This window comes from Echeneis naucrates, chromosome 17, assembly GCF_900963305.1.
Source record: "Echeneis naucrates chromosome 17, fEcheNa1.1, whole genome shotgun sequence".
In the NCBI taxonomy this organism is placed as follows: Eukaryota; Metazoa; Chordata; class Actinopteri; order Carangiformes; family Echeneidae; genus Echeneis; species Echeneis naucrates.
Genome location: NC_042527.1, coordinates 17591758 through 17713653, shown reverse-complemented (window position 1 = coordinate 17713653; position 121896 = coordinate 17591758). Strand labels below are relative to the sequence as shown.

Sequence of the window (121896 nt, the reverse complement as noted above, 5' to 3'; positions counted from 1 at the left end):
GAGCAAGCACAAATTTAATTAAAACTTATTACCCAACTACATTTTTTAAAGATGTAAACAATACACAACACACATGACATGAAGGTCCATTGTATCACACGAGGCTGCAGCTAAACATTACTTCCATTATTGATCATAGGTAGGTGAAATTGAAGTTTGCACGGTTTGAACGGTTGCACGTTCATAGACGTCTTAAAGGTGAAACTGTCATTTGATCAGGCTGCACAGCTGCCTTCCTGCAGCAGCCTGTCATTTCCACGGTGCTGTCTGGCCGGTTCCCCCTCCCCCACTCCGGTTTCCTCCTGCTACTCCGCAACACAAAACACCATGCAGCACGGCGCATGCGCGGAGCATCCACCATGATGCAAATGTCACTGCGCAACCGATTTCAAAGCTCGGCCGATACCAAGAATTGGCGGGCAAGAAAGGAGGGTGAAGGGGGGAAAAAAATAAAAGTACTGGCGGGCGAAATAAGGCGAGAATTTTAAGTTTGAAAACGTGCCCGCAGAGGTGGAGGAGAAGAAATGGGAATCGGCCTTTCCTCCGATAACCTCGGCTGTGGCCTTCGAGAAAGTTCGCACTGACCGCAACACAGCGACGGAAAAGATGACGTCAAGTTCCCGTTCCCCCTCTATCTCCCTCTCCAGTCCTCTGAAGACTGAGAAACACACACACACTAACCGTCAACATGCCACAGCGCGGAGAACAACCTTTAACGTTAACGGCGCTGATTTACAAATGGCGTCGCTAAAATTGCAGCTTGACACATAACCGCTCTACAGTCCGCCCGGCAGACGGAGCCCTTATAAACCCAATGGGGGCGGGGGGAGGAAGGGGACGGGGGAGGGGGAGGGGGAGGAGGAGGGGGGGTGGAAATGGCTGGCTGCCTCACGTGACTCCGCTCCGCCAATCAGCGCGACGCTTGCATGTTTTGCTGGGCTTTTCTCGGAGAGGACGGACGACGACGAACGGCTGCGATGTTTTCAAAAGCAGCGATGAACGTCACGCAGCCGTAGGCTACGGTTAACGTCCAATAATTTAGGAAATAACTCTTTATTACTGCGCAGCATTCACACACAGACAAACCCGAATGAGTCGGTTGGAAGCTGTAACCCCGTTTCAAGGTAAGCGCAACGCAAAAAAAATTATAAAAAAAAAGGTTTGTTGTTTTGTTGCGTCGGGCTCATGAGGAGGATAGAAGAAGAAGAAGAAGGAAAGAAAACCTCTAGTTCAGGTTAGCCACCTGGCTACAGCCAGCAGGCTAACGTTAAGCTAAGTTGACGTAAACTGCGTGAGAAAATGGACTGTTAGGTGTTTGCGTGGGGCTCGGTGTAGTTGTGCGCCACGTGCGTTACACACATTGAGTACTTTCTCTGCGCCAACTGATATTTAACCCGTGTCTGCCTCTATGTGTGTTTTCTTTTTTTTTGAGTGTGTGTCTGTCTGTCTGTCTGTGTGTGTGTGTGTGTATGTGTGTGTCGCTGACTCCTTTTGAAACCAGAGTACAGAGAGGCAGTAGGAAAATGTCGGGGCGAAGAAGGGTAAGCTGTTTTAGCCCCAGTCAGCCAGCACAGCACAGCCAGGCTGGGAAGGAGCTAGCTAGCTGTGAAACGCTGGGGAGGGGGACGTTGTGAGGACAGCGGAGGGGCTGCAGTGGGCTTTTGTCTCAGGCTGTACTGAGCTCTGCTGTTGAATATTGCCAATTAAAACGCAAAAACCTGAACTTGGTATCACATTGTTGGCACCACAGTGACTCCAAACGCATTTTTTTTTCAACCAACTCCCGTAAGCTTAAAAGGGGTATAAATGAATCATGCATTTACTATCCAAAAGCCAAGTTAGAAAAAAAAAATGCGCTCAACAACATACTGCTGGCTGTGTGATGAAGGCAAACATGAGCGACATTATCGTGAGGTGGGTGGTGTTGTCTGCAATGATACAGCAAACGCTGCTGTGTGTTTATTTGGATTCAGCACAGTTTCAGACAAAATAGCGATCAGATCTTGTATAAAGTCTAGTTATGATTTGTTTATGCAGACAAGGAACTAGCATAGCTTGAAAAACCAGGACTTTGCGCCACCCAGCCTGTGTGTGTGTGTGTGTGTGACATCTTGGGGGTGTGTTGCCTGATACAAAAGCTGCCTGTTTTTAGATCGTTGTCCGTGCAACGACAGCTCTGAACCAACAAAACGTCAGCCTAAAATTTAATATATCTCTAAATGAAGTGCTTTTTTTCATACAGCTGGCATTTAGATACACTAACAGTGAATACTACAAAGTAGCAGTACACCACAAGAAGTGTCAAATCATGGTATTAGGAGTATTTTAGATGGTATACTGGCCCCACGTATATTTCTGTATACACCAGAAGGGCAAAGAAGTATTGTGCCATTAAGCTGAAATACATTCAACATAACTGTAACAGTACATAATTATAGAAACACTGCATTCATGTAGCGCAGTTAGTTAGCAATATCTGTTGTTTACTGTCTTTGAAAATGTCTGAGAAAAAGCCCAAGATAGGGTGCAGGTATGGTCAGGAAAGGGAAGGCAGTTGTGAATGTTTTTCAACTTGTATGCGAATGATAGATAGAATAATTGTCTTGCGATCTCAGTATTTTTGTATTGATCACAGAAGAACAGCTGACCCTTTTTGTGATGAACACTACTTGTAATCACCAAATAATTAGTCAGGATAAAATCAGTGTACAGAAAAACATAGCCGAACTGTAATGATTGAGTTAGCATTTCATTAACTGAATTAAGTTAAGAAAACAAGCAGCTTCTACTGATGTCAAAATATTTTTTCTCTCAACACAAAAAGCAATGAAAAATATTCTTCCTCATCCTAATCTAAGAATTTGTAAAATTTACATCTGACCAGTAGTAGAACTGTAGGACTTTATCAGCTATTGGAAATGGTTGAATAGAACAGTTCACCCAGATTACTCCAAAGAATTTGCCTACTGTCTTGTAAAATTATAACCATAAATTGTGTTAACAGTAATCCATGGCATTTATTCTAAAATCCAACAGCAATTTAGATGTTTAAAAGAGCAAAGCATCAATGCATGCGGCCCATTCTGTTTAGAATCTACAGACTGACATGCATATATTATACATAATTATATGTTTTCCTCTTGCAACTGGTGTTTAAAATATCAATCCAGATAAATCTCTGCTTTTTATCAGAAAAAATCTGTGGCCATACTAACATTGTTGAAAATTCATATCACACGATTGCCCTGTTTACATTCAAGGAGAATCAGAAAAGCATATATATAGTGTCTGATAAGATCCCACTGGGAAGCAAATGAGCCTGTCTGTTGTTGTCTCAATTTCCAAGAGTCCAGACTAAAGCACCGGTGTAAAATGGGTGTTAGGCATAAATGTAGCAAAAACCATGAGTTTTAAAATGAAACCATATTACTATGGCTGTTGTCTTATTCTTCTCATATTAGCATAATGGTATGTCAGGTCATACCATTATGCCAATGAAGTGCCATCATTTGATGGCACATCATTGGATTCACTCACTTTATTAAATGTGTTTTATGGGTCACTTTATATTGGTATTCTTTTATTATCAATGGAAAGTTTGTCCTCACATCCAAATAATAGCACTAACAAAAGAGAACATGCGGATAGATAGAGATTCCGCAACTGTATGTGGCAACCAAGGATGCATCAAATAGGGGTTTACTTGAGAATGAAATTAGAGACTGTCTTTATGTTTCAGTTTGTTTGACAGCAGGCTTGTGCTAAAGGCACTGAACCAATTTACACTAAATTTGGCAGAGGAATGGGGCATGGGTCAGGGAAGAACGTTACAAAATTTGCTGCCCACTCCGTTAAAGAGTGAAGGATGAAGATTTTTCTTTTTTATAAATCACTTTACTTCACATCGTGAAACACCATCTTTCAGAATCTGTTGCTCAGGAGGTAATGTAGTGATCTTGAAATAAATATATACATATAAAATCCATAAAAAAACAACAAAAATTTGTTGATCTTTCTTCACACATTTTGGTGCAGATGCAGGTAATCCAGATCTGAAGAAACTGCTGAATCCACTTTACACACTTAATGTACTTATTATTAGCAGTAAGCACATTAGTAATATGTGTGTTTATACAGCTAAAGAGCTGTATGACTTTAAAAAAGCTCATTATCATTCAACACAACAGGCATAAAAAAACCATAGAGCTTTTTTTTAAGGAAGAATTAAAGACAATAAATGAATAAACCTATATTTATTGACAAGAAACATGTAGAATTGTAGCTAGAGGTAAGCATTCTGCATGCTTTGAGTTCATATTGCATTGTACCCCCAGACAGTGCATTATGGGTACTTGGGCATCAGTACTGCAGCATTTTCATTCATTCATTTATTTATTTTTGTTTGTTTGGCCATTCAAATGATGCGCTTTCTGGCAGTTTACTGCTCTGTCAGTTTATGGATGTGTGATATTGAAACGATACCCTATATTCTATATAAATTGCGTGGAAATGAAACCATTCTAGGAACCAGCTGGTGAATGAATTGTGTGCCATTTAGTTCTATATAAATTTGTGTGTTGGGCTACATCTAACTCTGTTTTTCTGCATTTCATATTATTGTAGCGCTATTATGATACAAATATGTGTATGTTAAAGACTTTCATTTTTGTCCTTTTCAGCAACATACAATTATTTAGTGATATGGGATGGTCACATGTTAGATATTGAGGGTTTGTCCATTTAATCTGGGAGGCTGCCCTTATCTGTCAGACAAGAATTTTAAATTTTCCAGGACTCAAAACAACAGGTGTTCTCTGGTAATCGTAATTTCCTTGATAGATTCATCATATTGTATTTTAAAGTGATTATAACAAGCAGAGCCATATGGTCCAGCAACTACTTTTAAATACTGCTTGGAAAGTATGTGCCTTTGACTGCCAACGTCCAAATGGCAGCATGAATCCTTTATACACACCGTTATTATCAAGTGAATTTAAAACCACCTGCTTCCCACATCAGATTCCTGAGTATTGTTTCTGTCAGAGTTGGTGTTGGATACATTTATTTCCTCCTCCTCATAATTTCTAGCAGGGTTTCCTTGGCCGAGCCATTGTGAACAAATTTTCAAAAGCCTTTTCTTTCACCATGACCCTTCCCTGTTATTCTACGTTAGATTTATTTTCATTTCCCACATTGAACACATTGATACACCGTCTTGTCATTTGTTGGAGAGTATGAGCTCTTGATTTGATGGAAGGATCTCCCTACTAACATGAATGCAATTGTACAAGTGGGGTTTTAAAGACACATGATGGACATTGAAAACACATTCTCTTCCATAATGTGGTTGGCCACTGAGTCTTGGATTCCTTTTTCTATGTAACTTGCATTTATGAACTGTGATATAATCTGTGGGCTTTGGATGGCATTAATGATTAGCAAATGTTTTACTTGAGTTCAAAGAGAAAATAGTTGCCAGTTGCAAGTAAAAAAAAGTTCTGAGTTCTATATTAAACGTATAGTTTTTAGGCCATAGCCATTAATCTATCAGTTGCAGAACGAGCTATGTAAAATAATAATGTAAATAGTGATGCATTGATGACAGTCCTGCTGCGGTGCTGATCTAGAGAAATTTGTGCTATTCAGTTGGATAAAAATACAATGTCTTTTCCCATTTGTCTTGGCAGTATTCATTTACTGGTGACACTCTGGTGGATTGAGCGACAGATCTGAATGCACAAAAATCCAATTTTCCTTTTAATTCTTGCCAGATCATGAAAATCAGATGAGGGAGGCTCTGCAGTTGCATCAATTTTACATGTGAAGTCATCTCAGATCTTTGTACGACCACCGTGTGGCAAAAAAGCAAAAGAAATGCAGCCTTGGGAGGTGCATAACTAACAGTGTTAATTGTACAAGCTTCAAATCAAACTGTCTTCAGATTCTGGTGTGTGGTCAGAGTTTAATTAGATATTTGCTGAATTATTTTGAATGCATTTAATGATTCCCTTGTTTGAGAAACATTACAACAGGGAGAACCTACTGTAAGTGTAACTGGGAACCATACCGTGGTTTCTATTGCCTTTCCAGACAGAATTTAAGCCATACAAATGCCTCTTGGAGTCACACATTATGGTCTGTAATGGTGGACTAAAACCTGCTGTGTGAGGTTCACTGGAACTCGCTTCATGTTTAGGCTCTTTTATGTGGACTTTAAGAGGCGTCTGAAATGTGTTGTTCATCCACAAGACTGTGAGGTGTTTGGGGTTTTGTCGACTGGGCTTATTTTCTAAAGTCATCTTACAGCATTTCATCAGGAACACAGAGCTGTTGTAAAATCTGGCCCTAGTAAAGCTATGCTATTACTTCAAGTTTGGTGGCCTTTTACTCTAACCCTATTAATGTAGTTCCTCTTTTTTGTTTTGAGTTATAACACCAGAGCTGTATCTTCAGGGAAATCCCCCACAACCGTCAGTTTTTTGTTTTGTTTTGTGTGTTGTTTTTTTTTTCAACAAATTGAGGATTAGTGCTTGTTTGGTGTTACGCATTTACTATTAGAATTGTCATGTTGAGTGAATCGGTAGAGAAGGTTGAAAGAAATTTAGGAAGCTTTCATTAAATGGAAAGAAATCCCAAACACTGAGAGCAAAGCCAGAAACCATCTATTTCAACCTCTCCAGATGGCTTAACATTCTGCTTTGTATCACTTTCACTTTAAGTTGTCACCCATGTTTCTTGTGTTGCAGTTCAAACAAGACCGTGATAAAAGCACTAGTGCCATCTATGATATGAAAGGCCTTTACCCAGGCATGAGCCTATCTGCAGTTGGCTCCGGCAGTAGAGTATCTGTCTTTGAGAGGCCCAGCAAGTATGCGTTTGTGCATGCATGTGTATTTGTGTGTGAAGAGGGTGGAGTCTCCTGATTACACAACATGTGCAAGCCTTTGCCAGCAGCTGAATGTGTGCAGACTGTTGTTTTTGTTTGGTATGTTGAATGTTGTATCTCTATGTGTAACGGCTGATGTTGCGTTGATAATCCACCATGTGCTTTTAAAGACCGCTAATTCCTCTTTACAGGACTCAAAATACAATGCAGGAATGCAAACAGAAACCCAGGAAAAGCCTTATTGTAAAATAAGTTGTTTTTTTTTTTTTTTTCATTAAAAATGTGACCTTAAAGCTTTCCTTTATAAATTGATAATGAGAGATAAATGTCTCTTTATAGTTTAAAATTAAGGAAGACAAATTGACAATAGCTGTGTTTGTTTGCAGGCTACTTTACTAATACCAAAGAAAGCCGTCATATCCTGTTTACTTTGGCTCTTTCAGTGACCATGACTTCTCTGGCCTGAGATTCTCCTACTGTAAAATAAATGTAGTTATTGAGAAAGAGGGCAATTTCTTTATTTTGAGCGGTTTTACATGAAAATATTCATGTGGAATTAAACATATTATTGCTTTACCCGTGAACTTTTTTCAAATTTGTCTAATCATTGACAGTGGCACAGTGTACTGTTCATGTCTTTACTTGCTTCTGTTAGGTTTGGACTAAAAAAAACAACATAGCCACATCTATTAACAGTTAATTTGCTGATTAGTTGTGCATATTGCTGAAGAAGCGACATGTAGTCTACTCAATGTTTCTGCAATGAAATGTACTCTGGGAATAGATTTTTTAAAATTGTTACTTTCTTTGTATGCCTTAAAGAGGGATACATGCTCTGTGTGTTTGTCAAGCAGGGGGTGCGTATATCATGTAATAATGCTTAAGTCAGTTTAAAATATTTTTCTGTGGCTGAATGCAGAATCATGACATCGGTCCAAGGAGAATCTGCCCCGTGTTTATTTTTTAAGACTTTTGTGTGAAAAAACGTGATTTGAAATCCACTTAATGTTGATATGTTTACAATATTGGCTGGTAAAGGGCTCAGTGCCTCCTATTTTAAAAGTTGCTTGTTTCACTTATATTTGGAAGAAGGCTATCTTCTGAGCCACTTATCCTGAAAGTCGTTGTCAGACTGCTGCTTCAGTTTAGTGGCATTATCGTTACCTGAATGTCCTGAGGATTAATATTGTTAACATCAACATCAGTGGCACTGTTGTCTGGGTGGGCTTCACATCAGATGATTCCCATTTCAGTGTTGGCCAGTGTCCCATGTTTGCATTTAAGTTTATATAACTGTAAATGTCTATTTGCTGGTGAAAGATGCTGCAACTGCAGGTGTGGTGCAGATTTTTGGCCAAAACCATGCTGTCAATTATTCCTATGTCATGTATTCATTTGTTGACCAAGAATTTAAAAAAATTGTGGAGTTGATATACCGAGATAAGGGTTTGTCAGAATCAGCTACCTCTGCAACCAAAGTACAAAGCCGCTTTAAAACCAATTTATACAGTGAACACAATGAGCAGCTGGCATAAATTGCTTTGCAGGTTTCCTGTTTCATGTTCTGGTACTGTAAAATGGAAGAAAAGAAGATAAAGGTTCAAACTCCTAAAACAGAACTGCAATTCATAAGAACTGAAGATCAATATTGAGAAAGTGATGTTTCCAAATCAACGGTAACTACAGAAATGCATCCAATCGAGAACACTAACATTGCTGTGAATGAGTTGTTACCTCCAGGCAAGGGTTGAAGTTTTGTTTTTACTGTGTATTAAGAATGCAGTTTTAAAATAAACAAATAATTTCTATCCCTTCTATCCTCATCGAAGTATCACGGAAATGACTAGAACATTATTCGGTTAATTTACAAGATTATTCATTCATTATTATTTTTCTAGACTCGCCCATAAAGCGAGTAATCTTTGGCTTTAGATAATGGTTGAATCAGTTAATGAATAGATTCATAGCATTAGCTTCAGCCTCTTCTATTCATTAATATCACTATATTATGCTACTATGCAGTAAGAAAACTTAAAAGAAATCATCTTAAAACGTTGCTTCTTTCCCTTTATTTTGTACCTTAGTAGTGAACATAAACTCTTGTGCAACAAAACACATGGGAAGCTATTTTTTTTTTCTTTTTTATGTTATTATTATTAATGTGCAAGTAAGGAAGTAATTATTCACCTTCGGCACGTGATCTGTAGGAAGTATGGCTCGATAATCTGCACAAGCTACAAAGCTATGCAGTGATATACATAAATGAAACAGATATTAATTTTCATGCTGCATGACTGTTGATCAAAGAACCTGCATGCTCAATGTCCTTGTATCCTCCTCAGTCTAAAGACACAGATGCTGTGTCAACCTTTGCACGCTGGCCTTGTCGATGCTTACTCTGGCGCTGCAAAGCTGCGGTTTTGGCAAAGCACAGGCAGCCATGTGTCAGTACCGTGATCAGATTGACATGTCATTGAGACTGATAGGATGTGACAGGTGTAGGAGTAGTGTCTTGAATGACATAATGAAAATTGACACAATATTTCTGTCATGGTTTATTTTTTTTTTTTTTTTTAGGCTGAGGCCTCCTGGTTGCTCTCACGAAACCCTATGGTTGGAGATTTCTTGTGCTTGTGACACCTTGTTAACAGCTGATATTACATGTTACTCATTCAGTAGGCTTATCTGCCTTCAGGATCTTCAAAAATGTTCGAGAATGTGTAAATGAATTCACGTTGTAAGAACATAAGAATTACATTTAGTTCACAAATTACTGAGACATTGTGTCTGCACAAATAAACAATAAAAAGGCAAGTATATCTTGCATGCATTGCTCACTGTAATTAGTGTCAATTTGAATATTTTACAGATTTTAGATTTTCTTGTTGCGAGATTAACATTTCTTTGAAAGTCTAACAGCAACAGTTCCCCAGTGTTTGGTTCAGTCATGTGACCTTGACGCTGCGGTGGAAATAAGAACAAGATCCACGCCTAGGTCCTAACCTTTGCTCTAATCCCTCCCTCATTCCCTACCCCCTCCTCTTTTTTTTTTTTTAACCCATAATCAGCAGTAAAGGCTTCATTGTTCTTGTCCACTGCTTGGGTATCTGATCATTAACCTACATACAGAGCCATGGTGGACGGCTTCTTAAGGCTCTCAGGCTCTCAGACCAGTTTAATGGGCATGTTTGAGTGAGTCCTGGGCTGAGCCTTCGTCTTCTGTCTATAAAGTTAACCCTATTGACGCCTCTTGCGTACAAACATTAGGTTATTTTACAAGGGTTTTGATTTGTGTGCAGGCCGTGCCCTGTGCCTCTCCCTAGTAAATTTAGGGCTATTCCTGTTTTATGGATGCTTTTAAGTGATGGCTGAGGCTGTGAAACAGTTCAGCACTCAATCTTACATAAGAATACGCATTTAGGACACAAAGTACATTATTTCTGGGTCTTATGATGGCTTAACGCTTGGATTATTATGAATTAAGCTAAAAAATGTCTGCATCCCAAAGTATCTTTTGCAAATTAAGATAATTTGTCCTGGGATACATTAAAGGAGAATGCTCAGTCTACTGTAGAGTGGGCAGAAACTACTACTGCAACAGGTAATGCCCCCCCAAAAAGCCTTAATTTAACTCACCAGTTTAATTTGGTGCTTTAATTAGCCAGATTTAACCTTTGAGAGTGGCTGGCACCTTGGGGAAAGAATGTATCGGCTTCTGTGAAACGTTGGCAGCCTTTTAATGGTGTTTGCCTGTAATATTTATTCATCTTTATTGCCAGTAGTAGTCCATGCTTTTCCAATGGAGAAGATGTGGAACCAAATCTTTGACTGATGCATTTATGCAACCCAACAAAAGCTGTAACGAAGGCCAGACATTCTGGTTAGAGAAGGCATGTTGTGTCTGTCTGGGGTTAGGGTAGAGAGAGGTGAACTGACGCCTTGAGGGATCCAGTGTCACTTGCTGTTTGTTTGTCCATGTCGAAATATGCCTTCAGTTCAGACTCGCTGGTGACAGGAGGAGGAGTGCATTTTTTCCTGCTGGAAATGTTATGCTTTTGAATTCACAGTTGAATTGAATGGGTTGCATGAAAGTGGCCAAGCAGTACAAGAAGAAGTGCATTTACTTTTATTATATTTTTATAAATAATATATAACAACCATATATATGCTTTTTAAAGCTAATTCAGGCTTCAACTTTTTACTTGAATTTTACAGTTATCTCAGTAATACATAGAGTAAAACTAGTTACTGTTATTGGTAATTAATCCACCATTATATTAAAAGAAACATTGTGCTCCATTCAACAATGATAAGAGTTAATTTAAATATTGTGGAACTTGCATTATGGCCAAATCACAGGCTCTGCACAAATGTCCATTCTTTCATCCTATAATAAAGGCCAAATGTGTTGTAGCGCTACAGAGATGCGCCAGCCTATAAATCACATATTCAAATGTAAGAGAACATGCTTATCACATCCCATCATTACTTTTATATTTATCATAGAAAAACCAATGTTAACTATTCCTTCTGAAATGGCAGCCATCCAAGTTGCAATGTCTGCCAATATATTTGTGTTCAGTCAAATAAAAACAAGACTTTCCAAATCTCAAATATGTAAAAATTATTAGTTTTTACTGAATGTCAAAGCCACAACAATTTATTGACATTAGACATATTTGTACATACAAATATAATAAACTAGATGAGAAATGGAATTCATCTGTGTTCCATCATTTAACAAAATTGTGGACTGTTTGATATTGTGGGGTTCCCTTTGTTTAATCCTCAGGACATGGGTTTCATAATTTGGAATTTCTAGGGCACATTATACATTAGGTTAACATATTGTGGCATATTTATTTTTGGGTGTATAATATAAACATGTAAACTGGTAACCCGTGTCTGTACACACTGGCTCTTTACTGGTTATTGTTGCCTCTTCTGCCTCTCCTCTGTAGTCTCTGTAATCGGGCCTTTGCGCCTGGCTTTGTCCTGCTCCTCATTAGGGAGGAGGAGGAAGAGACGAAAGCTTGGAGTGGATCCGCAGCTGAGAGACCTCCCCCCATCATTTAGCCTGACTGCATACAGGACCATTATCACGTGACCGGCTGTTTACTGTCGCAGCAAGTGTAGTGTGTCTCTTTTGAGTGCGTTCCACGACATATGCAGGGAAAAACAGACTCCAGTGTGATTTGTAGTTTTTTGATATTCTTGTGAAGAATTCACAGTGGGTAATTATTTGTACCTTTTTTGGAGCAGAGAAATGTATCGAGAGCTTGTTTGTCAGTAGTTTTCTTTGTGTGTGCAGACGTAAGTGTGGCCACATGGGAGACCAAGGGGAAAATCACATGTATTTTCCACATGGTGCGTCTGAGAGCTCACAGCAGGCAGTACTCTGGAGTAATGCTGCTGCTTCTGCTGCTGTTGGTGGAGGTGACGGTGGTGGCGTACTCTGTGTCAGGCTCAGCGCTATTCTTAGCCCTCTTCCCTCCCTGTCCCATCCTGCAGTCAGTGGATCAGGTTACTGTACTGTGTGTGCTTTTCATCCATCTCCGCTACACCACCACACGTTTTATCCCCCTCCAACGCACATCTCTGCACCAGCCACCCCCCATCCACACACACACACACACACTCACTCTTCAAACCCCCACCAAAACTGCTACATTCATGCAAGGGCAGACACTGAAGCAGGCGCGCCGATGTCAGGGCCGACATGGCCCAGTGCTACAGGGAAATGGTTGTTATTGTTATTAGTCGGGAACCAGTGGAGTTCAAGTTATAAATATATACAGGGACATTTGCTTTTCAGGAGAACCAACAGTGTGGCCACCATACCAACTTCATTAGTGAAGTAGAACAATTTGTATTACCGATGTCAAGGCTTTGAGTGAATCATTAGCATTTTTATATTGGAGAGATGGAAAAGTAAAAATTACCCATCAGATTTATGAAATCTAGTGAGATGTCTTTTAATTACTTTTGTCAGGCCAACATATAGTGATACATGATAGTGAATGGTGTTTCTTTCCATCTATATGAACTCCAACAATCATGAAGGCAGGAGTTTGAGCTAGACTTGAAACAGTCCAAGGTTAACGGCAGAGCTCGCAGAGGCTTATGCAGCCCTGAGCTGCTCATGAAATGCAGTGAATGTGAATGCCGAACTGGCAAGTGCCCAAATACCTCTGTAATTATAGTCACACCCTCCTCGCTAGTCTCTGGGCCATATTGGAGTCCTGTCAGCGTTTGTTTTCTGGTCTGGTTCGGGGCTGTCCATACTGCTCTAATACCCCTGATACACGAGCCTCTTAGCACCACCGTGCTCACTGTGGGCTGCTCAATTCTCCCTTTCAGCTGGCTGAATGACAATGCTGCTGCATACTGGATATCTGCTGACTAATGATGGACCTCTCACTGGCCTCAGCTGTGCAGCAGGGCTGTGTAGAAAAAACGATACCTGTCAACACTGTACCATTACTTGGGATCAGTAAAGCTTATAAAGGCATTTGAAGAAACAAAATGTTGGATTCCATTAAGAAGCCTGGTCTTATTAAAAATGATTTACAGTGTAAACTGGCTGAATTATGTCTGGAAATGCACATTATATTTCCAACTATTCAAATGTGACCTGCTTTTTATTAACGTCAAAGTAATTTAATCGCTATATTGTACTATGTATCTATATAGTACACACGATATAGTACCATTATATGCCAAGGTCACCTCGAATTTACTGAAATCGAATTGTAAGTGTATCAAAGTGTAAGAATTGCATTTAAAATTGTCACATCAATTTCTGATGTTTAAGCCTTTGCATCTGCCTTAGCATTGGTCAACATTCTGAATTTACCACTAATTTTGCATCAACTGCACATAAGCTTACTGCAGTATATCTCACAGGATTATACGTTTGCAATCACGCAAAGACCTACGTGATAGGACGGCTCCACACATGGATACAAACTGGACGTGTAAATTATCAATTGTTCTGAACAAATAAATTTCAAGCAAAAATGCAAAACATCTGAAGTTCCCAGCTTCATAAATGTGGGAAATTTCTGCTTTCCCTTATCTTAAATGAAACCTCTCAACATATGTTATACTTCCAGCAAAAGGCATTAATTCATCCTCAACAGCAACTGTAAAATTTGTCAGTTGCGTATTGTTGGTTTTAATTATTTGAACAAAAGAGCACCCAGATCTGGTGAAAACAAGTTTTCAGTTATAAATGATTTAATAAATAAATTATGGGATTAATTGTTTGATCAAATTAATGATGGGATCATTTGTCATGAACTATTGAGCAAGGTGGGTCAACCTAGTTCAAAGCGTACAAAAGAAACAATTGTGCACGTTTCCTTGTTAGTGGATTCAGTGTTGGTGGCTGCTAAATACCTTATCAGTGGCTTTTAGGTTTGTTCATAAAGAGCAAACTGTGAGGGACTTTCATATGGTAACGACATATTTCCTTTGAATCGATGCTCTTTATTTGAGTGTGTGTAAAAGAGGATCAGGGAAAGTTTGTAGGTGGTTCTTTTGAAGAGGGTCTGATGACTTGATGTTTTAGGCGACAAGCGAAATGACACATGCCATGTCGGCTTCATGAGCACTTTCAGCTGAGTGTTGTACTTTCTCCGTTCATTGCAGATGTTCCCCGTTCCCCAATTGACACTACTACATATGTTACTACGTTAACACAAACCACATCAGAAGGTTACACTGATGAGTAGGCCAGAGTAACAACATGTAGGGGGACGTTTTCCTTTGAAAAACTTAAGTCCCCAAAGTTGTGATTCATGTTGCCTGCTGTAGTTGTTTCCTGCCTGTGTTTTAAAGGTTGGCCTCAAGAAGTGTAATGGAAATTTCACTTAAGAAAAAACAAAAAACCTGATTACTGATCCACTCAACCTACATCCTACAGGAAACACAAGAAGTTACAATTTGTAGTAATTCACTTTTATTTATTGCCACTCCTCCCTCTGCTGAAGGGACTTTATTTAACTGAGCCCTAGATGTTTGAGAGCCTAACCTGTAAACAGTCTCTATGAAGGATTGCCATTTAATTGTACATGTATTTAAAAATGTCTTCCCAGTGTCTGCTGCTCACACCGCCTGTTTACACCAAGTCTAAAGAAACAGGAAGCCGGCCATTCGCTCAGACTGTGATGTGGCAGAGTTGAAATCACTCTTTGCTGTTGTTTTGTCTGTCTCCAGGTGCATGATGACCATACTGAGCTTTAGCTGTCACAGCTAGTCAGGTGCCGCACCATGGCCAAACCTGGGAGCGACAGAGATGGAGCCATGGTGGATAAGCAGGCAGGGAAGAAGGTACGTGGGCACAGATGCACCATAGCGCTGAAGAGGAGACAAAGTTTCATGTATTTTGTATTTTAATTAAAGCTTTCTGCATAAATGAATTGGAATTTGACCCCTTTTTCAGATCTGACCTATATGGCTATACAGTGGAGAATTGAGCAGAGATTCAAAGCTCATTCTTGCTGCTGTAGCCAAATTGTTGTTGTTTATTTAAAACATTACATCATTATGCAGAAGGATGGCTATCAAACAGAAAACCCCTTGTTTTTTTTTGTTTTTTTTTATGAATACTTGCAAAAAACTACCTTCTGCTGAGAATATTTCCCTCTAATATACATGAAATACGAAACACAGTAACATGTGGACCTCGTAATATCCATATCTTGTCACAGACTCACTCTCTCCTGTCATTTTCTCTGACAGCATATTTCAGACAGTCTCTTCATCATATGTCTAAGCTGTAATTCTTGGATGTTAGATGATTTTTTTTTTCTGGGTCATTTCTGCATTGGAGACATCAGAGATGCTGTGAAGTTCTTTTCACTTCTTTTTTTTATTTCCTCTGTGGCTGTAAAACAACATTACACTTGCCATCTGAAACTCCTGTATGTGATACTGGGCTCACCAATTCTCAAAGACTTACTATAGACTGGTTTGGAACACTTGATTACCCAGCAACATTAAGACTACAAACAACCCATAATGCAACACACTTTGTAGAAAACATACAACCGTCTAGTCCTCAAATACAAGATGATTTTTCCATCGTAATCTCTAGGGAAAAATACAGTCACAAAATACTCTAAATACAGCAAAAACATTTGATTCAGAAGTTCAAGAGTTCATTTGTGATTTGGAAAACAGTTGACAAAATCCAAGCTGTTCTGGTCCGTCTTATCTCCTGTTCCTTATCAGCAGATGGCGTTTGCCCAGTTATCTTGGATTTGCAGATGTCCATGTTCCATTTCATCTGAGCAAAATTTTTGGTCCATATTAGCTTCATAGTTGTGGTTCAAAGTTGTTTTTTGTCATTAGAAACAGCAGCTGACAAGTTAATCTTCCGTCAAGGTTCGTGTAGTAGTGTCACTGAATACCAGATCTTACATGTGAATCACATATTTGAGTGTGAAGATCATCTTCCTGACACAGTAGTCATACTTCAGCAGTTTTGTGAATCACTGTCTGTTAAAGGGGATGATATGTCAAACAGATCAACTTAAGAGTTTCAGTACTGAAACATCTGATTTTTGCTCAAAACGCATTTCTGCACCCAGCTACCTTTTGCTAAGATTTTATATACATTATATGTACACTATATTACATTTCATCTGGGAGCCTTGCATGTGTATGTTGACAGAGCTGTTATCATTGTGATTTGATCACATATGCACTATAAATGTGAATCTGACCAGAAATTCACCCAACTGTTTTTGATACAGCAAACCAACTGAGGACCAGCCATTGAGTATTTATTTAAGATACACTGCTTTAATATAAAACAACTGACTTTGCTTTAGCCCCCCAACACTATTTGATTACATTTCTAGCAGTAAATGAAACACAATACATCTGCTTTTATTTTTGAGGCAAAAGTGCCTCTCATTGTAACTCTCCTCTACTTTCAACGCCGCCAGACACTCCATCTCTGCACAGCTGGCACATTGCTTCACTGAGATCAAAGAAGCACCACACTGCAGACATTTTTCCTCCTGCCAGAAATGTATTTTCCTGCACTAAAGTGCAGCACAAAAAAAGTAATGGCACTGAAAAGGCTTTGTATGCAGATCAGGGTACAAGAACGCAGTAACTGGAAGTGTAATACAGTGTGGTAGAGCAGATGTGCTGGTTTTGCTGTGACCTCCTGTTTTGTACTTATTTAGCCACATTAGTTTGATTTTTTTTTTAAGGTACAGTTGTGACAAGCTGTGCTTTCCATCTGTGTGTGAAATGTTTGTTTTAGGATTGAATTAGGTCTGTGCTGTTAGTAATGAACTAGTTTATGGTAACAGAACTTAGTGCTGCGAAAATGGTCACACTGCAAGTGTAGACTTCTTTCTATTATTTGTTTGAATTTTTATTTGTATGCAAGCAGCAGAAAACTAGTCACTCCTAATCTTGTACTCTTCACTGGGCAGAGACCCCGCCTTGGGACTAAGATTTTAGTGAGTCATGCTGGCAAACCTGCTGCCTGCAAGACCCAAACAATATGTTGCAGACTAACAACAGAGCTTGCAATGTGATCATGTGTAGTTTGTGTTTGTGTCACATTTTAGCAAAATGAAATGCTGCCAACATCCTAATCGCAACTGGTTTGCTATTAGGCCTGTTAACAGATATTTTCAGATGTTGTTGGCTCTGTCATGACTATATTTACATATGTAGGCACACACAACTCAGAAGTGGCCACACCTTTGTTGGATTTAATTTCTAATTTATTTCATGTTTGTTTCCTACTTGTCTCTGACAGAGCAAAGACAAGTTGTCCCCTTTCACCAAAACTCCGAAGCTGGACCGGAGTGAATTGCTGGGGAAAGAAGGGAAAGCCAAGTCTTCCATGAAGCGCAAGCTCTCCTTCACTACCAGTCCGCCCCGCACAGAGGAGCGAGACTCAGACACGGGTAAGGACAGTCGATGATCCTCCTTTCTCCTCTTCCAGCGGCCATGCTGCTGGCTCGCTGCCATGTCCTCACAGTGCCCCCTGGCGGCCTGCTGTTAGACCATTTCTATAGGGGAGGTTTCATGGGTCACTGGGTTCAGATTTGTTTGCCAACAGGATCCAAACTTGATTATGCGGATGACGTTGTGGCCTGTTGTGTGGAATAAAATAATGCATAATGTAGAAAATAAACCAACATATTTATGGATTTTTCTCCTAACAAGGCCAAGGAAAAACAGTAAATGGAAGTCATGTATGAATCATCTGTCTTGGGGATGAGAGTCACAGAAAATACTGGGAGACATTCTTGCTTTTTACTTTTTTATGGTATTTGACAACATAAATGTCACATGAAAACATAAGTATAATCACAGCAGTCTCCTTGAAACCCTAAAATGGTCCCTGCACTTGAACTCGACTGCTCTGTGTGAGATAAAATGCGCTCACCTTCACAGTGGAGACAGCGTTCCTTCATCTTGCCTCTTTTACTCATATAAATAAACAATTCTGCTTCCATCAGTTAAACAGTTAAATGTTTAGCTCTATGTTTACATCAGATTTGAAACCTGAAAATAGTTTGTTTGGTCACCCAGCTGTAATTACTTTAAATGAACTACTGTGATACATTTTACATTTCTTCTGCAGCACAAAAGCTCAATGTAATGATTTTCATTGTGTGGTCCAGCGTCATTTGTACAGACCAGAAGCCTCAATTTTGAATCCACTGACTATAACTTGTGTTCCACAAGTTGTAAACTCAAACAAGCGCTGAGGGCAGCTTCGCCCTCCCAGCAGCCTTTGCCATAGAGCCCCTCAGGTCCTGTGTGAGCTGTAGGCAGAGAGGAAGTATTGAATCCTTTGACACCTCAGACTGGATGTTGTCTCTTGTGTAGCCATGACTCATAATCTATGCGTGGAGTGAGAGTCTGCCTTGGTGCCTGTCTGTATTTGAGTACATGCAAGATGCGGAGGGTGAGAGAGAGAGTGCGTGAGAGAGTGAGAGCGTTAATGCAGTGCTTTCCCACCCTTCCAACCCCACCCCCTCCTCCCCCTGCTCTCCCCTCCCTCCTCCTCTTTCCCCTTCCCATCCTCTCTGCTTTGCACTGTAGATGACTCAGACCCAGGCCAGTCGAGTGAGACCTGGGGAGAGAGATTAGTGCCTCCCTGCAGGATATACGCAGGTAATCGCTGCAGCCCGATCCTCAACCCCCGTACCCTCTTCAAGTCACATCACCCACTTTGCGCTACTATGCTGCTGTAGGCACACATACACATGCACGTGTGTGTGTGTTTTCGCCATGCATCTGCCCCTGTTACAGCTCACGCATGTCTGTGTTTAGTAACAACTGACCAACGGAGACGGGGGGAGGGGTGGGGGCGGCGAGGAGTGCCGTCTGCACTTGGCTGGCTTAAGAAAATGCTGTCTTTTTGTTCTTTTGTCTCTTTTTCAAACCTCATGCTTGTCATCTGTTTCTTCACGTGCACAACAGATACAAGGGGAGGAGGAGAACGATGTGACTGTGAAGATAAATTTGCTGTAAGAAATTACCTTTCTTTGGCATTGTGTCTAAAATTGTACTTGGTTTTGTTGCAGATAAAGATGGACCAGACAAGAAGAAGGTGAAAAAGGAGGCTGGGGGCAAGAAATCCCAGGCACCCAACCTTTTGTTTGGGTATCCTCTCTCAGAGCGCAAACAGATGGCTCTCCTAATGCAGATGACTGCCAACAGTCCAGGTTTGTGTCTGCCCTCCCATTAACCACATCCTCAACATGCATCAGTGTGTGTTTACTGTTAAATGAGTCAAACATTTTGCACATTTTAACAAGCTTACACACTCAATATTAACTATAACAACTTGAGAGAAAGCAGCTGCATTGGTTTTTAAATAGTGTTACAGGTATTGCATCGTTTCCTTCTAATATGTAACTAAGCGAAATGATTCAGCTTATTGCTTTTTTTTTTTTTATGAAATGTAAGTCAGTGATTAATACCTGCTGGAAATAAACAGACATAAGTAAATACAGTTTATTGGGTTTCTAGTAAAACCTGTTTCATGGTTGTTGCGCAATCTTGAGTCATAGCTGTTTAAGGAACAGTGTGAGAAGAGTGTTGACTTTGGCTTTCCTTATCCTCAGTATTTTGGATAGTATTATCGCCTTTATAGATGATGGAGGTTGTTTTGTTGTGTTTCCCCTCCTGTCAGAAAACACAGTCGTTTCCAAATATCACCAGTATCACCTCATCTTGTCCAGATGTTGTGCAGACTGGACTCTCTTCCTTTCCTGCTAGTGTGGGTCAAAAAGAAAAAGAAAAGAAATCTCTATGCTTGTCAGTTCTGTAACCAGATCTCGACACTGATAGTTCTTGATTTAACACTTTAGCTAATATAACTTACAGGCATGTCCCTGGCTTTATCCTGACCGAACCACACTGTCCACATGCAGGGACTCGCTGACATCCTGACATCAGATTCCATCATCCAAAGGCAGTGGGAAGATTTGTACATGTCCTTGATACTCCCCATGGTATTATAGCTGTTTCTGAAACACGTGAGGAATAACAAGTTGACCAAGCAATACAAATCTGTTTTCTGTGAAATTAACTTTGGATGCGACATGCTCCTGTTGAATTTGTCATTTCTATGCTCTGCTCTAAAATTATGGTTCAAAGGGTAAATTACCTTGTTAACATATTGGAGGGGTAGGAATTTGGAATAACACATGGTTTTTTTTTTTTTTCTTTGCAACATCAACATTACTTGCTCCAGTCTTGTAAAAAAAACAATGCAGTAATGAAGAACGAATAAATTGCTTACCACCTACAACTTCAACTTTAATGTCCACATGACTGACACATACGTGGCAACAATCGAAGTGGCAGAATGAAGGTCGGCACTTCAGCTTGTAGGAAAAATGTGTAATTGTCATCCATCATTGAGTGTTCTCTGGGATTACCTTAGAGCTGCCTTGTACTATTATTTGTAATGTTGCTGTATTAAATGTTTCCTTATTTTAAACTCTGCCTGCGGTGAGGCCAAACACGATTTTCCAGCTGTGCTTGCTTCTAGTAACTTTGATTAGGTAAAGGACCTGGGTAGTTCTTCCATTGCTGTGTTTTTCTAGCTGATGTTGTAATTATTTACTGTACTCATTGCTGAGTTGGAGTCAACCAGAAACATAGGGCAACTACAAGAGCAATGTAATGTGATACAAGCTGTTCCTTTTATTTGCACATCTACATGAGTCACAAGTGTGGTTTTTGCGTGTGTGTTTTTCAAGTGACAATCACCCGCTGACTCGTTCTTTGAAAAACAAATTGATTGATTGTTTCATTGTTGACATCCTGTGTTGTCATCACACACCTAGTGTTCTTTGAGATACAATGACTTAAAAAGAAAAACTAATGGGCATATTTGCTAGTTGCAGCAGTGCGTCTAGTTCAGAAATTTTGCAGCATTGTCTCAAAAAATGGGCACATAATGTGAGTAAATGATCGTAGTCTGGAGCGCTGTATGTAGCCATGTTACTGAAGCCTAATAGTGTGTAGGTGAATGTTGACCCACATGCAGAACAGATGTGCACTTGGTATCAACCTTCTCAAACTCAGCAAGAGGGCAATTAAGCATATTCCCAAAATACTGCTCCTTTAATTAATGCCTCCTAAAACACAGCCGTTCCCGTTCATGGTAAAAGGGTTTCACTGTGAGCTCAACTCTGTGCTTTCTCTATCGCAGGTTATCTCAGCATGGGACAGACTTTAGCTTTAAGCATCAATTAAGTCCTATTTCTCTCTGCCCATGACCAGATTCTACCCCCAGTCACCCCTCTCAAACGACTCCCGTGCAGAAGAAAGTCCCCAGCAGCGCGTCATCCCGACAGAAGGACAAGGTCAACAAGAGGAACGAGCGAGGGGAAACGCCCCTTCACATGGCAGCCATCCGGGGAGATGCCAAGCAAGTTAAAGAGCTCATTAGTCTGGGAGCTGACGTCAATGTCAAAGACTTTGCAGGTAGGATGCCCGAGGTGATAAAAATTTAATAGCTTTCATTATGTCTGTAAAGTAGCTATTAATGACACAAAGCTGACTAGCATCTAATGATACAAAGTCAAAATCATCACCATCGGGGTGAAGATTATTAGCGTCCGCACACATGCAGTCTAAATATACTCTTACTGTACTCCACCTGTCTTATTTCCATGAACAGATGCCAGCTGACATCTGCTGAAAAAAAGTAGAAGCCATATGAATTCTGTAACCTCTGCTATCATTGTTTTCTGCCCTCACCAGGCTGGACTCCTCTCCATGAAGCCTGTAATCTTGGTTACTACGATGTGGCCAAAGTCTTAATAGCGGCAGGCGCAGAGGTAAACACGCAGGGTCTGGATGACGATACGCCACTCCACGATGCTTCCAGCAGCGGCCACAAAGATGTAAGAGCTGAACCTGATGGTTACCCTTCCACAATACTCTAGGATATGAAAGAAAAGTCTTTGCTGAGGTTTTGTACTTGCATTGACTGAATTGACACAGAACAGAAAAGAAGAAATTCTATCCCAATGTGTAGATATAAATTACTCAAGGCAGAAAGATTTGTCTCCATCAAAACCATTGTGTGTTAGCACCAAGTATGTTTCATGATTTGAAATGCCTTGAAGGAAAACAAATTATTTAAAAACGTTTTGAAAATTTTCATAACATTTTCCATTTTTCTCACTATCAATTTTTGTTTGTTTTGTGTAGATTGTGAAGCTGCTACTACGTCATGGTGGAAACGCCTTTCAGGCCAACAAACGTGGGGAGCGCCCAGTGGACGTTGCAGACTCCCAGGAGCTGGAGCAGCTTTTAAAAGGAGAGGTGCCACTGTCGGACCAAGATGACAGCTCTTCAGGTATGCAGAGAAGGCTGAAGGCTTTCTTGTTTTTAGTCACATTAAGATATGTAAACGGTAATTTTACTGGCGTTGGACCAGATGGCTTTAAAAATTAAATGCCAGTGATTTGTAACTAGTGACTTTACTCTATTGGCAGATTTTTATATGCATCATTGAAGATTTCATAATCACTTTAACATTATATTTTATTTCTTTCATTGAGAAGAAAGTACATACGAGGTCTGTTTATGAGAGAAAAAATAAAGTTTGTTGTTTTAGCGTTTATTCCAGATTAACATTACTCCTCTTCTTTCCACAGAGTCTGAAGATCCACCTTCTGTTAATCCATCCAGTGTGGATGACAACATGGAAGACTCTGATACTGAAAAAGACTCTGATGGCAAACCAGCCATAAAAGCATCATCATCCATGCCAGGGCTGGATGAGTACGAGTTCAAAGATGAGGAAGAGGAGGAGGATCTCAGTAAAGCCCTGAACGACAGACACATCCTCCGGAGGGAGCTACGGCAACGGGAGAAGGAGGACAAAGATAGGAATCATGTGGCAGGAAAGCAGAGCGGCAAGGGGGATTCCTCCTCTAAGGCGAAAAAACAGAAGGCTTCCCGTGTCCACTGTAGCTCAGACACCTCCAGCGACGAAATGGACAGCCTCTCAGAGAAAAGGAACTCACCGACCTGCTCTCAGAGCTCAGATGGGCTCAAGACGGACACAAGGTCTAAAAAAGACAGTGCTGAGCAAAAAGACAAGGGAAAAGTTAAGAGGAAGAGTAAGAGCCAGAATAAAAACAAGGAAAACCAGGAAGATGGGAAAGAGAACAGCAAAACTTTGGTCCTCTCTTTAGCAACTGTGTCGGAGAGCACAGAAAAGGGCAGAGAGGAAGACTCCTTCAAAATGTCCTTCAGTCCTAAAGATGACTCATCCGTCCACCTCTTTCATTTATCATCCATAAAATCTCCTAAACTGAACCACAGCCTGACAGATAAACAAACACCACTCAAACAAGAAAATACTAAGATGTGCGTTTCCATCAGTGACAGCTCATGTCCGGTGGACGGTGTCAAATACAACCACTACACAGATGCAGATTACTGCACTGAAGGCTCCAGCACCAAGGGGTGTAAGCACAAGGAAAAGAGCAAACATCAACAGAAAGACTCCAGTATAGACGGGGACGATGGTCATTCGAGCCCATACAAGGATGGCAGCATAGGAAACAGTATAGACAGCACTGAAGGTGCCTTACGAAAGACTGACTTAGACGGCAAAGTAGTGAAGAAGCATAAACTTAAACACAAGGAGAAGGACAAACACAGGAGGGAGTACGAGGCAGAGCGGAGCCGCCACAGGCAGAAAGAGGCCAGGAAAGACAGCCACAGGAATTTGGAGTTTGACAGAGAGTTCTGGAAAGAAAATTTTTTCAAAAGTGATGAGACAGATGAACCTCTGCCAGTAAAAAAGGAAGGTGAAGACACAAGCACGCTTCAGAAGACCTTGGATTCGCCCCCCATAAAAGATGAGAGGAACACAAAGGAGAAACACTCCAGCAGTAAGGAAAAGAGGCCAAGAGAGGAGCGAGAAAAAGAGAAGACCGTGAAAAAAGAGCGGAAGGAGGCTGCTGGTAAAGAAGAGAAGGTAAAGGATTCAAAACTGAGTGAGCGTGACGAGAGGGTGGACTGCCACAGCTCAGGGCGGATTCCTGAGGAGTCGCTGCAGAGCAACAGCATGAAAGAGGAGACAGAAGAGAAACCCATAAGTGGGATCACAGCTGATCAAGAACAGCTGGAGTCCTCTGAAAAAGGCTCACGCGAAAAAACTGACAAGAGGTTCCCAGGAAAGGAAAAGGATCCCGAAAAGATGGAAAAACGGCATCCTGACAAGGAAAAAAAGATTAAAACAGAGCACTCTGACAAAGCTGAACCACAGAATTCAGTGGATCGTTGGAAGGAAAAAGAAAGAACGGGAGCCATTTCTTCCCACTCGCCTGGAGATAAAAATTACAAAGAGAATGAAAAACTGAAATCTTTATCCACAACAAAAAAGCACGAAGATAGCAGGAAAAATAAAGATAAGTTTGACAAACGGTCTGATAGGGAGAAGCAGGAGAGAGAGTTTAGTGCCGGGGATCAGAGAGAGAAGGATCGCACAACCTCTGATAAGAAAGGAAAACCCCTGGAGAAGACCACAGATCATGGTAAATCTGATCGCTCCAAAGAAAAAGACTGTGACAGGAAGAAGAAAGATAAAATAAAAGATGGCACGCTTTCCTCAAGCTCCAATCTGAAATTGCTTTTAGAAGAGAAGAAGAGCTATCTGTCTGAGAGCAGCAAGTTCTTATCCACAAAATCAAAGGACGAGGTTGTGAGAACACCAGAAAAGGATCGTGACCGGAGAGACCGCGATAGAGACTCAGAGAGACATAAGGACAAGGATAAAGATAGGCACAAAGACCGCTCCCAGCAGGCCAAGATCAGCAAAGTGAAACCCAATGAGACGGATGCAGACAAGGCCAAGTCAAAAGCCTCGCCAGCAACACGAGACACCAAGCCAAAAGAAAAGAGGCTCGTGAATGACGATTTGATGCAGACCAGCTTTGAGCGCATGCTCAGTCAGAAGGACCAGGAGATTGAGCAGTGGCACCGGAAACATCTTGAGAAAATCAAACAGAAAGAGCGAGAGAGGCTCAAACAGCGACCTCTGGCAGACCCCGGGAAGCCCAAGCCCAAAGACAGAACAAAGACTGAACCATGTTTGAGTAAGGAGCTAACGCGCTCAAAAAGCTCTGAAACCTCTGATGTCCACAGCAGAGATAAACCCCTGAAGGACGGCACCAGCCTCAGGACAATGTCGCTTGATGGAAAAACTCTTCCCTCCATCAATGCAAAGGTCATGTCGGCTGTGGAAAACTGTCTGAACAGATCTCCCAGACCAGAGAGCGAACGCTGTGGCCTCATGTCCAGGTCTGTGTCCTTGGTCTCTGTTGCCAGCTCAGAGGATTCATGTCAGGCCACGACATTAACACCCAGACACGTTGAATACGACTCTGACATGAACCTGGAAGCCTCAGACTCTCAGCCTGCATTCCTCCAGTCTTCCCTCGTCATTCAGGCTACCAGATCGCCGTCTGTTCATGACAAAGATTGCAACAGTCTTCCAGATGCGCCGCAAAGTAATCGGACGCTGCTGTCCGGCAGACACGAATCTCCCTACCTCAGGGCTATTCTGGACGAGGACGCCAACTCGGTAACTGAAGGTAAAGCTGTTGAAAATCTGCCAAAACCCAGTGTGCCCTCAGACGAGTTGAGAACAAGGGAGAGCTCAGCAGAGGCAGAAGAGAACCTCAGTAGTCAACAACATACAAATTCAGTGTCGGAATGTTTGTCAGAGAGAGAAGGGAGCACTCCTGGCTGCTTAACCCCACAAGTTTCAAACAAAGACCTTTTGAATAAAAACTTGATTCCACAGTCAAGCCTCTCTCAGAGTTCTGGTTCTCAAACCGGCTCAACAGAGCAGAAAGCTGAATCTCCTGTTGTGAGGGATATTCAGTGCATGATGGAAAATTCACAGGCAGAGTGCAGCAGCAAGGATCCTGATCAACCATCGGTACCTACAGCTTCTGTGTCTGCCGAACCATCAGCGCTCACTAACACCAAAACCTTCCAGCAAAGAGAAGCGCTCCCATCCTCCGGAGTGGAGAGCCAGCAGCAGGCAGAAACCAGTGCCTCGCAGGTTTCTGAACACAAAGAGAAGCTTCTGGAGAACGCAGAAAGACCAGAACCAGAGAGCATGGAAATAATTTCAGAAAGCCTCAAAACAGAAGGGATGGGAAGCCCTGTACCGTCCACCAGCTCGCACATTCCCTGCTCCGCAGCAGGGGAGTCTTTGCCGGGTCTTGGCAAGACTAACACAGAGGCCAAATGTTCCCAAGAGGATTTGGATGTAGCTAACCAAGACTGCAAGAAATCAAAACCATCCAGCGACACGGCAGGCCCATGTCTCGATGTTCAGATGGAGAGAAAAGACAGCGTGTCTTGCATGAGCCCTGAACACAAAATCGAAGAATCGACTGATGCCCCACAGAGCTCGGAGAACAGTGACGCCGCTGTTACTGTAACAGCAGAAAACCTGGCAGCTGAGGGCAGCGTCGCTACTGAAGCTTTGTCTGACTTGAAAGCGGAGTCTTCCTCGGAGTCGATGGAGGTGACCCCTTCTGACGAGAAACCCGAGCCCTCTTCAGCCGGAGAAGAGCCGAGTCAAAGCACCGTCCAGCCAGCAGTTCAGTCCGACGTCAGCAGCAACACCTCAGGGAGCTCGTCTCCACAGTCTGGAGACCGTGACTCCGATTCTTCAGGAGCCAAGGTCAAGGTCCGCTCAGCAGACGAGGACGTGGACATCCACGTTCCCCATCCGCGCAAGAGGAAGATGCCTAAAGTGCCGAGCTCCCAGCCATGCGGCACGAATCAACAGGAGAAGGAGAGGGGCCAGCAGTCCCTGGCTGCGATTGTCGACTCTGTGAAGCTGGAGGAGATCGAACCCTACCAGACAGAGAGGGCTAACCCCTACTACGAGTTCCTGCACATCCGAAAGAAGATCGAGGAGAAGCGCAAAGTGTTGTGTAGCGTCACTCCCCAACCGCCACAGTATTATGATGAATATGTGACCTTCAACGGGTCATACCTCTTAGATGGGAACCCACTCAGCAAGCTCTGTATACCCACAGTGAGTTTCATCCTCTCTTCTCATCTGGCCTCAGTTTGTGTCTGGAAATTCTTGATGTAACAACATGAACTTCCTAATCTGCATTCGCACAGCTCATACCTCAAGCATTTGGTGTTCAAAGTGAAAGTGGCAGTTGCTCACTATCAGCTGTAGTCTGCCTCCATCAGAGTGATGGTACGGGTCATGTAGGGTTGTATGAGGTAGTTGTCTATAGTCAGTGTTTTCCCTGATGTGGATCAGTGCCCTCCAGGTTAGAGAAGCAGCTGCGAGCACTGCCATAGAAGCTGGGTGATGTCCTGCAGCAAATGGAGACGGTCACAACAGTAGTTTTTAGGATACCACATTTCAAGCTGATCTGCGGTTTGTAAGAGCACAGACAAGTAAAATGCTCTCACTGAAGATGGGTTTTTACTGGCTGAGAGCAAGAGCAGTGAAAGATAAAGGAAATTCAAACATGACTAAGACAGAGGAAATGTAACTCAGATGAGTAACAGGGAAGCAGCTCTGACTCGGGATTTCCAGTAGTGGATCAAGACTTAATAAGCTTCTGTTGTGTGAAGACTGTTCGACATTTCTTATCTAATGCTGCTCATCTCATTTTCAGATTGTAGATTTAGGTTGTCAATCCGGCTTGGCTGTGGCTGAAAACTTTACTTTTGGTTTTAATTACTTGCAAATATTAGAAGCTGAGCATCATGGGATTTTGATTTCGATAAGAGATTTCAGTTTTGATAAAAGGCTACTGAACCCTGGCTCTGTATGTTGGTAAACTGCTTCTCAGCCTGTGTTTGAAATTTCTTAGTGTCGTCAGCATTTTATGTAATCTGGTGTTAATGCTCAATTATAGTAAAGTCAGCAGAGAACTGCTGTCTGATAACTCACATGCATCGAGACATCAGGCTGCAGCCTTCATTTAGTGTTTTAAATCACGTCTGTCTGTTGTTGTGCAGATAACGCCTCCTCCGTCACTACCTGAGCAGCTGAAAGAGATGTTCAAACAGCAAGAGGTCGTCCGCATGAAGCTCAGACTGCAACACAGCATTGAAAGGGTACATGTTTAAAACTTGCTGAACTCTGCTTTAAATGCCTAAACTCAACACGACAGACAGTTTAAACGTGATATGTACTGTTTTGTTGGGTTTGTTTGTTTTTTGTGACTTGACAGTATTGATCGATGTTTCCTTCTTCACAGGAAAAGCTGATTGTTTCAAATGAGCAGGAGGTTTTACGAGTTCATTACCGGGCAGCGAGAACACTAGCCAATCAGACTCTGCCTTTCAGTGCCTGTACAGTCTTACTGGATGCTGAAGTGTATAACATGCCTCAGGACGTCCAGGTAAGCAGTGTGGCTCAGTCCATGTTTTCTCCAGAAGACATTCATCCATTTCCGGGTTGCGGGTGAAGAAGTCAGTGTTTGATAGTTTTGCTCTGTTGACAGAGCGACGACGGCAAAACTTCAGTGAGAGACCGATTCAACGCTCGGCAGTTTATGTCCTGGTTACAGGACGTTGACGACAAGTTCGATAAACTGAAGGTAAAATTTTCCCCTGCGTCTCTTTAACATGTTTATAGATGGAAGCCAACCAGCAGACTTTGTCGATTTGCTTCTTTTTGTTTGTTTCTTTAATCTTTTAAATTGAAACCTTTTGTGTTTTTCAACCATCGGTCCAAAAATCTAAGACATGTTCAGATGATTTCGTATTTCATGGGGAACAGACAGTTTTCACGATTCATTTTCTATTTTTGTCACTTTCTAAACAAAAAAAACGGAGAAACTCTGGATTCATCACTGATACAGTATCTATGAACAATGAACGGTTGAACCCTTAGCTTTTTCCAATATTGTCAAAATTTAAATTACTTTTTTTGTCACTTATTTGCAATAATTTAAATATTTCAAGAAGGAAAGAGGAGAAACAAAACCATGAGAATTAACTGTGCTGTGTATTTCTTTATAAACTCAAATGTTTGTTTTTTTTAATCCTCCTGCTTTTTAGGAGGAAACTCTTCACGGATTACAATCAGAAATCAAATAGAATAAAATCTCAGATGTATCCCTTAGACCCTTAGTTCTGATCCGCATGTGAAGAATCTAGATCGGGAAGTTCTGTCTGTCTGAACATAAACAGAAATCAGGTTAATTCCTCTTTTGTTTGCAGTTGGATTGTTTTCAGATCAGATTAACTTAACGTGAGGAGCAGAATCTGTTTGAATTTCACGGCAGGTTGACGAATTCCTTCCCAGAAATAAACGCTCTCGATCTGAATGAGAACATCTGTGTGGACGTACCAATGAGCCGTTTTTGTTCTTTCGTCCTCTGGGCAGACTTGTCTTCTGATGAGGCAGCAGCACGAGGCAGCGGCCCTGAACGCCGTCCAGCGTCTGGAGTGGCAGCTCAAACTGCAGGAGCTGGACCCGGCCACCTACAAGTCGACCAGCATCTTCGAGATCCCCGAGTTCTACATCCCGCTCGTGGAGGTCAACGACGACTTTGACCTCACCCCGATATGAACTGTAGGACACGCGCGCTTCGCCACAGAGGCGGCCATATCACGGACACGAGCGGCAGACTCATGACTCATTCGAGGAAGAGGAAAGAAAAATGTGAAGCACTTAAAATGTGGCGACAACACAAAAGAGCACTTAGAAAAGAGATGATTTTACTCCAGAGCTCTTATAGAGTCCAAACGGGTACGGCCACTGCAACAAGGGGGATCGTGGACCGACCAGGAAAAAAGGGGGTCCAGGCCACAGAGCAGAGACCAAACGCTGGGCCAGGAGCTGCAGCAAGAAGCAGGAGAGTGGACAACAACCGGTCACACAGCCGAAAGATTTCAATTGTTTTCAAAGTGAGTGTTCATACATTGTGTACAGATTGTGCTCTTAATTTTTTAACTTATTTTATACATAAAAAATTGTGCATTTGTAAATAGCCATGTAATTATTGTTTTAAACTTGTAAAAACAAAAAATAATAGATATTTTGATTGTAAACTCGTTCTGTCTCATGTTTTAATGGACCAAAGTTGGTTTTTATATCGAGTGTCCTCTTCGTCTGTGATGTTCTTGTTGTTGTTGGCTTAAATTCTTAAGCATGTGTTGGCTTTCGTTGTGTTTTTTGTTTTTACCGTTTCTTCCTTCCTCATCTGGAGTTCCACGCCACAGCTGGTGTTTTTTGACTTTGGCAATTAAATGCTGTGCATGCGTTGCGTTGTTTGTACTTTTTTCCTAAAGAGCTGTACTGTGGACTTAATTGTGAGGTTTACTAAAGTGTTCAGCTTTTTTTGCGCCATTTGTTATGTCCTTTTTGCGGCTTCACTCCTCATGTGTTGTCCATTGTGTCTCGCACACATTAAAGTCTGTTGTGGTATTCAAGAAAAAAAAACAACATAATTTTACAGTTTCAATGTGAGATCACAACAAATCCTATTTTTTCAACATAATGCCTTTTGAACGATAGTTCTAAAAAAATGTCTATTTTAATATTTACTTGTTACATGACTTGTACATATTTGTAATATATAATTGAATAAATTTTATTTGTTGTGAAATTAAAACTTAATTTTGGTGTCTTATTTAATTCTTTCTTAAATTACAGAAATTACTTTAAGTTGATTAATCAGGCAATTTATTTTAGTTAAACAAAAAAATCATTACTTCTATCTAAAATTTTATTTAATTTATAATCTTGGTTCTCATTTTTATATTTAACCTGGTAAATAATTAAAAAGCAATGAAGGACAAAGTTATTAGTTAACAGCGATCTACTCTGAGTAAATGCATGTAAATGTTTAAATTTTAGCAAATTCCAACACACAAAGTGAATAATTCTCCAGTTGCATAAGAATCTTATTTATTTCGGGCATGTATTTGATTTTATGTTCTTTCTGAGCAGTTTTATTTGCAGTCAGTAGATGTCGCTGTCAACAAAATCAACTCTGTAAAGATGTTTATTATACTGATAATGTAGAAAGAAATTAAAAGGTAAAGGAACCTTTTATGTTCAGTGCTTCAGATAATTAAAGCGTTGTGTCACTCTCCTTCACATTCATTTACCGATCAGATGATTATTTTACACATTTTTTTTAGACATTTCATCAATAAGTAAAATAAACTGTAGATGCAGTTTCTCCTGTGCATGTTGGAGAATTGACCTCAGCTCCTCTCTCCTCAGTCTCAGTCTCAGATCTCAGCACCCGATGTAAGATTCCTTTCAGTTTCTATGAAATATTGAATTTTACGGCTGCAGTCATTTCACCTTCCACGTTTGCTCAAAACATAAACTTCATGTCAACAGAAGACAAAGTCTGAGCTGAATGAACTAACAGGCTGTTGTATTTTCTTTTTCTCTCGTTGTGACTTTACAGCACATTTCAGGTTAAATTAGTGAAACTGCACTCTTTTGGTGCGTAAATCAGCACGTTGGGATCACGTGACATTTGCAAACTTGCAAACCAATCGGCTCTTCCTGATTCTGATGGGAGATGAAATGTTCCTTCCTGGGTTGAAGGTCGAAGGTTGAACCCCCCCACTGGAGGCGGAGCTGCAGGAGGTCGGGGGGTGACTGATGTGTCTTTGATGAGCGCTTACTAAAACACATGTAAACACCTGTGGAGCTGAAAGGCCGCGGCTCAGCGGGGGGTCCGCAGCTTCCGAGTCGCCCCCTTTTCTCACCTAATGACGGCTCTCACGGGTCCGCTGATAAGCCCCGGAGACAAAAGTGTGTGTGAGTCTGTGTGTTTCATGAAGGGTAGGGAGGGGGGGGGGGGTGATGTGTCTGAGCCAAACAGATCTCGGCTCCCAAAGCGGCCCGTGGGACATCTTTACGCACCGGCGGAACTTTTACGCACGGATCTCCGGCGGATGGACACGGAGTCTTTCGGGCTGTTTCGTGGCCGCCACGCCGAGGACCCCGGACGGGACAGGGGGAGCGTGTGTGACTGGAGGCCCGGTGTTTTCCTCCGCACACACGACGGCCAGAAAATGGAGTGTGTGCCTTTAAGGCGCCCGACTGCCTGCCGCTTTGTGCTGCGGAGAGACTGACGCCCTCTGGACACAGTGGACAGGCGAGCGGCGGCGGAGCACCATCCTGGAGAAGTTCACAGAGAAAACTGCTTCAGAACAGATTTAGGAAAGAAAACACCCCAACTTGTTCTCAGCACTGAGGTAAGTTTGGACTCCTTTTTTTGAAAAAAATAATAATTATTTATATATAAACAAATAAACTTTCACCGTGTTGATTGGAGAGGTTTGTTTTTTACGCTCGATCTTGTTTCGACTGAGACCAAGTTTTTTTTTTTTAGTGTGAGCCCCCCACCCTACAAAAAAAAAGGAGAAAAGAGATGAAGAAACGCGTTCACGACTGTGGGAACTAATGTTTCTCACATGTTTTCACTCCGTCATGTGAAATGTAGCAGCGTGCAGGCAGAGAAGAGGACAGACGGAGATAAAACATCTGCAGATGAAGATTTAACATCAGACAGCGTGTTAAAGAAAAAGGAGGAGAAGGGGGCTGATGTTTCCAGATGTGAGCAGTGCTGCTGTTTGAATGAAACGTGACGCAGACTTGTCCTTTACTTTGGTTAAAATCTGCTGTTCACATGTCAGAGTTTGTGTTTTTGAAGTGAAAACGTTTGACACCGAACAAGAGCCTGCTGATTTTGAGAGGACATTTTTGCTTTTCAGGCTTCAGGTCGTTTATTTGCATCTACTTTTTGCTGCATGTGTATTTTCCGCCATATGTTGTAATATTATCACGCTCCTCATCATCAGTTCAGCTCCAGTTTATTTGCCACTGATCTCTCTTGTGTTGTTGCCGTAGGTTGTTTCCAGTGTCGTGCTGGTGAGCCGTCAGGATGAGGCCTGGTCAGCTGATCCTCCCCACCGCCGCTGCTCTCCTCTTCCTCCTGTCAGGACTGTCTCTGACCTCCGGCTGCAACAAAGCTCTCTGCGCGAGTGACGTCAGCAAGTGTCTCATACAGGTGAGGGATTGAACCCCAACAACACAAACCCCGGTCTGATATGACTTTTCACACATTAAATTGCGTCAAACTGAGATGAAACGACACAAAAATGCAGTTTGCACCTTTTTGAAAATCACCTTGACCTTCCTCAGGCCACTCTGTTTACAGACTGATGATCTGTCCATTAGTCTGAAGCTCTTCTCTTTAGATTAAAGGTGGAAATCTATGCGAGCTCAGCGTTGCAGCTGTTTTTGTGTAAACACAGGCTGGATGAGGACACAAACGAAGCGTCTCCAGCTGAAGTCCAGTCCCAGATAAGAGCTCTTCGAATCGGCCTGAAACGCAGCAGTGCAGACAGACGGCTGTTCTTCTATTTAACGCGTGTGCCAGACACAGATACAAATATTTCACTTCAAAAACAAATACTCAGCCGAAAGCTAAGGTCAAGTTCAAATCTGCCCGAGTTCAAGATGTTTGAACCTGAGAATAAAGACGGAATCAGCTGTAAGGAATGCAGATACATTCTTTCTGTAATCCATGGGCGGTTTTGGCCGATCGAGCGGGGACGGGACGTTGTCCACAGCCAGTGTCCTGCTTTGAGGACACCTGCTCTGTCCCTCGTCAGGCTGAGGCTGCTGAGCTTCCGCAGAGCAGGAGACTGAGGTCATTTTTCATTTATTTTCACAGCACCCCTTTATTTGTTAACTTTCTAACTGCACTCCGTCCGTGTCAGATTTTCCTTGATGCCTGAGGCCCAGTGGCTGATGGGATGCGGGGTGGTGACCGCCGCTTAACGCACATTTGATCATGACGGGGAAAAAAAAAAAAGGTGTTGGTCTGTGTTTCCACCACCTGTCAAGTTAAATCTTAGCTGCTGGTTGTCGTGTGTGTGTGTGTGTGTCTGTTTTCACTCGCCCTGCCTCTCCCATTAACATCTTTAAAGCCTTGTATTTATCCTCGTGGTTCTTTCTCCAGTTTGACCTCAGGTAGCTGAGGTGTGTCGACGTCTTGGTGCAGGAGGTCGAGCTCTGGTTGTTTGAATGGTTGTTTGTTGCCGGAACTGAGAAAGTCGACACAAAGAGTCAATTGACAGAAAATGTGTCTGTTCGGTGTTGAGGCAGTTGGAGAAATCGTAATGAGCATTTAAAAAAGAAGAAAGATGACAGATGAAGTGGCAGAAGCTCCGCGGCCATGAAAGCAGCATTGCTGCTCCTGGCTGATGTTCAGGAGCCTCCACTGGGCCCCTGGGGGGGGTGATTTAGGTCAAGGCCACCTCCCTGAGCAGCGTGTGTCGTGTAATGTTTGGACTCCTTTTTGGGACACGAGCTGGTTCTGTTTGTGCTGTTAATTCTCCTGAATCTGGGGCCTGCGGGGCCCTCGGAGGTCTGGGACCCCTGAGCCTGCTTCTCTCAGTTCCTGATGCTGCCTTGTTGTTGTCAAGATTGGCAAGAGGACCAACAGGCGAATAGTTTTATCTGCAGCCTGTTGCTCAATGACGACCCCCAAAGACTGCTTTCATTCAGTGTCAGGCATATTTCAGCAGCAGCCTAAACGGTTGTTGAGTGAACAGTGATTTAAAACTCCTTTGTTGCTTTTTAACATTTTCTCACATTTGAAAACGTTTTTTTAAAACAGCGGCTGAATATTTCTGTCAGTCTTACAGTTGCTCTGTCGAAGACTGACATTCAAGAAAAATATAGAGATGCATTTTGTTTTATAGCCTTATTAAAAAAATTACAGTTTGTATTTTTAGCCTCCTTTTTTGGGGGGGGGGGGGCAAATTTGCTTCTACCAACCTCTGCTCCTTCTGACTGCAGCATTCAAATGTCAGCAGCACATTTGTGGCTCCAGTTTTTTTTCCTCCTCCTTTCCTTCCAGGTGGATTATTTTTCCCGATGAATCATTGCTCGGTACAGCGAGCTCTATAGCCGCCGCGACCTCGCCGACACCGGCTCGCTAGACGGTGTCAGAGGTGAGCGTGATGGTGTGTGTGCCGTGGAGGAGAAAAATCTCCGCCTCCGGCCCGTCAGCACAAACTCCACGTTGCTTCGTGATGAGTGGGATCTGCTGTTGGACTCTGGCTTTTTACGCTCTACTGCCATCTCAAGTCATTTGTCTGAATTCCCCAAAACCCCCGAGGGTGGGAGAACATGAGGAGGGAGGGAGGGAGGTGGTGGTGGTGGGGTTAAGGTCAGGAGGACTGTGTATGTGTGGCTGTGGGGGCAGGTCGGTGGTCGGTCGAGGGAAGTATACAGTTGAGAACCTGTGAAGTGTGCAGAGATTCACAGGCCCGGTCTGTCCGGCGGGGGTGCAGGGTGGGGCTGCAGCTTTCAAAGTGAACAGCGGTGGTGGTGGTGGTGGTGTTTGCTGAGCACATGCTCACTTTCTCTCCACGGTCTTTTTGTTTCAGTGCAGCTGGGCTTTGACTGATTACAGCGGTTTCCTCTCTGTAGCAATGGGAGCCTAACAAGAGCTGTTGATGTGGTCGCCATAACCTCATCCATCTCTGCGAGGAAACGGCCATTTGTTCGGCTGATCTTCACCATTAGCCCGCCCATTACTTCTACAGCAAACGTCTTTAACGTGCTTCTTTGGCTCCTTCAGCGGTTCAGAACACGTTGAATTTGCAGTCAGAAAAGCAGAAAATGCTGCTTCGGCGTTGGCAGGAGCCGACGATCATCAGCGTCTCTCTGAGGATGGAAATCTTGTGACTCACAGTTTAGGCTCCTGTGTATTTGTCTGGCACTCGCAGCGGTTCATGAAGCTCACAAATAAGCAGAGACCCGAGTTTCCTCCTCGTGTCCTCCTTCCATGGAGAGATTGACTCCTCTCATTAGACAACAGTCATCTGATTTCAGTTTGCTCATCTCAGTGTTTAACATCAGCATAAGACACTGGGCCCGACTTATTTACGTTACATTCGTCTTTGCTTTGTGTCATAGTTAGTTTTTTGCCTCTTTTGGGTCCTTTGTGTCTCCTTCTGGCCCCTCGGGTTGTCTTGTTTCTAATTTTAAAGCATCGCCATTTATTGTCTTAAATGAGTTTGTATGATTAGTATGATTCATTAGTGAATTCTTGCTGTTGGTTGGCTGGCTGATATTTAACCCCAGAGTCAGGTCACCTAAAATAAAAATGCTGGTATATGTGTCTAAGCCAACAGCTCCCTTTCTGATAAAACCAACCATTTCCCTGAGATGGCTTTTTTTTTTTAAAGTAATGTTTTTCTGATATATGAAATATGAGCTGCATGCTTTACCCCCGGCAGCTGTTTAGTTTCGCATAATTCCACCTTTGAGAGTCATAATTTCTCCTGGGATCAGATCCTGATAGGAGGTTTGGGGATCCAGAGGCTGGTGATTAAGTGAACTGTGTGTGGTTTTTGCAATCCCTCACTGGTGAGTCATTGGAGAGTCTTTTATCACCGCTGAGACTGTTTACGTGTAGGAGACGACTTGTGCGAAGATATAATAGAGGAGCGGGGGAAGGAGAAATTTAAAAGGGAGAGAGGATAAAGGGGAAGGAGGAGAGAAACTGGAGGAAAAACAAGAGAGAAAGGGAGGAAAGGAGGGGGGAAAGTGTGTGTGTGTGTGTGCGGGGGGGAGGCAGTCCTGTTCTGTTCTCCAGGTGTTTTCGTCTCCCGCCCTCCTCCTGTTTCTCCCCCCGCCGAGGTGACCTTGACTTGGAGGAATGTGCTCCCTGTTTCGGGTGGGGGGGGGGGGGGGAGAAAGAGAAACTCCTCTGGCAGTCTCACCCACATTTCAATCCCACCTCCACATTTCAGTTTTGTGTCTTCGGCCCCCGGAGACGAGCCGTGCCGGAGCTGAGGAATGAGGCCGTTTTTGTTTTGTTTTTTTTTCCCCTCGTGCTGTCGGGTCGGAGGAGGGTTGAGTTTTTGGATGTTTGCAGGAGCTCTTGTAATAATGTTACCTTCCCTCCATAAGAAAAAAAAAAAAAAACTGAAATGTGTGTGTGTGTGCGTGCATGAAGGAAAGTGAACCCAGTGAACCAGATTATTATCACAAATGTTTCCCATAAATCCACTAAAATGAAACTGCACTTTTATGTTCTGACCCGCTCTCCGGCACACCAGATCTCAGGAACGCCAGCGGGGAGTTTCTTCAGATTTGGCACAAAGCGTCACTTGGACTCGAGGTTGAAGCCATCAGATGTTGGTGGTCAAAGGTCAAAGGTGAAGGTCACTGTGAGCATACAAAACTGATGTGGCCCATAATCATACGTTAATAATAAAACGCAAATGTGTAGCAGAAAATGGAGGCAATGACTCAAGCCAATATACGTAAAGCGATTCTTTTTTTTTCTTCTAATGACTGAAAGTTATTAAATTTCTTTTAATTGATTTATTTTGGTTACAGTTTGTGTGTTTAACTGGTTGTCAGATTACCGACCAGGCAAACCAGCCAGGGGCCCTAAAGCACAGCTTACTCCATATCATGTGTGTCGCCATAAATTTAGAAATTTCACATTTGTTAGTAATTTCTGCTGTTAAAGTCGAATCAAGTATGACGGGTCCATCAATATTCCGCTGTCATTTTACTTTTGTCATCCAAAAACAAAGTCAACAACCCAACTGGATCGTGCTCCGGTTCACTCCATATTTATTTATGTGTTTAATAAATTCGAGCGGCTGCATTTCATCAACATTTGCTGGATAAATTCCACACATGTTGGATTTTTACACTAACTAATCATTTTCATTCATTCCATTAATGTGTTGGAGAGTTATTTTTGATTGTCAGACGTTTCACATTATTGTCTGTCCGTGTGCGATCGATCAATTAATAAACTAATAATGTCAGATTGAGTTTGGCTCTCAGGACGTTAATCCAGCTATGACTGCACTGACTGCGTCAGACTCGATTCTCAAATCTGAGCCATGAAAAAGAGGATTTAACTGGATCCAAACTTGACTCCCTTAAACCTGACCTGGTGAAATAATGGAACAATAATAAAAACTGATCGTCAGACGTCCGCATGTAAAGCCACGAAAAAAAAAAAACCAAAACACAATTAACATCGTTTGGAGGTTGCCAATCTTCCCGTGTGACGCCATTTTAATCATCAAACATAAAGACCTGTGTCCAAACTGCTGTGAAGTTTGACCCTCACTCACTGCCGCCTGCTGAGCCGCAGAATAAATCCATCCAACAAATGACACTTGAATGGTTTTAACACGGACGTGTCAGAACCTGCTCTGTTCATGAATGCGAGCTGAGTGGAGTTATCGGTGTCTGTTTTGTGGACACGATAACACTCTTGGAGTTGGGGGGGGGGGGGAATACCATCGATGTCACGTGCAGCGTTCAGTCCGTCTGTCTTGTAAGGGCTTGTGTTTTAATAGTCGCTGTACCTGAAGCGAGCCTGCTGTTGATATTTTAATGGTACATCTACTGTTTGTACAGCGTGTTGTCTTCTGCCTGCTGTGTGATGATCACCCGGGGCTCTTATTCTGAAAAACACTCTCTGAGCAAGCTCAGTGCGATGAACAGTTGGCATTTTCTTGGAATTACAATTAATATATATGTAAAACAGAAAATAAATTGGGATTTCAACGCACCGTGTTTGTTAGAAACCCATTTAATATACTTTCGTCAGCTTCATGCTTCATGATTTTTCCTATTTTGGAGAAAATGGCACATTAACATGATTCAGTGCTCATGTCAGACTCATTAATTGTGTTGTTTGATTGTTAATCTCAGACTCCAGCTGTGAAACAAGATGTGATCAAATGGATTTTCATATTCTATATATTCTTACAGAATATTGTTTCTTCTCTCCAATCCCAATAACTGTTTGCGCTATCAGACTTTCTATTGTCATATATATCGAGTGTGAGTCCGCTTTGTGGCACATTAATGCTTTAATAACTTTCTACATATTGGATTTGAGTAAGCTCAGAGGAAGCTCCAAAGGAAAAGCTGATCGGTTTTTGGAGTTATTATTGTTATCGTTCTCGGTGCGTGTGGGATCTGTGAGTCCTGTCAGCAACACAAACGACGGACGCAGTGTGGAGCCTAAGCGGGCTTAAGTACACCGAAAAGAAGATCGGCTCGCCTCCATGTTTTCATCAACAATTCAAACAGTGATGAAGTGAAACAAATCTAATTACTGGGCTGTCAGCCGCTTTTATCCACAACAGTTTGGGAGGAGCAGAAGCGTTAAGTTGAGTGATGTGTTGAGGTGTCGCTTTTGTTTCGGTGCGTTTGTGTCCTGCAGGAGCTGTGCCAGTGTCGTCCGTCCGACGGGAACTGCTCCTGCTGTAAGGAGTGCATGCTGTGTCTGGGGAACCTGTGGGAGGAGTGCTGCGACTGCGTGGGTGAGTTCTTCTCTTTTCTTTTTTCTTTTTTTGTTTGATATGCCTTTTTATAAATGTGATAAAATACAGCTGGTTGTACCAAACCCCTTAAAATCAATCAGATTTTACACTTTGCTGTGTCAGAGACAGCTGTTTTGTTACTTCCAACTTCAATCAGTTAAGCACAGTAAATAAAGACACACCGGGCTCTGTCCGGCCGCTCGGCTGTGTTTCAGGCCCGTTGATCTCGCGGAGCATTTTCATCCTGTGGGGGGAAAAAAAAAAAAAAAAAGTGAGGCTGCAGCTGAAATGCTTTCCTGTTCGGAGCGTTGCTGCTCTGATACTAGATGAGTGCGAGGTGACTGAAGCCAGAAGCGACGGCGTGGCGGTTGATGCTGAGCAGAGTCGCCAGGAGCTCGTTCATCAGGTGCAGCGTCACGTCCACACATGGACAGCCGGCCTCAGCGTTTGGCTTTTTGTGGCACAGGAAGACATTTGGCTGGTGAAGTCAGCAGGACTCAAAGGTCAAAGGTCACTCTGACCTGCGATGACTGCCCGTGAAAAACTGAAGAATTCATAGGCAAGCACATGACTTTGTGGTGTCTTTGTGCTGGTGACGTGCCAGTCTATATCTCTCATTTTGCGTCATTTGTGTTACTTTGTGGTAGATTTTGTGTCCTTTTTTTCTCTCTTTATGGCCCAGTATCACTATTATTTAGTCCTACAAGTTGGTTCGTGTTGGTTTTCCATAATTGCCTAATGCCATGTTTTGTGTTTCATATTTTGTCAGTCTTTTGTAGTCATTTTGCATCTTTTGGTTCTTTCGTCAGCTTGTTGTAATTTTTGCATGTTATTGTGGCTTTTTCTTTCTTAGACTTCCTCGGTCTCCATGTTTTGGCTGTTTTGAGTCTCATCACTAAATAGGTTTTCAACACGAGCGATCATTGCGGTCTTGTTACTCCGTAGACCTGCTCCTAAAGGGCACAGGTACTAATGAGCTGAAATAGCCATCACTTCCTGGTGCTGGCACAAAGAGGACGGCTCTCAGATCAGCTGTGACAGACAGATATTACTCTATGTCCTGACAGGGAGACTCTTTCATGTGGTCCACGAAAACAAGCGTCTGACTCTGAGCTCTGAACTCGCTGCTGCTTCGCAGATGTTATGACTGTGCAGTTTTCCTCCTGGACGGGCCTCTTTACAAGACGTTCTGGATCTGTAGCCTGGAGAGTTTTTAGACAAATTTATTTTTTTTTTCTCACCACACTTAAATCTTAAAATCTCTTGAAATGTCTCCCTGAAACATCTTATCTGGGCCAAACGCGGGCTACTTTGAAGTGAGTAGGGCGCCCAGCGGAGGAGCAGCAGGGAAAGCAGAGGAGAGGACAGTTTGTGTTTAAGAGGAAGGAGGGAGGACCCATGTGTACACTTTATCTAAAACAGCTGCTCTGGCTCTGCTTTTAGCGCTGGTTTGTAATTCAATTCCTCTGTCAAACTCCGTTCCTCATTAAATGATTTACCCATTATCCATAATTCACTTTGACTCATTTAAAGGGTTAGAAAGATCATATCTGAGGATGTGGGGACTTTGTCGAGTGATTACTACTGTACTGGAAATTAAATGAAGTGTTAAAAAGACCCTAATTGAGATGAGATAGTCTTGACAGCGGCGTGGTTTGACAGCGGAAATTTAATTTAAGTCTGTGGAATTTTCACGAAAATTAGGATTACAAATAATTCTTCATGCCATTAAAGACATTGGCATTACAGTTTAACTTCAGCAATGATACAAAAATGCTAATCAAATTAAAATGGCGTACTAACTACCAGACTTTCATACTTGGCAATGTAAAAAAGGCTTTAAAGGAAAATAGTATTTGAACAATATGAAATAATGAAGTTACGCTCATAAGTAAAATATGATATTTTTTTTATGCAACTTTGTTGCTATTGGAGGACTAAAACATGCCTCAGCTCAGTGTTTCCAGATATTTGTTGCAGATTTGACTTCAGCACAATGGAAGTAAATTGAATGGCTTTGTAGTGTCAAATTTCCATTTTTATTTTTCAGTAGTGTTAAAATATGCAATAATTCGTGAGTGTAATACATATGTTGGCTTTTATAGGATCTATATACCCTGAAAAATAGTCATAGTTTAATAAAGTAGAAAAATAGATGTTGAGAAAAAGTAATTTTTCCACCGAATGTTGTTTTATTCCATCATATTTGACGCGGCAGCAGAAGAAATGGTGATCTTTACTGCTGTAGGTTGAACTGACTGCTTGTCTTCCTCCGTCTCTTCGTGTCAGGGATGTGTAACCCCAAAAACTACAGCGACTCACCAGCTACGTCGAAGAGCACGGTGGAGGAGCTCCACCGGCCCATCCCCTCGCTGTTCCGCGCCCTCACAGAAGGCGACGCGCCGGTCAACATGATGGTCGTGTCCTTCCCCGTCGCCGAGGAGCTCTCGCATCACGAGAACCTGGTGTCCTTCTTGGAGTCGCTCGACAACCAGCACCAGAATGTGTCGGTGCCTGGCAACAGCATCCACGCCAGCTACGACGCCCAAGGTACCAAAACGTTTAGTTTTCCAAAGTAAACAGAGTGCAGTGTACAACTTTGAACGACCTGCATTTACATCTGTTACAACGTGGGAAACGTTGATGGGGATTATTTTCCAGACCATTAAATCTATCAATCACTTTTTCGATTCTTCTTGTGGTGATTAAAAATGACAGATAATAATGAAAAATCTTTGTCGTTGGTCGGCTGATAATCTGCTGTTTCACATTGAGCCTTTCCATAATATTTTTTTTGTGTGTGTATGTGTCAAATCAACACCAACAATGAAGTTTCTCAATGAGTCACATGAAGAAAGAACTCATGCTTTCGTCACACTCTGGGTTCTTGAACCTGAACCTGAAAGGATCACGATCCTTTCAGGATTGCATCAATAAGCACTGCGGTAATAACATCAGACCTAGAGCTGACGACAAAGTCTGAGACCAGCTTGGGCTGGGTCAGATTCTCATGGTGCTCCAGTTTAGGGAAATGTAACTGGGTTGAAACTTTCAGCGTGCTGCCAATTTTTTATTTTTATTTTTCCATTTGTGGCCTCTTTGGCTCTTTCTCTCGAAACCAGAGCTATTTGCTATAAAGACACAGTCATAATAGGAGGGATCATACCGACCTGAGAAATTAACTCATTAAGATCAGCAGAGCATATGGTCGGACTCAACTGCAGCAAATTCACTTCATCCCTGAAGTGAAAAGTAGGAACACGGAGGGTTAAATGTAATTGCTTTTAAAACCACATTTACTGGATTTGTGACTCACGTCTTCTGCTTTGCCGTGTCCCTTTCTCTCTCTTATTTCAGAAAACATGTGCACAGTGGTCTACTTTGACGACTGCGTGTCTATCCGTCAGTGTAAACTTTACTGTGAGTCAATGGGAGGATCCAAGTACCGCTGGTTTCACAACGCCTGCTGCCAGTGCATCGGACCTGAGTGCGTCGACTACGGCAGCAAGGCTGTGAAGTGCATGAACTGTCTCTTTTGAAATGTGGGAAATATTGGTACCAAATGTCTGGGCTATACCAGAGGACTGAAGGCGGAGGAAACGATGACTGTTATGTGTTAGCATTCCTCGGTTACCTTGTAAAATACCCCCCCCCCCCCCCCCCCCCTCCCCCCATGCCCTTCCTCCTACCCCTGCAAAAATGTTTTTATTCTGCTGTTATATTTCACTGTATATTTTTAGATTTGTTTTCAATAGTGTTTTTACTAGAGGTGTATATGAATAATGTATTTTTACAATTATGGTCTGCTAAATCACAGTCTCATGCCAAATAAAGAAGAATTTGGCGACGTGGACTGCTTTGTCTCTCAGAAATGAGTCCGATTTTCTTCCTTTGCTATGTTTTTAAAATAAATGTGTAAAACGGCACAGCTTGAGAGGAATAGTAAATGTTAGTCTTCTCCGTTGCCTGTCTCCTGCTCTAATCTTAGCCTAGTGTTGCATGGCTCAGGAAAGGCATCATTTCCTGGGGAAACAAAGTTGTTATTATACCATTCTGGTCCACAGGTGTTCTAGAGCTCACTGACCATCTCATGCAAGCGGACGGGAAAGGGAACGTTTGCTGATGCCAATCTCTCACCACCACACACACAAACGCTCTTTGTTGTGCCAGTGCATTTTCAAAAGGCAGCGGGCGCCCTATCACTGATTCTGTTCCCAATTGGCATGCACCAGCCGTTTGCACCGACTAATGTACCAGACACACAATGAGACCTTGTTTGCCTTTTTTTTTTTTTTTTTTCATGATATTGAGTCTTGACCTCATTTTGCTACTGCAGCTGTAGGTTTGGAGCAGACATGTATTCATGTTCTCTTTTTTTTTTTTTTTTATTATGATCATGCATGCAATAACGCAAACAGCACTTTACAAACAAAAGTCCTGTATAGTAGGAATCCTGACATAAGCCACACAAGAGAAATTATATTTTTGGCAAAATACTCTGAACATCATAAATGCCTGTTGTCATGTAACTGTTATTTAATTTTCTTTGCCATTATTAGATTGTAAATACTGGCACACTATTCAAGATGGATCTGGGACCTCCATCTACAGTATTTTATATCCTTTCACTTTCTTTAAAATCAGAATATAACTGGACTGTCGCCGTAAATGAAGCTATATTTTGCAAAAAAAAAATGGAAACACTGAGGTATCTTACACAAGGAAAGCACTAAAGTGAATGTGCTTGTGCCGGTCCTGCAGAGGACTGATGTGTTTCCGATGACCAGCAGGCCTCCGGGTCCGACCACAGCGTTTGGGAAAGTACACATGACGCAGAATAACAAGCGGTTTCAACAAATTTAGATTATAGTCGCTTTTCAAAACATGGTTTGACAGCCTCTCGTGTCCACAGACTTGTATAACAGGCAACTCGTTGTGGTTACCACAACCTAAACATCCCTCATTAATTCCAGGCCGTCCTTGGCCCACAATTTAACACAGATTGTACTTTTGCGGCGACAAGTGATGCGTCGTTCGTGAACGAGTCGCTCATTTCGAACGGATCTTTTGTATGACTGGATGAACGAGTCATCACAGTGAGTGATTCGTTCTTTCTTTTTCTTTTTTTTCTTCCATCGTCCACGCATGCGCGCCACAGGCTCAGGTCTCTTCGGGTGTTTCGTTCATCATTCATGTGGCTACCAAAGCTGTCCCTGGTCTCTGGTCTAGTCCCTAGGGGGTCTGGTTTACTTCCCAACATGACAGACACACAGCTCGTTTTTGTACAGATTAAACGATGAAAGGTTTACAAACACAAAACAGGCTCAGCAGTGGGGAACTATACTGAAATGCATGTCGATATTTGCGGCACATGAGATATTGTGCTACAACAGCTGGTTGATATCCACACAGCTCCACTTTGGAGGATCAGGAAAGAGGCAGAAAACTGGAGTTTGAATTTCTGGTTTGTTTGTTTTTTTTTTTGGCTTCCTATCCAGCAGGAGTCAGTCACAAATCACATATTATATCGAAACAATAAACACAGTCTCAAACTCCTTGGAGGTCTGTGGAGGGTTAGGGTTAGGGCTACCGAGCGAAAGCTGGAATACACTGGCCGACTACATTACCCAGTGGGCACTTGTGCTGGTGCGCAAGCGCAGTTGGGTTTATTTGTATCCAAGCAGCCGGAAGTTCCAGTCGGAATTGGCCGAACGGGACAGTGCAGGGTAAAGTTTCTCTCTTGTGTTTTGCCTGTTCAGCGACAGTACAGTTGTTGGAAATAGACAGAGAACAGAGTTTAGCACCAGTGACTTGCTGTGTATATCATGTCGGTCCCGTTTGGATGACACAGCGGCTTCAATCGGAACAGATGCGCTGGCTAGTCAGCTAGCTGCTAAGCTAAGGCGAAGTAACGTTAGCATATGGGCCCCTCCATTCACAGGGCAGCTGCTGCTTATTGGCAGATTTTACTGATAATTTGCTTTAATTCAGAGGTGTGAAAACTAACCCGGGTAGTTAAAAGGCAGCTCGATTGAATGTGGCTGGTTGAACTTGGTTAATATTCCTCTGAGAACTGGACAGAGCAAGAAAAGCCTGAAGATAATCTGCTCAGAGCGAAGGAAGATTAAGATATGAGACCAGAAAGAGACTTTAGTGGTCGTTTCATATTCACAGTTCAGTAACTGCAGCCTCAGTGAATGTGTTGCTGTCATCACTTCTGTCTTTTTAGCACTCAGGATTTTCCTTTTCTTTCTTCTTTCTTAGTTTGTGTGTGTGTGTGTGTTTTGGACCACTTCGACTTGTGTGTTGTTTCTGTTATCAGTATGTGAAGGGAGATTCTCCAGCTCGCTGTCAGTTTGGGAAATAATTACACTAAACAGAAAGGGTAAGTGATAGGATGATACCTTTTAACTTCATCAGGCCCAATGAGTGCAAATGATAATTCACTTCCTAAAACGGTAACAAATTAAAAGCTGGGGAGTTCCTTTTTTTTTAATTTAAATATAACAGAATGAAATAAACTGCATCAACAAAGTATCACAGACTCCAAAATACAGATGAATTCAAAAAGACAATATTTAGACTTCACACTAATAGATCCCCATTATTAACCATGATCAACCAGCATATATTTCCTTTGCAGGTGTGATGGATCCTTGGACCCTCTCCAGGGCACAAAACATTTCTTATTGACTTGGGAGGATTCAATGAAAATTCAAATTAAAAGCTAATTAATAACATGGTATAGGGAGAAGATATTAAATTTGTGCTGGGATACATGTCTTTTTTTATGGAATAGTTTATTAGATCAGATTTAACCATCAATGTATTTAAATATTTTTTCAAATACATTTTTGCTTTTTATTTGCACATTCTTCATATTTCGATATTTTATTTTTCTGCAGCTTTATTATGTACAGTTTGGTTAACCATAAACTCTATGTGGACATCAAGGCACATCTCAAGGAAATCAAGAGAAAGAGAAAAGGAGAAATGAAAGAGAGAAAAGACCTCAAAATTTGAATTTACATTAAATATTTCATGCTCCTGATTTATGAAATGATTCTTGGAATGTCAAGCTCACAGAGAGACCAAATATTTACTTAGCCAAAATAAGCAGGGCATTTTCCATCATAGTTACCATAGTTGGCAACATGAGCTGCAGCTTTGCTTTTGCTGACTGGATGTCAGAAGTAGGACATAGAAGATGAGATTGTTCATATGACAGAGCCCCATCTGGTGGGGGGACTTTACTGCTGCAGTTGATCATTTTATGCAGTCATTAGGAGGAATTATAAATTAGATCATTTCAACGTTGTTCAAAGCAAAGTTCAACTTTAAAACATGGACCCAGGATTTAAATAATTCGTATCAGGAATGATCTAGGTAAAATTATTGCCATAGTACAAAATATGTTAGTAGATTGCTGTGTAGTAGTAATTTAAAGAATGATTATAAAGGAAAATGGTGGGGCAGAAATAATGTGAAACCTGGTTCACATTACTTTGAGATGCCCAAAGAGCTCTGGTTTGTTATCATGTTTCTGATCACGGTAGGTGTGATGGAGAGGTGATGTGTCCACAGCCAGAGGAGTGATAAGGCCAGAGAAGCCATGACTGAGTGCTTCCTGCCGCCCAGCAGCAGCCCTGCTGAGCAGCGCAGAGCTGAACACCCAGGGAGTGTAGCCCGCACCCCCAGCTCAGAGGAGATCAGCCCCACCAAGTTCCCTGGGCTGTACCGCACCGGCGAACCGTCACCACCTCATGATGGACATCATCACGAAGCACCCGATGCCTATGTCTCAGATGATGACAAAGAGCACAGCAAGAAGAAGAACAAGTTCAAGAAGAAGGAGAAAAGGAGTAAGTGATTATCTTGTCATTTCACCTTGACAGATTTGTTTAATTTTGATTGTGAAATGATAAAAAAAAGTGAACTGGACTGGAAGGCTCTGGATAAAAACCACCCCCCCCCCCCCCAAAAAAAAAAAAAAAAAAAAAAGTGAAGTGAAGGTGACTCATCTTCCACAACTGTTCAAAACTTGCTTGAAATATTGAGTTTTTTTCTGGTAAACTTGCATATTTGGCCTTTATGTAAGAAAGGCAGTGATATTAAGAGCAACATTGTGTTCCAGGGAACTAAATACTGTTGTAATGTTGCTATCAGAGCCTTCGTCAACTTTGTATCAGGATTTTTCCGTGATTGTATTTAGTTCCCAGCCCAGAGTGGGACAGAGGAAGCGATGAACATTTTCAGGGCACACCCAGAGCTGTGTATAGGTGTGTCTCAGACAGCAGTGTGATATACAGTGCCTACTCTCAGGAAACCCAGAATAGAGTAACAAAAAGTGAAGAGGCAATTTGACACTATCCTTTAGCTGTTTGCTCTGAGGAAAAATGTTCGAATCAAGCTGATTCTGGAGAGGAGAGGCGTAAGGTGCAGTGGGAGCTATGCTAAATCGGTGGTTGACCTCTTTTCAAAGTCCCCATTCTCCCCCTCCTTTCTTATCTTCTCTCTCACACATCTCTCTTCCTCTTACTTTTTCATTGCCATCATAGTTCTTTTGTAAGAGCGGGATAGGAAAACAGGGGTGTTTCTCTCAGATCTAACTCTATTTCTGTCTCTTCTTTCTTTACTTCACAGCGGAAGGCTATGCTGCCTTCCAGGAGGACAGTTCAGCAGATGAAGCTGAGAGCCCATCCAAGATGAAGCGCTCCAAAGGAATCCATGTGTTCAAGAAGCCCAGCTTCTCCAAGAAAAAGGAAAAGGACTTCAAGGTGAAGGAGAAGGGCCCCAAGGAGGACAAGGCCAAGGATAAGAAATCGAAAGACTTAACAGCCGCAGATGTAGTGAAACAGTGGAAAGAGAAGAAGAAGAAGAAGAAACCAACCACAGAGGCAGAACCTGTCCCAGTGGAGGTCCCCACCTTCAGGCCAATCTTTGGAGCTCCTCTGGCTGAGGCTGTCAAGAGGACAGCTCTGTATGACGGCATTCAGCTGCCTGCCATCTTCAGAGAGTGTGTCGACTACATTGAAAATTATGGGATGAAGTGTGAGGGCATCTACCGAGTCTCAGGTAAAGACACTTTGGCATGTTGGTGATATCTTTTTAACTTATAAATTTTTTTTAATGCCGAAAAAAGCTAGGGAATATGCAGAAAGTGAGAAACAAGGTCAAATCATTTAATGATCTGTGTGTGTGTCCAATCAAGGCATGAAGTCCAAGGTTGATGAACTTAAAGCAGCATACGACCGTGAGGAATGCCCCTGTCTTGAAGAGTACGACCCCCACACGGTGGCCAGTCTACTGAAGCAGTACCTCCGCGAGCTGCCAGAGAACGTGCTGGGCCGAGATCTGGCCCAGCGCTTCGAGGACGCCTGTGGCCGGCAGGTAGAGGCCGAGAAGGTGACTGAGTTCCAGAGGCTGTTGTCCGAGGTGCCGCCAGACAGCCGACTTCTTCTCTCCTGGCTCATCACACACATGGACCACGTCATCGCCAGGGAAGCCGACACCAAGATGAACATTCAGAATATATCCATCGTCCTCAACCCAACCATACAGGTCAGAGAGTGAGGGTGGATAAAGTGCAGTAAATGGAAATTGAAGATTAATTGAATAAGATAAAAATTAAAAAAGCAGGAAATGGAAAAAAAAGATGATGAAATGCTGCGCAGAAAACAGTAACTACACAGGCAAAATAAACATCAAATACAGAAATGGGAATTTGGCTCAGGCTCCACTGTACCTAAAAGATAAGAAACCTCCCCTCAGCAGCAAACCAACTGAGCTTTTATTGGATCAAACTGTCAGCTCATCTCAGAAACCCTGGCCCATTTTAGTGAAGCTAATTTATTCCCACAGGGTACAGTCTCAGTGGCTGCTCCACTTACTGTGAACCAACAGCAGCAGGAGCCACAATACTGCAAAATAAACAATTCTTTCAATTAGTGAGTGGAGAGCAGAGTTTGTTGAATCAGGATAAATAAAGAGGGAAGAATTTATTATGTTGAGAAATTGGTGCAGAGACAATTCACATGACTATCTGGCACACTTAACACAAAGACTTCCTCCTGTGAACTGCCAGGCTTGGTGTAGTTTATGACTTGCTTTCTCGCCGTTGTGCGCTCACCGATTTGTTTGCCTTGTGTTTAGATTGGGAACCGGGTTCTTTACATGTTCTTCACACATGTGAGGGAGCTGTTTGGTGAAGTGCCGCTGAAGCCTGTTGTGCGACCGCTCCGCTGGTCCAACATGGCAACAATGCCGGCGCTGCCTGAGACCCCGGAGAGCATCAAAGAGGAGATCCGGCGACAGGTGGGCTCGGTCCTGATGCAGACAGAAAGGTGTAATTTGGCATTTTGAAGGAAAAAAATCTCTTTATGAAGCCTTTGGTAAAAACAACATACATTTACTGGACATCTTCAGAGAAATGTGAAAGATTTGAGTCATCAATACATTGATGTCTCTTGAGTAAGCAGATAGTGAAGCGTTATCACTTTAAACTGGGATTATGGTTTTACATGGTAGAATCATAGTAATGCAACAGGAATTTAGCAAAGCAAGCTCTTACTGTTTACAGTAAATTGTCTTGTCAGCAGTACAACTCTTTATCTTTGCCTGAGTTTGATAGTGTGGCATAACTTGATATTTTGTGACCATGTGTTCCTGAAGTTCATATTGTTTAGTTTATATGCCAGCACACTGCAGTTTAAACAGACATAAATAAACATTTATCTCACCCCAGGCAAACTTTCAGAACTGAGCTTTACCCTTTTTGTTGGGGGGAAAAAAAAACACACGTAAATTCTGATTAAGGAATTCAAATGCATTTGACTTTGGCGTGAATTCAAGTTGTTTTGTATAGTGTCAACTAAACTGCAGTCTGTAACATAATTATGTGTGTGTTTTAGGAGTTCCTGTTGAACTGCCTGCACAGGGACCTGCAGGCGGGAGTGAAGGACCTATCCAAAGAAGAACGACTCTGGGAGGTTCAGCGAATCCTGACCGCCCTTAAACGCAAACTGAGGGAGGCCAAACGTCAAGTAGGTGTTTGAATATTTGAATAGTACCTGTGTGCATCTCTATGCTCTGTTCACAACTGGCATCAACATCTATCTTGGGCGATCTGATCACATGTGACAGCTCAAAATATCGACAGGAATGTGTCCAAGATATGTGGCCACATTGTTTTAGCAGTGTGAATATAAATAATAATGAATCCAAAACATGTTTAGTATGTCACACAAGTGAAACCTTATTTCATTATCAAGCTGTGTGTTCATTCACACAAACCCTTTCTGTCTCAGTGTCTGTGTGTCTGGATCTGACATACAGAAGAATGTTGACATCAGATCTGTGTCTCACTGGCTAAGATTAACAATGCATAAAAATCAGGCAGGTGAGATTTGATCACGTGATCGCTTGAGATGCATTTTAAAACGAGGTGCTCCTAGAGCTGCCCTCTTATGATCAGATCCCTTATGATATAGGTTATTGCCTGCATTTCTAAACGGGCCCTGTGTTTCTGTCAGCAACAGACTGCAACTTTGTTTTAGTGAACTTGACATAATGCTGAGTTATCTAACTGCTCAAGTCTGTACAAAGATTAACTGAGTTTTATTGTTTGATTATTTATATTAGGGGGAAAAAACAACTGCATGACCCTGATGTGTTTCCTTTTTTTGTACATTTCCTCTGTTGGCCTTTAGGAGTGTGAGAGTAAGATAGCCCAAGAGATAGCAAGTCTGTCAAAGGAAGATGTTTCAAAGGAGGAAATGACTGAGAATGAGGAAGAAGTTATCAACCTCCTGCTAGCACAGGTTAGTAATTCAAATAAACACCATATTACAATATTACATATGCTCAGAAAATCTAAGGAAAACTGAAATAAATACCTAAAATGCTCTTAAAGTTAAAAACAACAACATCCCATGCCAGTCTGAGGTGAAGTAATTTAGTGATTTGTGTCCCATAATCAGGAAAACGAGATCCTGACAGAGCAGGAGGAGCTGATCTCTCTTGAACAGGTGCTGCGAAGACAAATAGCCACTGAGAAAGAAGAAATTGAGAGACTGCGAGCAGAGATCGCTGACATACAGAGGTAAGAGAGGAGTGAGAACATTTTGAGCATTAAATATGTGGTAATACATTGCACAAAAATCATGTCATGCCTTTACATTCCAAGTCTTTAATCCAGCAATATTTTCTACAGTCGGCAGCAGGGTCGTAGTGAGACAGAAGAATATTCATCAGACAGTGAAAGCGAGAGTGAAGATGAGGAAGAGCTGCAGATGATTTTAGAGGATCTGCAAAAGCAAAATGAGGAACTGGAGGTGAGAAACACACTCACAATTACTGGCCATTAAGTATATTTGAAGGTACAAATATAGGATAAAATAGTTCACTCATTCCTGTAAATCTAATTAAAGCAATGAAGCTTGATGCTGAACTTAACAGTTGTCAACGCTAATGTTGACCATGGACCATTAGCAAAACTTATAGATTGGTCCTTTAAAACATAACTAAGATATTGAGCTGTTCCAATGTTCCTTTAAAAAAAAAACTATTGCAAACTTTTAACTGCAGACTTTTGAGGACACTCCCTTTTTTGGGCTCTGTATATTCTTTTTTCAGTATTACTTAAGTTTCTTAAGCACTGTCTGTATTTCGCTGACCTGTAGAACAAAAACACCCACCTGAACCAAGCCATCCATGAGGAGCAGGAAGCTATATTGGAGCTTCGCGTCCAGCTTCGCCTCCTACAGAGCCACAAACTGCAGCAGGAAATGACTGTCCAGCCGCCAGCTGAGCAGGTCACGCCCGCACAGCCGAGCCCCGAGGCTCGCAGTGACGAGCAGACCAAACGCTCCGTCACCACTGCGGCCACTGTCACGGATGCAGCTGCCTCGACCAACGGAAAGGTAGCTAAAGATCCCTCAAAGCCGTCGCCAAGCAAAGACAGGAGAGATACCAACATGTAAGAGGTCAAGGTTGTGTTTGGCCGATGGACGTCTTTGCTGCTGGCCACTTGTTATGCAGTGTCACTTGTTATCCACTGGAGGTTTCAACCTGCTGGATCTGTGAATTTATTAGTGATTGTGTCCTCCATGTGGCAGCCATAAAAAAAAAAAAAATCTCTTACCTCTTTGGCTTTCTGACTCTGTCAGCACAAATCAACTACATTGTTTTCATTTTCCTCATAAAAACACCAACACAAAAGAACCAGAAAGCTGGAGGAGACAACTGGCTGAGCAATGAAGGGGAACCCCTATCTTCAAGTCCACAGTGCCAAGTCTGTATGAAGGAAAGGGTATTGAAGAAAGAATTAGGTTCTAAAAAATAATTTTTTACTGCTAAGACCTGAAGAAATGATTTCTACACGTACTCTCATTCCCTGCAATTCATTTTGTCCCTCAGCCCAATGCAAAATTAGGACAGAGACTACTGTGCCATACTTTAGGATTACAGACTCGACAAGTTACCCCACTTAAACTAAAATCTCTTTGAAAATGAAGAATTTATGATTGGTCTAGCTATATATTATATATTTAAGTCATATCTTGAAGAATACAAATGCTATTGCTACTATTCAAGAAATACATTGATTTTAAATCATAGCTATTCAGTAATATATGAACATGTGTAAACATATATATTTTAGATTTTTTCTTTTCTTTGAACAGCGGTGGTGTTGTACGTCACTGCTGACCTATGGATGAAAACATGAATGGCAAACAAATGTTCAGAAAAAAAATATATTCGTCACTGCAAAACAACTGGAGGCAGTTTCCTCTGTTGTGCAATCATCTTCTCTGTCTCTGCCTCTCTTGCACAAACAAGGAAACATGGGGAAGGATATTTCTCTTGTGGCATAACAAATCTCTGGTGATTGCTTTTGTGTCTGGAGGGAGTGCGTAGACACAAGGACGGTTTATTTAGATTTATTGTATATTTGATTTTTCATTTTTCTTTCTTTTTTAACGCAATGTGTGGATTCATTTTTAATGGGATCAGCCAGAAGTAAGTGAACGCAACATTATTCAATCATTTCAATTCATTACTGATCCATGACTGTTGCTAAGTACAGTCAGTAGCATGGCCTGACTTAGTTACTGTGTCTGTATATTATTGTACAATTGCAACCATACTGTATTTTCAGCTCATGTTTTGTTTTTGTTTTTTTTCTATTAATGATCTGTACGAACTATGCTAGCGTGACTGCGTCTGCTTTGGTTATGGGTGAATAGAAGCAATCTCATCTGTACCCATGATTCTCTGTTTATTAATCCTGTGACTGAAACAGATAGATGCTAGGTTGGGCTCAGAAACTTCTCATAAGGTTATTTTTCATATTGTTCTAAGCTTTTGTAGCTTGTTGCGGACAGAATAATGCTGTGAAGAATAAAGTGTCAATCCCAATATTTTCTGACTATCTCTTTTCTTTGACATTTGCCATTTATTTATTTATTTTATATTCGGCTATGGCTGGCTGGAAGTGCAGTCCTAATTTAGTGCTTCTCATTTTCCATTACACATTCTTTGAATACTTTTCCGTCTGGAGGTTTAATGAAGCTGGGAATAAAACCATTTAGGTCCATTTAGGTTAAATGAAATTGTGTATTTGCAGATTTTTTTGCTCAGACTCAGGTCTGCAGTGTTTTATTCAGAAATAATGGAACCACCCGACTTTTTTGTCATTGCTTTAACTGGTTTCCGATTTGGCACTCTGCCGGATCAAGTCGGACAAAAACAGCCAGAACAAGGACGGACATAAATTCATAAGCTTTCAAACTTAAAGCATGCTTTTAATTTAAACAATGACATTATTCACGTTCATATAGACAACATGAACTTTTCACCTTTGTACCTGCAATGATTGATAGAAAGAAAACCATTTTCAGATACCTGACTATTATAACTACATATAACTTCTGCTCAGCTGCAGTTAAATCGATAATTACATCTACAGAAGATTGCAATATAAAATTTAACCACAAAATGTTTTGAGTTGATGAAATGATGAGCAGCCCACGTCATTTGTTTGTTCCGGAGTTGGAGTGTTTTTAGGTAAATACTGAGGTAAAGTATTTGAATACTTTTACATCTGGATGAGTTCAAACTCACTCTGCAAGATTATTACAGCTGATTGATAACAATAATAACAAATGTCACCGATAGATGGCATTTCAATAATCAGTAATGGAGGAAATATTTCGATATTTTTCTTATATATATATATATATATATATATATTTAATCTTTTGTCTTTTTTAAGTGGAGCAGCGCTTTATTTTGAAAGGCGACCCCCGGAAGTGTTGTTCGCCATTAAAGCGGCTGACAGCGGCTGTGGAGAAGATGGTCAGTGTGTCCGTCGGAGGGGCTGGGTCTGTGTTTTCCCCGAGAAGAGGAAAAAAATGACTTTAAAAGCATGACGAGACAAAGACACCGACCGAATCACTGCCATGTAATGATTTAGACAACTGTACCGACTCAACATGGCTATAAGGGAGCTGAAGGTTTGCCTTTTAGGGGTAAGTGTCCGATGTTTTCCTTCATCCATTTTTGGTGAAAGTAGTTTTTTGTTTTTTGCTGAATCGGCTGCAGCAACCAACCGACAACACTTAGAGGAGATCTGTCCTCCTGTTTTCTTTACAACACTCATTTCCCACCACGTTGTTGTTTTTCCCGTTTTCCCCGAAAACTTCCAATACGTATAAATATAAATAAATAACTTATAAAAGCTAGTTAACTGAAAAATGTTGTTTTTTTTTTTTGTTTTTTTTTTTTACTCCCCGTTTGGTGCGATTCAGTCCTCTCTGAAAGCGATTAAATCTGCATTTTTAAGTCGTTTGTCACAGTTTTTTTTTTTGTGTGTGTGTTTGTTTGTTATTTCTTATAACTCTGACAGTTTATCGGCCATGACGTCATCGTCGGAGCCTCCGTTAATTTCCTGCTGCGTCAGCAAATACAGTCTCCGGTTTACCGGGACGGTCCCGGTCTGCAGGACCAAAAGCACGAAACAAAAGAAAGGGAGCTGGGAGCTAGTAAAAGTTAACCAACCTACAGCGGGCCTGACGCGATCTGCTGCTCCTTCACTAAATGCAATCAGTCAGGCATGAGTGGGAAAAGGATTTAAAAAAAAAAAACAAAACAAAAAAAACATACTTATGATTGTTACCAGCTCTTTGAACGACTAAACTCATCTTTATTCATACTAACACCTAAATGCAACAAAGAGAGACGGATCACATCGCACACCGAGTTTATCTTATAGCATTTTACTCCAAAAGAAATATAATTATTTGCAATTTTTTATACACGAAAGTGTATTGAAGTGTATTTTTCTGTCGTATGTGTGTCCTGTGGGAGTTATCTTATGACAAAACCAGTCTAAACTAAACAGGACTTTAAAGATCTCGTTTTTCTTTAGGGAAATAACCTGTTTTGTTATTGATAGATACGTTTATAGTATGTTGTCTTGGACAAAAAAAGTGATAAATAAGTTGCCTATCAACACAATGGTAGCTGCTGGATTCATTGAATTCCAGGACCCTATCTGATGGCGCAGGCATGTGACCACACAGTTGCATAATCAGTCGATTTCAATAGTGAGCACAGACTTTGTTTACATGTGTGATTGGAGCACTATTAATGATGTGTAACCTTCTGTTTTTAGGACACTGGAGTCGGAAAATCTAGTATTGTTTGCCGATTTGTTCAGGATCATTTTGACCACAACATTAGCCCCACAATAGGGTAAGAGCATCTCAGTGCACATCACACAAATGTGTGTTTGTTCAACATGTTCTGAAGTGCCAAAATTACACAATGTTTGATACTAATTCTCACCCTGAGTAACAATCTCCAACAGTCAAATCTTGCCAGACTTAAATGACCATCTTAAATGAACCTTGTTTATATGCTAACCTATGCCTGCAGGGCCAGGTCCTGCTGGTGTAGCTGACTTATTTCCTGTGTCTTTTAAAGTTAAATATATTGTAATATATTCTCCACAGAGCATCATTCCTGACCAAGACTGTGCCATGTGGAAATGAATTACACAAATTTCTGATCTGGGATACAGCCGGACAAGAAAGGGTGAGTGCATCATCAACAGAAATTCCACATGCATTCTTTATGTAGCTTTCATTTTACACATATGATCCTTATCCTTAGTTCATTTTCCATTATATTTTGCATCAGGAAGTGACAATCCCTTCACTGTCAGGGATCCTGATGACATGGAGTTATAATTAGGTGTGAAATGGTGACTCACATCGGGTTCAAAGGTCATGAGTCTGTGATGTCTTCGTGGTGATTCATTTTGAGGAAGAAAGGGTGGAGGGGGTACTTGAGGCTTGCCAGACTTTTGCTTGCAGCATGGAAAAACCTTGTGCAGATATTTCCTGCTCTTGAGCAAAGGTGATACCGTGAAAGTACTGTTGCCAAGGGTGCAGTGTTTATTATCTGTTGGGGACATTTGAAAGAATGTCACTGCAGTTGATAAACAACTGATGATGTTTTTACTGGAAACATGCAAAATAAAGACACTTTGCAGTTTTTGACCACTGGTGGCGCTCTCTGGTGGGCGAACTGTGCAATGGAGACACTGCTAAAAGATTCAAACCTGGTTTTTATGGCTAAATCAACTGACACTATTACCTCTTCAATGTGTAGGCATATCAGCTTGACTGGTCATGAGTCCAAGACTGAAAATTCATGTTGAGTCCAGTTTCCATGTAACAGAATAAAAGTGGGTTTTTTCTTTTCAACACTTCACAGTTAGAAGTGAGGAAGTAACTTTTTTCCCATCAGCCCCTCATCCCTTAAGAATGTATGGGCACATTATACTCACAGTACAGGAAGCTGTGTCAGTATTTCAGGGGTTAACACAAAATCATTACTTCTGTGGAAGTAAAGAGTTAGAAAGGTCATGGAGTATGTTTGAGGTCACTTTTATAATGTATCTTGTGAATACTGCTGTAAGACTTTGCAAAAGAGGTAAAATGTGCTGTGACAAATTGATGTTTTACCTTTTTGAATGTGCTTTGTTTGTTTTTAGTTTCACTCATTAGCTCCCATGTACTACCGAGGATCAGCTGCTGCTGTCATTGTATATGACATAACTAAACTGGTAAGAGTAACACGACTCTCTTCAATCCTCCTCATCTCAGTTAATCTTGGTGACCTGATCTTGGTCAGTGGTTCAAAGCTTCAGAGCCGTTGGCAGAGTCCCAGAAAGCAAAATGAATCATGATCCACTTGTAAAAGTGCTCTTGGGCAATGCCCTTCACTCTGAACTGTATCGGTGGAGTTGCTGACATGCTGAACAACTTCCTGTTGTATTAAATGTTTATCACGGAAGAAGCTTGTCTCACACAAGGAGCTTGATGAAAAATCCAATAACTTTTCCATAAGTCTAGGATACTTTGCTTCCATGACTGCGAAAGCCATTCTTTCCAGGTCAGTTAATGGAAACTTGACAGAAAAAACTCCATCTAATGAAATGAATATGTGACATCATTTGAAGAAAATGTGGGGCATACTCTCATGAAGTACTTATCCTAGAACTGACCCTGATGTATTCTTGTTGGCCAGGACTCTTTCCAGACACTGAAGAAGTGGGTGAAGGAGCTGAAGGAACATGGTCCAGAGGACATTGTTGTAGCCATAGCAGGGAACAAGAATGATTTAGGAGACATCAGGTGGGCTAATTGTCTTTCTTATGACTGTCATAGGTGTGGACCTCTATTGTAATTACTATAACGCTACATTGAAGACATCAGCAAAACAATAAAGGCTCATTCTTCTGAAATACACCATGAAGTCACCAGTAATGGCACAATTGGAAGACACTGATGACAACATTGATCAGCTGAGGTGTAACTGGCTGTAATTTCCTCTGTACATACTCAAAAGTTTATATATATATATATTAAGTTCAGTTTTTTTCTCTACAACATAGTTCTGGTTTATATGATAGAATTTATCAAACGTAATAATTAAACTGTATAGAAATAAAACAGAAAATACAAAAAGGAAAATGTGTGACCAAATAAAAAGGGAACCTTTTCTTTAACCCTTTTTAAGCCCTTTTTAAACACATTAGTAATGTTGTATTATTTTTGTCTTGCCTAACATTTTTTTAACTCTTGACTTGATGAAAACAATTGATGAAATTGTGGATTTTTGACAGAACTGTTAAATGTGGGCTCCACGATAATTTTAGTACCTTTCTGTTTTCCAGGGAAGTTCCTATGAAGGAAGCTAAGGAGTTTGCTGAATCAATTGCAGCTATTTTCATTGAGACTAGTGCCAGGAATGCTGTAAATGTTGAGGAGCTCTTCCAGAAAATCAGTAGGTTTCATGCCTTTATGTTGTTAGTCCGTCATGTGTGCTACTGTAAAGCCCAGCTGACACTGGGCGAGGTCAGGGCAAACCTCGGAGAGGTCACTAGTTAGTCACAGGACAAATGTTTAGACATTCAAAGACAAACCAAGCATTCTGGCTGACAAGTAAATTAAAGTCCCCAACAAAAGTCCATGCAGAAAAGCCCCCAAGCCGCCTGCTCAAGTGCACTGCATATGGAAAGCTCAGTGCTACAATTGGTAATAACTGCATTATATTAATTTTACCTTTAGACATAATGTGGGGCAGACAAGTTTTATTGTATCCACTAATGTTGCAGTTATAAAATTTGTATTTAAGTTGCAGCAGCTTGGAAATGGTTTGAATCATTTTTAGAAAGATTTTGAATTTATTGTGTAATTAAGTGAAGAATAACATAATAAGAAATAAGCAAATAAAAGAGGACAGAAGGAAAACTAAATGAATAATAATCGTTGTGGAGGAGTGCAGGACTAAAAATACAGGCAATGGGCTACACAACAGTCACTTTGACAAACTGTCTGACAACAGAACCTGAATAAGAGATAAATGAAAACAGCAGAAATTAAAATATTATATATGTTAATGCAGGGAGTAAGAGTAGAGAGCAAACAGATACAGTGCTGAAAACTGCTGAAGAATTCAAAGGACACAACAGCATTAGTTGTTTACAGCAGTTTCACTTTACATTGTTCAACCATTTACTAGGCTGTGACTGTTTTGTTCGTTTCATGGATGATTGTAATCGTTACTATGTGCTGCCAAATAATTGGAAATATTAATGTTAAACATGACGAGTACGTTGTAAGTGACCCTGTGCCATGTGTGTTAAGGTAAACAGATTCCTCCCCTGGAACATTCTGAAGTGGACAGCAATGAGTCCTTCAAACTTACCCGGCAGCCAGCTGCGTCCACCAGGAGATGCTGCTAGTACCAACAGTGGCAGATGAGATTCCTTCAGTCAGGACCCGGAACCTCACCAGCACAGCAGATAGTCCACAATGCACACATTGTCTTACTGAAGGGGAAAGACAAAACAGTGGACAGACAGATGACAGCTTGCACATGTGCTCACCTGCAATATGAAGCAAAACCTGCCAACAGCATTGTCTGGGTCAGTGAACGTTCATTTTACTGAATTCTATCAATTTCAAGTTTGATGGGGTTAGGAAGCAGAAAGTCGTCAGTTTGTCCCCCTCAGGTGGTGTTTTGCCTGAATTACATTAAGATTTCCGTCTGCGTGGTGTGACGCAAAAGCTCATTACAGGGGGCAACTTTGTTCCACGACCTAAGGTAATTAAACACAAAGCACAGATAAATAGTAAGTCACCAAGCTGATGTGCTCATTAAAGCTGGATTTTGGTTATAGATGCAGCAACGTTTTCATTGCAAGGGTCAACTGCTCTGTAGATTTGCATTGCACTGTGGCTCTTCAATGGCACACCGTCAATGAACATTTCTTTTTTTTTTTTTTTTATATTCATTTTTATCAAATACATTCTTCCTTCTGGTGTAGTTTTTATGTTCATGTATGTGCCATTATAAAATTTCCTTTAGAATATTTCAATAAGGGTTTGTTAATGTCGAACCTCAGACAAGCATTCTGTTGTATAGCTCAAACACTGCAGCTTTACATTCCACTTTGTCATGTGTTTTCACACACATTTGCTGCACACGGCTTCAACTGTAATGCTGCAGGATGAACATCTTAGAAGAAATTATAATTACAGTATGAGAGTCCCTGTTGAAACACTGTAACCAATACTAGGAATTGTTTACATAGTGATTTGTTTAGGATATTTTCTACATGCTGAAGTGTGTTGTTGAGATTTCACTACAGGGAATGATTGTATACAACTGCCAAACACAAGAAGGTTGTTTCTTCTTTTTTTTCCCCTGAAATGGCGTTAGTTATGTATATTTTACTCTGAACATGTCTACAGCTGTTTAAATTCAGAAAAACTGCATTGTAGAGACTTACCAAACAGAGAATTATTGGAATATCTGAGATGGTCTTAATCCAATCATGTAAAATTAAATTATGAATTTTGTTTGCTGCTGATTATTTGTCAGTAGTACCCTAGCATTTGTAGGTTGAAGACATTGTAAAAATGACCACAATATTAATTATTAGTAATTAAATTTTTTTTAAATCATGACAGTACTTCAGAACTGTCTGATTAAAAACAAACTGAAATATACATGAAATCTAATTTATAACATGCCTTCCAGTGTTAACAGTATTAGATCCACATTGTGGTAATCTAAACAAAAGAAATCATGTTTACATTTGTATTTTGTCAGTTACAAAATGTATTTTCAGACAACTTTGTTTATCATGCAATTAATACTCAGATTTATCACTTGGTACGAATCTCTGTATGGAACATCACACCAAACTCCATTCAAAAATAGTGAATGTGATATGACCAGACTTTGTTCTAAATCCTGAGATTTTCTTCGGTAAATGCGTCACAAATATAATCCAAGAATTCTTTTTTGCTACAGTCAAACTGTGTCAACCACATGACTGCACTCTTCTACCAAGATGGAGGACAGTGATCAACTGAAATTGAATCATTACTTGCCTAGTGAGCCAAATGTACAGCACGGCATATCACATTTAACACAAGATTGAAACTTTAGAAAATACAATTTTTTCCAATGCAATCTGGCCTGACACCACCTCCATCAAAGAGACAATGACATGCTGAGAAAATACATTTTACTAGAGGTACCCAGGTATTGTGTGTCGCCACTCAAGTGCCTTTTTTAAGCGTTTTTAAACAAATGTATGACGTGGCTAAAAGTGCATACTGCTAGAATAATGCATGAATTACACATCTGTACAGACTAACTGTACATATAACAGTCCACTTTGAAACTACCACTTAACTGCAGCAATCCTTATACTGTATGCATTAGTCATGCTTCCCTGTATACTCGGTAGAACAGATTAACTTCTGTATATTATAGCCATGTAATAAAATAGTAATTTTCTCTCTAGTTTTTGTGTCACTTTTTCCCTCTAGAAACAAAATACACGTTTTGAAGAGTGCATCAAACACACCAGAACACTCTTACACGGATAAAATGAGGCCTCTGTTTTTAAACTTTGTATTTTTTGATATAGAAGCCATAAAGATGAACAAGAAAAGAAAGATTGGCACTGAATGCATTTCCATGTTGCCTCTTTGGCACCTCAAGCACCAAAACCCATCGTGAGAAATTGAATTGTTTGATTGTGCAGGAGAAGCCTTTGCCCCAGTCCCTGCAAACTACATTATGTGAAAAAAAAAAAAATTACTTGCTTCTTTCACTTTAATCCAAACAGCCTTCAGTTAGAAATGTTGTTTTCCTTTCAACACATAAGAAACCTCTCTCCTGGATATGTTGTATTACCCCCTACAACCTTGTAACTTTAATGCCAAATTTTGAAATCTTCACATTATTGTTATTTTTGCACATATATGTTTAGAATGACCTTTTGAAAAAATGCAAATAACACCTACGTACTTGGAAAATGGCGCATTCCACAGAGTCCTATTCAGTACATTGTAGTGGATTACCCCTCCAACAGCTTACAGTGGGGCGGTCTACACCTCTTGTTACGAAGATGGATTTACCAACACAGTTGACAGCAGTGTCAGGATTCCCCTCCATAAACAATTGACTTCATATTCTTCAGCAAAATTAGCAGTTTTTCTTTTCTTCTTATTTATTTATTCACCTGCAATGCAACAGTAAACTCAAGATGGTAGCGTTGTTTGCAATGTCTAATTAGAATCCTCAAAAGATGGAACATATTTTCAGTCATCAATTACTGTGCTGGTTATTTATTTTTTTTATTAATTTACTCGACATTTTGCTTTACAAACCTGATTATTGAAATATGAATGAACTCATAATTACATAGACTAAGCAATCAATCAATTATTGTGGAAAATTAATCTTTGGGGTATCAAATGACAATTGATAATTACAGTTAAAGTTTTATGACAATAATTCAGTCTTGCCCAAGGTTTTGTTTGAAAATGACTTGCCTGGATGAAAAAAAGATGGAGTCACTTTGATTAAAAAAAAGAAACATTTTTATAAAAAATTGGATCCATGAGAACTGAAACAATTTTTTTAATTGAATTTTTTTGACTGGGATGAAAGTTGACATCCTAACTGTTAAATAAAATAAAATAATATAAAAGTTCTCAGTTTATATACAGTATAAACACGGACTTTAGGGGCCCCTAATTGGCTATCAATGAAAAAAATAAATATGAAATTAGAAAACAAACTACAATGTTCGTTGTTTGCTTGTTGATACAAAAAGAATCAGCACAAATAATCATCCCAAAAATCAACCGGGACTCTTATTATTTCATAAGGTGCTTTTTTTGTCGTGGTTGTTGTTGTTTTGTTTTTGTCTTCCGGTATAATTAGTTTACTGTACTATAATTACATCCATGAGCCACGAGGGCGCGCAACAGGGTCGTGCACCCGCGCGTTGAAGTACTTGTACCCACATGCTCGTTCCCGAAGCTCAGTCAGCGTTTGGTTCGGTGGTGGCCGGGGATCCAGGACTTCCATTTGTCAGTGACTCCCCGAGACTGAAATCAAGTGCATCCTCCCCCCCTACAGCTAAAAACAAAAAATGTCAAAGTTGGATCAGATCCTCGTGCTCGACCCCCCCTCCGACCTCAGATTCAAAGGTAGGTGGAAGATCGTTGTTTTTTTTTTTTGTTTTTTCCTTGAATGAAGTTGGGGAGTAATGTCTGACTGAGACGATTTCACGCTCCCCTCCGGCGGAAAAAGAGAAGCGTAGCTAAACTAAGCTAAGCTAAGCTAGGCTAAGCTAGCGCTCACCGCCATTTTAAGTTAGCCAGGGACGAGACGGGCCGCTGTAGCCTCGCCGTGTAGTGACGTGGATAAGCCGGCGTGGCGAGCGCCTGGACGGTATCCCGTCCGTGACAACACCCAGCAGAGTGGTGGAAGGCTGTGGGGCGGCCGCCTGTGGCCGTCAGGCGGAATTAAAGTCAAAATACCGTCCTCTTTTAGCAGCAACGCCAAGCTAATGCGCTGCTGTTGGAGTGTTAGCAACAGCAAACTGTTATTTCCTTGGGGCTCAGCCTGTTCCTTGAAATGCTTACTGCTCATAACCCGGACGTTATATGGAAGGAAATTAACTTTTTTTTTTTTTTTTAATCGGGAAAAATTGAACGTACAACTTGACACACCTTCTTTTAGACACTTTGCTGTGCCAAACTTCAGTCGTGACTGGTAGTTTGAATGACAAAACTTGAGACCTTCAATCCCGTCAACGTCGGGCTGAGAAACGTTATTAAGGGGGCTAACGCTGGCTCGTTTGTCCTACCTCCATTAACTCTAAACGTGTCCTGGTTGAAATGATTTTTGTCTTCGTGCTGACGTAGAAACCAGAGATGCTCAAACATTTTCTCATCGAAGTTAATTCAAACAATGCCTGCTCTCCTGGCAGCGTTATCATTCAACGATGTGTCAATTGCCCGTTAGCTAACGTTAGCTAGGCTAGCATGCTAACGGCAAAGTTGGTGTGGAACTGGCGAAAATGTCACTAACTCCTGTAACAAACAGACTTCTTTTACACGTAAAGGCCTGTCAACCATGTCTCGTCATTTTAGACTTCCATAAATGTAGCTGCCCTCTTTTTGTGACATTTACATTAGCCCAACTGTTGATCTTGTTATTAGCTAAGTTGTGATCATTCAAAGTGATTAAGGTAACAGTAAAACTGATGTAGCCCACAGAGATCAGTGTAGCTGTTGGCATTAGAAAACACACCCAGCAGCTGATCTGTTTATCATAAACATTATTATTTTTGACCTATAATTCTCTGTATTCTATTTGTCTGTTATTTTATCTTTTTCTCTGCTCCAGGCAGTATACTGCTGTTACTGTTGCTGATCTACTGCTGCTTTCATAGCAAGAGTGTTTCAGTATTGTCTTGCTTATCTGAAGAAGCCGATTGTTAGTTAGTGCTAAGTACGGCTGGGTAGTAGCTGCAGTCTGGGTTTGACAGGATTATTTGAAAGGTCACCAGTTCAAATACCAGATCCACATAGCTTTAGGTGCAGAAAAGTCATTGTGATACGTTAAAAAAAAAGTTATACTTTTTTATGTACATGTACAAAATTCAGACCGTAAATGGGCTAAGACGAAACAAGGAAGATGTTAAAAGCTATAGCAACAGTGCTATGTATTCTTACTTAATTAAACTGGTCAGGTTTTGTTTGAAAACAGACAAATTCTGAGACTGTATCATGACATGCATGATTTGCGGTGATTAATAGATGGTGCATTCCATTTGAACTTCACTTACCAGTTGTGTGTCAGCTGGAACACCCTGTAAAGTCAGATGTGTGACTGGGAAAGCCGGCAGAGCATCACCAGCCCCGACTTCAATATAATTGCTCTGTTCATCAAAAGCTGAAACAAGTTGTGAATTTTGCCCACTGGTACAGGACTAGTCACTGTGCTTTAATGGAAAGTAGGCAATACTAGTTTAATGTCATTCCCATTTGCTAACATACAACTTCAGAGGTAAATAGAATACAATAATCTTCCAGGCCAGAAGGCACCAAATGAAATTGAGCATCTGATGAACTTTGCCTGTAGTTTGTGCAGCAGGTTACTGCTGCTCTAATGATCGACTTCAGCCAAATTACTGGAGCATTAACACTAGAAGTCTGTCTGTGGTCGTACCAATCAGTTTGTGTTAGATTCACTGAGGTTTTAAAATTTGGTTCAGGGGCGCTCTGGTGGCTGGTGCCATAAAGGCTTAGTCCTAAGTGCTGCGGTCTGGATTCGAAACCGGCCCATAACCTATTACTGAATATAATCCCCTCTCTTGCTCCCTGTCTCTCTTTCTCAGTGCAATGTTAAGAATGAAGGCATAAAGCCAATAAATTTGTTAATATAAATCAATTATATGAAGATCAACAGTCAAACACAAGTGCATAAAAAGCATACAAGTGAATGTGTGTCCTTTTGCTGAACCTTAGATTGATATCAACAGTCAGATAGCAGAGACATAGTTCATCATAATCTGATTTTGAACTCCTCATTTTACCAAATTTAAGGATTTAGCTTTAAATTCCGATTACCGATCAGTCACACAGTTTACATAACTATAAAGTTATGACAAAGGTAATATTAATGCTAATAAGTGTTAATATTAATGCCTATCTAAGGCATGGAGCAAAAAATCCTAATGTTTGGGCTTTAAAATCGTAATAATGACTAAATATGAAATGTAAAACAGTTGCAATTATATTGGCAGTTCTATTTGCCCTATTGTGTTGCAGGCTTGGGTCTGAATACAGTGCACAGGCTTCAGTGTTTGCCACTTGGCTTAGAATTATTGTTTACCCGTGGTATGCTCCAGAATGAAATGAAATGTGAACGTAATTAAATTTAAATCAAACAGCTAAATTGAAAAGAGAGAGGGTTGTGCCATTTGGACAAGAACAGGAAAAAGTGAAATGGTTTCTGTGTGGTCCTTGAGAGGCAATATGAGGAGAAGGAAGATGACCACAGAGTCACAGAGACAGAGCTAAATCAGTCTGCATGTATCTGAGAGCTGGTCTGTTTTGGAGCCTCTGCTGGGATTCCTCCAGTGAGCTAGAGGGGGCAGCCCTCCTTTCCTTGGCTGGTATTTTTAGAACAGGACTGGCCTGGGGGACCCTAACTCAGCATACATGCAACAAGATGAGAGAACCAGTGTTAACGCTGCTTGAGCAAAGGTGGCATCTCAGAGTTAGGTAATGGATGCTGGCAATGTGGGTGTACATCTGATGTGCACAACTGCTTTACTTGGTTTGTATCAGTGTATGAAATGTGCTCAATGTAGAAATTGGGCTCAGGCAACAATATATATTTTTTCCCGTTTGTTAAAAGTCTGTGCACCTTTGACTACGTGCCAGAAGAGGGTCTGATTAATAAATTGGGAGGATTTTTTTATTTTTTTTTTTATCTCCTCAGTGGTTCTTGTTTAAAAAGCAGGTTTTGCTCCTGTTGTGCATTAGTCAGAAGTTGCCCCCCAAAACCTGCATTCTCAGGATACAAGAAAAACATCAGGCATGTCCAACGTCAATGCAAATGATCTAAATATGATTATCAGCAACTGACGTAACTGAGTTAGTATGAATGCAGTAGATACTTACTAGATTCCATTTATGATTACAAGAGGTAGGATGATGATAGATTGAACAGTGTTTTGAATGGATCATTGCTGGACAAACCTCATTCTTTTCGACTTGTTAAAAGAATGTTGGAAACTAAAGTTGCCAATGGAAGCATCGTCTGTCGATAACAAACTGAACAGTACAGACATTTCTTTATTTTACTCTTTGGTTTAGTGTTTCTTAATTCATTAATTAATATTGCTCTTATTCTGTATTTTTCAGCTCTTCTGTATGTTCACCTCTTGACAAATCAAGGGAACCCTCTTTTGACTTAGTATATACCACTTGATAGCTAACTACTATTATTTCCTTTCTGGCTAACTTCCCCTTTACTTGTCTGTGTCTGCGTCTGCCTGCTGTGTGTCCCCATATATCTCCCCTGATAGATCTGGCATGATCCTATTGCACATCCGAAGTCAGGAGTATAATAGTATATACATTATAGTATGTACAGAAAAATCAATAATAAACATATATACATCAGGGATAACTTTGTTTGTTTAGTTTTTTTTAAATTCACTGCAGAACTTTTGAATTTAAAAATGGTGTGCTTATATCAGCCAATGCAGACTTTTCCCCTCAACTTCAAGCACTGCTAACACAGTACTAGTGACAAGGTTTTTCAGGTTTCCAGGAATGTCTTTGTGACGCACCTGAATACAACGCCCCAGTCATCCCTGTAAAGCTACACGTTAGCTTTAGTTGGGTGGAGCCACTCCAATCTGGTCATGCATTGCTTCTTATCTCTCTGAGCTCTGGTTGTAAAGCAGGCGAGGCTGAATGTGGGCTTTGTGAACTCCAGAGCTCATACAGAGAGCAAATGCTGTAGAAAGTGGAAGGAATAGTCAGAGTGCTTTTATTTATGAAAACATTGTACTCCGCGCATATCATGACCTGATTGTAAACTTGGTGTGTGTGTGTGTGTGTGTGTGTGTGTGTGTGTGTGTGTGTGTGTGTGTGTGTGTGTGTGTGTGTGTGTGTGTGTGTGTGTGTGTGTGTGTGTGTGTGTGTGTGTGTGTGTGTGTGTGTGTGTGTGTGTGTGTGTGTGTGTGTGTGTGTGTGTGTGTGTGTGTGTGTGTGTGTGTGTGTGTGTGTGTGTGTGTGTGTGTGAGTGATGACTTATGACTTTTTATAGGCCAGGGTCCAAAAGGCACTATGTAAAACATTTAGTATATAGGCATTCATGGTGAAGTATCATACAAGTAGATGAAATGAAGACTTGAATTAATTAATTTTTAAATATCCCAATAACCCCAATATTTTGTGAAAATGGTGTTTAATAAATGTGTTATTTGTTTTGTGAATCAAATAATAAATAAATCAATTGGCAGGTGTACCACTTCATCTTTTTAAGAAATTTCTCATCAGGAACCATGTATGAATCAATTTTAAAGGTCAGTTCAGAACCAAAATAAATCATCTTTGAACCTGAACCCAATGAATTTTGATTTCCCATGAGTCAACATGCATGCTGCAAATAAAAATAGAGTGCTTGCCATTTCTACCACTCAGTCCTATGTATGTATCCTCTGAAGGTGGGTTCCTCTGAGGATCTGAAGGTACCAGTCCTGTGATCTGCGATTAGCTGTGGCATCAGCTAATCGCAGATCACAGGACTTGTTTTATCTTCCAGGTTCCCAGCCTAATTTGGTTGATCGAATTTAGGGTATCTCTGACTGGCATTAAGTTGTGTTTTTGACATATCATTGCTCATCAAATCTGGATGATGCTGACCATAGTTAAGGACCTAATTTGAAACCAGCTCTGTCACAAGATGGAGAACAAACTATTGATCTCTTGATATATGAGCTAACTGGGACAGGACCTTAATTTCCAATATGAACATGGGACATCTCTATGAAATTAGCTGAGGAACATCTTAATCCATTCAGGTGGTTTGGCCTGTTAGTTCACGGGGCCTACACAGAGGCTGGGGAATGTTTTGTAGATCCCGATCTTTATAAACATCTCATGTGGAGCCCACCATGTATAAGAAGTAATATCCTTCCATTGGGGTTTATGAAATATTTGAAGATGCATTTTGAATATAATGTAGTACAGTAAAAAGTGATTCATCAATGTTTACCACCCACTGGTTTTTTTCAACTGTATTATTTTTAGTATATTTGTAAAAAAAAAAAATCTGACCTGGAACTTCAATCCAAGGAACTCTATTGAATTAGGCGTCCTAATTACTGTGGGCCTAATTAAGTTGCAGCCTGACAGTTTGTTTGTTTGGGTTCCCCCCCCCCTTTAAACTTAATTTATTTCAACTTTCTTTGACCCATGACACCAAATATTTCCAGCATATCTGTCCTCCAGGGATGAGGAGTAACCTGATTTTTTTTTTTTTTTTTTTTTTTTTTTTTTTTTTTTTTATAATCTATTTATTTTTTCCCGGTTTCTGCATTTTCTTTGTAAACGGGCAACATATTTACCCTCCAAGCCAATATACTGTAACATTGTATTTAGTTTGGAGGATCATACTGCTGTATGAAACCCCAAGGCCTGTCTTGGTGCCGTTGTGTAATCAGTGACTGCATTGCCTTGTATATTATTAAAGAGAAATTAGGTACAACAGTGTTTTTGTTACTTTATGCTTGAATGAAGGAGAAAATTCTCATGGATATAGATAATATAATAATATTAATCATCCCCTTGTCATTCTTTCCATCAGGTCCTTTCACAGATGTAGTCACCACCAACCTCAAGCTGAAGAACCCCTCTGACAGAAAAGTGTGTTTCAAAGTGAAGACGACGGCGCCTCGCAGGTACTGTGTACGGCCCAACAGTGGCGTCATTGATGCCGGAGCTTCTGTCAACATCTCTGGTAAGTTTTCCAGGCACTGTTGTTTAAAGTTTGTCTTTTTATTCTTCCCTCTCTATGATCAGTGGGCAAACTTTGCTATAGCCCTAAAAAATTTTGTTGCTGATACAGAAAACTGGGCCAGGGAGATATGATTCACAATCCAAAAACATTATCCAAGTTAAAACCAATGACATTTATAAACTGAGTTTCCAAACCAGTGGCTGATGACACTGTACTCTGCTTCTTGTGGGATGATGCTTAAATTAAAATAGATCTGAGAGGAAATTTTCAGTCATTAACTAAACAAAAAACCAAGACTCCTTTTGAAAGGTTACTTGCTACACTTGTACGCACAGTGATGAAGAAGCCGCAGAAGGTTAAGTAACGTGTTTAATTCATATAGAAACTCAGCCATGGCTGGAGGCGTTATGTTCAAAGGGAAAGCGTCAATAATACCTTTTTAGAGAATATACTCAACTTTGGCACAAACAGTCATTTGAGGTAATTCGTTTGGTGATAAAAGGTCAAGGTTATTCTGATCCCTGAAAACACATTTTGGCCATAAGTCAAGCATTCATAAGTTGATTAACTGCAACTGCACCTTTTTGGCAGAGGCATACAACCACAGGGCCTTACTCAGTAGTGCTGTGACTGAAAAATTAGATTAAATGTGAAATGGAGCAGTTTAAAAAAAACAGAAATGTGAATGTAACAGCCTTTAAATACAGTATGTATTATGCTTCCTGTAGCTACAGCTTGAATTTCAATTGAATTTTCACAGATGACATTTTCACAGCAATATACACAGAAATGTGTCAGACTTCATTTCTTTGTCTGATATCTGTTTATCTGTGTAATATATCAGTTTTCCACATGCAGTGGAAAGTTTTCAATTTTCCAACATTTCTGAAAACAGTGTTGCTGGTGTATGTATGCATAGATACGTATACACACACTTATTTGTACACGTGTGTTGAGTTGTGTATTAGTATTGTCAACTTTTGGACCCAAGAATTCAGTAATTCTTATAAGGTTAGCAGTTCTTTTATTTGGTGTAACATTCCCTTTCCACGTGTGTGTGTTCAAGGTTATTTGCCAGATTGTGTAAAAAATTAACCTTTGTATCCAGTTTTAGCTCTTGGCTGCTTTTAACTATAGATTTTAACTGGATGAAAGTTTAGCTTTTTCTTGGTCTTCAGATGTCTGGATCTTAAGTTATGATAGAAGGAAGCTGGGAAAACATTACTTGCTCTACACCCAGCTGGACAGCGCACAGACACAATTTTAATGTGGAACTGCTTTGTGCAGTGTTTTTAGTGGATTAAATCATAGCCTGTATTTATCTTGGTGGAGAGGACCACCACAAATAGACTGGCTCACAGTAAAAAAAACTCTTGAATGATTGATCCCCAAAAGAATCTTGAATATAGATGTTGATTGCAGTGAAGATAAACTCCCATTGTCAGTATTTTGAACAGACCCTACGTTGCAGAAAATAACACATTGTGTGCACAATAACCAATGAACAAAATTAAGTTTGAAAATTATTTCTCTAACTCTGTGAGATTGAATAGAAATAGCAGAATTTGTTGTTGCATAACCAGCATGGATATGATGGAAGTATTAATGTTAATGACTTGGTTGGCATTTTCTCTGTGTACAATAGAGATGCTCAAAACGTTAACACTTTTTTTTTGTTTTCATTCACAGTCATGCTGCAGCCTTTTGACTATGACCCCAATGAGAAAAGTAAACACAAATTTATGGTGCAGACAATTTTTGCCCCATCAAATGTTTCTGACATGGATGCACTGGTAAGTGAACGTTTACTCACTCGTTGTTTTTGATTAAATAAACTGTTAAAATGTGTCTATTATACAATCCTTGTCTTTTCCTGCTGCAAAGAACACTGCACACATGTATTTGCTTCAAATTTTTAGATCATTTTTAGAAATAAATGGAAAGGACTAAAATATATAGCATTTTTAATATGGGTATTCCATAAAAACAGTTACTGTTCATTCATTTGTCAAAGATTTGTTGGTTAAGAGTCGAACTGCAGAATTAGGGGTCAGATTCTACACGTGACTGAAGCAAGTGAGTCTATTAAAAATGTTGGACCTTTCCAAGACTTCAGATCTGGCAGATCTAACACTAATACTAACAGGCCTTGGTCTGTCCACGTATTCTTATTGGCTCAAAGAGATTATGCAACATGTCAGACTTGGAGATATTTTCTCCAAGGGTCTGCTCTGGGATTCTGTGCTATTTGGCAGCCAGTTTTGAAATTAATAGAAAAATGCCTAAGACATGGAAACAGATAAAACAGTGCTGTTTTAATTTGGTCATGCAAGGCTGGTGGGTGCATAGTAGTTAGGAATTGACAAGAGTGTACTATTTTTATTTTGTGGAAATCTTCAATAAATGAATGAAGAAAGACACAGCTCTTAGCCAAGCATTACCTGAAGTAGATAGCATGCTCCGGTTTTCTGTTATAAGCAGTGAACACAAGATAAAATCCATTTTCAACACAAGTTGGTATCATTTACTTTCTAATGTTGTGTATTTTAAAAATGATAGTTGTATTATTAGAAGAGGAGCACTGTTCACATGGCCATGCCTAGTAAGTAGCCTAAGTGCCACGCACTGTACCATTATGAAGGAATCAGTGAAAGTTTGTCATCCGCTCTGACAGTACAAGTGTTCCATCACTCATACTGAAGTTTAATCCCATTTACAGCAGATATTTTATTTTAGCCATTGAGTTTTTGGATGGGTTGCTGGCTTTCTGCTGAGACACTAGATCAAATCGGGCTCTGTGCTCTTGCAGAGGGCTGTTAGATTAGCAGCAGTTGAACTAATTATGATGCATTATACAGCAGTCCACCAGAGGACAGCAAAGGCTGAGTCAGTCGCAAAAACATGCACATACCCCTGTAAGTCCTGTTCATGAACTGGCTTGTCCTGAATGAGGAGCACAATACAGTAACTGGAATCTGCTTAGATTACTGATCTGTGTCAGATAAATTCATTCTGTGGTATTTCCATGACCTTTTGAAGTTCTGTGCTAAATCTTTCTCAGATGCAGATAGTTTAATTCACTCATGTATAATTCTGTGTTCTTAAAACATTTTAATGACAAACGTTTTTCTTCAAAATCACAAGTTTCTGAGTTAAATAGCAGAAATTTGTGGAAATGTCCAATTTTAGTAACAGTAACAGATGGCTCACTGTGGGGGGAAATGTCTCCGAGGTTATAAGTCTTTTTAGAGGACATTGCGCTTGCTTTATTTAAAATCTATAGATTCAAGGCTGCATTGCATGTGGGTAAGTATGAAGTAGGTTGACGTTATTGAGTTTCTGTGTTGTGTGGATAGATTCCAGCTGCTAGCAGTTTGAGCTGATGAATAACATGTCCATTTTTCATCTCCACCAGTGGAAAGATGCGAAACCCGATGATCTCATGGATTCCAAGCTGAGATGTGTCTTCGAGCTGCCTTCTGAAAACGATAAAGTGGTAAGAGGTGCTGCTCAACATTGGAAACCGATTCCCCATAACCTGAAGTTTATATTTTTGTTGGTGAGGGCTAGAGGTGATGCTAAACTTAAACTGCAAAAATAGCACTGCTTTCCATAGGAGTAAAACATTGAGAGGAAAAATTAAGTAAAAAAAAAAAACAAAAAACGAAAAGGTAGAAAGAGCAGTACCAGTGGAAAAAATGGCCAGCATCCTGATATTGAATAATTAAAAAAGGGGGAGCGAAAAACTGTGACTGTGCTCTAGAGCAGAGATGGAATGAGAGATAAAAATAGCAGACATAGCAGAGACAGATATACAGTTGTGTTTCTTTGTCACTCTAAATTTTGCATTTCCACGACAGGCGTCAGATATGCTACCTACATCAGGGTCAGGTGTAAATAACAACTGCTGTGCAAGTTTGAAGATCAGGAAAGATGCTGAAAGATGAAGGTGAACGGTAAACGGTGGTGGCTGGTAGCAGTTTGTTCCAAACTCTACTACTAACACTGACGAACGAGCCCAAGGTTAGCTCAGATTTAAGAGATTTTTCATTCAACTCTACACAAGTCAAGTACATAGTTCTAGTGGTCATGTTGTATTGGTTTATATTAAAAGCCAACCCAACATTAAAATGACCAATAAATACTTCACTCTGCTTGTTGTATTTTCAGTTGTTGAATGATAGGATTTATTAGAGGGCTGTTTTGGATGTTATTAGGTTTTTGTGCCTATAAGTGTAATCAGGATTAGCACACAGTGCTGCGCCACAGCTCAGCAGATCTTTAACATTCAAGTGAAAACCAGGACCATGTAGGGTTTAAAAACAAGTGTGGTTGTCAAGATGCATTGGATGAAAACTGTGGGGGATAAAAACTAAATTAACTAAAGGTACTGAGAATTTACATAATTGAGGTGAATCAAACAGTTCCTATCATGATCAACAATTTAATTTGGCAGTTGTGATTTTGATAAATTTTCTCTTGCTAAATGAATACGCACTTAATGTTTTCTTGGTACGTACCGTGTAGTATGATTGAGTCCAACAATGACATGTTTATGAATTCTTGACTTAGGTTTGGGCAAAAGTAAAAATAGCATCATATCCTGTCTGTCTGCTGCTTGTTAGCCTCGTCTACAATGCAGTACTTTCATTACAAAGCCCCCCTCGTGTCCCCTTCCTGTCTTGTTGTCTGCCCCACAAAACAAAGCCACAACCAATGTGTTTTGGAGAGATGTTTCCTCCCTGGGCTCTATGAATTGGCACTGTGAGCTTCTGGGCCTCAGGACAACGCTGCCTTTCTTTGTCACAGGCTCATGTCTAGAGACTAACGCTCCTACTTAGTCCAGGGCATGCTGGATTTCACTTCAGTGGTTCTCTACCTCTCGTTGTTGGGCAGAATGATGTGGAGACGACCAAAGTGGCCCCGGTGATGAACTCTGCGAAGGCCGACCCGGCAGCAGCCACGGTGCCTGTTTCTGCTCCACTGGACGACTCGGAGATGAAGAAGGTGCAGGAGAAATGCAAGAGGCTGCAAGCTGAGATGAGCAAGCTGGTTGAGGAGAACCGGCAACTAAAGGTCAGACATTCTGATTTAAGAATATTTGTACTATGATTAAAGTATTGTGGTTTGGTTGTGTGAAAATCAGGAAGCGAAGTTGTATAGCAAAATTACACGATTGCAGTGACTACATGTTGAATAAATGTTGAGAGAAAACTGACTTCACTGATCCTATCAACATTGTTTGTGTTGTGACGTTCCTTCAAGTGGAGGTTTGCTAAATTGCTAAAAGTTACCAAAATGTCATGGATGCTGTCTGTCAGTGGACAGAGCACCATTAAGCAATGAACGTCAGACCTGTGTGTGATTTTTGGCCTGACCTTAACTGGATCACTGTATGCTAATTAGCTTGGCTAAATAGAGTTGACAGCAAACATATCACATTTAAGGTCAAAGAATATATCACGCTGAATACTGTTGAACCAGAAGGTCGAACGACAGACTGACATTCAGAGACAAAATAAGACTGGATGTGACATTCTCTCACAGCTAGAGTTAGGGAACTGTGGTCTGCAGACAATCTGATAAGCAAAAGATTTGCAGATCCCAAACGATTGCGGCGCTTTCTGCATGCATCAATACCGGGCAGGTTGTTTTCCTGAACCAGATACAGATCACATGTGAATAGCAGGTGTAAAGAGCAGTATGTGTGTGTGTGTATGTGACCTCAGTCACCGATCCATTTCAGTTCATCACAGATTGTTTTCTGCTCTTCATACATTTCCTCTGCTTTGCAGGAGGATGGCATTAGAATGAGGAAGGTACCCCGCTCAGAGCACATGACATCAAACTCAACCAGCTTCCTCGGCCGGGAAGCCACCACCGCCTCCCTGCCCTCTCTTCTCGTTGTCATAGCAGCCATCTTCATCGGTTTCTTCTTAGGGAAGTTCATCTTGTAGACTGGGAGATGCATGCCAGCCGTATCACCCACCCCAGCTGCGGAATTAAAAAGGCCTGGAAAAACCAACAAGTCTTTCTGTTGACTTTGCCATATCATTGGTAGTGTGGCCTACAGTGAACACATCTGTACAGCATCATTCAAAGGCATCGCCTTTTTACAATCTCACATGGTTAGTTCACACACAATTGAGAAAAGAAAGGCGACAAAAGTGATTGCCCCCCCTCCTCCTCCTCCTCCTACTCCTCCTCTTCCTCCTCCTCCTCCCCCCCTTCTTTTTCTCTTTTGATGGCTGGATTACACAGGTAATGTGGCGGGACAATGAAAGATGTATACTATCAGTCCCCATGGAAGATGCACCTAGTAGGACCATGGGCGAGAGAGGCAAGTCAAAAGATTAGATTTTTTTTTTTTTCTCTCTCTCTGTTCTCTGTTTTTAATAGGAATTGAATGGAATGTTGTGTGTCTTGTAAATGTTGTTTTAAATCCTTTTAAACAAAAAAAAAAGGAAAGAACTTCCATCAAAATGACATGCAACACCTGTTGCTGGATTGCCTCTGAAGTAAATCTGTTCAGTTTGTAATTTCTACTTCTTGTCTTGGAATGTTCAGGTCCAGCTGGGGATATAGGTGCCTCCTCCTTGTACATTTCTATCCTTTCCTTTTCCTCCCAACACCAATGCAGACTTTATATTATTAATTATTATTAATATTATTATACAAAGCATATATTCCTTCTGAGGCAAATATTGACTGAAACAAGGTCTCCATTCTTAAAAACCTGTCCCATGGTATTAAGCATTGAAGAAATAAAAATGAAAAAATGTGGTTTCGATAGCTGTCTTTTCCTGCATCTCTCTCCAATGATGCACTTCAAAAATTCGTTTTGTGCCGTTAAAAATGACTACTAGGATTTTTTGTGCCACGTTTCCCATCAGTATTGTGTTTTTTTTTTTTCTTACTCTACAGTCTGAGCTGACCATGTGTTTTAAATACTTTTTAGTTATGACTATTTGGTTATTTCTGTTATAAGATGCCAAGAGTCACAAAGTTTAAAAGGGAAAAAAGACTAAACCTCAGACTTTCTTCTTCTTTTTTCATAAACTTAAAAAGTAAATTTTCTGTTACTGGATCAAGTTTGAGGTTTTTTTGTTTGGAGTTTTTTATTTTTTTAATTTTTTTTTGGACCAGATGAATCAAGGTCGAAGTTTGGACCTCATCTCATTGCTAGTTAATTCAATATAGTTAGGAAGGAAAGGAATTTTTATTGCACGTTTTAATGATTCCATTTTGCACTGAAACTGTTACTCTGGATAGTTGAGCTTCTTCCAAAGTAATTTCATACACTTTTTGGTACATTGTGGTGTTTTGGATGACAAAATCTGTTGCGGTCGTTTGGGTCTGTACTTAACTCATTTCAGCCTGATGAGTAAAAATCAGAAACTTTTTTACAAGATGCTTGCTTTTCCCCAAAAGTGAAGCCTGCAATCATTTCATTTAGGCAAAAAGTGAGATGATTGATGGCGTCTCCTGGAGGAAGGGGCCGGGAAAAGACCACGAGATGAACTTACTTGGCAGTAAAGAGTGGGAAAACTCTATGTCATTAGTGTCAGGTATAAATACATATAAATTTCACTTAATATACTCGATTATCTCCAATTTAATTCCCACGTTTTAAGGCATCTGTCTAATTAAAAGTAAATAACTAAATAAGAAATAGATGTTTCTATTCAATTAGAATTTTTTTTAGGCCGTTCAGCTTTATCAGTAACATTGAACTTACATGTAATAAGAACTAGATGCAAAAAGTTGTCATCAAATTTGCAGTATGGCCAGTTGTGTATCTGATATCCAAACCACAGGAGCATGTGACTTTGATAAAGTCAACCTGCATTTTTAAGCTAATTCTATCTATGCTACAGAGCTGCTAAATATTATAAACCATATTCTACAGACCAACATTTCAATGAACGAACAGAATAACGCATCGTCATTCTTCTAACACTTCTTATTCAACTAAATAAGACTCAGAGATTTTGTCTTTAGCAGTTTGATCCCACCAGAAACTGTCGGTATGCATGTTTGTCTTGGTGCTTCTGGGACTTACCATTGATGTGTCTAATAAGGTTCAGGACTCACAGCTGCAGCAAATAAGGAAAATAAGTTTCATTATCAGACTTGACAGGGATTTCAAAAGCCATGTGCTACCATTGTGTATCAGAAATACTCAGTCCCTGTCCCCCAACTATCACCACTTGTGCTTTGTCGTTTCAAAATGGAATTTTCATTTACTCATTTATTTTCGCTTGCGTGTGTGATTCTTTTGTTTTTAAAGACGCGCCTAAGCCCGTTTGGGTTTGTTAAAATATAAACTAATCACAACAGCTAGGTGTCAGCGAATAAAAGTGAGACTTCTGAAACTCAAGTAACTGCTTGAGAGAACGCATATGTCCAAAAAGTAAATTAACGCCTGAGCTCAACACAACACCATGCTGATGACATCTAAAAGAGCCTCCAGTCTAAAGCCACATTTCGCCTTCAGTGCAGAGATGGTTGTTCTTGGCAGCTTTCATGTGTAACTCCCTCTTACATCAACTCCCTAAATCCATAAAAAAAAAAAAAAAAAAAAAAACAGTTTTAGATGCTCTAAAGAAAACATTAAATCTTATGAAGGGATTAACAAAAATATTTTTCCTGGTTGATGTTCCGTATGTGCAACACAAAAGCTACTGTGGCTGTAAGACGAGGAGGAATGTAAACAATAGATCAATAATGGAAATTATAACATTTTTAATCTTCTACGGGTATCCAGTTACAAAGACATTTCTTGGAGCCTAGTTCAGGTTCTTTAGTCTGCGTACACTGAACAAACCGACGCTACAGAAAGCGTTTGTGAGCGACTTACCACGCAGGTAACGCGACGACATCTTCAGACAAGAGATTCAGCACTGGGAACCAATGGCTGTTGTCTAATAACCACAACCTGATGACCTTATTCCCAATGGAGGTATGTTGAATAAAAAAAAAAAAAAAACACCTGGAGGAGCAAAGAGCACAAAGTCTGTTTTCATTTCCTTTCACTGATTCCTCTGGGATTCAGACAGCTGCACATCTGAACAGCTCAAAAGTGTCTGAACATATTTAATTATACCTGCTGACCAAATTTCACACATTCAATCCTTTACTTATTGTGCGCAAGATCTCAGGAGAATTTGGAAATTGTTGGGATTCGTTTTCATAATATTTGGTGACATTTTTAACAACGTCTTTGTGTGAGTGGCTTGTGACTTTTGCATGAGTCAAACCAGCATTCCTATATAATTTCATTAGTGGGTCATAGACTCAATTATTGTGTCAAATGACCTTTAACACTAAAAAAACAAAACAAAACTGTAAATTCAAATTTAGATCTCGAGCAAATGGAGGACATTATTAATGACAGAAACAGTGGCAGGTGTTCAACAGTTCTGGTGAAATTATTGAGAGAACATGTTATAAGATCAGATTTTATATTCTTCCCCTTGTGGAATAAAAAATTTGACTTATTTATCAAAGCAATACTTATGGATCAAATTATTATTTCATGTAATTTTACACCCGTTTACCAAACTGACAGATACTTTATTTTCCAGTTCTAATTGAAGATGGAATGTCTTAAGTTGCTTTAATTATTTTGCTAATTTTACAGCAGTTATTTCGGAAACGAATATATTTAACTTAATTTTCCAGGTAGTTTCCAAATCCCAGTCAAAAAAAATAGCTCAATTTCAAGGTCAAATGTCAAGCCAGTGAAAATGCAGCTATGAGCAGGAGATGAAGGAGTTTTATTGTATCCCAAATAACAGTTTGTCACCCAGTAGATGACGGAAACTGCTGCAGATTTCAAGCTATATTAAAAAAAAAAAAAAAAAACTTGCTGTAATATAAGTCGGGTGATTTCTTTTTACTGTAAACAGCGACTCACAGGCATATCTCCTCAAGACAAGGAGCTCTTTGTCCGAGAGTTCAATAGAGAAAATGTTTCCCCGCATCAAACTTGAATTTTGTAGGTAAATACGCTTTATAAAACATCACAGGGCTGTGAGGATATATAGACATCTTTGTATATTTGTGGAAACTCGGGCCAGTTTGTCTTTGGTTCCACTGTAAAGTGCAGTTTCTGTGGTGCAGCAGTGTTGGAGTCTTTGGCAACTGGGGCGGAGTTCAGAGGATCGGGGGCACCAGTTTTCATCCTTCTCCTCCTCAAAGAGGGAAAGTTAAACGTGAACATATGTTTTAAAAAAGCAGTCTCTCTGTCTGCTGTTGTAATCCACACTCTTGTTTGGTGTCTTTATGAGAAAAAAAAAAAGAAAAGCTCAAACTGCCTGTCTAGCTTTGCCAGAAAAGCAGCACGGACATGGCGAACGCAGCCAAAGCCACAGTGACGTGTTTCTCGCTGCCCCTGTGCCATCCCGTGCAGTCGTTGTGGTGCAGCAGAGGCCTGTAGCTGTCGTCCCCTTGGCCATGGTTGGACGGCTGGCTGCTCGCCGAGCACTGGACCAGCGGCATCTGGTAGGACGTGGCTCGCTTGTCCGGGCGGTCCGGACTGGAGCCGTCGCTGGGACGCTGGCCGTTGTAGAGCAGGTAGCGGCCGTGGGCGTCCTGCTCCATGCGGAAGAGTTCGTACTCTGTGTGCGGGAGCCGGATGCCCAGCGCCACGCAGCCGTTCGTTACGGTGACGTCCTGCTCCACCCCGACCTGCCAGGACCCCTGGGCTCCGCACTCGTTACCATTGAAGACGTTCAGGAGGGAGGTGGTGGCCAAGTCCATGGGCGTCACCCTCATGTGGTTGACTAGAGCGAGGAGGACACAAGAAGATGTGTTGGCTGCGAGGGATGTATCGCTGCAGAGTGACACTAAACCTGAACAAGGCCCTGAAACAACGGCCCTCATGTAAGTACCACTGGTCCCTCAGGGATCATGTTTAGGATCCTCTCTGAAACTCGCCCAGACTTTCGAGTAACACTGACGGGGTTTTGTTTCTGTCATCTATAAAATGAGGCCAGACTTTAATCTGTGGTGTCAGGAAATGAAAGGTCAGACTTCTCAGTGTCTCCAGGATTTATTTAAAACCCATGTGATTGTCTGACTGATCCTTTCACTTCTTTTTAGTGTTAATTAAAACAATGCTATCAGAAATATACACCAGGATAAAAGAAAGTGTCTTTATAGCGTAACTTGATATGAACAAACAGCCTCCAATATCATTAGTCATCACCAATAGTCATCTGAACTTAACTCAAATGAGCTGTCAGTTTCTTAATGTGTCATGCTGTTCAATTTATTTGTAAAAAGGAACTTGTGGCAGTAAACCTGCGCAGTAAATATGGTAAAAAAAAAAAAAAAAAAAAAGGGAGCTCACAAACGAACGTGTGACACCTTGTTTACTTAATCCTGCACTAACTTAAATTAACTAAATGTATTAAAGAGGGAGGGGTGTTCCAGAAAGAGATTTTTAGAATTCAAGTTGTGAATAAAAATGATCAGCCTGCTACCTTTGAAGACGAAGTCCGTCCCGCCCATGACCCGGGTGGAGTGAAGGCCCCGGCTGTAGCGTCCGCGGGCGTAGATGGTGAAGGTTGGGTGTTTGCAGACGGGGTCGGAGTAATGGTAGTAGTGGCCCTCCCAGGTGTGGTTGTTGTCGTGGAAGATGAAGTGGCGGGTGAGGAAGAGGACCTCGGGCCGGACCTCGCAGCGCTGGCTCACCCACTGACCGTACAAGCCAACCGTCAGGTCGGCCCGCGGCGGCAGGATGGGGGGGTGGAACTCATCAGAGCGGTAGATGATGCGACAGGCGATGCAGCCGTGGTCGTGGTTCTGGAGGCAAAGAGAGGAGAAGGTTTCCCCGATGGTGAGGTACAGCTTCTAGCAATTTACAGAAGTTACCCGTCAAAAATTTAAATCAGCTGTCAGGAAACACGGCAAAAGAAAAAACAAACAAAACACTAAATGGTTTATTAAATAATATAATAGAAAAAATGGCTCTTTAAAAAAGACAAAACATGCAAAAGGTCAACTAGAAATTCAAATTTCTGAATAAAAACAGACATCAATAAATTGACATTAGCAGCATTGAGCTTTGATTTAATATTTAAATGTTACAGATGTTGATGTGGGAGACTTTGGCTCCTTATGGTCATTTTTTTTTTTTAACATTACATTAAAGGTGCCGCCTGTCCGATTTGAACATTTCCAGCTTTTGCACCCTCTTGTGGTGAAGTCACTGAAACATGCGTGAGCTGAAAGTGACATCAAGCTGCGCTGATTTCAGCAGAAACACAATGAACCTGTCAAACTGAAGTGCAGCATTAAACTTGAGTCAACAACCTGTTGAACTGTGAGTTTGTAAACATTTTACAGCCTGGAGTTGCCGTTCAACATCTTCCTGCTAAGATCTGCCATGTTGGAAGACATCTGTCAGCACTGAATTTTTTATTTTTTTATTTTTTTTTAAATCCATCATCTCTATATTGTGTCGTGAAATTCGCATAAAAAGACGGCTGGCGTCAGTTCAGAGGTGAAAGAGGAAAATCTGTTTCCCTCAGTCTGAACCGCCGTTGGAAGCCGGACAAGGTTCCAGCATTTTCTCAGCGATCACATCATTTTACAGGAAAAGACAGACGTCGGGTCCAACAAAAAGCCATGACACAGGAAACACCAAGGCGAGGTTTCAAACACTGCGATTCCTTTTAAAATTGCTGCGTTATTGACAAGTGAGGATTTTGCTAATCCATTGATGCCCAATAATCACTCTTGAGTTCAGATCGTTTTTGGTTTAGCGGCGCCCCGGAGCTGCATGTGGTCACGGTCTCCACAGACAGTGACAGCTGTGGCGTCTCTGGCTGCAGAGCGAACTTGAGGTCCTGGTGGATTCAGGGCTGGAAGCCCTCATAGTGTAATCCACCAAACTCCAGACCGAACTCCAGGGAGGCCGTGGAGCTTTTGTTATTTGAGGGTGGTCAAAATTTAAGACCTAACCTCAGTGACCCAATCACTCTTTTTCCCAGACAACATTCAGCCTGCAGGAGATTTATGGAGCATAAAGAAGAAGAAGAAGAAACTGTGACTGTATCACTACATCCTGCATATGAGATAATCCCAGTGCAGTGAGAGGTTAATGGGAAAGGCTGTGACGGTCTATGAGAGTTAGGAGTTTAATAATTAATTAATAAATAAATAAATAAATAAATACATACATACAGTAGACGTGTTTAAATTCACATCTAAGTTTAAAGTCACAGTTCTTTCCTAAAACTAAACCATAGAATAGTAAAATTGAATTGAGCAACTTAACAATTGGAGGTTTTAACTCGAAGGAGCCAAACACAGTCGAGATTTTCTTTCTGCGAAAGAAATCAAATGTTGTCGGACCAGCTCCCTCACTTCTGTCGCCTTTTTCATGTTATTTCATGTTATTGTCAGAACAACGTGGAGCTCTGCAGTGCAGAGCGTAGTAACACTGTCTTCCATCTCTGCCTTCCGGACAGACAGAGGGTTTCAGAGTCGTAACCAAAAGCTGGGACACACATTAATAGTTTCCATGAACTTTCAGGACTTAATTTATGTCCATTGCTGCAGGAACTGATTTCTACGTCCCTTGAAAACGGCCTGATTCCTGTGAAATTCACATGATGTTTCAGTTTTCGGTGACCTGAACTTTTTAGACAGGCAAGAGTTCCTGTAATCGTGACGGAGATCTGCAGGAACTCCGGGCCCATAAAACAGAGACAGTCTGTCTGAGCCAACATGAAACATAGTCCAACAAAGAACATGTTTTTCTTCAATGAATGGTGATCATCTGAGGACACAAGTAGTACACATGTGTGTGTGTGTGTGTGTGTGTGTGTGTGTGTGTGTGTGTGTGTGTTGTAGTAGGGTGGAGGTGGCTAACACAATGAGATGTCTTCCAGGCTCTCTCATATGCGAACAGCTCCGTGTTTGTGCATCATCCATTTTTTTTTTTTTTTTTTTAAACCGCGCTAATATCCAATTTTCTCTCACTAAACAACTCCTACACACAAGTAGAAGCATTTCGTTTAGCCTTCTTCTAGCACAATGAACAAATCTGCTTTTCCTCTTTCCAATGTCACCAGCATGTGACGAAACACCCAACACCTCAGTTGAGCACAGATTTCTTTGCTCTTTTGGCGGGTGGGGGGGATTAAAATAATTCTCAGTGGGCTACCATGTTAATTTCACATTATCCTTAATGTACACAGTGCTGGTTTAGTCTGCATATCCTCAAACCTGCAGGGTTTCCTCTAAGCACACAAAGACTCTCTGAACAAATGAATGCTGAGCTTTTCATTATTGAAGAAATGAGTCACTAGACCTCGAGCTGTGGAACAGTTGGATCAACAACCAATAACTTATTTATGGCCCATAAATTTCTCGCATGTCAGTCTGTTTTCATCCGTATCAAGTAATCAATGCCACAACTGCACTCTGAATCTCTTCTAAAGTTTACATCTTGTTTGTAGGAAAGTAGAAATGAAAACGTATCTAATTCATGATAAAGACTGGCTCTAAAATAACAGAAATATCCTTCAGACTGTGTGGTTTCTCTTTTTTAATCATTTAATTCCCCGTACAAATTCCTGACACTTTGTTGTATTTATGTCCACAGAGAGCTCTGCTCTGCAGTATTTCATCCTTGACAGATGTTTAATTTAAGTGTCTAGACAATATTAATAGTGAATAAATTATACAAATGTATGTAATTTTGTATCCGAACACATTTTCGGCCCTGAGTTGCCTGAACGAGCTCCAGCGCTAAAGGTCGGACAGGCTGTGCGTTATGTGGCCTGAGAGGCAGAACTCAAGGAAAACAAACCAGCAGCTCTTTCTATTGGCACGAGCGTCTGAGGTCATCACTAATTAATGTGTCTGTTTAATTGGTAAAAAATGTTATCAGATAAAGAAAATGAGCAGTTTTGAACGTCTATTATTGTGACTTCCTGTTATCTCGTCGTCATTTTGAGGCAGCCAGTCGCAGAAGAAAAAAAAACAACAACCCATAATTAGGTATACATTTTCTCTCTCTTCAAATTTAACAAACACTTGAGTGCGGTTTCATCTTCTCGTGTAACTCTCACTAAGGAAGCCCATAAGCGAATTTCCCCAAAAATTTATAATTATATCTTGAATTTTCAGACGGGGTGTGTTTGCCTTGGTTATAAAACCTCCTGCTTCGACTTATGGCCATTGTGGTTGCAATCTACTTGCATCATCTCAGCTCCAGCTTTGATTTTTTATTTTATTTTTTTTTACCCTGCCAATCCCCCCTCCCCCCAAAAAAAGTAAGAGTTAAACTGAAGTAACTGAAAATGATGTAAAATATCTGAGGAAACTTGGCGACTAGTGATAATTTTCGGCTGTTCTTTCAGGTAAATCATCTGTTGTTGGGTTGTGATGGAGAATTTTTACCTTTTAAGCAACCACACAAACCCAGATGATGTCAGTTTTGTAGTTTACTGAATCAATCGATTCATCGTCTCAACCCCACACCACATTCGTTGCTGCGTTTTGGCTGGGAAAACGTTGTTTGAACTAACTTTCAGGATTATAAATGAACAAGCAATGACAGCAAAATCTTCACACACACTTCATAAATAACAGGAAATGATAGCTGGGATAGCTCGAGTTGCTACAAGTTGTTGGACAGTTGTTTTTTTTTTTTTGTTTTTTTTTACCCTTTTGCAAAGAGAAACAAGGACACGATGGAGGTTATTACTGCCTTAGCTTCACATAAATTACCTTCATTCATTTCATTTTTTACTACATTGGCAAAAGCGTTTGTCCGAAGCGACGTACAAATGAGCTGCAATCCCAACCGCAGAAGATCAAGGCGCATTAGAAGTGAATTCACTTTGTTTGGCAGCCATCTTTCATTTGGACATGTTGGGGATTACTGCTGACAGTCCAGGAGCCAACATTTTACGAGGAAAAGAAACCACGCCACTCTTTAACATGCTTATTTAGAAACCTGCTGGTGACAGCAAGCAGAGCCATGTTTAGATTAACCTGCATCTGAATTCTATTCATATTTCTATATTTAGTACTCATTGTAAGCCATTCTTTTGTTCTTCCTTTTAATTTATTTGTATTATTTGTCCATGCTGCTGTAAGAGATTATTTTATCCACAGGGAAATTCTTTTATCTCTCTATCATAATAAGAGTCTTATTTTTGACCGATTGGCTTCGTTGCATATATTTTATGTGTGTTTCAGACAACGTAATTTGAACCAGACTCCGAGCACATTACGGTGCATCGTTGCAAATGAGTTTCTACATAATGGATACAAGCAAAAAACAGGAGAACCGCTGAAATGCTTTCCCAACATAAAAACAGCTCCCTTTCTAACGAGGTCGTTATCAAGTGGTGATTACGCTGCTTCAGTGATGTGGTCGTGAACCAGGCGGCAAAAAAAACCAACAAAAATAACCCAAAACAAAACAAAACTGAAAAGCTTACAAAACAAAGTCTCCTTCCTTGCTCTTGCATCACTGCTGAGGTCTGCCCAATAACCACAAATTACTGGCACCAGCAAACGTCCTGGCCTGGGACCAGCTCCGGGTACAGAATTTAAGATTAATGGATTGGCTCTACTACACGGCAATAAAAAGAAAATCCCTGAAAAGAAACCAATTACAACCTCAAGTGATGGAGAGCACGCTGTGTGTAGGAAGGAGTGAGATAGTTTTCCCTAATATTCATGAGAAAAAAAATATAGATTTTCAAACCTAATTTGCCGTCCGTTTTCAGTTGATGACAGGCTGAGACCAAAAGCTATAAAAATACTCCACATTTATACAGCTGAAAATGTATTGTAATACCGGCCAGTGTTTCAGAAGCTCAACCAGAATACTCACTCATGTCTGTTGTGATCTAGCATTTAAAAGATCTATTACGATCATTTTATTTGAATTTTTAAATCATCTGTAGCATCTTTTTCCAGCAACGATGGCCCCATTAACTGTAAGGAGTTCATTAGCGTAGTTAAATGTTAACACCATGTTCTTTTGATGATCCTCAGTAAGGAGGACGCTGCTCCGATGCAGCAGTTTTTGTGCAGAAGTCATTTTTAAGCAGAATTTCCTGCAGCTCCAGTGGAGCGGGCTGCTGGCAGAAATCTCACACGTGCATCTCAAAATCTCGGCGCGACAAACGAGTTATGAAACGCAGCGAGGTTAGTGAAGTACGCAGGAGCATCAAACGGAAATACTCAGGGAGGCTAAAGTACTTGAGTAAAAGTATTTGTGATTACTTCCGGAAAAGCAGCTGCAGATACTGTGAATCACGCCTCCTCTTCCTCATGCCGCAGTATGAGTCGAGCCTCAGGCACGCCTGAGCTCAGACCTGGTATGTTCTCACCGGAATAATTCACATGGCCGCATGATTCCAAACTCTGGGAATACCACATGTTGATCTCTTCCAGAGATAGAGCCGGGTTTCACGCTGTTCCTCCGTGGGCCGGGGGGGGGATTAAAGAGAGCAGCTCTGGTCATTATACCGCCGCGGGAGAGCTTGTCAGATCACAAACCCCTCACTTCACACTCCGTTTACATTCTGATCAGCAACACCAAGCCCCGTCATCCGCATACAAATGGATGTTTATTTAGACAGCAGCCCTGACCGGGATTTCATTGTAATCTCTTTGGAGGGTGACAGTGAAAACACCACTCTAGAGTTTCATCCAGCAGGGAAACTGCTGTTCAGCAGTGTAAATAGAGAAATTACATCCAAAAAGCACACTAGAGAGAGAGAGGAGGGGGGGGGGGGGGGGGGGGGTAGGAGGATGAAATGAGCATGAACAAAGTTTCTGCTTTCTCCGATGGAAAATGTTTGGTGTGTACGGGGTTTAAGTGCATAATTCAAATATCCACAGATTCTTAATCACATTGTGATCCAAGAGTAATTAAAATTTTATGCATTTTTATCCATTTGGTGTAACAGATCAAGTTCTCAATTGCAGAAAGTTACAATAAATTAACTTTGCAGCTGTCTGCACGTCTTAGGACTTTGTTGCTTTTTCTTTTTTTTTTAAATCTGCCACTCTGAAACAAAATGAGGAGTCTCACTGTCATATGCTGTCTTCCTCAGGCGTCCTCACTGCCTGGAGTAGACTGCATTTAAAGATAACGGCCATAAAATTTTTTTTAAAATTTCAGCTAAAGCCCTTTTTGGTGGTTCTGTCTCTTTGCAAACCTCCCTGCGCCAAACCAGATTTGGGTATGTGGCTGATTAACGGATGCCTTGATCATCATTATTGGCAGTATAAATAATAAATAAGACATTGACCTTAGAGGCCGTCCCCGTTGCAAACAAGCCCCAACCACAGACTGGATATGAAGGAGGACGTAGCAGCTCCGAGAAGTGAAGCCATGATCGAAAAAAAGCTGCATTTCATATCATGACCATCAGGGGGCGACTCCACTTGGCGTAAAAAGAACAGTTTTTATTTGTGTCAATGAGACACTTTTTACTAGCTCAGATTCTTCAACATAACTCGACATTTAAAAAAAATAATAATAATAAAAAAATTCGCATCTCGAGGAAAATAGACCATAAAACAAGGGATTTTTAGGACCTGCTGGAGAAACACGAACTCCAAAGATGGTTTCAAAAACAGCAGCAGAACGGTGACTCAAATTAACGGGCTCTCGTGGGGATGCAGAAGACTTCCCGATATTGTTGCTGCTTAGTTATTGACGAAATCGTGCTCCAAATCAGAGCAGAAATGAATTTGAAACATGAGCTTTGCAAACGTTTTGTACGTTTTGAGGGAAATGAATCAGCAGCAGAAAGGACCTGGGGGCCCTTTTCCTTCTCACGTAGTGGACTGACCTTGGCATTTTGCAGGGCGGTCTGGTAGCTGGAGGGCTTGTAGTACAGCCTCTGTGACGGCTCTGTGTGGATATCTCCCAGAAACAGCTCCTCCACCAGGTGATCCAGGTTGTGGTGCAGGTACTGCTTTTCCACCCTCAGCAGCTGCAGCTCGTGCATGGCAAAGTTGAGCTGCCTGGAGCAGTCGTAGCCGCCCTCCTCGCTCCACAGCTCGTAGATCACGCTGGGCTCCCAGGGGCCCTTCACGGCTCCCCGGCAGCTGTGGTTGAGCCGCTGGCTGAGCTCTTTGGCCACCGTGGCCGTGTGACACACCATCTGGACACGGTGGAGGTGGTATTCCGCCTCCGTGCCGCCGCGGATGATCCAGGAAGCCTGTCGTAGGCGCAGACGACCCCGGATCACCAGAGTGTAGGTGGGTTTGGTGCAGTGGTTGTCCTCGTAGTAGAACTGGTGAGCCTGGAAGGTGTTGTTGGGGTAGAAAATGTAGGATCGCGTCAAGAACTCCGGCCCTGGTCTCACCTCACAGCTGCAACCAAAAACAGAAGAAGGGTAAATGAGCATTCATGGCACGATTTTAGACTGAATTGAACTGTGTTGTTGTACTCCACCTGGGGTCAAAGATTTGTTATGTTTGTGTGGTAGCATCACAAACGTCAGTCATTTTGTTGCCACTTTGGGCCAGTTAGAAGAATGTTAACAGTTAAAATAATGTGTTTACAAGTTATGGCTTTGAGAAAACAAAAACCCAAAACGATGTGAATTTGGTCATGTGGTAAATATACTGCTTCCGTTGCCGGGCTTACACATTTGTCTCTTGAGTTATAACCAAAAAAAAAGGTGTTTTGGGAAGTCATCATGACCTTTGACCTCTGGCTCCCCCTCCACAAAAACAACCATGAACCTCTGCTAAAAAAACAAAAGCAAAGAAAAGCTGGCCCAGAATGGCCAGTATGGATAATATCGATGTCCTGGCTTCATACCTGCAGGATACACAGAAAACAGGAAGCTGTGTCGTCGTTTACCTGGTGGACACCCAGTGACCCTCCACATTGGGAGGCATCTGCACAGTGATCCGGGCGCCGTTGTGGAGGTGCTTCAGCATGTGTTGGCATTTGGAGTCTTTGACCGCCCGAAGGCCGAAGGTTTTCTCCAGGGAGAGACGGCCGGAGTGGCCGTCTGCGTAGTGGAGGGACGAGCCTTCAGCCCAGCCTGATGGGAAGAACAGCCAAGAAGATTTCACTCAGTGTGGTGGGGTGAGGAGGAAGGACAGGCCATTCCTTACAGCCAGACAATCGAGATGACTGAACCACAAACACGGTGAAAATGGGCCTCACAGATAAAACCGATTGGTTCCACCTGAAGAGGTTTACAAATGAAAATGTTTTCTTTTATATCTTGACATCCTGATACTGTGATAGCCTGATGCCTGAGCCTGGGATTGGCTCACAGCAGCACAGCTCTTTAAGGCTAATCAAAAGGCTAACTACCCCCCCACCTTTTTTTTTCCTGAACCAAGTTTGCTCTCACGTTTTAAATGACCCGTTAACTGTCTGTTTGTTGTGTTTTGAGGCTTTAGTTCAATCGTTTGAACTCACGTTATCACCAAAGGATGACAGGGTTTTATCAGTGGCCTTCACATTGGCTTATCACGGGATGAAAAGGCAACGTTTGTGTACCAAAGCTGAACAACTAACACACAACTTTCTGCTCTCGCATAAAAACCGCCCCCCCCCAAAAAAACTGACATCAAGCTACACACAAAGTTAAAAGGACACAAGCAGCACTGAAATTCAGACACTCAGTTCTCATCCTGTCTGTGAATACCCTCAATGCACCACATGAAATAACAATACCTTCAGCAATGAGCCAAGCTTAGGGAGGATAAGATGTCGGAAATGAAAGCATTTTCAAAGCTCAGAGCCAAAGAAAGCCTTGAAGCTCACATTCCAGTGAGGATCTATTCCATGTAATACTCTAATATAATCAGAATCTGCCTTGAAATGGGAAGACTTTTCATTGAATTCTTCCTGTCAGACCTGACTCGCCTCTCAAAAATGATTTTAACGCCGAGGAATGTTTGCCTGTGCTTTAATTCGAGACTAATAAAGTCTTACGGAGGAACGCAAACATCTGATTAAAGGAAGACAAACGCTCCACAAGGAACAAAGATATATCCAGCTGTTTTACACCCCAGTGAGTCAGCTCTTGTCAGCCGAGGCTTGTGTTTAATTCACCACATCACAGCTCTGCTCTGTGGAAACACCGGACAGTTGATCCCCCGACTCAGCTGGTGGAATTAGTAATGCAGCTCTGCTGGCTGGAGCCGCGTTAAAAATCAAAGGAAAGGCTTCACAGCAGTTTGCTGCATGTTATACGTGTGTGGGGCCCTTTTTTTTTTTTTTTTTGCACCTGTAGTAAGCCTGCAACGGAGCAAAAGACCCTGAATGGCTGCCAACCGCTTGTTTTTACAATGAGGAGAGCAGAAACTAACAGTGTGTGTGAATTTAAAAAGGAAACCCGCTGAGAGGCGAAAATACAAACACAGTTTTAACCTCGCTCGGGTTTCCGCAGGTCAAATACCACCAAGGGGTTTAACGGCAGGTGTATTCTGGGGCGGGACAAAACACACAAAACGAGCGCCAATATTTACATGTTTAGAGCCAAATGTGCGACTGGGCATGAAGCAGATCTTTTCATTCATTTCATTTTTTTTAGAAATATATCACATATGAGATGTTTGGTCTTGATTTCTTGTTTCTTTTAGGGAATATTATTATTATTATTTTTTTTTTTTCAGCTCACACATACACACACAAGGTTGCCAGTTTATGAATCGTTTAGGAGAAGGAGATAAGATGGTGAACTTTATGTAATTTGAGAAATGCTGCCAACATTGATACTGTGGAACAGTTTCAATGCTAAATTGAGTAAGATTTGAATTCTGGAAAGGAAATTAAAGAAATATTTTGGACCTTTTCAAACTGCCAACTCTTTCTTCTCACTAAAAAGACGATGAAAAAAAAAAAAAAGTGTGTTTATCTGTAGTGTTTATATTAAATGGCAGATGTGGGTAAACAGAGCCGTGCCATGTCTGATGTTGGCCTGTTTGATTTACCATTAAACGCTGCCAAAGTCATTGAGCTGATCCGCAGTCAGACTTGTTTCAGACCGACCTGTGGCTTGGTAGAAAATATCAGAATTATGATGAAACGTGGGCTTTATTTAGAGCCGTTTCAAACAGTTGCAAATCTTTTTTTTTTTTTTTTTTTTTAAACACGAAAGAGTTACATCAGATCAAAGCCAAAAATGAAAACCGGCTCAAAATGGAAAACAGACTTTTAGGAAAATAAATGAGAAAATGATTAAAAGGAGCCTGTTTGCAAAATGACTTATTAAGAGGAAGCGTTGTGTGTCGCTTTGTGTAGACATTTTGATGTTGAATGTGTGAGTGGTAACTTTCTTCAAACGCACACACAAAAAAAAAAAAAAATAAAATAAAGAAGATCTAAACTCCTCCCTCATTAGGGTCAATCATCAGAACCATCAGAAAGCTCTGGTCATAAACTGCTGCGCTCTATCTGAATCAAAGCGCCCACAAAAACTCCCAGAGCCCTAAACCACAGAGAACATTTCCAGTTGGCTCCATCCCACCGGTGAGGTAACAGCACTGGGACCCCAGACAAGCTGAGAGACTCCACTTCGTTTATGGGAAGAGAGGAAAAAAAATAAAAAAATAAAAAAATCCAGAAGTGCCCGAGCAGAGACCAGACAAAGGACTGTTCTTTGTGTTATCTCAGACTTTGGCAGGCACCACGGACGACGTGAAGAGGGTGAAGCAATAACAAGACACTTCCAGGTAACTAAATCCAGAGGAGGGAAACGTGAAGTTTTAAATCCGAGTCAGCTCGAGTGTTTTTATTTCATTTTCATCTCTACGAGGTTTCAAGTCCTGTTCTCCGTGTCGCTGACAGCTGCATCCCGATTAGGATTTTACATTCTGCACGCATACAACACTGTGTTGTTTTTTTTGTCAGCAGCACTGTGAAGCTGATCATCAGCACACTAACATCTGGTCAACTCCATCTGTGATTCGTGTTGCAGTTTGGACTGAAGTACCAGACCAGCTTCATGATGCGTTTAAAACATTTCCTGAGTCACAACACACTCACATGTTCACGGCCATTTAGTACCAGCAGGGTCCATTCAGTCGCCCCAGCAGTCCATTTAGCAGAGAGTCTGGAGCTTTAAAGCATCTGAGGCTTTGTGCTCGACAATATTTGGATCTCTAAGTGGACAAAAGACATTAAAGTCCATCAGGAAATAAACAGAAATATGAAAATCTGCATTTTCATAGCGATTGGAAAACGCCATCCGATGGAAAACCATCACTAAATTGACTGAGGGGTTTTTTTTTTTTTGTTTGTTTGTTTTTTTCCACTCAGCACTGCAAGAATAAAGAGAATATATCTTCAGATACGTGGAATTCCTCCTACAAATGAATGAATCCTCACGGAGACAGTGCCGACACAGAGGGCCCGTGTCTCTCCCCTCCGCTCGTATGTCTGAACTTTTCCTGCATTTGCACGACATTACGCTGACGACATTTCCACTTCACCCCCGTCTGATATGAAACTACTTTTCTGACTGATGCCTCTGCAGTCTTAGCGCTGATTGTCCAGCCTTGCTGGAACGCCGCTGGTTGTCATTTTGTCGAACTGCTGATTTCCAGACAACTTTCACAGCTGATAAATACTGGTAACTGCTATCCAACATGAAAACCGACCAGAACTCAGAACAAGGTTGTAAAAAAAGCATTAAAAAAAAAAAAACATTAGCAGCTACTTTGGTTGTGTGATGTTGTATATCGACATTGGACCATGTTAGAGTTATATTACTTTGCTAAGATGCCTCTGTAGATCTTTCACAATCCTTTTTTTATGCTTTCTTCATTACATGTACACACACAGTATGTATATACAGCATTTATGGCCAAAAATACATTCAGAGTATAAATTTACTTTGTCATTATAACGCATTTTTCCTCTCAATGCAAATATGTATATTTGTTTTCCCACAGTTAAAATGACAGTACATGCAACATACCCATCATTCCTAGTTGAGTTTAAATTCACCACAATGTCATATTGAGTTGTACTGATACTTTTGCAAAGCTGTAACTTCGAACTATCCAGCTACAAGTCGAGGCTACTTCATAACCACATTTGAAACTTTTTCCTCCCATTTTAACTTTCAAATATCGGTATCGGAGGTCATGCTCTTGCTTGTAATTGGGATAAAAAAAAACCAAAAACAAACAAACAAAAAAAACAAAAAACAAAAAACGTTTCTCTTTTGACCAAACATTAAGAGAAACTGCCCGCAGAAGAAAGTTACTCGAGGCAAACATTTTGACTACTTGCACACATTTCTGAATAGCTGAATGGAATAAAACCGAAAGACCTTTTTTGGGGCCCAGCAGAAGATTCATCTCAGTGAAAAGGTGAAGCAGCTGCTGCTCCATTCGAGCCCATTTCTTTTTTTTTTCCCTCAGTGTCCTTTTCAAACTTTGGTGCTTCATCCTTGTTCGAGGGCTCCACGAGGTTCTTTCTCTCCCCCCTCCTGTGAATTTCCTGCACACCCTAATCTCAGCTGACAGTGCATTTCCATTGCCACTATGAAATGCTGCAATACACACACCACTTAATTGAACGTTGCATTCACTTAAACACACTTAAGGATAAGTGGAAAGTCCAAATACTGTTCTGTATCGTTGTATCTCAACCCCGTCATTTGAAGTCGCAGCCAAACGTTGCCTTCTGTCACTGGCAGCAGATGGACTGGGTCAACTGCCGTCCCATAATCCTCTGCTGCTCAAACTGGGTTTTCATCAGGAATGGCTGTTTTAAGTGGCTCTTAAGTCTCCCAGTGCTTTCATCTGCCCAGTTGCCCCTGGGGCAGCTTTTTATTGCTTTCCATCTATAGCCTTCAAACATTTACATCAAGGTGGCACCAGAAAAGATTATTCATGTTGGTAACACACACACACGCAGCCATGATGGCCAACAGGTGTGCTGAGACAGACACTGAGACAGACACTACCTGACAAACATGCATTTTAAAGTTCAGTTTGTTCAGTTTGAAGTGTCTTTGTTTCCATCCACACCTGCGCTCAAACGCAACACACACACAGCCCGACAAAACATGGAAACGTTTCCTCACCCAGAAGAGCAGCGAGCAGCAGGGCAGACGTCGGCCCCATCCCGGACTCCGGAGCACTGAGGAGGTGGTGGTGGTGGTGGTGGGGGGGGTTCACTGGTCACACCGAGGGGAGGTGGGGGGCTCCGGCTGTCCCTTTTACGCTGCGTCCTCCTTTATTCCCGCACAAATCCGCCCATTGTGGAGCCAAAGCGCGGAGCACACACTCCTGCGGTGTGTGCGCATCATAGGACACCTCCAGACAGGCAGACCAGAAGAAAATCCCTCAGCTCCGAGACAAAGACTCGCATATAAGAAACGAAGGAAAGCCTCAAGTTGTTTTGAGGTTTTTTTTTTTTTTTTCTTGGGGAAAGAAAAAGAGAGTTGAAGGTGAAAAGTAGGCAGCTCGGTCCTCCGTGCGTCCTGCGCCTCAGAGGAGTGTTTAACTGTGTTCAGACACCAGGCTGCATTCAATCACCACCACCTTCCTCCTCCTCCTCCTCTGCAAGAGACTTGGTGGGCGTGGAGTGTGTTGAAGTTTAGTCCCTTTAGGTGCTGCAAAAAAACAAAAAACATGTGCACGAGGTGTGTTAGTGCAGTGCTGAAAAATAAATCCAAATTAAACTAATGGAATCTTTCAAAACTTCAATACTGAACTTTGATTGGATTCTCAACGATAAAGGAAGTTTAACTTCACTTTCCGTGCACAAGCCCAAAAAAGACAAACTTAAGATCAAATAGTTGCAGCTTTTAAACAAAAAAATCCCTCCCGCTCGGGGTTTCATTCATTCCGCTGCTTTCCATCCTCCATATTATCGTTCATGATGGATGCTGCACATTTTTCTTGACTGTGACTCTCAAATTATCCCCCCTGTCATCATAGTTTGTCTGCCTGGAGGGAAGAACAACAGAGCTTCAGCAACACCTGTTGTGTGTGTGTGTGTGTGTGTGTGAGAGCGAGACCTTGGCCTTGAGTTTCTGTCTCTTTTCATCTGTGTTTTTGTTGCCGTTTTCTCTCTGATCTTTTGACCCGCAGGCGACTCTCCAGCTCCTCTTCCTTCATCCTTTGAACGCTGAGTTTATCTGCACTAGAGCCGCAAAGCAACTTTGTTCTCGTATCAGAATGCTGTTGTGTTGTCAATTCAAAATTAGATTTTCTGATAATCAGCTTCGTAACTTGTGACTTTTATCTTAAAATGACATTAAAAGAAAACCTGGAACGTGACACGGCAGGTGAGTTATCAGAAATCTATCTCTTTTCTTCTTTTTTTTTTTCCCGAGAGTTCAGTTAATAGAGAATAATGTCCCGTTGGGGTATTGGAGACTTGGATGTGTTTTGTTAAAGGAGGCCATTGTCGTGTCAAGCTGCTGGGCTGCAGCAGAGATGAGCAGCAGCTCACATGGCTCTGGCAAACTTCTGCTTCTTCTTTCTGATGCCGCACCCTCGGGCTCGTTTCGCTTTAAACTTCCCTCAAGTGACATCATTTACACAACTGATTTCACTTCTGCAGGACTTAGTCTTGACGGCAGGCTTTGATGTGAAGGTAGATCAGTTAGTGCAAATGCAATTATTTAAGTATTTTAACTTCTGGTGCAGGTGGCATAGCGGTTAGCGCTGTTGCCTCACAACAAGAAGGTCACGGGTTCAGTTCCCAGGCCTGGAGCCTTTCTGTGTGAGGTTGGCTTGCTCTCTTAGTGCTGAGCTGGGTTTAGCTCCAGCACTCCCCATGACACGGAAATGGTAGAGGAGGAATGAATGAACGAACTTCTGGTGAAATGTGTGTACAACGAGGTAAACAAGCAGTTTTCATTTGATGCAGCAAGTTCAACGGAACAGGAAGCTGGAACATTTACTTCGATTTATCCGTCAACGACATTAGAGGGATAGAAAACAGGGAAAGGCTGTGAAACCTGGAAACAATTCATGCTTTGCAAAAACTTGATTGGAGCTAGATTTTCAATCAAATACTTTGAAGTTTTGAAGTACTTTGAGTTTTTTTCCTCCAACCTTAAACTGACTCAAGAGAAAAAAAATGAAGAAAACTTGGATGGAAACAGGATCACAGCCTTAAATTCATAGATTCATTTCTGATACTTCCATCCATTATCTACGCAACTTATCCATCAGGGTCACAGAGGGAGCTGGAGCCAATCCCAGCTGAAACTGGGTGAGGGCGCGGTCCGCCTTGGACAGGTCGACAGGCTATAACAGAGACTAACAGCTTTTATGCCTATGGGTAATTTCAACCCTAATAAAACCTAAACCTGCATGAGTTCAGACTGTAGGAGGAGGATGGCGTACCGGGACAAACACGCAAACTCGGTTTGGGATCAAATCCCACAGCCTTCTTGCTGTGAGGCGACGGTGCTAACCACACAGTTCCGGCCAACTTCCAAAAAATAAATAAAAGAAATACCGGGTTTGCATCCATGCCTTTACACATATGGAGAGAGGCGATAGTGAAGGAGGCCCCTCTGTACACAAAAACAGTATTTCATGTGCTTATCCAATAATCCTCCAATCCTTAATCAGCAGAGCAACGCTCCACTGAGGGAGCTCTAATTAATTCCTATTGTTTGGAGTCTTAACCCTCGCGGCTGCTTCCCTCAGTTCTCCTCCATGGTATTTGCTCTTTTCCACCTAATCCTGGACCCACGCTCTGCGAGAGTGACTCCAGCCCTCCTCCGTCTTTCTTGACTCAATTCCTTCTTTTTTCCAGGAATCGGAAAAGCCGCAGAGCGAGATCCGGACAAACAGACTGATGGGATTTGGGAGAAGCCCCGGAAGGGGTATTATTAAGGGGGTTGTATAGAGGAGAAGCTGGAGGCAAGGGGTGGGGGGTGTGTGTTGGGGGGGGGGTGCGCTTGTTCTGGTGTGTTGACCCCTGTGTTGTCCTGTGTGGCTAATCAAAGCATCACTGCTCTCCCTTTGTGTCCGGGCAGGAATGTGATCCATGTGAGGTGGAAATAAGGCCCAGTGAGAGAGTAAAATCAACGGAAATCTGCATCAAAGTTATTGTACGACCACATTTTCTATAAGAAGTGTTGATATTATCTCATAAAAGGCCTGTCATTGTGCAGCAGGATCACGATTTTGCCATGCCAACGCTGAATCTTGTTATTTTCTCTCTCTGACATGCTTTTTGCATTAAGCCTTTTTCGTCTGTGTCCCTAAACATGTCAGAGCAGATGAATGTTCGCAGGGACATTTCAAAGTGGCTTTCTGCCTGTTCCTGATTAAAGCCGTGTTTCAGAAGATCTGGATGACTGCACTGTTTTCTGTTCGACTCCCTTTAGACGTTTGTGTCATTTCTACAGGGTGCTGTAAAAGGCAGACCGAGAAGGGTGTGCCTCACACTGACACATAAACCTCGCTCTTATGAGTTATGGGATGTTAATTGTTCGACTGTTGATTGTTTGGGATGTACATCAGGCCAGAGGGGTCACCGACAGCAACGACGATGTGTTTCAAGTCACATGCTGTCATCTTGAGTTGAACCGCTTTCCCGGTCAGTCGGTACAAATCCTCGCTATCCAGCCAAAATTTACTCAACGACTCAACAAGGATTTTATTTTGAATACTGGTCGAGATCCCAAAGCTTCTAAATATACCAAAGCCACATTAAGTATGAATTGTCAGATTTGAAGTGTAAACATGTGACACTGTGGGTAGGAGGAACAGCCGAAACATCAAGAATGCACATGGAGCTGTCAGACGACGAGGAATAAGATCATCTTTCCATCCCTCAAGCTTCTTTAAGGAAAACAAAAGGGGGATAAACATCTCAGCAGTTATCACTGCTGATGTCTCTCTTCAGCAAAACTGGAAGTTTTCCAAATATCTGGAATGGAAACACTTCCAACCTGGAACTATCGTCTTCTGCTGAGATCTACAGCTCCTCTCGTCCTCCCTTCTTTGAAGAGACTAATAATCTGATATCCCGATAGAAATATTTATCTCCTCATCTACTCTTTACTGTGGCTGCTCCTTTTCTTTCGTCTTGCTCTATGTCATCGTGCCTTATATCTTTTCTGCCTCGCACACTTGGGAAATTACAAGTGATGGACAAGAAAGGTCAAATTCTTTGCAGCACAAGCGGAGATGCGTGGACTTTTAGCGAATAGACATTGGATCCTACATTTCCCATAATGCAACTGATAGCACATCATTAGACTGCACCTGCCTCGGTGCTGGTTCCCTGTTAGCCCACAAAGCTTTACAGGCTGAGAAGATCTTTATGTCACAACCCGAGTGATAAAACCAAATAAATATATTTATTGAGCTAACACCAGCTCACAAGCGCAGAATAGTTGTTCTTCACCACCTCTGCTGGGTTTTTTTTTTTTTTTTTCCCCTCCTCCAGCCAAACAGGGAATCAAACATCCGAAGTAGCCCAGCAAGTTCAGTGTGGCCGACATCTGCTGCTGCACAGACAGTTGAAACGCTACAGTTAAATCAATCCAGACTGAGAGCGGGAAACTGAGAGAAAGAAACGGGGGGAAGGAGGTGGAGGAGGAGGAGGAAGGGTGGGGGTGTCTTTTCATCCTCGTTGCGTTGGTAAATACTCCCATGTGCAATGAGAGGTACCATTGTGGAGGAGCTCTTTGAAATTAAGTGGCCTGCAGGGTCAAGGTGAAATTGTCCCTGCCAAAAAAAAAAAAAAAAAAAAAAAAAGCCCCAGAAACAACTGGGAGAAATAGGAACGGGGGCAGTACTGCAACGAAGGGAGACCCTGCCGAGGCTTTATCTTGTTGCCTTCACCCTCAGTGATGGCAGTAAATCAGAAAATGTAAATCGCTGACAAGCCCAGACTTTCGTGTCAAACCTCCAGCCGCTTGAAATAAATCAACCCGAAGAAAGACCCAGATGTTGGAGCAGCGCTTGGGAGGCAGCGAGCTCCTGAGCAAACACTTCCTCCGGGAGACCTGCAGGTCTTCCTGAGGCTTCGCCGTGATTGACAGTAAGCAGAGTAATGTCATGCCAGCACTGATAGGAAAACGCTCTGGTCGGCACGGCGTGGCTGGGATAATGATAAAGCTGAAACACTGACAGAACCCATAAGTTGTCATGTTTCCTGTGATGGATTGTTTACCTTGGGCGATCTTCGGGACTGCTGAGGTAGTTTTTTTTTTTTTTTTTTCCTCCTTTCACTGCGGACGAGAACGAAGTTCAGAAAATTACTCCGAGGGGAGAAACACAACCAAGTGAGGACATTTAACAGCAACTGTAAAAGGAATAAAAACCTAAAAATTACCAGAAAACCATCATGCGCTGTGATCATTTCTCCTTCTAAACCATCCTGAAAGAGGCCAGATCTGCTGCTCTGCCGTGCCAGAGTCAGGATTCCTGTGGCTTTTGTGGCCTCTGGCCTCGTCCAACAGGGCCCTGTTTGTCCTCAGAGCTGCCAGCTGCTCGGTGAACATAGGCTGACTCGGCACCGTCCCTCTCCGTCTGAACCAGGCGGAGGAAGTGACCGTCTTCAGCTGACTGAAGAAGGTCGTGATTTATGTGAAAAGCTCGACCTCAAACATAAAAATACATGATGAATCGCGAAGACACGCAAGAGAGAAACGAGGACAAGTGGAGCTGTGGGTCCACTTCATCAAGGCTGCTTGTCAGTTTATTTTAAGTATTAGTGATCAGCTGTATGGAGGCGACTCTTAGCTGGGCTTTAAACTGTGTAACTTCCATTAATGGATCACACAACTAAAGAGGACATAAAGATACAAATCATGTGCACAGTAACATTTAATACGGCTCACACAGTAACACACGGTTCTATTCATGACACTATCACAAATTCATTAACAGTGAAAGGCCACACTGTTATGGGTTAGGGTTCAAAATATATGGTTTGCCAAGCTACGTGAACATCTGATGAAATGTGGAGAATGTGAGTTTAAAATCAAAGTCTGAAAAAACAAGAAACTAGAATTACTGCCTCAGATTTCTTGAAGTCATAGCAAACTGATTTAATGCAGGTTCTGTGTCCAAGGGTTTGATGGACTGATATAAAATGTCCATATTGTTACAAGAGTTGGAAACAGATGTAGTCCCAGCTTTAATTCAGCATTACTTAATAACACATTAATGGCATTTGCTCAAAAATAATAATGTTTGCGGGGCAGAACTGCACCAGCTGGAGACTTGTAAACAAAACGTAAAAAAGAAAACCCCCTGAACCAACAATAAGCAGTTTCTGCTCCGGGTCCCAAAGGCTCTGGCATGAAGCTGAGGAGGAACGTTTACTGACCTTCTGCTCACAGAAAATCAGGTGTCTCACGAGGACGCTTGGAGATGAAGCACTGACAAAACCAAAACTGTGTCCGTCATCGCTTTCAAGTCAATGGCACTTTTTTTTCCCCCCAAGAGCTCATTTTTTTAAACCAGACGAGTCGATGTGATTATTACTGATGGTTGGACTTTAGTGGGACTGAAGTTGAAAGTCATAAAAAGAACCTTTCATGGGAATAAATTCCTCTTGACTGCTGCGACTTTATAAATGTTTTGAGTCTGCTCAATGCAGTCGCACGTTTTCTGATCACGGAGGAAGTTTGTACAAGAGATTCAAGAAACTGCGAACTGATTTGACTCACACAATTTATCTATCTGCCTGTCACCAAATTGTAGATGTTCAGATCAAACTCTTGGTCCCACTGGCTCAGCAGTCAAGACTAATTTTCTCCAATTTCCAATCTTATGTTCATAAATAAAGAAAGTCAGAGGATGAACTCCATAAAGCTCTGTGACTACGGCATAATCAGCACCAATCAAACAAGGCAAATGAATGTCTTTAGTTATTACGTAAATGAAATATAAAGTAACTGAAACCTCAGAGGTATCTGTGTAGCTGTTGCGTGATATGTCGTGCTTTTCTTGCCCGTTTTCTCTAAAATGACTCAGATTATTCTGATTAAATGTTGATGCATTGATTTATAAGAAACCTCAAATGTCGTCTATGAAACGCTTTCTGAGGCAACGCAAGCTTTAATTGTTGTTTTTCCACCCTCCGTCTGAGGACTGACAGGTGGAGCTGACCTCTGCCCTCAGTTTCTCTCGCTCGCCTGGGGCTGGAAAGATTTAGATTTTTCTGAGCGGCGAGGTCGCTGTGAGCTGCTGTTGAGTTACCGGTGTATTTATTTCACATTGCAGCTCTGCAGCTACAACAAAAGCCAATATTTGTTTTTACCCCGTTGTTTTATGATGCTTTTGAGCCTTTTACAAAAAAATAACTCAGGCCTCTCCTCTGGAGGTTAAAAGACATTGTAGGAGGAAGTAATGGCTAAGAGCAACTCATATCATTGCAACAACCAGAAAGCCATTATCTATGGCAGGTGATATGTTTCAGAGAACAAAGGCCTTTTGATAGAAAGTTGTGAGACCGTTATCAGAGAGGACAAACATTTTAGCAAGCCGTTTAGTTTTCCCCCAAGTTACCAACCTAGGCTGCAGTGGACGTGGATGCTGTAAAGTAAAGAGGGCAGCTCCACTGCTGGTTGTAAAGTCGATTCGAAAATGTCTCTACTTGTCACATGATTTATTAGCTCAGTAAATGTTTTCCTCAAATTTACGGGCTCAGTTACCAGTTTCAGGTCTTCAATGAAACACAATGTTTATTTTGTAAATCGTGGCTCTTTTAGAAGAAAATAGAAGCTAAACCGGGATGTGCATTACGGCGTGGCTACTCCATGATTGACAGCCAGGTCGGCTTCACACTCACGACTGAAATCTTCTGGTTTGATAAAAACAGAGTTTCAAACTTCGCCACAAACTAAAGGCTTCACAAAAAGGTGATGCCGCAGTGGGATCCCAAAAGGCTCAAAGATGTTCACATCATCAGATCGAGGTTTAGGATTGTGCACAAAAAGCAGAAAATGTGTACAGGTGACCTCACCTAATGGCACAACAGCTCCTTTGGGATCGATCCAATTACTTTTTTCAACACTTGCCCCCCCGCCGCCCCGCCGCCCCGCCGCCCCCACCCCGCCTCCGGGTTTCCTGCCCCTCATTACATTCATCTGTTGTTAATAGAGCTGCCTCTGAGTGGGGACTAAATGTAATTTAACGGTAATTCACTCCCGCTCACATCACTTGTCAAAACATGTGTGCGTGGAGTAAAAATTGTCCTTTGAGTTCCAAGCTGTCAGACACAAAAGGCCCACAGGAAGCGGCAGGTACGCTCACACTTGTGTTTTAGTGTCTTTAAGAGATGGGGGGAAGGTCACATTTCAAAAACGCACCATCATGCCCCCTGAACATTTGATCTCCTTTTGTGTGCGCACATGCCCCGGCCTGAAGAAAGAAAGGTGTCAAGAGGAGTTTTGATCACTGCTGAGCTTTCCCACAATGCCGCTTGGCTTGTTCTAAGCCTTACACAGTGAACAGAAGTCGATCTCAAGTCCTGCAGCTTCACTGATAGAATTGTATAGAAATGATGTAATGTTAACACAACGCAACTCTAGAGCTTAAAACAAAAAAGCCTCCCAAGCAGTAAAAAAGATGAGCGTGGGAGCCAAAGTCAGACTATCTGTGGAAACCAAGTGGTCAGAGATTGATGGATCCTCAACACAGCGCTGCTGATGTGCTGCAATTTTTCCATGAGCAAAGACAGATTTGTGGTGTGTGTGTGTGTGTGTGTGTGTGAAACAGAATTTGTCCCAGATTTCCTCTCTTCTTCTTCTTCTTCTTCTTCTTTTCCTCCTCCTCTTTGCTCTCCTCTCTTCTCTGTGGGCTGGATGGAGGGAGCTTTGATGTGGCACTCACTCAGTGTTGTGACCACAGGCCCAAGAGGAACCAGATGCTCTTTGGACCGGCTTGTGGTACACACACACACACTTAAGTGTGTGTGTATATATACACACACACATATATATACATTTATATGTGTGTGTGTAGGAAAAGGGAGATTCTACTTCTATGGCAGCCAAGTTTACTGCAAAGTTTCCTGCACAAAAGTGAACATGTCCTGCTAACGCGTCAGCCTGCAGAAACCCGCACTGAGCTCAAAAGTGTTGGATCGCTAAAAGTTTGTGTTGGGAACCAAAACGGTGACCATCGTGTGAGAGTTTAAAACAGCATAACAATGAGTCATCGGCATAGTATTTTAGGCTGAAGCCCAGCAGAAGAAGAAGAAGAAGGAAAAAAAAAAAAACAGCAGCAGGTTGTGAGCATCGCTGGCTACTTTGACTTTTTGCCCAAGCACAGACGTCACAAAAGAAAAGCCTCTAAGAAAAGAAAGATGTGAAAGTGATCAATCAATGTCCAATGTCTTTACTAAGCCTGAGCCATTTTGACAAACATCTTGTCGCACACTGAAAAAATTGTTTTACATTTCCTGTTATACATAGATATGTATATTACATGTCATAAATGTCCTGCATAAATTCATATCTGTATGTTTTTTATTTGATCATTTTAAGTTTCTGTGCAGAAAGAAAATGTTGTGTTGAGGTATTCCTTTAATAACGGAATAAAGCTGAAGAAAAACGATGTTCTTTTCCTGTGAATTGAGCGCTTTGTCGTGAAAAGTTGCAGAAATGAAGATGTGACGTGAATGAATGTTTTTGGCCGTTTACTTTTTGTTCACGAACACTCGGTGCCAGAGCAGTTTAACAGCTGGTTGGCTCGGACATATTAGGACACATGACTACTGCTGCTAAACACGCAAATAAAAATCAAACTTGATCTGAGCATTTACTGGCTGTTAAAGGCTGCTGTGGTAAGAACAAAAAGATTAATATCAACAGCGAATTAGAAAACTTGTTGATGTTTTTTTGTTTTTTTTTTTCCTGTGAAACGCCTGCATGTGACTTAACACTCAAAAATAAAAAGCAGATATTGTCTCTCATCTCAAAAACAAATGAATCACATTCATGAGGTCATGAGTCACATTCACAGACATAAGAAGATTTTTAATTAAAAAACTCCTCTGTTCGATATCCAGGAATGTTTAGTCCAGATGCTGAAGACAAGCCAACTCCAAATCACAAGACTGATATTCACTCAACTACATTTGTTCTTGCTGGGTTTTTTTTTCGCACCATTATTAATCCTCCTCAATATTCTCCTCGTTAGTTGTTTCCTACATTTCCCAGAGTGACTTGTGACGATGCTGCGGAGAATATGCCCACACTTGTTCCTTTCAGCTGTTTATTTTTTCTCTGTGTAGGTGGAGGGAGTGGTAGCGGCAGTAAAAGTTATTCTGGTCCAACAGAACAACAACAACAAAAAAAAAAAAGTTTTGTCGTTTCTTGGCTGGAGGTGGCGGTTAAGGTAGAATTTGAAATGCTCGTTGAAAACACATGACTTTTTGCTGTTAAAAATGTCATTTTAAATATATTGGATTTTCTTTTTCTCCCAGAAATCTCCACTCAGTGTAAACTTGGTAAGGGTGCAATAAATCATCAGATCAAATCATAACAGAGTTACATCAAGGCGCTCTACATCCAGAGGAGGTCTAGAAAAAAACTCTTTATGGAGTTGTTAAAGAGATCCAACAGATTCCTCCAAGAGCAAACACACGTCCAAAGCCATCAGCGTTCCTGTCTGGGGGAACAGCGGCCTCAATAATTGTCTAATGAAGGAAGTTTGGAAACCCGTTTGGCCAAAGTGAGTCAGACAGACCGTGATTGGAGAAATGTTTTTGATGGGAGAGTGAAGCCACCTCATCCAGGGTCAAAGGTTTCTGCGTGAGAAACTCCTGAACCTGATGAGACATGACTGAGCCAAAACACTGTACCTCACAAACATCTGGGACGGCTCGTCAGCTGACTAATACCGTCTCTATGCGGCGGCGGCGGCGGCGTGTTCTGGTGGGAGCCTGATGACCAGAAAAAGACAAATAAATCAAATCAATTCGAATTGTCTCTCTGAAGTTCGCTGTGCGTATTTTTCTAGTCTGGCTGTTCCTTCAGTCGTCTGAATATTTGCTGACACAGCGGGTTTTCTACACGAAGGACAGTCTGTCTCACCGCTGGGCCACCAACAACCTCAGCAGCAACAGAAGCTGAATCAAATGTGCCTCCTCCATGACCATCCATACTGTACCATTACACAAACCTCATAATAGTTTTGATTTATGACCCCCGTGTGACACTCTGGAGTTTGGCAGGAAGCGCCGGCTTCGGCTTCCACCACAAAAACATAAAGACTTATGTTAAGCGCTTCCCCTTGGGTCACTGGGGACAATAATGTATCTGAAAGAAATGGAAGCTACAGACGGAAAGATTGATCTGACCTCTTTATAGAGATGGTTTACCATCTCTGTCTACTTGGAAAGGCAGGAAAGATCATTGCAGTGCAAAACTCAATCTTTCCATCATCCCACTCTCCCTTTGCTTCCTCTCTCTCTCTCTCTCTCTGAGTCAAACATCAAATGAATTGTTTATCCTATATGTCAGATAACTGTTTATGCAGAAAACCAAAGTGGGGAAATACAATGGGCCGCTAATGGATGCGAGATGCGAGGAAGCACAATGGACTGATCTAACTGTTTTGATTGGAAGGCAATCGGAGCTGCCAAACGAAAACAAGACGGAGTTGATTGTGTTTATTAAAGGTGCAGACGAACACTGGGAGCAGCTCTGCGAGCGACAGCGTTTGAGTCGGCTGCTGGAAAATTTCTCCAGGTTTTTCCCTTTAGACTAGAGCCATCCACTCCCTGATGGTGTTAGATGATGAGAATACAGAAAATAAAAATAGATCAACTGGAATTTGGCCTCTGAGCGTCACCACCCCTTCAGAGGTGGATGTGCTACATCACAAAGCAGCTGAATCTTGCAACTCCACCAAGCAAGACGCGCTCACTAATATCTCCCTCAGAAAGAAACGTTGCCCGCCTCAGGCCCCACGTACAGCAGATTCATGACAGCATTGCTTGTTCTTTGTGTTTTCAATTTTCGTTAACATGGAAACTGCATTTCAGGTCACTGAAAGTGGATCCTGCGACATCCTGCGAAATTCATTGATGGCGAGCTGGTCTCGGCTTTAAACTCGCAAACATGAACATCAAACGTGTTGGCACATAAAGGAGTTGTTTCCAGAAAATTCAACTCTAATAATAGAGAGAATTTTTCTGTAATCTTTCAAGGACGTCACTGACAGATTGTTTGGCAGTTCGGATATTTTCTTAAACTGCTTGTTTTTAGTGTTTGCGGACGGGAATTTCTTGAAGAACTATAGAGAAAAGACCCTGTTTTAATAAATACCCTTGTAAATGTGGACAAGGACTCAAACAAATCACTGCGTTTCTAAACCTACAAAGAGCTGGTTTAAGAGTTTTAAAATGCAGACGTTTCTTACAAGGATCAAGTCAGACGAAAGTCGTTGACAGAAAGGCCTAAAACTCTGCCAGTGGCTCGTTTTATGTGGAAAAGTGGTGCCAATTTAAGGATCCTCTTTGGTTTCCCTCTTACAGATCAAAGGCACTCGGATAATCTATTTGACTGGGGCCGGCTGTCTCCACGACAACAAGATCACAGACAGGAAGCCCGTCCTTCCTTCACGGGTCCTTGTCATCAACAATGCAGCCGCTCAGCAGTGCCCGACTCTCCCATAAGTCACTGCGTACGTGCACGCGAGCCCATTCGGATTTGTGTGTAACTCTACTCCGCAAAAACGTGAAACCGCTCTCATTTTCCTCCCGCATTTGTGCAGGAGGGCATGTTTGTGGAACTCTTTTTCGTTTCGGAGTGACACACAATCTTTGCTACCCTTCTTTTTATCCTCAGGTGTCTGTGTGTGCATGTGTGTGTGTCTGTTGTGTGTGTGTGTGTGAAATTTAAGCGAGAGTGTTGTGTTGTGCTTCGCTGACCCAGAAAACGTCTTTCAATGCTGAGTTCTTAGGTCACTATGGACCCCCCGATGTTTGGCCAACACAGGGTTAGAAACTTTTTCCTCCTTTGGCTCAGAGGATGGACGACTCATTACCACATCAGCAGTGCTGTCTTTTGGACGTGATATTTGATGGAGCCCTTATAAAACTTTCTACCAACTATTTTCATACATGCTCTAAGTAGGTTTTGAGCTTTTAAGCTGTAAAAAAAAAAAAAAAAAGAACTGAATTGGGACCAAACTCAGAAAATGTTCACAATGCTTGAAACGAACGAGTTTATAAAGTGTGGTCGAAGCACTTCAAGGCAAAAATGTGCATACGGGCCAAATAGTCAACTCTGAACGTTTTAAGGCTGGGTTGTGGTAAAAAGGCTTGATTTAAAATATAGATTTCCAAAAGGACTGTATGAAACGAACAGAAGTGCCGCATTTCCATCATGTTTTCTACGTTGTTTTTGTCGGTCTTCTAACTGTGACATCTCCTCTCTCAGTTCTTCTGTGTTACTTCAACACTTTGACTCTGAATTGTCACATAAGCTCTGGATGGAATCTTGTTTTGGTTTGGTTTTCAAAATTTTGGTAAAATTTTTCTTACTTGAGAAAGGGAACATCGCACTAATGGAGACAGCTGTGCACATCAAACAGTCCATCCATCTGAGTGACAGAGGTGGTTATGTAAAGAATAAAAAATGAAAGTGCAAAGTTCAAACTCATACATCAAAAAATTTCCGGCACAGTTCAGTCCCAAAGCTGTGTGTGTGTGTGTGTGTGTGTGTGTGTGTGTGTGGAGGGGGTGGTGATAATCCAACAAGCCCTTCCTTTGAAATATAGTGACAGTTAAAAGGATAGCTTCAGTTTAGTTTTTTTTTTTAAGTCTAACTTAATGTGATGCTCACATGCCATATTCAGAGAGAGTTATTAGTCCCTACAATCAATCATCTTCTCCACACTGACCATAAAAAAACACATCTGTCATGACTACACTGTAAAAAGTGGGGAACAGTCCTTGTCTGCAAAAAAACAAAAAAACAAAAAAACAAAGCAGCCAGAGCCAAAATAATGAGTGTTGTGTTCAGCAGTCAGATCGGTTCAGCATCTTCCTCCTAATTGTATGTTGGCTCATTTCTGGTGTTTTGGTTTTGTCCAGAGCCGTTCACCTACTGGGACTTTTCCTCGAGTCATAAAGAAAGCAAGCAAGAAAACACTGGCTGGGAAAACACAAACAAATTTGGATAGCATAAACAACCTCCTTCTCAGGTAACCAATAGTTAGTGCTGACAAATTTGAAAGTAAAGTGCATGGAAAGCCTCATCTAAAGTTTCCAAAGATCTAACTTAATTTCCTTAAGGCTACGTTTCCAACCAAAGATTACAGGCTAACGTTCATCTCCTTTGTGCTCCTCAAGATTCACAGTAACCGGCGGAGCTGTAAGCACAATGTGCAGATCATCACCTCAGGCTGCTCCAGGCCACGGCCTGATGAGAACAGCTTGTGGATGTGTGTGTGTGTGTGTGTGTGTGTGTGTGTGTCACAGGCTTCCTGTCATCTTCATTTCAGTCTCCAGCTGTATGTGAACAATGTGATTTGGATGCCCGTAGGCCTTTACAGACTCAGGGAACGTGGAGTCTGTATCCCATTAAGAATCTGTTATAATCTTATGACTGGAAGATGGAATGAGGCCGTGAAACCTCGAGGCGGCGGCGGGGGGGGGGGGGGGGGGGGGGGTCAGCTGCAGCACATTAGGACTTAAAACCTGACAGATCTCACTCTTCTGGGTTGAAGAAACAGATTCCATCATGTCCAACTAACCAATCGTTTTTGTCCTCCGCCCCGTCTTGTCTGTGAAACGTTTCATCTCGACTTGGTACTGAAAACACTTGGTGTCTATAAGGGACATTATACACGTCCCACATTTCTGGGGTCCATCAAACTGCATCCACAAATAGGGTTCGGTTTTTTCTTTTGATTTTCCATTTATAAGCTATAAGTTAGCTTGAATGACTTTGTTGGATGCTATCTGTTTAGCTACAGCTTGAATTCATCTAGAATGCAATTTAGAGTGCAAAAACACATTTAGAACTTTTTTTTTTAAAGTAATTAAGTTACTCTTAACTGCTAAATAAATGAAGATAAATCAACCAAATAGCCATTTAATCTAGAAAAGAGAAAATTAAAGCGGCTCATGAAGAAAAGAGGCTTAGCATGTTGGGTTTAACATTTTTCCAATAATCAACATTTTGTGCTTTTGGTGTTTTGTTTTTTTTTTTTTTTTGGATGACAACTGAAGAAAAGATGTAACTGCCAAAAGCACCACAAAGAAACTGCAATCTGGTCAATAATACAAAAATAATGTGCCTTAACAACAAATCCTAAAACCTGGAAATTCATTAGCATTTTGGCATTTCTGGCTCCCTCGTCCTGAAGTTTTTTTAGATTTATTTTTTGGTTGTACGGCTGAAATAAGGTCTGCAGTTAACACAAACTTGAGACATTTCTACTTTGTAAATACCTAAAAATACATAAACTACCTCAGTAAACAGTCCTGATTTCATTAAGTCATGCCTGTTAAAAAAAAAAAAAAAAAGGGTGTTCGCAAGTGACTCTAAAGAGGTTGTGCAGGTTTTGTAGAGGAGGCAATCAAATTTAGTAGTGCTGATGTTGTAGTCATGTGAAGGTGCTGCAGTTGGGTGAACTCTAATTCTCCCATTATTGAGCAGATAAAATGGAAATGAGATAAAAATGGTCCAATTTAGCATAAAAATGAGTGGAATATTTTTCCATGATGTCTCCCACCATCAGCCTAAACTATGGCTGCAATCTTTTCCCCAACCAGTAAGTCACCTTTATTGGTTCCAAGTCTCCAAGAAACAGCATTAAACCACAAGACGTGTCGACGGAAGACATCGACACCCCCCCCCAAAAAAAAGCAAGCGGAAACACGACGACTGTGAACAACAAACTGAATGATCGCGGTAAACAACTAACGTTTTCTGTAAACACCACATGAAGAGCGGGGAAGTGGCTGCCGTCATCAGGTAGGAGCCGGAGTTTACAATCTTTCTCCGTGTACAAACATTTCTTAGTAGCTTAGCCCAACCAGTTTAATTTGCTGATGAAAACCGTGGAAGCTTCGGAAAGCCAGCTAGTGTCGCTGAACATTTTGTTACCGAAGCTGTCATCATGTGGGATTAGCTGCACATCTCATGGACACAAAAGAAGAAGCCAACGAACGTATGCTCTGATCGAAAGCGGGACCAGCTAAGGAGAAGTTCGCAGACTTTGTCAAAGATGTGTAGACAAAGGAGTTTCAATCTGGCTGGGAATGACTTAATAGGCGCGAGAAAAAAATCTCGAGGTTTTACTTGAATGACCTCACAGCATCCACCCATCGGAGAGTCCAGATGTGATTCCCTAACCGTCACCGTCTAAAGTGAAATATTGAGTAAAATCTGTCACCTCAAGAGATCCTGATTAATTAAAACGTCTCGGACTTTAGTGTATTAATAGTTGGCACAAAGTGTTGTTTGACTTGTAGAGCCATTAGTAACCTGCAGAGGATTTGTCACAGAGCCCGAAAACCACCTCACCCCCCCCCACACCCCCCCCTTCCCACCCGCACTGTTTCAAACACTTCATTACTGATGAGTTGTGAGGCAATGGATTTTCAAACATTTCACTGACTGGGATGGTTTTTTTGTGTTTTTTTTTTTTTTTTTTTGGTCTGGTCCCTCCAGCATGTTGGAAACAGATGGAAGAGCAACTGAGGAAAATGTCATACAATATCTAAACTATCTCAAACACTTGCCTCATAATCCTGAGTGGCTGCATTCTGTAATCTGTTAAAAAAAATCTCACAAACGCAGCTGCAGATTTGACTCCATTTCAGCTCAGCTAATCCACACAACTATTATTTTATACAAAAAAACAAAAAAATAAATAATAATAATCCCATCATAATTTTTCTACTCACTGCTATTTAAGCAGAGCTCCTCAGAAGTGGTGAGCACCATCAGAATATTTCTTTTGGCTGCTTTGAATGGACACAGTCAAGTTTCCATTAAATTTTATGGTGAGCTTGCGTTATTATTTTCATGCGGCTTTCCTTTATTAGCCATCACTTTTGTGCCCTTTAATTTACAAAGCTGCAGCGCCACTCAGCTGAAGACGTGAATGTTTAGTGTTAAATGCCATTTCTTTTCTCTTGCGTGCAGCCTCTTGCACAGTGCAGGAGGAGGAATGTATTTATCCCATTCTGCGACACATATGTGGATGACTTAAGCCAAGTAATTTATCATTTATGCGCATTTGGTTTCCATTTCATAGATGCAAAGTATAAATGAGACCTTAACCTTTGACAACAAATGCCTGCATGCTTTGTAAATTAATAACATTGATTCCAAACAATGTTCCTGATTAAGTTTATCACACATATCATTTACATTAAATTGCAGACTGCTTATATCTTTATGTTCACTATAACTTTTCTCACTGGAAAATAGATTGAGTACCCAAGTGAAGATCCACTGTCACCTATTGGTGTGAGAATGGCTGATTGGAAGCCTCCATCAGCCATCGCCATGTTTGGTTTTTGAAATGAGTAACATCCATATTTGGAGGAGAAGGCAGAGCCAATGATGCCACATCCTGATGGATACCCGGCTGGTATAGTTTCCTTTAAGCGGGACCATAATTGAAAAATGACCTAAAAAAAAAAAACAAACAAAATATCTTGTTGCATTGAACAACATTTGGGAAAACATTTACTGAGCTGATAAATCAAATGAGAAGTGGGGCCATTTTTCCATAGACTTCAATACAACATTTGTTCTTAACTGCAGAAGATCACACGTTTGTTGCCACAGTGTCACCGACTGGCATTGCTTTTCTGGGAGGCGTCGCTCTTTTACTTCCTCTCTTTTAGAAAAGGCTGCGGGCGAAACTCTCAGATGGGATGACAGAAATATTTTTTTATGTCTTGGGGTTGTAAAAAAAACAACAACTCATTATTAACATATATGTATATTCAGATTTTACAGTCCTTATAAAGATTTTATGATGGCCCAGAGGTTCCTAAATCCTTTATTTGATAACTCCTCAGTATTTTCCACCCACATCTGTGCCGTTTCATGCTGCATTTGGCTGATCAGCGGCTTTTATTTTAAGATGTAATAAGCTTTAGAAGACCTCCACTTGAAAGACAAATTGCAGCTCAGCTAGATATACTATATCTTGGTGTCATTTTGAAATTTTGGGAATAAATGAATCAGAATAAATTAAAGGTACAGATGTTCACATGGTCTGCAAAAAAAACAAAACTCCAGAGCTCAAAGAGAAACGTGTTTAATAGATTATATTTTAAACAGCTAAGATTTTCCCTTCACCCCCAGAGATCCAGTTATAAGCTGTGATGTGTAAAACTGCTGGAGTTTTCTTTTACACGTGTGAGTGTGATACAGTCAACTAAAGGCGCCTCTGCCCCGTGAACAGCCCCCCCCCCCCCCAGTGAAGAGCAGCAGGACCAGTTTTAAATCTGTCATCATGCTTTATTTTAGGGCCGTTTGTCATCAGCGTGTTGATTTTCCCGGTACAGTAACAGCAGCGACAGATGAAATGAATCATCTGGGATTAAAAGAGGCAACGTACCGTAGGATTGTGTTTTTTACCTCAAAACTCTTTCTCACTACATTAGTGCTGATATTATTTCAGCAAAAGGTCACACGGGTGAAAATAAGGACACACCACGAGGAAACATTGACTCGGCAATATATAATGTAATATCCTTCTGAAATAGTACAAATAAAAAGATACTTAGAGTCAAATTCATCTTAATTCATAGCAAAAAAAAAAAAAAACAACCTCATGTCCAAGGCTTTTCATTAAAATGATTCATTTTTGTCAGTGATCAAGTGAGATTTTCTTTAAATCATTACCATTTAATATAGAAATAAATATGATTCAAAAGTGTTTTTGTTCAGTTGAATTTGGGTCGGTTCAGTTCAGTGCCTCGAGTTTTAAGATTGGCCAACTGGGGTCATCGGTATGAAGGATTAACGGGTCAACACAAAGATGGATTTTTAGTTCAGCTTGAGGGCCCAACAAATGTTTGCAGGTGGTGAGGTTTAAGGCCTGAGAGCCAAATCAGATACCAAGTGACAGAACAATCTGTATGAGCTCAAAGGCAAACTCTCAGCATTCCTCTTCTCGGGGAGGACCACCCTAAAAGACCCCCAAGACACCTCTCCCTCCCTCCTCACCCAAACCTCGCTTCTGTCTCAGGTTACAAAGCATCTCTAGTCTCCAAAAGAAAATGTCAAAAAAAAAAAAAAACTTGAACTTCAAAAGGCGACTAATCTGAAGTAGCCTGAGTTAATGGTGTGCATCTGTTCCACAGCTCTGAGGCTTCTGACCCGCAGGAGTCCGGCTCAGCTGGCTGCCTCGCCGCGTTAGAATTATCACTCCTCTGTGTTTGGATGAAGACGATCTCTGGTAAGTTCTGTCGACAAAGCCATGCGGAGTCATAGTCCATCATTTGGAGGCTGTGGAAGCTGCTTCCAAAAAGCAGATATAAGGAGATACTACAGTCAGTTTTTAATGGGGGAAATCAAACTGTGGGGCCATCCAGCGATTCCTCACTGATTTTAAAGAACCGTAAGGTAATCTGTAAAAAAACACTCTTTTTTTTTTTATTGCAATGCTTCGGCCATTTTGTTTTAAAGTGCAGCTACTGAACATAAGCAGAAATGAATCTTCACTTCCAGCATTAACAATAATAAAAAAAAAAAAATAAATCTATTTTTAGATTGCTGGGATTCCTACTGGAGAAGATGTCTGACGTGTTGAGTATAAAAATATTTTCCCAAACACCATAAAACCCAGATTTTCAAGTCAAAATATTAGGTGAAAAGTTCACGCGACCTCTGAAACAAGGCGATGAAAGAAATGTTTCAATTATCTAAGACTTTCATCTCGGTGAACAAAACAGACACACAGTCAAAAGCTTGCATGAAATCAGTCCGCAAATAAATTTCTTGGCTCCAGAAGGTTCAACATCTGGGTCACTGTCAAAGAGCGATGAGAACTGTCCTGACAAAACTCTCTTTAGGCAGATGTGAGACAACCAAGCCCAGATGATCGTCCACTGACAGCACGCAGCTGTCGCAATAAGCTGAAGGACCATCTGAACTGACTGAGCAGAAAGTGCTCATCACGTCTGACACGACTGTCATTCATTCCTGGATGGTAGAAATAACTGTTTGACAAAACAAACAGGTTCACTTACCAGCTTCTTGTGGAGCTTTCAACAGTTCACATGGCCTTCATCGTCCAGGTGTCCTGTAGTTGGATTTGTTGAAACGTAGGCTCAGTGAGGAAACGCTGAAACTTTTATGGAAACGTTTATGAGAAACTCTGTAAGCACTTTCCTCCTGAACGCACGGATCAATGACTAAACTTTATCTGCTGACTTAACTGACAGACTTGAAAGTGGAAATAAACTCATTAAGATCAAAAACAAACTGTGGTTTTAAGTTCAACAGCAGGAAATTTTATGTTTGTGATGTTTTTATCTCATATCTGTGCAGCAACAGCCCAATGTAGAGTTTGATCCTTCTCCAAAGTAACAGCAAACAGGACTTTAAGAATAAGAAGGGACATTTTCCAAAGACTCAGTGGTTTTGCTTAACACTCACTTGATGTCATGCAGCCACGAGGTGTCTCTGATCTTTTGAGTCTCTGCCTGGTTGACTTGATTGGAAAACCAAAACACCTACAGCAGCATGGCTGAATGGAGCAGAGCTGGGCAAAATGCATCATGGGAAATGTAGGAAATTGTCAACACAGCACAACTACATAGATTTGAGATCCCCCCCGCCAAAAAAAAAAAACAAAAAAGAAAAATTAAAACCTTATACCCTCTTTGTAGTCACACACAAGGAAACTTTATTGTAACAAAGTGATGATGACACAATAAAATGCCAGAAAACTGTTGTATCATGTTGAATGAAATATGCGTTTGTTGTGCAAAACATGTGATGAACATATTCTCCTTCAACTGTGAACGAGCAATTTGTAGGAAATTTTACCAAACTGTCCACTACAGTGCAGTATTTCTTATGGTGACAAGACATTTGGCCAAATAGATTTTTTTTATGTACTACCTAATTCCTGAAAGCTCCTTTATTGGCATCAATGGGGACTTGCTTGTATTGTAGTTTAGTTAAAGAGTTCTTATGGGCATAAAAAAAAAACCAATCAATTAGACTCAAGTGTTGTTTGTTATTTTATAGCACCGTATGTGTTCCTGTCGCACAGTGGATCGACGTGTCTGCGATCATAGGACCTGACACACAGGAGCCAGACATGACTGATCAGTCAGGGCATCATCAGATCCTGCTCTGTTTGGGAGTAATGACATTTTCCTGACAGAGCTGCATTCCTCACTGCGAGACGGAGTCAGAAAGAATTAAAAAAAACAAAACAACGACAAAAAAAAAAAAAAAAAAAATGCGCCTATCACATTTCATCTGCAGCACCACCTTTGCCAAACAGATAGCAGCTCCAGCAACATGTGGCCTGCCCTTGAAGGCTACCCAAAACCACATGTGTGAACCCCCCACCCCCCCAGACACACACACATGCACACAGGCAACCTGGTGTTGTTGGAGTGGGGTGATTAAGGGTAAGCCAAAATCAAAGGTACAAATCTTGAAAATTAAAGGACTTGCAGACCGGCCATCTTTTCCTCTTTCTCAGGCAGGAATGCTTCTCATTAGACGACCGCCTGAATGTGAACCAGCAGCCCACAGACGCAGATTGGAGTGGGCTGTTTGCGTTTCGGAGCCTCTTCAAAAAAAGTGAAACAAAAAAAAAAAAAAGGAGGAGGGGGGGCTCAAACACTGAATGTTTCCAGCGTGTCCGAGTGGCTCTGGATGTAAAAGGATGTGCTGGAGGGGTTGGAGGGGTTTTCCTGCTCACTGAGAACAGTTCCAGATAAATGACATCAATCCACTGAAGGTCCAGATCACCTAAGAAAACAGACACGATCACTTCAAGTCCAAAATATTTTTCAAAGATTAGCCTATAAAAAGGCTCCGCTGAGGTTTAGAGCTTAAGTGGCACCCTGCTCCCAAATGATAAAAATGGCAGCGATGGAAAAGTTCACACTGCTTAACTGCTCCTAACATCGATCTGCATTCCAATTATTAAAAACAAAAAAGAGAAACAAGCCTTTTGGCCAAAGCTCGTTGTTGTTTATTGCACTTTCAGAGAAGAGCAGATGGAGGACATGAGTTTTATTCTCTTTTTATTGCACTATAACATCAGCCACCCAAAGTGACATATCTCGAAATATTATCGCGCCCTCACAGATTTTACTGGATCCTTATTACGTTGTGTGTAGGCACCCAATAAAGGTTGAGCCAGATCTTTTATAATTCAGAAATCTGAAAATACTGTTCTATATACATATATAGTCATATATAGTCATTGACAATAAACATAATAATCTACAATAAATCTGGGGAAAAAGATAATGATACAAGCAAAGGTTAAAACAGGAAGAAACAAGTATCACCAGGATAAGATCCTCACTGAGTCCCCCACATGAACTACGCCGTGATAAAATACCCAGAGAGTCCTTAATGGACAGTGATGAATGAGAGCCAGTTAAAGTAGTAAGACGCAAAGACTGAATTATTTTTATCCATTAACTAGGTCACTTTAGTTACAATGAGCAGCCTTTTCTTTGACTGGAACAAATTTTGACCGCCTCGAAGTCAAACAGATTAATCGTTGTCATCTCTGGGAAAGTCATTTACCTTTAACCTACATTTAGAAAAGAAAAAAAAAAAAAAAAAACCAAAAAACCCAAAAACAATAGCTGAACATCTGAAAAACTGAAGGTGTGGAGAGTGATAAAGGAGATGTCAATAAATCACATCCCCTCCTTCGTCCTCCTCGTCCGTCTGCCTGACACCATGCATGAGAAACACTTGAGATCACGTGTTTCTGTTTAAAACCAGATATCAGGCCTGTTGCCCAACACCTATACACATGTTTAGTTTACGTGTGTGTGTGTGTGTGTGTGTGGCGGTGTTGATGGGTGAAGAGGAAGTCCACTTTTTCTTTTTTTCCACGACACTCGCCTCGAGTTTCTAGCCCTTAATCAGCTTTATCGGGCTGGTGAATTATTCACAGAGCGCCTTTGAATCAATGTTTCTTTAACCTTTGGGAAAGCCCATCGGACAGTGTCATAGGTGTGTGTACACTGGAGGGAAAGGCATGCGCTAAGTGAGTGTGTGTATGTGTATCCTGTTTACATTCACAGGCTTCTACTCCCATAAGCCTATTTGCTGCCCAGGATGAGTCAAGCCAATGTCCCCTCGCTCCTTGTTTTTGTTGCTCTTCACAGTCTCACTGATGTGAAGGAAAAATAGGCCACCCGCTCTTTTGAGCCTTTTGGCCTCCCGTAGCGGCACCATCGTCCTCGTTCCACCTGTTCCTCGCGCACTGCGCTCGTTTTGTGCCAAAACAGCAACTGCTGGGCCCGAGGGGATTGAAGACCCTTTGAAAGCGGCCCGCCAGCCTTCTGTACGAGGTGTTTATGGCAGCACGTTGGATTTTAGGCATTTGAGCAATGTGACTCCGCCCCATCCCAAACTTAAATGTAAAAACAGTCCTTCATTCCTCGGCCTGAGACCGCACCTTCACTAAGCCTCGGTTTGAAATCTTAGATTGTGGGAATATGTCAAAGAAATGTCCACATTACATCTCCATTTGAGCCTGTAAGCGTAAAGAACTTAAAGCCGCTTCATGCTTGATGTGGATAAACACGGCTTCAGATGATTTCCCAGCAAGTATGCGCGTTCAATGACGGCGGGCGACTCAGATCTTTCCGCTGCTATCTTTCGATCAGTGTTGTGGGCTGGTGGGAGCTACCTGGAAAATGAAAACACTCCCTTTGAAAACAGAATAACCGCTAAACCATCTCTGCTCAGCCACACCACATGATCTCGGTTGCTTGTCGCCAGATCGTGAGCTGGCGATGTGGACCACTTGGCGGTGGCTTTGAGACAAGGCCTGTTCACAGAGCAGGTCTCTCTGGACCGGACTGAGGGGGCCACAGCTGCTGATAACGGCAGCCCTGGACTGATGTGAGTCATGTGTTAGGGGGATGAAAGCGCACGCAACCGAGGGAGATGTTAAGCGTTAATCTCCTGGGTTCACATTGCTTCAACTTTAGTGACATCTGTGGCGATTACATGCTCACTGCTGCGGCGCTTTCTTTCAACGCACTTCCCGGCAATCACTTGTGAGACTGAGACTTAATTGCCCTTGACGGTCAAACGCTTTTCTCATCAAAAAAGTAGTAAAAACCATATTATTTGTATACAAAGCAAGTCGAATTGGTAACCTGCAATTATATTTAATGAAAGGTGCCATCAGAAGCCACGTGTTTGGGAACAGTGGAGGATCATTTTAAAGGAACATTTTGCTCCATAAAACCACAAAAAAAAACCAATATGTTGTGTTTGGCGTTGTGTCAAAAACCAAACAAAGTCAGATAAGAAAATCGATACCAGCCTTCATCACCGTGCTGTAGCGCTATTTGACCAAAAAGAGGTCAGCTCAGCTTAGAATAAACAAAATGGAGCTCTGTGTTGTATCAGGTTTGTTACCCTGATTCGCTGCTTTTTGATTTCCTGTTCTATTTCAGAGGAAATCTATGAAACAGAAATCACGCCACACAAATGCTTTTGTAATGAGTCAGTATTTTCAGGGACTCCCCGTGACCTTGTGCCCAGTGAGGGTCCGCTGGTCTGGCAGGAGAAAACAGAGGGCCCCTTCTCATGAACTGAGGCTGACATCAAAGTTTTCCTCCATACTTTAGACACAGACACGACATCGAGAGGCTCAGCGGAAAAAGATTGAAGCGATACCTTTAATCATTTATTTGCTCTCAGCGGGGACGGCCTCAGATTAAACATCAAAACAAAAAGCACTCCGAGAGACACAGACTGAGGAAACGCACACTGACGACTGATATTTGAACACCTGCTGAGCGAAAGAAGGACGAAGAGACTCTCACCCTCAGGCCAACTCGCATACATACACGTTTTAACGCCGCTATTGTTCTCTGAGGATGCACTTAACATTCATCTGAACGAGACGAGTTTTTCTTCACCTCTGACAAAACCTGTGACACACAGGTTGACGTGCACCATGAAGACACATCTACATCACAAGTAGCATCACTGTGAACGGGGGAGCTCAGCGTAAAACACTCTGCCTTAAAGACACAGTGCCAGTTTCCAAACCACAGAATAACATTATTTTGGTGGAATCATAATCTGAGAGGCAGAAGAAGAGACAAGAGAGCGGGCTGTCTTTCTCTTCACCCTGTGTTTCGTCTGGCAATGATTACAAAGCCGATTTTTAAAGAGATCCGACTTTTCCAAAAAGCCTTTAGGTAAAATGCTATTTGTATAATTTCTTGTGTCATGCAAGTAAATCAGGGTTGTCTGCGCCATCTTTTCGCAGCGGACAGTGTGAGGTCACGGAGGAAACCAAATCAAATCAAATCAAATCCCACCACTGGTTAGACTCGCTGTGTTTATGTGTTGAGTTAAATGCTCCACTGGGAATTTATTGATTCTTTCTCAAGATGAGAATTGCAAGGTTTGCCAGTAATATTATTTTTAAAACAAAAACCAAACCAAAAAAAACAACTAAACTCTGACCTGTGAAGAATTCTAAAATGAGAGCAACCTGGGATTATTAAGTCAGATTGATCAGAACAGTATAAAGTCAAAGCTTATATGCAGCTTTTCCTTCGGAGGACATTCATACTGATATAATATCATGGAAGCATCACAATTTTAATGCAGGAATCTGCAGTCCGGTGAACTCTTGGCTGACTCTTTTGAAAACAATTTCCTATCTAGTTAAATAATATTTTTTTTTTTTTCATTTTATTCTTTTGTACATTGAGAACCCCAAAGAACCCCAAACCATGTGGTAGCGATATCTCTCAAAAATAGTACTGATAATGAAATATATCAACCTAAACTAGATTTCAAAAAACAAAACTATGTTCTAACTATGTGAGCACTGAAGTTGTTCATGTGTAATGCGAGCTCTTTCAGTCTGTTGAACATCAGGTTTGTGAAAATCAGAGGTCGTGACCTCCAGAGTTCACAAATGTATTCTAATTTGCAAAATGTTTACGTCTTGAGATTCGTGATTGGGACAGATTACAGGTAGCATTTTTTATCATCTGATTAGAGCTTTTCATGCCCTCAGCTTCTCCCCAGATGTTCGCCCCAACAAACGCTGCCTTTTAGATCCGTCACTGTGATCAGCAGGGGAATTTCATTAGAGTGAGACCTCCCTGGATGAGACTGATAAGAAGAGCGGAGGAGAGAGGGGGAGGAAGGTGGGAGGAAGAGGGAGGGGAAGGAGAACAGCCTGCACTGTGTTTGACTAAAGACAGCCTTGGGTTGTTATCTCTGCTGGAGAGGAGAGGAGGTAAGGAGAGGAGAGGACAGGAGACAATTTAAAAAGTGATGATGTGAGTAGAGGAAAAAGGACTGAAGGAGAGAAGGAGAAAAAATTAGGATAGAGGAGACGACGGGAGATGAGGAGTGAATTTAAAGCAAGAGAAGGGAAGTAATAAAGATAGAAGAAGAGCTGGCAGAGGAAATGGAAGAGGGGGAACTGAAAGGAAGACAAGGAGGAAAAAACAGGACGACGAGGAGAAACATATTAAACAAGGGCAGGTGGTAAAGGTACAGAGATAAGAGGAGACAAGGACTCGACGGGTGAATTAG

The 121896-nt window shown here is 41.4% G+C and overlaps 6 protein-coding genes across 11 annotated transcripts; 5 read left to right on the top strand and 1 right to left on the bottom strand.

The window, feature by feature from the left end:
* Window positions 1–961: 961 nt before the first annotated feature.
* ankrd12 (ankyrin repeat domain 12) lies at window positions 962–30907 on the top strand. Of its 2 annotated transcripts, XM_029524352.1 has the most exons (13): window positions 962–1124; window positions 15107–15220; window positions 17676–17826; window positions 18974–19045; window positions 19459–19599; window positions 21671–21874; window positions 22154–22296; window positions 22607–22754; window positions 23056–27473; window positions 28424–28522; window positions 28666–28809; window positions 28912–29007; window positions 29799–30907. In XM_029524352.1, the coding sequence occupies exons 2-13, from the start codon at window positions 15161–15163 to the stop codon at window positions 29982–29984; spliced, it is 5862 nt and encodes a 1953-aa protein (XP_029380212.1). In that variant the 5' UTR covers window positions 962–1124; window positions 15107–15160; the 3' UTR covers window positions 29985–30907. The 2 variants fall into 2 exon arrangements, with proteins under 2 accessions (XP_029380212.1, XP_029380213.1); XM_029524353.1 differs by lacking the exon at window positions 18974–19045.
* Window positions 30908–32237: 1330 nt separating this feature from the next.
* Window positions 32238–43622, top strand: twsg1a (twisted gastrulation BMP signaling modulator 1a). Its single transcript, XM_029524354.1, has 5 exons — window positions 32238–32638; window positions 33294–33453; window positions 39670–39769; window positions 42059–42319; window positions 43127–43622. The coding sequence occupies exons 2-5, from the start codon at window positions 33328–33330 to the stop codon at window positions 43306–43308; spliced, it is 669 nt and encodes a 222-aa protein (XP_029380214.1). The 5' UTR covers window positions 32238–32638; window positions 33294–33327; the 3' UTR covers window positions 43309–43622.
* A 1816-nt stretch (window positions 43623–45438) lies between these two features.
* ralbp1 (ralA binding protein 1) lies at window positions 45439–54189 on the top strand. 4 transcript variants are annotated; one of them, XM_029525706.1, is made up of 10 exons: window positions 45439–45495; window positions 47326–47631; window positions 48413–48844; window positions 48981–49330; window positions 49922–50083; window positions 50680–50811; window positions 51478–51588; window positions 51748–51869; window positions 51981–52101; window positions 52450–52749. In XM_029525706.1, the coding sequence occupies exons 2-10, from the start codon at window positions 47382–47384 to the stop codon at window positions 52747–52749; spliced, it is 1980 nt and encodes a 659-aa protein (XP_029381566.1). In that variant the 5' UTR covers window positions 45439–45495; window positions 47326–47381. The 4 variants fall into 4 exon arrangements, with proteins under 4 accessions (XP_029381566.1, XP_029381567.1, XP_029381568.1 ...); XM_029525707.1 differs by lacking the exon at window positions 45439–45495 and adding an exon at window positions 45512–46154; XM_029525708.1 differs by lacking the exon at window positions 45439–45495 and having other exon boundaries at window positions 47382–47631; window positions 52450–54189.
* A 901-nt stretch (window positions 54190–55090) lies between these two features.
* On the top strand, window positions 55091–62161 carry rab31 (RAB31, member RAS oncogene family). Its single transcript, XM_029524649.1, has 7 exons — window positions 55091–55299; window positions 56445–56524; window positions 56785–56866; window positions 57831–57902; window positions 58367–58473; window positions 59016–59125; window positions 59989–62161. The coding sequence occupies exons 1-7, from the start codon at window positions 55264–55266 to the stop codon at window positions 60084–60086; spliced, it is 585 nt and encodes a 194-aa protein (XP_029380509.1). The 5' UTR covers window positions 55091–55263; the 3' UTR covers window positions 60087–62161.
* Window positions 62162–63644: 1483 nt separating this feature from the next.
* Window positions 63645–76985, top strand: vapal (VAMP (vesicle-associated membrane protein)-associated protein A, like). Its single transcript, XM_029524265.1, has 6 exons — window positions 63645–63861; window positions 70049–70201; window positions 71891–71994; window positions 73617–73697; window positions 75098–75277; window positions 75997–76985. The coding sequence occupies exons 1-6, from the start codon at window positions 63804–63806 to the stop codon at window positions 76156–76158; spliced, it is 738 nt and encodes a 245-aa protein (XP_029380125.1). The 5' UTR covers window positions 63645–63803; the 3' UTR covers window positions 76159–76985.
* Window positions 76986–77069: 84 nt separating this feature from the next.
* LOC115057268 (protein APCDD1) lies at window positions 77070–95667 on the bottom strand. 2 transcript variants are annotated; one of them, XR_003841921.1, is made up of 6 exons: window positions 95263–95667; window positions 90066–90252; window positions 89044–89569; window positions 81691–82012; window positions 79062–80988; window positions 77070–78297 (listed from the first exon to the last, which is right to left on the bottom strand). XR_003841921.1 is itself a non-coding variant. In XM_029524264.1 (5 exons), exons 1-5 carry the CDS (start codon window positions 95300–95302, stop codon window positions 80525–80527), a joined length of 1539 nt encoding a protein of 512 aa, XP_029380124.1. In that variant the 5' UTR covers window positions 95303–95667; the 3' UTR covers window positions 78936–80524. The 2 variants fall into 2 exon arrangements, 1 of the variants encoding a protein (XP_029380124.1); XM_029524264.1 differs by lacking the exon at window positions 77070–78297 and having other exon boundaries at window positions 78936–80988.
* Window positions 95668–121896: the final 26229 nt, after the last annotated feature.

Bases quoted from the DNA above. Each gene is read 5' to 3' on its own strand.
- LOC115057268 (XM_029524264.1), bottom strand. From the start codon at position 95,302: ATGGGGCCGACGTCTGCCCTGCTGCTCGCTGCTCTTCTGG. The intron at 90,253-95,262 runs GTGAGGAAACGT...TCTTCCCATCAG, and splicing joins GCTGCTCGCTGCTCTTCTGG to GCTGGGCTGAAGGCTCGTCC. The intron at 89,570-90,065 runs GTAAACGACGAC...TTTTGGTTGCAG, and splicing joins GGTCACTGGGTGTCCACCAG to CTGTGAGGTGAGACCAGGGC.
- twsg1a (XM_029524354.1), top strand. From the start codon at position 33,328: ATGAGGCCTGGTCAGCTGATCCTCCCCACCGCCGCTGCTCTCCTCTTC. The intron at 33,454-39,669 runs GTGAGGGATTGA...TGTGTCCTGCAG, and splicing joins TCAGCAAGTGTCTCATACAG to GAGCTGTGCCAGTGTCGTCC. The intron at 39,770-42,058 runs GTGAGTTCTTCT...TCTTCGTGTCAG, and splicing joins GGAGTGCTGCGACTGCGTGG to GGATGTGTAACCCCAAAAAC.
- ankrd12 (XM_029524352.1), top strand. From the start codon at position 15,161: ATGGCCAAACCTGGGAGCGACAGAGATGGAGCCATGGTGGATAAGCAG. The intron at 19,600-21,670 runs GTTTGTGTCTGC...GCCCATGACCAG, and splicing joins GATGACTGCCAACAGTCCAG to ATTCTACCCCCAGTCACCCC. The intron at 21,875-22,153 runs GTAGGATGCCCG...TGCCCTCACCAG, and splicing joins CAATGTCAAAGACTTTGCAG to GCTGGACTCCTCTCCATGAA.
- rab31 (XM_029524649.1), top strand. From the start codon at position 55,264: ATGGCTATAAGGGAGCTGAAGGTTTGCCTTTTAGGG. The intron at 55,300-56,444 runs GTAAGTGTCCGA...TTCTGTTTTTAG, and splicing joins TGAAGGTTTGCCTTTTAGGG to GACACTGGAGTCGGAAAATC. The intron at 59,126-59,988 runs GTAGGTTTCATG...ATGTGTGTTAAG, and splicing joins GGAGCTCTTCCAGAAAATCA to GTAAACAGATTCCTCCCCTG.
- vapal (XM_029524265.1), top strand. From the start codon at position 63,804: ATGTCAAAGTTGGATCAGATCCTCGTGCTCGACCCCCCCTCCGACCTC. The intron at 63,862-70,048 runs GTAGGTGGAAGA...TCTTTCCATCAG, and splicing joins CTCCGACCTCAGATTCAAAG to GTCCTTTCACAGATGTAGTC. The intron at 70,202-71,890 runs GTAAGTTTTCCA...TTTCATTCACAG, and splicing joins AGCTTCTGTCAACATCTCTG to TCATGCTGCAGCCTTTTGAC.
- ralbp1 (XM_029525708.1), top strand. From the start codon at position 47,382: ATGACTGAGTGCTTCCTGCCGCCCAGCAGCAGCCCTGCTGAGCAGCGC. The intron at 49,331-49,921 runs GTCAGAGAGTGA...CCTTGTGTTTAG, and splicing joins TCCTCAACCCAACCATACAG to ATTGGGAACCGGGTTCTTTA. The intron at 50,084-50,679 runs GTGGGCTCGGTC...TGTGTGTTTTAG, and splicing joins AAGAGGAGATCCGGCGACAG to GAGTTCCTGTTGAACTGCCT.